The sequence below is a fragment of the Lissotriton vulgaris genome, chromosome 9 (genome assembly GCF_964263255.1).
Source record: "Lissotriton vulgaris chromosome 9, aLisVul1.2, whole genome shotgun sequence".
Classification (NCBI taxonomy): Eukaryota; Metazoa; Chordata; class Amphibia; order Caudata; family Salamandridae; genus Lissotriton; species Lissotriton vulgaris.
The window spans coordinates 278,298,968-278,443,146 of record NC_141697.1 but is presented as its reverse complement, the minus strand read 5'-3'; the positions used below and the strand labels follow the sequence as shown (position 1 = coordinate 278,443,146).

General features: G+C 45.1%; 2 protein-coding genes across 2 annotated transcripts; one reads left to right on the top strand and one right to left on the bottom strand.

Annotated features, from left to right (window-relative positions):
* Positions 1-44,703: 44,703 nt before the first annotated feature.
* Positions 44,704-88,694, bottom strand: SLIRP (SRA stem-loop interacting RNA binding protein). The gene is made up of 4 exons (XM_086936627.1): positions 88,557-88,694; positions 53,752-53,810; positions 45,853-45,960; positions 44,704-44,852 (listed from the first exon to the last, which is right to left on the bottom strand). The coding sequence occupies exons 1-4, from the start codon at positions 88,618-88,620 to the stop codon at positions 44,784-44,786; spliced, it is 300 nt and encodes a 99-aa protein (XP_086792753.1). The 5' UTR covers positions 88,621-88,694; the 3' UTR covers positions 44,704-44,783.
* A 371-nt stretch (positions 88,695-89,065) lies between these two features.
* ALKBH1 (alkB homolog 1, histone H2A dioxygenase) lies at positions 89,066-141,760 on the top strand. Its single transcript, XM_086937563.1, has 6 exons — positions 89,066-89,337; positions 114,863-114,971; positions 116,095-116,257; positions 128,653-128,743; positions 130,980-131,173; positions 140,537-141,760. The coding sequence occupies exons 1-6, from the start codon at positions 89,200-89,202 to the stop codon at positions 141,018-141,020; spliced, it is 1,179 nt and encodes a 392-aa protein (XP_086793689.1). The 5' UTR covers positions 89,066-89,199; the 3' UTR covers positions 141,021-141,760.
* The last annotated feature ends 2,419 nt before the right edge of the window (positions 141,761-144,179 follow it).

Below are 144,179 nucleotides of genomic sequence, written 5' to 3'. Positions count from 1 at the left end.
AGCAGGAGAGGGGTCAGGGGTGCTACTCCCGGTATTTCCTGATCCCCAAGAAGGATGGCAGGTTACGTCCAATCCTGGATCTCAGGATTTTGAATCTCTATCTCAAGCAGGAGAAATTCAAAATGCTCACTCTTGCGCAGGTTCTTCAAGCGCTGTTGGAAGAAGACTGGATGGTATCGATCGACTTGCAGGATGCGTATTTTCACATCCCGATCCTGAAGTCGCACAGGAAGTATCTCCGTTTTACGGTGGGGTCGCAACACTACCAGTTTGTGGTCCTTCCGTTTGGACTTACTACTGCGCCTCGAGTTTTCACCAAGGTGATGGCGGCACATCTCAGGAGGTCGGGGATACCTGTATTCCTGTACCTGGACGACTGGCTGATCAAAGCGGAGTCGCCCGAGAAGGTGCTTCATCACCTGCAAGAGACATCGCAGCTGTTGTTCAGGTTGGGTTTTTCGATAAACGTGCCCAAATCTCACCTTGTGCCCTCCCAGCGCAACCTGTTCATAGGTGCGGTACTGGACACTACTGTATGTCGTGCATTCCCTCCTCCACAAAGGATTCGCGACATTCAGGAAATGATTCCTTTATTTCACAATGGAGCGGTTGTTCCGGTCCTGAAGGTCCTTCGTCTGCTCGGTCTGATGGCTTCTTGCATTCTCCTGGTCAACCATGCACGCTGGCACATGAGGGCACTCCAGTGGTGCCTCCGCAGGCAGTGGTATCAGCACAACGGAGATCTCGGGGAGTCAGTGAAGATCTCCAGAGAGACTGCAGCGGATCTGTCTTGGTGGGGCATGGAAGGCAACCTGTCACAAGGAAAGCCTTTTCAGCTTCCACCAGCGGTGGCCACGGTGATAACGGATGCATCCACTCTAGGGTGGGGGTGCTCATCTGGGGGATCTGGAGGTCAAGGGTCTTTGGTCTCCGGAAGAAAGGTTGCTTCACATCAACCTTCTAGAATTGCGGGCCATACGTCTGGCGCTCAAGGCCTTCCTCCCTTCCCTTCGCGGTCGGTTGGTCCAAGTCCTGACGGACAACACGACCGCAATGTGGTACATCAACAAGCAGGGAGGAGTAGGGTCGTGGTGTCTTTGCAAAGAGGCTCTGCGTCTCTGGTCCTGGGTTCAGGACCACCAGATTTGTCTGATGGCAAATCATCTGGCCGGAGTCCTGAACGTACGTGGGGACGTTCTCAGTCGGCAGTTCTCTGCCGACCACGAGTGGAGGCTTCACCCGGAGGTTGTTCACGACATCTTTCAGATGTGGGGAACTCCTCGGGTGGACCTGTTTGCCACTTGCGAGAATGCTCACTGCCCGTCATTCTGCAGTCTCCAGTATCCGATGCAAGGAGCATTGGGGGACACGTTTCAGTTGAGCTGGGGAGGTCAGCTCCTTTACGCGTTTCCTCCCATACCCTTGATTCCTCGGGTTCTGAGGAAGATTTGCCAAGACCGGGCCCAAGTCATATTGGTCGCCCCGCCGCTCCGTCTCCCTCTCAGGGCAGACCTCCTCTCTCAGATGGAGGGGCAGGTTCTACACCCCCACCTCCAGACATTACACCTTCATGCCTGGAGATTGAACGGGGCAATCTGAATTCCTTCTCTCTTCCTCACGATGTGGTGGATGTCATTCTTTCTGCCAGGCGCGATTCCACCAAGTCCATCTATTCGTATAGGTGGTCTAAGTTTGTCTCTTGGTGTAGGGAGAGGGATGTTGACCCGTTAAAGGCTCATTTGTCTGACATTTTGTTGTTTGCTTTTTCTCTGGCACGGCAAGGGTTTGCTGTTGCCACTGTCAAAGGGTATCTTTCGGCCTTATCGGCATTTCTCTGTTTGCCAGATCAGCCCTCTCTTTTTAAATCTACTGTAGTGTTAAGATTTTTGAAGGGACTTACTAGTAAGTTCCCTCCTTCTCCCTTTATTGTTCCTCATTGGGACTTGAATCTTGTGTTAACTTATCTGATGGGTTCTCCGTTTGAACCCTTACACAAGTGTCCAATGAGGCTTCTTTCTTTTAAGACGGTCTTCTTGGTTGCAATTACCTCGGCAAGGAGGGTAAGTGAGCTTCAGGCTCTTAGTTCCAAGCCCCCGTTCTTGTCCATCCATGCTGAAAGAATGGTTCTCAGGACCAGGGCTGCTTTTCTGCCTAAGGTGGTTACTCCCTTCCACCTAGGACAATCCATTACCCTTCCTACCTTTTATCCTCCCCGACACCCTTCCAAGGAGGAGGAGAGGCTTCATCGCTTGGACCCGAAGAGAGCGGTTAGTTTCTATCTTGATAGGACTAAAGACTATCGTATTGACGACTAGCTCTTCGTGGGTTTTGCTGGCTGCAAGAAGGGCAGAGCGGTGCACAAGCGCACACTTTCCAGATGGATTATTCTCTGCATCAAGATTTGCTACTCTCTGGCGGGTAAGGACCCTCCTGAGGGTATTAGAGCTCATTCAACTAGAGCAAAGTCTGCTACTTCTGCATTGTCTAGAGGTGTTCCTGTTGAGGATATTTGCAGGGCCGCGACATGGGCTTCCCTCCATACTTTTGCGAAGCACTACTGCTTGGATGCTGAGGTGAGGAGGGACGGCCACTTCGCGCGCTCTGTTCTCCAGGATTTCCTGGTATAGCAGAGTGGTCACCCTCCGGGAGTGGGGACTGCTGTGGGACTCTATTCACAAGGTGAGGAATCCACACGGCAGATGTATCTATCAGAAGAACAAGTTACTTACCTTCGGTAACGCTTCTTCTGGTAGATACAGTATCTGCCTGTGGATTCCTCACTGACCCACCCGCCTCCCCGTTGTCCACTCTGCTATACCTGGGTTTGTGTGCAAATGTATTTATGATTTTGTATATCTGAAATTGTATATTTTTGCACTTTAATTGTTTTTGGTTGCATGTACTGTGTACATTGTGTATATATATATGGGCCATGTGATCAAGCTGTAAAGGCGAAACGCGTTATGGCGGCGGCAGGCTTGCTGAAATAAACACGAAGGATTGAGCACTACAATTTGGGTCCGTTCTTTCGTCAGCGTGAGTGTGGGGCTGGGGCTGCTGCCTTAGCCGGTGACGAACTTTCGTTCATATATATATATATATGTACTTGTTGGTCCGTCCGGGTGCCTCGAAGGCACGGAAAAAAGGGCGGAACTGACGTCATCACGCCGACGTGGGCCTTATGAGGAGTCGGTGACGTCAGACGGAGTCGCGCGCGATGCCGTGCTCCTATGACGTCGTCCACGCCGGCATGCTACGAAGAATTTTCCGAACGTTGCTGGCGCAAGGAGGATATTCACAAGGTGAGGAATCCACAGGCAGATACTGTATCTACCAGAAAAAGCGTTACCGAACGTAAGTAACTTGTTCATCTGTTCTAAAAAGGGCAAGAGCTAGTTTTATATATAAAAACAACTGTTAAAAAAACTACTGCGATTGAAAGCTGCAGCTGAGCCACTGTGTTTTGTCTAAAATGTTAGGAATTGTTGCTGGCCAGTATTGAAAAAATTACTCATGTTGTCATGCATTCTGAGTAACCTTGCAGATGTACAGACAGAAGACCCTCTGAATAACGAACAACATGAACAGTGTGTTTCCAAAACAATGTCATGAAAACAAACAACTAAGTACGCAAGCAGAGGCAGCCTGCCTAAAATGTGTAAAATGCGATAACTAATGATTAACCAAAGTGGGCCTTAGAAAGGGAATCACTACTCCCCCGCAACTTGGCGACTAACGAAATAACAAAATCACAAGCCAAGCAAATTCAATGCAATACTATTGTATCTCATAAACACAGACCTGAACATTTTCCCAAAAGGTTACAAATCAATGAGAACCAGATGCACCCAAGATTTCTATCATAGAATCATTTTTTGTGAATCCAGAACGAATTCAATCTCTGCAGATGATGATTCCTCAATAAGCTCATTCAAAATCTCCAAAGAACAGACAAAATCCTCATTATCAGCCGAGGCTGAGGAAGTAGTCTGTTGTCCTGTTGTCCATCTGTGTTATTAGCCAGAGTTCAGAATTCCTGGTGCTGTAGCACCTATCTCCCCCAGAGGGGGTAGCGCATACCATGCATCCTAAAGCAGCTGCAACACCATAGGACAAAAGTGGTCGAGATTGGACTTACCAACGTGTTTATGTCTATAGGAACAGGCAATTGCAGCGCAAGGCAAACATCAAGTAACCACTCATAGGGGCATGACAGGCAATGAAAAACAAGCTGTACATAGGTAAACCAGGCAGAGAATCTTATGTGCTCACAACTCCGCTGGACCTGTAGTAATTCTATTACCAGTGGGCTTCGAAACAGAAGTCCATTGCAGAGGAACAAAAATAGAACCAAAATGCCACAAATGAATAAGACCAAGGGTATGCCCCCCAAATCCCTGAAGAAGAGAATGGATAACGACTGATATCACTTCAAAGACTTTCTGGAGGGTACTGACTATGCCAGTCCCGATTTTTTTTTATTTTTTAAATGCTCTACACCAGCAGTATTTAAAGCACTAAAGATTCGATTTACAAGCTCGCCGAAATGCAGTGGGAGATTTGTACTCAAAAGCGACTGTTTTTCACTGGACGTACTTGCCGCCTGTAGCTCAAAGGTTTCTCTGACAGAAGTAAATGACACCTATTTTTGAAACAAGAAGGCTTTGAGTCTGCTTAGCTAGTTGAAATCTGCCGTCAATTTGGAATGGAAAGCCATAATGTGCTATCTATTTGTTGGAGGGAAAAGGACGTTACACAGCAGGTCCCTATCTGGGAAACTGAAAGGACATGCGGCAGTCCGGCCTTCATGCCGCAACAATCTTGATCATTTAACATTAAATAACTGCCATTAGAAAGGACTGCAATGAGCAGGAGGATTGAAGGGGCTGGTATTCCCTTTAGAAACCAGGACAAATTCAGTACTAAAGCATTACAGGATTTTTGTATGGTAAGGTGTTTACAAAGAGGTGAGTACCTGGCATAAACTTTGCATTAATTTCCAGCAAGGAACAACTCTCTATCCACCTGTTCACAATGATAATCGAAAGGAAGTGACCACACCTCATGAATAAAGCTCCCCTCCAAGGGCTCATATCTATTATCTACCGGGAAATGTTTCATACAGGATGTGAGCTGGTATGTTGAAATTGGCAAAGATGTTATGCCATGTATTAGCCACACTGCGGCTGGTGTCTCCGCTATAGTAAAGGGCAATTGTTCTAGTTTCTCTCTGTGGAACATTTTGTAAGTGGCATCCTTTTGGCCATGAGTCACTGCGTACATGTCGGGTTGAAAGGCAAAAATAGGTGCGGGAATTTAGGGAACGGCATTCTTTAGAACCTGAAGTGTCCAACTAAATTGCATAATAGATCTAAGCTGACTTTGCTCACAGTATAATTAAGGCATGTCATTTTGCATAATATCAATAACAGACAACACAATGTTATTCAAACTGTAAATGCGAGAAGATAACGCATTAATACTATTAACTACAGCAAGTACTTTTTGCTAATTATTTTGATCAATTTGCCTTAAACTTACAGCAGCTTCTATTTATGACACTTTCCAAATGTCATTGTTCGTTGCATCAATAAATATTTTTGAACGTGGAGACTTAAGACCCAATACAAAATCAGATAGGTCCATGTCTTCTGATAAGAGAGAAAGATGTTGTTTTATTGCAGACATTGTGGAATGTTCCAACCTTTGCTCACAATTTCTCCACTGAATAGGTAGTGACAGTACCGGAGTATTGAGACTGAGAATAACTGGGGTTCAGTTTACTTGCCTTAAACCTTGGTGTGGAATTCAAAAAACGACCATAACACCCATTTGTGTCCCCTTGCCACAATAACCAACCGTTTGGAACAGAAAGTTTGGCATTAAATGTACTATTTTGTATCCTACTATTGAGCTGTTCTTCAGTGTAATTTGATAAATGTTGCCATTTGTTAAATCGAGTAATAGAAGAAATATTTGTTGAATTCATGTCTTTGATTTTAGCATATCCTTTACAAGTAGTCTGCTGAACTGTGTCGTTTAGAGAAATAATTTGTGCGGGAATTAAACAGGCTCTAAATATGGTGTCTGTTCCCTGAATCTGCCAAGATTTGGCACCCTAAATGGTTTTTGATTCAATTGTATCTTTCTTTACTCTTAACGGTTCATGGCTAATTCTTTAACAAACTAATCTGTATGTTTTAGCATGTTTGTGTCGGCATATATTTCTTTGCTGGTGAGGGGACAAGTCTAAAACAAAACTATTTCGGGACTAATGAATCATGGCCAGAAAAATATGAGAATGTATCCCTATGTTTTTGAGCTCCCTTGCAGGGGAGTCTGACAATGTTCTCATTGTGTATAATTAAAAACTGTGCTTTGGACATTAGCTCGATTGTAAATAATGATGTCCATAATGATGGTAACAGAACATTTCACAGTAATTAACAGAATTTAAATGAAGGTCCTTGTCTTCAAAAATGCTATATTATTCGAACTCTGAAAGAATGGAATTCACAGTATTAACATCCCAATCATCAGAATATAACCTCGGTACAATAACGTCACCCATAAATATTTAAAAATATAAGGAATCTGAAAAAGGATATATTAAAAAATATAAGATCTGCAAAAGTTCTGTAGGTCCATAAATGCCATAAGATACTTTATCCCAAACTATTTCATCAATTACTGAAACAGCTGAAATGTTCACAAGGGACAAGCCTTTTTTTCAGTGTATGGGAAGAAGAATGAGGTGTTGACACCTCCTTGGTCAGTTCTGTGGCTGAGCATTCTGAAAGGCAACAGCCATTGATTAGCAAGAAGAAAACCGTTGCAAATCCAATCCAAAGAAAAAAACAAGGAAAGTGTAATCTAATAATATATACAAGGTGGGACCAGATAAGTGCATTTCAGCCATGGGAAAAAACCACAATTTTTTGTGGGTGGAGTATCTGAGATGGTGGAATTGTCAACAGAATCTGATAGAATCATCTGTGCCCATGAAATAATCTGAATCAGTCTGTCGAAAAACAGGAGCCATAGGTATTGGTAAGGAACTGGTAGATCCCAAGAGTGGTGGATCAGTAGAAACAAAATCATCAACAAAAGATTCAGCAGTAAGGACAATATTTACTAGCGTCATGTGGCTGGTATTTGTAGCTGAAAAAGAAAGGTTTTAGGTTTGGAATTCTCCCATTGTTTTTTAACAAACTTCGGGTTCTGCTTGGCAGTGTCCTCGTCTGTTATAGGCTTGCCAAATTGTGGTTTACTTGGTCTGGTCCCCAAATTATTGCTACCCAGAGAAGTATATACTTCAGCAATTATAATAGGTAGCTCACTGTCCTGGGTCCCTGGGGCTTCCTGTGTGAGCCACTGATGTATAGCTAAAGCCGCAGCTTCACTTTTGATGTTGGACAGAATAATTTGGGAGACCACTGGAAAGTTTACCATTAGTTTCATCCCCAAATCTAGGGCAGCCGCTACCCCATATTTGTTCTGTAACTACTTCAACACGCCCAGCACCACTGCCATAGATGGTGTGTTAGGTTATAGATGGCTGCAAAGACTGTGCCTCAAGGTGTGCAGTCTGCTATCTGGGGTGCCATGGTATGAGGGATATAACAACAAGAAGGGGATGCCAGTACTGATACAAGTAACCATTTAGCAATTTGAAACACTCAACCTGAAGCAAAATTCGAGGCTTAGAGCTGATTAGTAGCTTTTATTATTTTGCTTAATGTTATCAAAAGACAAATATTTCAAAAATAAACGTTATTACATGCTAGGTACAAAAATGTGGGGAGGAAAGGTCTATCATTATATCAGGCATATCACACGCATACAACATCCAATCATTCAGGGACAATGGGAAACATGAAAACTCATGTATTACAGTGAACAGTATTTACAGTGAACAGGCAAAAACAAACATGCTTGAATAGGCCACAGTCTGCAAAGTATTCTGAAGAGTTTGGTTTTGAAATTATTTACATAAACTGTACATTCCTAACAAAGGTTCAAGTAATCACAATTTTTGATAGAATCAAACACAAGAATGAACAAGGTAATGTACAACTAAGGGTGATAAGCAGCAAAAACAATTCGAACAAACTTGTCACCCAGGCAGACTTAAAGGTGGTAAAGGGCCAACGCGTTTCGAATCCTACAGATGTACGAGGATTCTCATCAGGGCCTTTGATTCTAGAGAAAGGAAAAAAGAATTTGTAAAATCAAAGATTTTACTACATGTGCATTAAGTGGATCAACATCAGAATCCAAACTCAGTCCACACCCTCTCCTACACAGCTTACCAAGACAAGGTGTAACTACATCCAAGTATGAATTTTGCACAGCATCAGGGCTGGGAGGGGGTGCTTTTACCTGAAATGTCCGAAGCAGACATAAATTACATAACTGACTTAAATACAAGTGGCAGAGAGATGGCAAAACTGGGACAAAGACTTTTAAAGTTACCTGCTGCGGTATACACGGATGATGCTTAGCCAGGGACGAAATGGCTTGGAAAGGCGGAAGAAATCCCTGGAGGATAGTGAACATACAAGACTTTTAGGGTGGGTTTATTTCAACTATTACACAACCAAGTTGTCAAGAGGTTGCAATTCGCCTTACCTAATTTTCTAAAATCTATACTTTACGTCGCTGTCGCTGTATTTTTAAGTCGCTGTTGCCATATTTAAAAACGCTGTAACCATAGGGGTGGAAGTGGAGTTCAATCTGAGACCAGAGGCGTTGAATACCCAGTTCAGCAATATGAATTAGCCAACACTCGAGGTTAATAAACCTATGAGAAAAAGCCAACAAGGTGCTCATCAGTATAGTTAAGGATGGAGTCAGCCGTTAGTTGCGTGCAGGTAGAAGAATGTTCAGCGGCTTACCGTGTTTTGATTACGGCTGGCGTGGTCCGCTAAACGCGGCTAGTTATTTTCGAAAAGTTTCCACGAACCTGCAGTAATATAGTATGACAAAATGTCAGCAGGCTGTTGGTATCAGATTACAAAGTGCGGTTTTTTAAAAAAAACAATGAGAAGGATTTACCGTCAGCACTGCGATACACTCTGCAAGGGAGTGATTAATTACTGCAAAGCAAGCAGAAGTTTCGAGATTAGTTTCGCAACCTTAAGCTCAAGTTGGCTACTAATGCAGAGTAAGCAGTACAGAAATACTCACTTTAGAAGGTTTAAGCAGGAGGCTTTGGCGACAGCGAACGCGAGCAAAAGCAGTTGCACTCAGGCGGGGGCGCCTAGGCTGACTGAGCTGCCAGAACGACGCCCTTATATACAGGTCATTAATGGGACCACACCCACCAGGTGTACTGGCCGGTTTCGAAAACTGGGGGCAGGAATGAAAACCAGGACCGGAATAGTCAGTCCATAGTCACCTAAAGCCTTAAGGTGTACACAAATTCGGCAAACATAAAGGAGCAGGATAGGAAAGTCTAAAGCTTGAATATCTCACTTAATTCATTCAAGCCTGACACCGCAGTGTCGAATTTCACTATTAAAAGGGCTTCCCGTTTTGACAAGGCAAGGTTATGATCGCCACCTCGCGGATTTTTTTCCACTTTGGAAATTACAGTCCACTTCAGGTCACTTACAGAATGTTGCATACGCGTCCAGTGGAGCACCAAGGGCGCATTTTCAACCTGTTTTTTGATTCTTGATTTGTGCTGCGAGATCCTTTGCCGGATCTCTTGGTTGGTTTTGCCTATGTACAGTAGGCGGCACGGGCATATGATACCGTAGACAACAAACTTGCTCTTGCAGTTACTGAACGATTCATGTCTCCAATAAATTCCGTTGTGCTGGAACAATGAGCCCTCAATCGAGGATTCGCAACAGAGGCATGTGCCACACTTGTGATGTCCAAGAATGGGGGGCATCCCCATCATTTGGCGCAACGTCGCCGGTTTAGATATTGGCATAGCGGCCCGAACTACATAGTTCGCAATGTTATTTTCCTTTTTGAAGGCAAATAAAGGGGTGTCTACTAAGCTGTTATCCAAATCTTTCACTAGATGCCAGTTCTGTTTTATGACTTTCTTCAGGTGGTTGGCATTGGGGCAGTATGTCGTCACACAAACCTGTCTTTTTAGTTCAGGTTTGATCTTGCGTTCTAGAGTGGTCTCACGCGGTGTCCATTGTGCTCTCCTCATACAGCTCTTCACGAGTTTTTTAGGATAACCTCTCTCGCATAATTTAGATGTCAATTTCGCTGAGTGTTTTTGAAAGTCCTCTTTGAATGTGCAGTTCCTACGAACTCGTAGGAACTGCCCATACGGGAGGTTCTCTTTAAGGTTCCTAGGATGGTTGCTGGAAAACATAAGCGATTTGTTTCTATCCGTGGGCTTGCTGTATAGGGTTGTGGCCAGTTTCCCTTCAGAAGGGAAGACCTCCACGTCTAGAAACGCAATCCTTGTGGTTGAGCTGGAAATGCTGAATTTTATATCAGCAGTTCTGTCATTCAACCATTGGTAGAACTGGTCAAGGGTACTGCTATCACCCGTCCACGTCATAAAAACATCATCAATAAACCGGAGCCACGCTCCGATGTATTGAATGAAAGGGTTGTTGTGGTAAATGTATGCCTCCTCATACATTGCCATAAATAATACCGCCAACTCAGGCGCAAAGGGGCAGCCCATGGCTACTCCCTTGGTCTGGTAGTAGTAATCGCCACCAAAGCAGAAATAGTTCTTCTTTAAGGCGAATGCCGCCAAGTCAACAATAAATTTAGTGGGCACCTGCACAGGTCTTGGTCGGGAATCCAGATAGTGTGTCAGAACTGCTATCGCCTCATCTTGAGGGATCTGGGTGTATAGAGCAGTTACGTCCAACGTAACTAGTCTGTCTCTGTCTTCGCGAAACTCAATGTTTTCGAGTTTGTTGATGAAATCAGTTGTGTCCTGGAGGTAGGACTTCACACTGATCATAAATTCTTTCAAGAAACAGTCTACATATTTGGCTGCCGGTTCTAATAACGAACCACATCCGGCGACGATGGGTCTACCGGGGGGATGGTGTGGATCCTTGTGAACCTTGGGCAATACGTAAAACAATGGCACTTTGGGATGTAAATTTTTAAGATATTCAAGCTCTTTGGGTCCGACAAAGCCAAGATCGAAGCCTTCTTGTATGATGGAAAAAAGTTGGTTTTGAAGATCAGAGGTAGGGTCTTTATTTATTTTACGGTAACAGCTGCAATCTGCCAGCTGTCTTGTGACTTCGGTGGTGTAGTCATTAATATCCCATACTACGATCGCTCCGCCTTTGTCGGCCTGTTTTATTATGACTGTACTGTCATTTTTAAGGTTGTTCAGAGCTGTCATCTGTGCCTTAGAGGTATTAAATTTAACGTATTTCCTTTCTTTTTCCATAGCTGATATCGCTGACAATACGCTCTTCTCAAAAGTCAGAAGGTTTTTAGGGACTTTACTTGCAGGAGGACAGAAGGAGGACTTATTCCTAAGGCCAGTTACCTCCATAGACTGGTTACTAGGGGTATCTTTGAAGAACAAAGTAAGTCTTAATTTCCTGCAGAATTCAATAAATTCTGACTTCATTTTAACGAAGTCAGTTTTCTTGGAAGGGACAAATGATAAGCCTTTAGCCAACACGTTTTCCTCATCAGCTGTTAACACTCTTTTTGATAAATTGAAAATAGGCGACATATCTAATTCTTGTAATGTTGTCGTCTGGTTTTCATTTCCCAAGGGGTGTTGATTCTCACTCGACCCCTGGGTAGAGACTGGCCTCTCCCTAAAAAATGAGGGTTAGAAGTTTGATTTGATTGTTGTTGGTTGGCATTCCAGTTACGGTTCCTATTTGGACGGTTGTAATTACCGGTGGAATCACTGTCCGTTCCTGATGATGAAGTATCGCTGAAGGAAATAAACTGCTTACGTGATCTTCCTTGGTTTCCTTGGAGGAAACGTCTCGATTCTACCTTGGAATAAAAGTCGGCCTGCAAGTAGGGATATATGTTGTCTAATGAAAAGCCCTTTTTGTCCTTCTCAAATTGGTTTGATTTTTGAGTTATCGTATAATCTTTAAACTCTTGGACTTCTTTGTTAACTTTGTCCAAGAGAGCCTTAGCATCAGCTATTGTAGGATTAATACTTATATCTGCTTCTAATTTGGAAATTTCAGCCAATTCTTCTTTTGATATACGAGCAGCTGTCTCTACTGTTAAAACCATCAAATCTCTACTGCATTTGGTTTCTATCATAGAGAAGCCTTTCTTAAATATCGGATCTTCTGTAAAAATTACAGGTATGTTTTTAATTTGCAAACCAGCAGGGATGGTGCCCTCCCGGAGGTGCTGCAACAAGAAGTGACCATGAAGGTCGGTCCTTATCTGCTTCTTCTTAAGGCGAATTAGTTTATCCGATTCATTAGATGTTGTGGCTGTTTCGCTTAAGGTAACTGAGGAGAAGACCGGCGGGTCACTGAGGAAGTTTCTGATGTGATCCTCCGTATAGGCAAAGGTATCTTTTTCTGCCATTACTCTGCAAAAACAGTGAGAAAGAAAAAAGATTTAAAGACCTAAAAAAGGGAAAGGTTGAAAAAATAGCATGTACATGAAACACAGTTTCTCTACTAGTGTGGTAAATACGGATAGCCAAAGGTCTATCCTGACTTCAAATCAATGAACCATAAAGCCTCGCGGGCCAACGCCCGCTATTAACACCAGAAAACTACAAGGGGGTGGCTCTAATCAGTATGGCTGAGCCAATATCTATAACAACAAGAAGGGGATGCCAGTACTGATACAAGTAACCATTTAGCAATTTGAAACACTCAACCTGAAGCAAAATTCGAGGCTTAGAGCTGATTAGTAGCTTTTATTATTTTGCTTAATGTTATCAAAAGACAAATATTTAAAAAATAAACGTTATTACATGCTAGGTACAAAAATGTGGGGAGGAAAGGTCTATCATTATATCAGGCATATCACACGCATACAACATCCAATCATTCAGGGACAATGGGAAACATGAAAACTCATGTATTACAGTGAACAGTATTTACAGTGAACAGGCAAAAACAAACATGCTTGAATAGGCCACAGTCTGCAAAGTATTCTGAAGAGTTTGGTTTTGAAATTATTTACATAAACTGTACATTCCTAACAAAGGTTCAAGTAATCACAATTTTTGATAGAATCAAACACAAGAATGAACAAGGTAATGTACAACTAAGGGTGATAAGCAGCAAAAACAATTCGAACAAACTTGTCACCCAGGCAGACTTAAAGGTGGTAAAGGGCCAACGCGTTTCGAATCCTACAGATGTACGAGGATTCTCATCAGGGCCTTTGATTCTAGAGAAAGGAAAAAAGAATTTGTAAAATCAAAGATTTTACTACATGTGCATTAAGTGGATCAACATCAGAATCCAAACTCAGTCCACACCCTCTCCTACACAGCTTACCAAGACAAGGTGTAACTACATCCAAGTATGAATTTTGCACAGCATCAGGGCTGGGAGGGGGTGCTTTTACCTGAAATGTCCGAAGCAGACATAAATTACATAACGGACTTAAATACAAGTGGCAGAGAGATGGCAAAACTGGGACAAAGACTTTTAAAGTTACCTGCTGCGGTATACACGGATGATGCTTAGCCAGGGACGAAATGGCTTGGAAAGGCGGAAGAAATCCCTGGAGGATAGTGAACATACAAGACTTTTAGGGTGGGTTTATTTCAACTATTACACAACCAAGTTGTCAAGAGGTTGCAATTCGCCTTACCTAATTTTCTAAAATCTATACTTTACGTCGCTGTCGCTGTATTTTTAAGTCGCTGTTGCCATATTTAAAAACGCTGTAACCATAGGGGTGGAAGTGGAGTTCAATCTGAGACCAGAGGCGTTGAATACCCAGTTCAGCAATATGAATTAGCCAACACTCGAGGTTAATAAACCTATGAGAAAAAGCCAACAAGGTGCTCATCAGTATAGTTAAGGATGGAGTCAGCCGTTAGTTGCGTGCAGGTAGAAGAATGTTCAGCGGCTTACCGTGTTTTGATTACGGCTGGCGTGGTCCGCTAAACGCGGCTAGTTATTTTCGAAAAGTTTCCACGAACCTGCAGTAATATAGTATGACAAAATGTCAGCAGGCTGTTGGTATCAGATTACAAAGTGCGGTTTTTTAAAAAAAACAATGAGAAGGATTTACCGTCAGCACTGCGATACACTCTGCAAGGGAGTGATTAATTACTGCAAAGCAAGCAGAAGTTTTGAGATTAGTTTCGCAACCTTAAGCTCAAGTTGGCTACTAATGCAGAGTAAGCAGTACAGAAATACTCACTTTAGAAGGTTTAAGCAGGAGGCTTTGGCGACAGCGAACGCGAGCAAAAGCAGTTGCACTCAGGCGGGGGCGCCTAGGCTGACTGAGCTGCCAGAACGACGCCCTTATATACAGGTCATTAATGGGACCACACCCACCAGGTGTACTGGCCGGTTTCGAAAACTGGGGGCAGGAATGAAAACCAGGACCGGAATAGTCAGTCCATAGTCACCTAAAGCCTTAAGGTGTACACAAATTCGGCAAACATAAAGGAGCAGGATAGGAAAGTCTAAAGCTTGAATATCTCACTTAATTCATTCAAGCCTGACATCTAAATTATGCGAGAGAGGTTATCCTAAAAAACTCGTGAAGAGCTGTATGAGGAGAGCACAATGGACACCGCGTGAGACCACTCTAGAACGCAAGATCAAACCTGAACTAAAAAGACAGGTTTGTGTGACGACATACTGCCCCAATGCCAACCACCTGAAGAAAGTCATAAAACAGAACTGGCATCTAGTGAAAGATTTGGATAACAGCTTAGTAGACACCCCTTTATTTGCCTTCAAAAAGGAAAATAACATTGCGAACTATGTAGTTCGGGCCGCTATGCCAATATCTAAACCGGCGACGTTGCGCCAAATGATGGGGATGCCCCCCATTCTTGGACATCACAAGTGTGGCACATGCCTCTGTTGCGAATCCTCGATTGAGGGCTCATTGTTCCAGCACAACGGAATTTATTGGAGACATGAATCGTTCAGTAACTGCAAGAGCAAGTTTGTTGTCTACGGTATCATATGCCCGTGCCGCCTACTGTACATAGGCAAAACCAACCAAGAGATCCGGCAAAGGATCTCGCAGCACAAATCAAGAATCAAAAAACAGGTTGAAAATGCGCCCTTGGTGCTCCACTGGACGCGTATGCAACATTCTGTAAGTGACCTGAAGTGGACTGTAATTTCCAAAGTGGAAAAAAATCCGCGAGGTGGCGATCATAACCTTGCCTTGTCAAAACGGGAAGCCCTTTTAATAGTGAAATTCGACACTGCGGTGTCAGGCTTGAATGAATTAAGTGAGATATTCAAGCTTTAGACTTTCCTATCCTGCTCCTTTATGTTTGCCGAATTTGTGTACACCTTAAGGCTTTAGGTGACTATGGACTGACTATTCCGGTCCTGGTTTTCATTCCTGCCCCCAGTTTTCGAAACCGGCCAGTACACCTGGTGGGTGTGGTCCCATTAATGACCTGTATATAAGGGCGTCGTTCTGGCAGCTCAGTCAGCCTAGGCGCCCCCGCCTGAGTGCAACTGCTTTTGCTCGCGTTCGCTGTCGCCAAAGCCTCCTGCTTAAACCTTCTAAAGTGAGTATTTCTGTACTGCTTACTCTGCGTTAGTAGCCAACTTGAGCTTAAGGTTGCGAAACTAATCTCGAAACTTCTGCTTGCTTTGCAGTAATTAATCACTCCCTTGCAGAGTGTATCGCAGTGCTGACGGTAAATCCTTCTCATTGTTTTTTTTAAAAAACCGCACTTTGTAATCTGATACCAACAGCCTGCTGACATTTTGTCATACTATATTACTGCAGGTTCGTGGAAACTTTTCGAAAATAACTAGCCGCGTTTAGCGGACCACGCCAGCCGTAATCAAAACACGGTAAGCCGCTGAACATTCTTCTACCTGCACGCAACTAACGGCTGACTCCATCCTTAACTATACTGATGAGCACCTTGTTGGCTTTTTCTCATAGGTTTATTAACCTCGAGTGTTGGCTAATTCATATTGCTGAACTGGGTATTCAACGCCTCTGGTCTCAGATTGAACTCCACTTCCACCCCTATGGTTACAGCGTTTTTAAATATGGCAACAGCGACTTAAAAATACAGCGACAGCGACGTAAAGTATAGATTTTAGAAAATTAGGTAAGGCGAATTGCAACCTCTTGACAACTTGGTTGTGTAATAGTTGAAATAAACCCACCCTAAAAGTCTTGTATGTTCACTATCCTCCAGGGATTTCTTCCGCCTTTCCAAGCCATTTCGTCCCTGGCTAAGCATCATCCGTGTATACCGCAGCAGGTAACTTTAAAAGTCTTTGTCCCAGTTTTGCCATCTCTCTGCCACTTGTATTTAAGTCCGTTATGTAATTTATGTCTGCTTCGGACATTTCAGGTAAAAGCACCCCCTCCCAGCCCTGATGCTGTGCAAAATTCATACTTGGATGTAGTTACACCTTGTCTTGGTAAGCTGTGTAGGAGAGGGTGTGGACTGAGTTTGGATTCTGATGTTGATCCACTTAATGCACATGTAGTAAAATCTTTGATTTTACAAATTCTTTTTTCCTTTCTCTAGAATCAAAGGCCCTGATGAGAATCCTCGTACATCTGTAGGATTCGAAACGCGTTGGCCCTTTACCACCTTTAAGTCTGCCTGGGTGACAAGTTTGTTCGAATTGTTTTTGCTGCTTATCACCCTTAGTTGTACATTACCTTGTTCATTCTTGTGTTTGATTCTATCAAAAATTGTGATTACTTGAACCTTTGTTAGGAATGTACAGTTTATGTAAATAATTTCAAAACCAAACTCTTCAGAATACTTTGCAGACTGTGGCCTATTCAAGCATGTTTGTTTTTGCCTGTTCACTGTAAATACTGTTCACTGTAATACATGAGTTTTCATGTTTCCCATTGTCCCTGAATGATTGGATGTTGTATGCGTGTGATATGCCTGATATAATGATAGACCTTTCCTCCCCACATTTTTGTACCTAGCATGTAATAACGTTTATTTTTGAAATATTTGTCTTTTGATAACATTAAGCAAAATAATAAAAGCTACTAATCAGCTCTAAGCCTCGAATTTTGCTTCAGGTTGAGCGTTTCAAATTGCTAAATGGTTACTTGTATCAGTACTGGCATCCCCTTCTTGTTGTTATAGATATTGGCTCAGCCATACTGACTAGAGCCACCCCCTTGTAGTTTTCTGATGGTATGAGGGAAGCACTTTGTCAAAATGTTCTGTTTGTCTTCTGGTCCCGTAAGGGGAAGCACTGCTTCAATTTGACCAATTCTTTTGGTAGGTCAAAAAGTTATTTCCTCATGGTTTACAGGAATTTTACCCATAATTGAATGGTTACATTACTTATTGTTGGTACAGCAGGCAACTGTGGTTCTCCTGCTATGGCTGCTCGAGCTGGTGCAGCCATTAAGGTCCGCTAAACAAACTGTGTTTAAGCGTCTGTATAGTCTAACTATACCATTGTATAATTGAGTAAGCTCAGCAACATTCAGACCTGTTAATTTAGGGGATGGTGTATAACCAGCTAATGCTGGACATGTGACCCTTCATTACTAAGGGGACCTACGCATACATGACGAAGCACATGTATTAGGGCGCCATGGAACTAATTTAGATGGTTTCAGTGTGAAAGTGGTATTTTTTAAGAGAGCACATGCTCTATATTGTTGCAGTGGTGAAATATTAGTGCACTCATGAAATGTTTGTCGGTTTGCACCCAGAGCTGGAAATTTGATTCATGGGCTTCAACCACGAAGATTATGTCAAAGTCAACATTGCCAAGGCCATTTAAAGTTGAATGTTCATAGACTGCATATCTGCACTGGGGATTGGTTGTGGAGCAGCCATTATGAAAAGAGCAATGGAAACAAACTGCAACACTAAAATGGGTAATCCTTTTAATGTGCCAAGCTTGAACAACCAACAGCAAAATGTAGGCACTTCTCAAAATACTGTGGAGGATTTATTTCCAATACCACAGATGTCTCCGGTGGAGGTGTAAGGGTAAACTATGGGCATGCACAGGTGCTACTCTGGAGACCTGTTAAATAAGTACCAGTCCAATTGTTAGTAGTGCCATGTCGCAGGGATTCTGCTTGCGCTGAACTGCACCTTGGGACAACAGAACGTCAAAATGCAGGGACTCTCTCTATGCCACATCGGTGCCTGTCGGCCAAAATTCCTGGCTAGCTCACAGTGCCTAACCTGCACTCTTAACTTCCCAGAGTAGCAGGTAATTTTGGCAACTTAGAACACAACACTCAAGTCCCAGAGGACCTGTGGAAACAGATCACCACCTTTCATCACTCACTCTTTCATACATGTCCACAGTAAACATCAGAAAGACAGCAGAAAGTTTACAATACGTTTATTGAAACTATCGTAGTCTATTATGAAGCAGATGTGCTGCAATCGCTAAGCAGATGCAACTAAACCAAGTGATTACCTTTACTATCAGGCTGTATACAATAAACATTCCAACCATGGTAAATGATCTATCGGTCTAGGTCTTACCTTTACTATCAGGCTGTATACAATAAACATTCCAACCATGGTAAATGATCTATCGGTCTAGGTCTACCCTCGTGTAAGCAAAGGGATATATATCAGTGAACTCAGGAATGGCAACAGACCCCATACCTTTGTGGTTAGGTTGCCCTCCTCATGAATGTAAACTCACTTTATGCAAAGCTGCAAGTCATACTCCGTGGGCGTTCCTTCCAAGACCCCTGTCTCTGACAGAATTCTCCTCTCTATTCTAAAAAGAGTGGGAGACTTAGGGATTTGGGAGTGGCCGGGACAGTTCTGAAATGGTTGGAGTCTTTTCTGGAGGATAGACCTTTTGAAGATGAAACCACCTTTGAACGGATGCCTCTTAGATGTGAAGTTCCTCAGGGATCTTCCCTAAGCCCCACACTATTCAATATCTATGAGGTCCATGGTAGAAGTTGTTCTACCTTTCGGAGTCCTGATTGTCACCTATGCTGATGATACCTGGCTGGTTGTCTCTTTAATCTGCTAGACAGCACTGACATGGTCTAACACGGTGCCTTGAAAAGGTTTCAATTCGGATGGAATGTACCTATCTGAAACTTAACGGGGCGAAGACGGAGCTGATGTTCTTTGGCAATTCTGCCACCCCGAATAGAGGACCACTGGCCCAGCTGCTGTGGTCCAGCCCCTCTCCCCAAAGATCAGATTAAGAGCTTGGGCAACTGGCTCAACCGAATTCTTGATCACAAGGTGCAAGCCCGGAAGGCTGCAGCCAGTTGCTATGGGAGTTTAAGGATGAAACGGAAAATCCTCCCTCTACTACCTTTTTCGGCCAGAAGACTGATGGTGCAAGCATTCATCCTTTCCCAGCTTGACTATGCCAACGCCCTCTATTTAGGAGCTCCATGCTGTACCACAAAGAAATTACAGATTGTGCAAAACTGTGCAGCATGTTTGCTCCTGAACATTCCCAACACTACATGGCTAAACCTGCCCTTGCTGCTCTTCACTGGCTTCCTATTCATGAGAGGATCCAGTTTAAGGCATTGTGCACGGCACACAAAGCACTATCAGGCAAGGGACCACCCATCCTCCGTTCTATCATTTGGACCTACCGCTCCAATAGGGCTTTGACGTCGGACCACAAACATCTGGTGGTAGTACCGAAAATCAGTAGATCGAGGAGTGGAGGGCGTCCCTTTTCATACAATGCTGCCAAACTTTGGAACCGCCTTCCCCTCCAGACCCATCTTGAACTTAACTATCTGATCTTTCTAAAACAAATTAAAACCTTTCTCTTTCCCTAAATACCGCTTGGAGCCTTTTTGACTGCTCTGCTATCAGTGCTGGGATGCCCTCGGGTAACTATGCGCTCTAGAAATGCTAATTCAATTCAATATAATAACTAGTGTGTTGGAAAACTACTGCATTCAAAAGCTACAGATTTGCCATTGTGTTATGTCTAAAACGTTAATAATTGTTGCTGATGGAGCATAGAAAAAATGTCTCATGTTGAGCGCTCTAGCAACCTTGTAGATGTACAGGCAGAAGAAGCAGTGAATAACGAACAACATTTTCTGTTAGTTTTTAAAAAAAAATATCCCGATAACAAAGGTCTGGCTGCGCAAAGTAGAGTCAGTCTGCCTAAAATGCAAAACTAAAGAATAACCAAAGTGGGCCTTGGAAAGGAAATCGCTACATTCAGAAATATAAAGACCATGGATTGGTCAAGGTCCTAAACTACACTTGAAGTGCCTTTTTCCGATATCTGGTTGCGCTTGTTGCATGGCATAGCAGTACTTAAGGATGCAGCCTTACATTCAAGATAACCATTCAGGCCAAACTCCAGACGAAGTAGTGAGCGGCAAGTGTCTTTTGGAAGGTGGAACAGCCTCCTGAAGGCATTGCACTGAGACTTATCCAGTATTGGAGAGAATGCCCCTGGATAGGCGTGTTGACAATAAGAAAGGTTAGGTAACAACTTCACCTGCATGACATGTAAGAGGGTCTCTGCTGAAGGAGAGTACAGCTGATGGTATACTCTGCATAATGTAAATGTGACTGTATGGGTCTTCCTACTAATGTGTTTCAGTTGTACGCTTGGTTTGCCTGTATCCGTAAACCAGATACCAATATAATTGTACTTTGATGTTTGGGAGATTGAGCTTTGATTTCTCTTGTTCTTATGATATCAGAGAAGAGGGTTTTAAGTGTTCGGGATCTATAGGCGCTCAAGCAAAGTAAACGTAATCAGTATTTCTCAAGAGTAATGGTGCAAGCAGGGAGGAGAGACCCTTAAAAACCCCTCAATTAGAGCTTAATAAATACACCCTTACAACATAAGCACAAAATCCTGCACACTCAAAAAGAGTCTTAACACCAATGTGACAATAAATTCGAATTAGCACAAAAAGAAATTCTTGTCCAGCGTCGTTTTCATTGGAGGTTCATGTGTCTCTCCTTTTTATTAGGTCATCAGATAGGTCAATTTATATACAGCCAGCCGACACGTATTTCGTTGTAGGACTGTACATACACAGAGACTACAACTCTTCAGGGCTTGATTGCTGAAATGTCAATACCTAGGCCCAATTCCGGTGATATTTCCAACCCGGAAGGGTAACCTTTAAGTTGTAAAATCACAAAATCAGTCGCCACCGCTTATCTCGGAACCTCAATCCGAAATGTCAATATCCAATCTTGTAGCTTAAAAGTTCCGCTCGAGTCTGTTTATGTCCAATAGGTAAAATTTCCCCGAATAACAGAACGTAACCACGGGTGCATGTGTTACGAAATCCTTCGGCACAATCGCCCTCGCGCTACTGGCGTCCAAAACACGGAAGTGAATCCTCCAAAACCCGGGTTTGACATTGCACTGAGTAGGATGGCGGGTATGCCCCATTCTGCCAACTTTGCTCAGAGTTTATTGCAGTCAGCGCCGTCAAAAGTGACATGATAGTCCACCAAACACACAATTAGAGGTGGCCGAGATGGAGGGAAATCTCTGCAGGCCAAATATGACAAGGCAATGATATTGTTAATGGTGAAGCAATGCGGCCTGATTCCAGTTTGATAAAATGGTATAATAGTGGTTTCAGAGTAATGTTGGAGCCTCGTCCAGTCCCACTACAGGATGCACAGCAAAGAAAGAAATTCACAAACAAACACATTCCAACAATATTTTCCATATTTAATCCATTTTTATTTCTTACATATTTCAATCCATGATCCATTCTTGTCTAAACATATTCAATATTTAAACCATGCTCAAAGAATGCCTATCCAGGCTTTTCGACATAACACATGGTATTCCCCCTTGCTCATAGCATGACGTTAATTTTGTGACCCAATGAATTTCGGGCGTTGACTGCGCTTCCTCTGGGGTAACTGCAATGAAACAGACAACATATCATTTGTCAATGACCATCCCAGTCTTAATTATGCTGTTACAAAATGGTTTCAGCCATCCATGCCTCAAGTTCTTGGGGTAAGATTTTTGTGTAGATTTTGGCCTCTACGTCCAATAGTGTAATTAGCCGATAGTTCCCTGAGATGACATTGCTCCCCTTGTTTGTGGATTGAATTGAGGATGGATCTCTTCCAGGATTGCGGAACCTGTGCCGATTGGAACAGTCCCCATACAAGGGGGTAAGTAAGTCAGCCCAGAAGTCTATATCTGACTTGAATAGTGCACTTGGGAGGCCATTGGAACTTGGGGTTCGTTGGTTCTCATGGCGTTAATGGCTTTGTAAACGGAATCCAAATTCAATACCGAAGACCCTTTTTTCTCTTCTTCATGTACATGTACTTTGCAGGGGGGCCCACACATGCTCTGTTCGCCACTGGACTGCACTTGGTAGATTATTCAAACAATTGCTGCAAGATTTGTTTAGATTATGGCCCCTTGGTGGTGGTCTATATCTGATATTTCTTGAGGGCTGTTTGAGTGGTTTGTCTCAGCAGAATCATTGACTGGCCTATTCACACTAGTCAGGATAGACTGATATGAATGTCTGCTGACAGGTGACCTGTAAGGTAGGACCCCTGTGAGTCAACCCATGTTCATGTCTGATTGAATTTCTAATTATTGTGGTGGTTCGACCACCAGGGAAGTGGTAATTCCCGGCTTGTTATTAGAGGAGTTTTCCCTAACTTCGATTGAAGCTGATTTTTGATGAGCCAAATCGTTTTTATGAGTTCTAAGTACAGGATTTATGGGGTGTGGGACCGGATGTTGATTCAGGTGCACCTGAGAAGTAGGGCACCCAAGCTGAATGATGGGGATGGTTTAGAGACAGATTGAGAGGTGAATTTGATTGAGGGGGTATGTTGATGTGAGTCCTGGGCACAGAGTTATAGTTGGGACCCAGGCCAGCTAGAAATACCGCTTTTCTCCTTATTCTTCTTGAGCCTTTTCTTCTGACTCCTAGTTAAAGGAATCGTTGTCGATTCGCCCACCTCTGAGGGAGGAGAACAAATTATTTGCAAGGGTCTTCTCCGGTTTGTTCCAGCTGCTGTTCGTGGTGTCGTCCTGCATAGTTAGTGTTGCTCCAGACATCAGGATCCATTTGAGATCTATTGCCTTCTAGGTTTTTACCATTCTCTACTACGGATGGTCCGGTGGCTTGATTTAGTACTTCAGTCTCTCCCTTAGTAGGATGAGTGATTTTGAGGTTGACTACAAGAATTGAAAGTAATTCTGGGAGTCTACAAAGCTTATCTACTATAGGGGTGAAAATGCACTTCATATGCCCATATGATTGAAGGTATGCCTTAAACTTTTTTCCAGGTTCATTATTTTTTTGAACCTTGATAGTTTTTGCATTTGCCAGTGTTTGCATCAGGTCAACCTGCAATTCTAATTTATGGGACTGCCAGGTTAAGGCATTTGTAGCTGCAAGAAGGTTTGAGTTAATTGAAAGCAAGGTGGCCTCGATGATCTCAATAGGTGTTTGTCCAGTTAATCCTGGTTCCTTCCAAAATTAGCCATTCTGTGTAAAGTTTGCTGAGAGTCTTGAAAGCACATCCAGTTAATTGGTTCATGTTTGTGGTTCTTCTAACTCGTGACTTGTGTAGCTGGGCCCGGTACATGCCTCAACCCTGGTAGGCCCAGGAGTGTGATCGCCTATGTGTGCCGCCAAGTGCTGGTAAGAGCGGAGGTGCTGGTAAAAGGCCATGACGAACAGGCGACAGCGAGCGGGATTGAGGGGACGTTTAGCAACGCCACCGGGGGAGAATAAAGATATGACAAAATGTACCTTTCGCTTGCGGTTTAAAAAGTGAGACCCGGGGCAACCCGTACCCTCCCCCGCTTCCTAGCTATGGCACTGGCTGTCACCTTCATTGAATGAGATGGTAAAATCAGTGAAAGATTGTTCGTTTTTATTAGGTCTTGCTAGAGACAGCACATGCTGTCTCTTCGAGACATTTAGTAAGTGGCTTTTAAAAGTGCCACCAGAGGCTTTTGGTGGCCTAAAGCTTGCGTGCACGTGAGCATGCAGGCGCACAGCTGCCATCTTCCTTTCTGTCATGGCTCATTAAGCCTTCCAGCGCCTTTGCATGCTTTATGGCCACCTTATCTTTTAGCATTGTATGCTCCGGCCAGACTTCGGTGTCAGAGCCTGCTTTAACCCTCTATACCCCAGCACAAAGTCATTGAGAGCTAGCAACAAATTACACCAACACACAGTCCCTTGTTGTTAAAAAGCAACCGTTAGTTGAGATGCCTAGGCTGAAATGGAAGAGAGGGAGTCTCTGGTGCTGTGAATCCGATGGAGAGACAGACAGCCGAACTGTAAAACGAGCCTTCGTGCCAGAGTGCCCCTTCCTGGAAGAAATGTAAATGTTTGCAGTTGGTTAATCTGTCAATGTAAAGGTTGATTGGAAGCCAGTGTTGGCTTTAATTTATGGAGTCTCTTGAAGCTTTGTAAGAGGAAGATGTTTTTCTTCTTGCAATGTATAGTAAGTGTGTTCCCAGCAGAGTTCTTTTAATGGACACCAATGCAAAATGTTTGCACTTGGTACAGCCTGATTGCATGTTACTAAATTCCATATTGTGAAACACGTTTTTGTCTCCAACTTATATATTTCTGTACATTTTGTGGCAGCCTATCTTATACTGTGTTTAACACAAGTTTAGAATAAAGATGTACATATTCACAGTGCTTTTAGTCACTTTCTGGGACCATGTAGCACTATTATTACACTTCACTATTTCCCATGGCACCAACCAGTAGCCATTACCAGCACAGGTTAGTTAAGGGCTCCTGGATGTTTCCTAACATAAAAAACTGCATTTCTCACTGATTAATGTAACTTGCATTTATTTTTCATTTGAGGTGGGTGTGTTATTTTATACACAGTTACCTAAAAATGAAAGACCAACAACTAGTTACCGAATATTTTGTTCTTTTTAGCCACCCCTCTGATCCCGCCCCCCACGATCACAGACCTGATCCTATTCCCCTCAGGATCACAGTTCCCATACTTTTTTTATTCTCTTCGACTGCTGTCTTGTTAGCAGAGGAGAGTACAAGGTATAGTGTTAGATGGGAGTGGACACCGAGGGACAGAAGTAGGAGATGAGCGACCTCACCAGATTTTTTGTAACAGATATCCACAGAAAACAGTGTCTGCCTGCTTTCTGGTGGTTGTTTACAGTGTTTGCGTGAAGTATAGGAGTGGAGTTTGCCATTCTAAATGCCACAATGTACACTGAAGAGCTGGCAGCACAACCTAGAGAAAACACATCACACTTAAAGCTCCTGGGCCCATTCAAGTACTCTAGGCCGAGTCCTGATCACGATCGGTCAGAAGAGTTAAGCAAGGGTTTTTTTAAAACCTATTTTTATTATAGTACTGTTATTTGACATTACTATTTGCACATTATACAGTTTACAATTCTCATGATCCACCCATTGTGTTGTCAACAGGGATACATTTCGACGTGCTTGACATATCTGGGTTTACTTACCCATGTCCTATTTGTGTGTTACATCCGTCGTTACCTTCAGAATTCGGGTATTGCAGAAAAATAGAACTATTTCAACAAAAAAGATTACTCAACAATAATTCGCAGCAGTGACAACGGACTGTATTTATCTTCAAAGTATGATTACCATTTTAGCGCATTTATTGGGAGCCGGAGTTTGGGCACATTCCATGGTGAAGCAAGGTTTAGGTGGTCTAACAAATACACATTTTCACCACAGCTGCATAGAGGCCCCAATCTTTATATTCTGCCACGCATTGCGTTAGTCAGACCGGTTCGGCCATCAGTCCTAAAACCCCTGACTAATGCTTGGTGTAAAGGCCACCACAACTAGAGGGAGGTAGGAGTGGTAGCAGGCTACCTCTAGCCAAGGGAGGTGATGGGAATCTCAGTTCCTAGCATCTGCATGGCCTGGTCTAGAACCACCCTGGAAGCCAACCACAGCAGTAATCCAGGCCAGCACTTAAAGCGTGACGCCTGGTTGGGGTTGCCTGTTTGCTCTGAACTGGCCTCTGGTGTTAGATGGTCTTCACATCACCACATTTTTCCAGCGCAGAGGGGGATCATCACAGTTTAGAGTCAGATTGTCTGCTAACCTCAATGTCAATTTACATCACTAAATGACTATAATGTGCCTTTAGGGGGTTAGGCCTCTTATGCAGCACCTAACTTGGCCTGGATGAAATTTAAAGTACACCGCAATAATTCACGTAATTTTGAGAATTTCATGTTACACTTGTTTGAGGGGTGGGTGGAATCCGTGGAGTGCTGTGAAATTCTGTGACCATGACTCCCGGTCATGTTCCGACTGTCTGGCCATGGCTCCAAAGGCTTTGCGGGAGCAGTCCCAAAAGCTGCTGGAGGCGCGACAGTCATCTGCGTGCCAGTTTGAGGTCCAGGGGTCGATCGAGGGACCGACCGCGTAGCCATCACCAATGCTCCTCGGGGTCGAAGTCTTCACACTCGGAATCGGATAAGAGACGTCATAACAAAAAGTGGAAGAAGCGTTTGCGCTCTCCGACGTCCCCCCGCCAGTCTCCTGACGTGGATGAGGGGGCCAGGGGTAACTCCCCCGCGGCTCCGTTGGAGCCTGTGAGTCCCGCGGCCTATCCACCTTATCCGGGTCCGTCGGTGACTCCAGCCCAGGTGCAAGCATTTTTAGCTGCCATGGACCACCTTTTCAGTCCACGGGCTCCCGCCGGCACGCCTCCTGGCCCTGCAGTCCCAGCTGAGGGCCCTTCCTTGCTGCCGGCTCCTAGGTCAGGAAGCTCTGCGCCTCTGGACATGGCTGGAACATCAAAGCATTACCTTGGTGGTTCAACACCTGACAGGTTCCCTGAACGCCAGGGCGGACAAACTCAGCCGCCGGTGAATGATGGAACACGAATGGCGTCTGAACTCGGATGTGGCGCAAGGTCTCTCTCTGCACTGGGGAGAGCCTTGGTTAGATCTATTCGCCACAGAAGAGAATGCGCAATGTCATCAGTTCTGCGTGTTGGAATTTCCAAGGCGGCACATTTATTTTTATCGTGAATGGAGTTGCGGTCTGTTGTACGCCTTTCCTCCTAAACAACTTCAGCCCAGAGTGCTGAAGAAGATTCAGAGCGACCGGGCCCAAGTCATCCTTGTGGCACCGGATTGGGCACGAAGATACTGGTATCCCAAGCTACTCAGCATGGCAATCGATCTCCTGATCCAACTGCCTCTTCCGAAGGATCTTCTGTCGCAGCAGCAGGGGGCGGTCCTCCACCCAAACTTGTCCCGCCTCCACCTCCATGCGTGGAGATTGAGCGGCGACAGTTGACAGGTTTCGATCTTCCTCCCGAAGTCTGTGATGCCATCCTGGCAGCCAGGCGTCACTCCGCTAAAAAGGTATATGCCTGCAGGTGGAATACATTTGTGGCATGGTGCACAGCAAAGGCTGAGGATTCCCTTTCTGTCCCTCTTTTCGAGGTCCTTCTGTTCCTTCTCTCTTTAGCCCAGCAGGGCTCTGCTCTGGGCACTATCAAAGGTTATGTTTCGGCCATCTCCGCCTTTCTAATCAGCCTTCTCTTTATAAGCCCCCGGTTGTTAATCATTTCCTCAAAGGCACTACGCACACATTTCTTCCCGTGTCTTTCATAATGCCTCAATGGGACTTAAATCTTGTCTTGACTTATCTGATGTACGCTCTCTTTGAGCCCCTTCATAACGGTCCCTTATGTCTTCTCACTCTAAAGACGGCTTTCTTGGTAGCTATCACCTCTGCCAGAAGGGTGAGTGAGCTCCAGGCTCTTTCTTCTAAACCTCCTTTCCTTTCTGTTCATCCAGACAAGGTGGTTTTAAGGACCCGTCCTTCCTTCTTGCCAGAGGTTGTCATGTCCTTTCACATCGGGGAGACCATCACTTTGCCCACCTACTTTCTGCCTCGGCATCCTTCAAAAGAGGAAGAGAGGCTCCACCATCTGGACCCAAAACATGCACTCTCGTTCTATCTGAAGCGCGCACAACAGTTCCGAGTGGATGACCAACTTTTTGTTGGCTACGTGGGTGCCAAAAAAGGCTGGGCCGTGCACAAACTAACCATCTCTCGTTGGGTCATTCTGTGCATCAAAGCATGTTGCTCGTTGGCTAAGAAGGAGCCTCCTGTGGGGCTGCGTGCCCATTCTACCAGGGCAACGGCAGCCACTACCGCCTTACTCCCTTGCAGGACATTTGCCAGGCAGCTACGTGGGCCTCGCTGCACACGTTTAACAAGCATTACTGCCTTGATAGTCAAGTCCGTAGAGACTGCTTCTTTGGCCGTTGAGTTCTCCGTGACTTTCTGGTGTAATCTTGTTCACAGACCCACCACCGGAGTTGGCATTGCTGGGGTATCTATTGTAAGGTAAGGAATCTATCACTAACGTGTCTCTTTCAGATGCACAAGTTACCACTTGTGTAATGATATATCTGTAAGAGACATTAGTTAGTGATAGATTCCTTACCGCCCCACCCATCCTCCCCGTTCTGGGAACTAATTTCTAGGGTTAAGGTCATCCATTTCAGGGACCTAGTTTCATGGCACCAGTGGTCAGTTTCTTGCATGACTCTGTGTTCCTGGCGCGGAAAGTCGTGTACAGAACTGACGTCAGCGCGCATGGGTGGCGTCTAAGTAAACTCTGTGACGTCATCTCAGCGAATACAACGCCATCGACGGACGCGGAGCCGCCCGACGCAAACTTCCGACGCACAGGGGTACTGCTGACGAAAAACTTTCCGATCCAGTCTGACGCCTGGGGATATTCTAAGGTAAGGAATCTATCACTAACTAATGTCTTTTACAGATATCGTTACACAAGTAGTAACTTGTGTGACAGGTGCAACAACTATTGTAATCTTATAGTCTTAGTTTGTCACTTTTCCCAATGGATTGATGCAGGACCATGCATCCATTGTGATGCTAAATCACCTGCTACCTTTCTGATTAATCAGGTTATTCCATGCTGGGGCATTCCAGAAGGGATAAGATCTGCAGCACACATTTTGTTAACACAATCTTCACACATCTTATGACAATGTTAGGGATAAAACAAACTATCCTCTGTTTACTATCCCCAAAGCAATGGCATCGTTGAGCACCAAATTGGCCTGCTGAAGACTAAGAACAGCAAGCTAAGCACCATAATGCACAAGACGTGGTTGTATTCCCTACTGTTGGCACTCTTTTCCTTTAGGAATATGCCTGGTTCTGTTCATCACCTGACACCAGATCAGATGGTGACAGGAAGACCCATGAATGTGTAGGTCTCTGCCACTAGAAGTAATGTACAGGGAGAAAACCCAGCAGAAATATTGAACAATGAAAGGCATGTTTTCCTCAATTAATCAAGGCTGCAAAGTTCATCTCTAAACAAGTAACCAAAGGAAAGGAGAAGAACGCTACTGCTGAGGTCGACCTCTCCGTTGTGCACATAGGCAACAAGGTTGTTGAATGCAATTTTGCCAGGAAAAGGAGACAACCTCGGTACGATGGACCATTCACGGTGATCCCCCCCACTGCCCGCAAGGTAGATGGCAGTAAACCCTTGTTTCACCTAACCGATGTTCATCTGAATCAAGCATCACGCCAAGCATCATAAACAATGTAAATGGAACAAGAAGAGTAAAGAAGAATGTCATCATAAAAATACCCCCCTCCACCTCTGAACAATGTTGGGGAAAAACAGCCGAAAATTATATATATTTTTTTGTTGACACTTAATACTATCTTTTCAATTGTTATTTTATAAATTCTAATTTATTAACCTGTTGATTAGTAAACAAGAAGCATCAATACATATTACATCCAGCAAGTGACTGCATTATTAGGTAAAACATCATAGACAGGACTTTGTCACCGTGGAACATGACGAAACAGTGGGGCATATGTACAAGCCCCTATCACCACCAGAGAGTCACTTTTTTTTAACACTCTGGTGGCAGTATGCCCTGCACCATATTTACAAAGTGGCTTTAAGCAACGTTGTGTGCCTTAACACAGCTTTCTAAATATACTACCCTTTCATGCAGTTATCTGCGTGAATTTGGCATGCAATGGGTGTTGCATCGCAACACCCATTGCTTTTTCACGCTGCCTCAGATCTACAAGGAGGTGCAAGTCTGTGGCATCGCCAAAAACTAACGTCATGCAAGAGCAAAGCGATACAAAAGGGGATGATGGCTGGAGCGTTTGAGCAAATCAAACACTCACCCCCAGTCAACTGATCTGGGTTTAATCCATCACCATTCTTTAGCTCACTCTGCCACCCCAGTTCAGATATGGCCATATGCAAATCAGTCAGACCCTGTGCCTCATGGGAACAGTCCAAGCCCGAACTGCCAAGCCATGTCTTCCCTGGACCGGAAACAAGCATCCTGGGACCGGTTTCGGATTCATAATCCTCATCAGCCAGGCTATCTCGAATCCAGTGGCAAAGTGAGCAAGGGACTCACGTCTGAGCATACCCTGCCAACTTAGGGCTAACAAAGCGATACAAAAGGGGATGATGGATGTTGGAAATGAGGGCCTCTGGTTGGCGCAGGTAAGTACCAGAGACAAGCAGGGACCCTCACCTCCAGTCAGGGTGGGAGATTACCCCTCAAGAATAACCCTTGCTCACCCTCTAGGTGCATGGTGCGAGCAGACAAGGCTAAACTTCGGGGCGCTACAGTTAAGCATTTATGACTACACACAGCAAATCCAATGACCCCCCCACAAATGGACACCATACTGTATTTATATCAAAAATACGTAACTTTATGAAAAAAAATATGGATATGAGGCAGTGACTTATCACAAGACCGATATAACATGCAAGTTGAGGCCACAAGATCTTTACAAAGGCAATTGTTCTTTCAGCAATACTTTAAATTACAAGAGTTCCTTTAGGAATGTTTATTTTGCAGGTTCCCACACTTCCTTCCGTTCTAAAATACTTAATACAGTGTTTCAGTCCCTTTGGTAAAGGTTGGAACAAGCTGTAGGCCTCTTAGCGCTCCTGTGCGCTTTGTACGGTGCTAGAAGCAAAGGCCCTACCGATGCTCACGCATCTCGCTGTACGGGGCATACGGATTGAAAGGCTGGGAGACAGGAGTACGCGGCGTACCGTCCAGGCGGTTCGCAGTGCACAGCCTCTGGGTTAGCCACAGGCAGGGAAAGAAAATGTTGCGGACCATGTGACCGGGAAGAAGAGCAAGGCGCACCAGCCTCAGAAGAGATGTGCGGGACTTGTAGGGTAAAGCGTGGGGGGGCGGCGTGGCACTCTGCGGCGGGTACGGTCCGTACCGGCGGCTTCTCAGGTGCGAGGCGGCCCCCTTGTGGTGCGGCACGAATCTGTAGGGCGCACTGTCCTACGCGTCTCTTTCCACGTGTCTCAGCTGCTGGGCCAATGCAGGGCGATTCTAGGCGGCTGGAAGCAGGGAGAGGCGACATCAGATGCCTCGAAGAGGTCCCTGCTTCGAATTCCAGCGGTAGGGGCTGCAGTGAGGAGCAGGCGGGGAGAGGCGATGTCAGACGCCTCGCCGAGATCCTAGCTTGTCGTTTCCAGCGGTGGGGGCTGCAGTGAGGAGTGCGGCTCAGAGGAGAGCGCGAGGCAAGGTGCGGGGCGGTCCGGCAGAGCGAGCACGGCTCCTGGAGGGAGCGGTGGGGGCTCAAGGCGGGAGCGGCCAGGCACAGGCTGCCGAGCCAAGGACAGGGTGTGGGGCGGTCCGGCCGAGCGGGCACAGCACCTGGAGGGAGCGGTGGGGGCTCAAAACGGGAGCGACCAGGCACAGGTTGCCGAGGGGAGAGCGAGGCACTCCAGAGTGGGGACCCAGAAGCGGGTCAAGGAGGATCAGGCAGAGTCCAATGGTCCTGGGACTCTAGTCAGGGGACCAGCTCAACTACAGGCCCTTGGAGATCGTCAGAGGCCCGTGGTTGCAGGAATAAGGGCAGGGGGGTCCAGGGGTCCTTGCAAGTTTCTTCTTGTTTTCTTTAGCAGCAAGGTCCTTTTTCCTCTGGCAGAGATTCTTCTTTGGGCTGACAGGATCTGATCTTTTGGGAGCAGGGCTCCTTCTTTTATACAGTATTTCTTTTGTCTTGCCAGGCCAGGGGGCCTTTGCATAATTTATTTCAGTCTCTGAGCACTTTGTTGTGCAGGGTGTGCCTTCTGCTTTCAGTGTGTCGGGCAGGGCAGCAGACGCTCCGCAGGAGGTGGAGCCGGCATTGAGATAAGGACAGCCAGGAGCACTTTGTTGACAGGCTTCCCTCTTCCTGGGCCAGGTGTCGGGCAGAGTCATCAGTCGCTACCCAGGAGGTGGAGCCAGCATTGTGTTGGCAGAGCACAGCCCTATTCAGAGTCAAGGGGCACTCCCACCAGATGTCATCCCTAGCCCTGTCACTCACACAACCCAGACAGCAGATACGCATCCTGGCAGAGGCGGGCTGAAATGGTTAGGCAAGCAAATGCTAACTTTCTAAAAGTAGCATTTGAAAACACAGGATATTAAAATAAACTTTACTAAAAGAAGTATTTTATTATTCTGAGTTCAGGAATACTAGACTTGACCTTCTACCATGTTCCCTGAGCCTGCTGGGATTATAGGGTGTAATAATTCCAGGAGCCCATCCTGGCCTATGAGAACAGGTAGCGTTACAATAGTGAAAAACGAAAATGGCTGTAATTCACTATTAGGACAGGCCACACACATCAGGGCTTGTCCTACCTTAGGCTTGCAATGCACCCTGTCCTAGGACCTACCATAGGGGTGACTCACATTAAGTAAAGGGAAGGTTTAGGGGCTGGCAAGTGTGTGCACTTGCCCAGCCAGCATGACAGTACCAGACTGCACGCAGGTTCTGCAATGGCAGACACTAGACACATTTTAAAAGGCTGTTTCTGTGGGTGTTGCAAGCAGCGCTGCAGGCCCACTAGCAGTATTGGCATTTACAAGCCCTGGCACTCCTGGTGCCCTTTACTGGGGACTGACAGTAAATCCAATGAGCCAATCATGGAAATCAATTACAGGTACACTTTATAGTAGGGAGAGCGTATGCACTTTAGCACTGGTCAGCGATGGTAAAGTGCCCAGAGTCATTAAACCAACAAAAACAGGTCAGAGAGAATATTGGAGGAAGGCAAAAAGTTCAGGGATAACCCTGCAGAAAGGGCCAAGTCCAACAATGGACGGAGCGTTTGAGCAAATCACTCACCCCTAGTCAACTGATCTGGGTTTAATCCATCACCATTCTTTAGCTCACTCTGCCACCCCAGTTCAGACATGGCCATATGCAAATCAGTCTGACCCTGATTTTCTGTGATTTCGCGATCCGCGAATCTCGCGAAATCGCGGTAAAAATCCGTGAATCAGCAAGGGTTACAGCAGCAGGTGCAAAAGTTGAACCTAATTTCTTTGTAACCTTTTACAAAAGGGTTACAAACAAATTAACTTCAACTTGGACACCTGCTGCTAATTGCTTCCTGGCGCCTCGTTGCCTACTTGCAACTATTCTCTGACCCTGCTCTGACCCTTGAAGCAGGGTCAGAGAATAGTTACAAGTAGGCAACGAGGCACCTGTCCAAGGAATTAAACCTCATCAGGAAGCACTTACAGATATAAAAAACAGGAAGAAGTGAGAGGATGGCAAATACACCTATTTTGAGTTGTCAGGAGGGATTAAACTAAAAGAGACCTTTACAGCACAATTTTCATATGCATTTTGCGAAAAATAAAAAGCTGTATGTTCTGTAGGGGCAACTCAGGAATCTGGCCCTTCAGAGATCCGGCCTCTCTTTCTTTCTCTCGTTCTCTCTTTCCCTCTCTTTCTCTCTCTCTATCTATCTATCTATCTCTATCTCCCTCTCCCATAAACGACTGCATGGGTAACTTCGCTATGCAAGCGGCTCGCGAAGACGCAAAAAGCCCCGCGAACACGCAAAAAACCCGGCGAACACGCAAAAAACCCGGCGAACACGCAAAAAAACAAAAATCCGCACAAATTCGCAAATTTTGTGGATCGCGAATTCGCAAATCCGCAAATTCGCGAATCGCGAATTCGCAAAATTCGCCCATGCTTACCTGCAAGTCACGCACGTCAGGTGGGAAAAATCACCATGAAAGAAGAAAAAAAACAGACAAACAAAGCACAACGGATTTTGCCGGAGCAAGTACGGAGGACACCCAGAACCCCACAAGCCCCCCGGAGGACCAGCCAGGAACCTTGGGGTCAGGGAAGGGCAAGGAGAAGAAGAAGAGAAGGAAGAAGTGGTTTAGTCTGCAGGTTAACAGGATCCTGATAACGGAGGTGGTAGAGGACCATCAACAACTGTTCATCACCTCCACTGTGTCATTGGCAACAAAAAATGGACTATGGCAGTCCATTATGGACAAGGTGAATGCAGTCCGAGTGCTGAAGAGGTCAAGAGGCGCTGGAATGATGCGAAGCGCAAAACCTAGCTGAAACGCCACTCTACGTGGGTCCCTTGCTCACTTTGCTACTGGATTCAAGCTAGCCTGACTGATGAGGTGTTACTCTGAGACCAGTCCCAGGAGGCTTGTTTCCGGTCCAGAGAAGACCTGGCTTGGCAGTTCGGGCTAGACTATTCCCATGAGGAATAGGGTCAAGACTGATTTGCATATGGCTGGGCCTGAACTGGGGTGGTGTAGTGGGCTGAAGAACGATGATGGATTCTACCCAGTACTGTGACTGGGGGGGGGTGTCTGAAAAGTTTCAGTGCTCCGTCCATCATCTCCTTGTGTTTGCCTTACCTCTCCTGTTTTTCCCACATTTATAGATGTCCTGCTCATTTTAGTTCAGGTTGTGCCCCCGCGTTCACCCACCAATGGACCCCGGCTGCCACAGTCCCAAGTGACTGCATGAAGTGCAAGCTCAGGTTGAAAAGGATATAGGCGTAGTCCATCTGCAACGGCTGCACATGTCCAATTATTCGTGGTCACTTAGTTTTTCGCATCTTGCCCCACCTGCAAGTCTAGTGATCAGCCCTTTCCACAGGCGACGTCGACTGGTGTTCTGTCGTTCTTGACATCACCTCTTCCCGACGATCGTGTGGTTGACCTCGCAGCACCTCATGAGGGTCCTGATGGCCCATGGTGCATCCCCCCTCCAGCCATTTCAAAGTTTCCTCTGGTGTAGTGAAATGCCACATTTTACCTTCTGCCACTACCCCGGGCCTCGGTGGAAATACCATCATGTAATTAATGTCTTTGACGCATAGTTCGCATTTCACTGCGTTGATGCTGCATTTGTAGTGTGAACATAAAGTAACGTATTGTGGCATTGTCATAGGCCACATCACCTTAGAAACGAACAGCCTGTGGTATAGCGTCCCAATTCTGGTAAGTCAGGAGTCCGGCTATGATTGTCTGCGGAGGGGCACAAGGTTTCAGTTTCAGGAAAGATGCCCTATGAGCAGGTTCGAAAAAGTTTGAGAAACGCTTAGGGCACAGGAGGTTAAGTTTAAGATCCTCCAGGAAAAGGTCCACACTCTGCTCCTCAGTCCCTTCTGAAACTTCCACCACTCCAATATTATTCCTACAAGCCCATTCCTCCTGATCCTTCAGTTTCACCGCCAGCACAGTTTGTTGTTTCATGAGACACTGCACCTGCTCCTCCAGCTGTTTGGATGTGGATTGAAACTGCTGGATGTTTGTCTCGGCTGTGTTTACCTTGTCGGTAATTTTGTGAAGATCTACTCTGAGGAGAGTGACGTCAAGGATAGCAGCATCCAAGGTTGGCTCGATGGTGCCCTTTAGATAGTTCAATGCTGCCATGAATGCGCTAATTGATAGTTTCTGTGCCACAGACTAATCCATCGACTGATTTGATGATTCGGTGGGGGTTTTGGCACAGCGTGCATATCCATCTTGTTGGTCTGTGCGTTCGCCCATCTTTTGGGCTTTACCATGTCTATGCCTAATCTACGTCTTGAGCCTGTACCACAAGGTAACACCTGTGGGTAATTTACTTATATTTCTATGGATCACTAGGCCTCAATCTTACTGTTTGCCAATGCGGTTCCTCACTCTGCTGCTCCGCCAGGTATAAAAGGACTGAGGAGCCCCTTACCAGGAATCCCAGCTCACCTTCAGATTCAGTTCTCTGCGTGTTGTCTGTTACCCCCGATTGGTTCATGACGGCCTGCCTGTCTAGTCGGATATGCACCAGTAGCCGATGCCCCCCTAGGGGATACTCCCTTGCCACGCCCCATCACTTGCACACCAGCAGCCCTCCGTGCAATGCCAGAGCCAATCCTGGAGGCCCGCCATGTGGGAGAAGGGGCCCGCTTTCGGTTAAATTCTTGTCCCTACTTTCAAGTCACCAGCACCTCTAATAATGTCCAGTTATATGCTCCCAGACACCTTCTGGTTCAGACATACCACCCCTCAGGCAGCATATGAATCAGGTTCTAAAATGTACCATACATGGGAAGGGGCCAGCTGTCTGTTATCCTCGCCACTCATTGTACACCACCAGGACCTTCTTTATTATTTTGCTGCTCACCACTAACCTGACACGCACCCTCTGTCTCTCAGGCAATGCTGGAGCTAAGCCCCAAACTGCTCCACGTGAAGGAAGAGGCACCCTTTCAATTGAATAATTACCACTAACTGTAACTTGCTTTTCCTCCATAGAAGTCAATGGTGATTCGTGGCTGTGTTTAGACACTGCACGCGTCCCCCGTGGGTCTCCTGCGTCTCTACCTTGGGTGTTTCCTGGTTGCCCCAGCGGTTCTACAGGCCCTAGGCCTCACTTCTATCCCTCACGTGGCTCTTATACCACTTTTTTAGTATATGGTTTGCGAGGCCCCTAGGGCAAAACGTATACTGTGCTAGTTTACTGTGTGCTATTTAAGTCCTTGTATTGTACTTTTGCCTCTAGCCTCAAAGAGACTAGAGGGGTTGAGTTTAGAATAAATACATATATATTTGAAATATACCTTGTGTGGTGTACTTTCATTTGATCATTCAAGAGATTATAGACTGGTGAAACAAGCTGCTTTACATTCCTTCAAAACTTAGCCTGAAGGCTGCTCTCCACAGCTACCACTAGGATAGCTTTCTATAAAGGTTGTCTTTAAACCTACCATCAATAAGGGTCGTTTGTACTGGTGCAAGGTGCCCACTAGAATAGTGGACATCACATGCCAGGCCAACTTCTAACACACAGCTGTTGGCTACTTTAGGCATCGTATCACTCTACACGAGTATACCACAATACCAGCATTGGACGTGATGAGACAGGCTTTGGATAAAAGACCTCAACCAGCAAATGTACCGACTGAATTCATAGCGGACCTCCTAAAGGTTGCCATGATGCAAAACATTTTTATTTTTCAAAATGACTTCTTCATCCAAACTAAAGGAGTAGCTATAAAGTCCTCTTTATTGATAATTTTGAGGACCAACACATCTTCTCTGACATGAATCCATACAAAGAAAATGTCACACAATAGCGGAGGTACATAGACGATGTATTATTGATGAGGTTTTTGAGTGGCTGAACACCTGTTCCCAAGATATCAAGTTCACAATCCATTGGGACAGGCATACTATAGACTTTCTAGACATTACCATCAAAACAATGGAAGACCACCTGTACAAATAATTGTATAGAACGCCAGCTGAAAGGAACTCCTTGCTGAGGGTGTACCAGCCATCACAACCGAAGTCTACGAGACAACCTACCATTCGGCCAGTTTCTCTGGATCCAGAGGAACTGCTCCCTGTAGGAGGATTATTTTCAGGAGTCAGACGATCTAATCACCCGCCTGACGGAGAGAGGATATCCCAGGAGACTTGTCAAAAGAACCAGGAAACAAGCTTGGTACTAATCTGTGTCACGACTTATTGCACCAGAAGCAATGCGATTAAAAAAATAATCAATGGACACTGGAAGCTTATATCAGATGACCTTGATATACAGGAACCCCCGATGCATGCCTCCAAAAACCGATCAAATATCAGAGATCATGTGGTTCGCTCGCTCCTTGACATACCACCGAAATCAACAATCCAAATAATGTGGAACCTCCCAGACGTAGTGGAACATTTCAAAGGTACACAATGTAAGGCGTGTAAAATGGCGATGGAATCCAAGTCTTTTAGTTACAAACACCACACCATGCAACTAAAGGCACACACAGACTGTAATTCAAGTGACGTTATCTATGCCATTCTATGCACATGCAATCAACTATATGTTGGGCAAACCAGACAAACAGTCAAGACACGGATACTGCAGCACTGAAGCAGGATTCGCTGCAACACCCCGGTGCCCCACTTGTGGAACACTTTAGGACAAAAACACACCCACCGGACTCCATCAGATTGTTGATCCTTGAGAAAGTGTCATTGGGAGCAAGGGGAGGTGATCTTGGGCCCATCTTGAATGTTAGGGAGTGTAAGTGGATGTACCTTTTGGATACAGTGAATAACGGATTGAATGAATTAGATGGCACCAATGCACAATTGGCGGATCTGACCACAGACTAAATGGGAGCCAGATAGGGATGTACTACAGACATTGTGATCTGATCTCACGAGCCTGGGAATCCCATCCCATGTTATACCAATTGTTTTTCAAATGGCCCATGCTGTGCTATACCTACTGTTTTTCAAATGACCCATGCTGTTCTAGATAACAAGTGTAGCACAGACTCAACCATGCATACGTCGCCGATGGAGTCAATGTTGTACGTATGAAATATACAAATGATGCCTTGACGGGTACCCTCTGGATGTAGTCATTGGCACACATGCTGAATTGTGTATATAACTACTTCCTTAGTTAACGTTGGCAATTAGTAACCATTTTCCTGGTTCTCATGCTTTATGTTAAAATTTGGATGCTAATCATGTTTTATGTTATGATTTGGATGCTAATAATACCCAATGTGCAATGAGAATGCCGAAGACAGAACTTGAGTTACAATGTATACAACTTTATGATAAGGTTTAAAGTTTAATTATGTGCTTCGAGAATGCCTAATATATGATGTGTACAATTGTGTATTAAGGATGCTAGCTTTAATATGGTACATACAACCATATGCTCAGGGCACATAACATATCACATACAATAACTTTCCTTCGATATGTCCATTGCTGGCATACAGGTATACACTTAGACCATACAATTACATTAACACAGCATTTTCACATACTCCCTCCGAGCTCGCAAGTATGACATGGGCAGTCTATTTACATATTCAATCATGGGGTCCACTATTAGCTAACAAATGATGAGCCCCCTGATGACGGTGAGCGGCTGCACTTCCCCGTGCACGCACACCTTGCCACATCTGGAAATATCCAGTCTTTCGGCAGCCGATTTGACTTTCCGAGCACTCTGGCCGAGAGACAGGTAAGCGCGGATGTTATCCAACTCGAATGATCTTTCACTTTGATCTAGGATGAGATCCCCAGCTTTACTTTTAGTCGTGACCGAACGTTTTTATCTTAAATATAGAATATGCACTCTGAACTCACAACTTTGGCATCTTCGACTTTATATAGTGGGCGCCTTTAGAATATTGCAGACTTTGCTATTAAGATTTATGCAGATATAGTTCTTTTTTGTCTTCTTAACCAACACTGGTATGAGCTCCTTGTCTCACTAGGCTCTTAAGACACCATGGGATTCCCACTAACGTCGAGGGGACCTTTTCGAGTTTATACATTCACGATCTCAGCGCGCTTGATCGTGAATGACACAGACCTCGTTCTCTTGTTTTTCAAGCAACACTGGCATGAGCGCGCTCTGACATTAACTAAGGTAGCACACAGTAAGCACATCTCGCACTAAGCTATTCGCACTAGCACAGTGATTATAATGACCGGAGCACCCGGTGAGGCAGATTATCAACCAACAGCACACACTTGGTATTTACCTTGAATCGTCACCGGCACGGGATACACTATGGGGACTGATTGACTGTTTGCAATAACGATGGTTTGCACTGTGTACATACAGGTAGCCAATTGTAGACTGTGGCAGATACGGAGCTTTATCCGCTGGCCATGACACAGACAACATACAAGGTAGCATTCCTTTGGAATTGCAGTCAGCTGTTATGCATCTTGATGTCAGACGGTCCCGAGCTATATTGATTTTTTTTTTTTTTTAGATACCACAGATTGGTTCCTATCGCATTGCAAATTGTTGAGATAGCGCTGCATGTTTCTCCCTATTCAGGAAGGAGTAAGTACGCGACTATGGTCCTCTTATAGTTAGACTAGCTGGTTTAATCAGCAGATACATGACTGTTTCCTTCTTCTTTTAGGAGCTACTTCAAGCCCACACCTTCCACTTACACGGCGGAGATCCCCCGTCGCTGTATTTAAGTAGGTACTGATCACCAGACACATTAGTAGAACACATTAGTATACATTATTTTTCCTTACACTATTTTCCGATTATTCACACGTGCTCTTCTCAGTCCAGTCCTGATGAAGACTCCACTGTGAGGATACCATTTAATCCTGCACCTAGGGGTCGAAATGTCAAAAACACACAGACATAATACAACACAAACTCTGGTGACAATGTTAAAAAAAAGTGTTTGTCTATTAGAGCTATGAGTATTTTTAGAAACATTAGACCTACTTCAGGCCAGAAAAGTTTTCACCATGAATAATTGATGTAAATATGTCACAAATACCTTTTCCCTGTCCTCCACCCACACGTTACCACTTAACATCTATTCCCTTCTTCTTTCCCCATCTACACCAAGAGCACTGTAATATCTTGCACTGTAATCATAAAGAGCAACGGTGTTGCCATTATTTGTTAATGCTTTGAATACAATTGCATTAGATGCTTTTGATCAAAAAGTAAATAAATTGGACTTATGCCATAACGAACAATTGGTGATTGCTACTATATATTGTCTGAATAGAAGTTCTTTGCTACCGTGACCACATCTTTTTGTACTGGTCGAGGTAATGAGCAGCAGAGGGTCTGCGACTGTTGACGTGGTCAATTGGCCGAACATTGATCATAGGAGTATGGACATTAACCAAATGATGACATATGCGTGGGACTGTTCCCTGGAAATCCAGGGCCAGTGTTGTAGCAGGGTTTCCGTTCTCCCACAGAACTGTGCACAGAGATCTAGAACCTCGGTGAATTAGGATGACCCAAAACCCACCTTAGTATCCAAAATCCCCTTACCGAACTAGCTACAGTGTCTCATTGGTCATAACAAACTCCCAATGACTTAGACAAACCAGAACATGAACTTGGGTTACCTCAGGTATCGTGGAACACATGAACACTTTTTCGCTCTATAATCATTTCAAACCACAACGGGGAGTTAAAGAACACACGTGCAAGTTTGAAATATTTATTTTTCAATGCAAGGTTCTCAAACGCAGTATCTTATATACCAGCATACATATTATAAAAATCAGAGTTATCAGCATAGTCACTAATCCATAGTAAGCGAACGGTGATTGCATATTATAATGCAAAATTCTATAGAAATCTGTATCACCTACATTTCGCGCACCCTATGTTGCATACTATATTATATCTAAGAAGGTCTCATTTGGGTTTTAGCAGGCCAGGCCCATACCTCTAAATATCAGTAGGAGAAGATCACATCATCAGCCACCAGTTCTCTGCATGCGAAGCACCATCAAGTGTGTTTGTGCCTTCTCGGTAACTCTATCTTAAACCCGCTTAGACCCCAATGTTGGCAGCAACATTATTTGTGTTATGTCTAATGTGGTGCGAGGATCAGGCCTCCCAGCAACCTTGTATTAGGTTATTCTTAGAGGGTGCAGTTCTCAGTGTGCAGACAGTGTACCAAGTGTACCAAGCACAACTGATATCAGAGCAATAACATATTATTCTCAAATAAATCACATCTTTCGTCTAGGTTGAAAGCTACAATAACAATTATGTGTCGTGTGCAAACTGAAGCCGAAGGAAAATATGTCGTTTAAACATTTAATAAACTCATGCTAACTTAACATAATATATAGAAAAGCAGTAACTATATGACAGTGTGGGCTTAGTATCGGAGTGCATCACTTGGCTAGTAGTTGCAGGATTGATGCCGTGGGCGTACAGATGTAACAGCACGGAGGGCAAGTGGCCAGTGGATTTACCATCAGTGAGGATTCTTAGGGATGGAAGCTCACCCTGCACCACCACATTCCCCCGCCTGCAGGTACATTCCCAGGAACAGTTGACAGTAATACTACTTAACATGTTTGTAAGCTATTCAAATCTTTCAGTTACATTTGATATTTGGAACTTCAGATCATCAGATCATCTAGCTTGAGATGTAGTGAGAATGGATCATCTGTGTTCGCAAGTGCCAGAGATATAATAGCATTTGAATCAATAAATTCAGTGTAAGCTGGAGCCTAAGGCTGATCTGAAACTGCAGCGGGGAATCTGAATTATTACCTAACTGGCAGCGCAAGGAGAGTACCTATTACAACATGGAATATTGGGGAGATTGTGGAGTTTGGGAGACAGCGGCAAGCAATTGGACGTTAGCAGTTAATCACTGATAGGTGCTGCCCTAGATCCGGCTTCTACTTCAGCTACAGCAGCAAGAACTTCAGAGGCAATTTAAGTCCCCAGAGCAGTTTTGTAAAAGCAATCCTCGCTGTTGTAGACGCCATTTTTTTATACTCCTACTTTTCTCTCCTCTGAACATTTGGGGCACTTCTGCAGGGCGGATTTTGTTTTTGGGGTTAGCTGTTTTCTTTCTTTAAATTGTCTCAACCTCCTCAATTAAGTGATCAATATCATCCAAAGTACAGTGTCTCCTGGCATTGACATTAGAATCAGCAGCCACAGGTTTCCTTGGGTTTACTGGAGCTTTTGTTGTTCAGGTGCTTTCTGTTTCCCCATTATTGAAGCTGATTACACAGCATCCATGAGATCAGTCATCAGGGTACACACGTAAAGGCCTTCCTGAGAAGGGTTACTACGGTGGGGCAGGAGGTATTTTGGCAACAAAACGAAGAAAGTAGTAGATGCAAGGAAGAGGGGAGAAGCAAATTAACTTACTGGGTTCACACAACTAGTGGAGCTACAAAACTTCAAATGTAAGAGTAGGCCCAGCCAAGCCTCTTCTGGGCAAAGACAGGCCTGCTCTTCGAGCAGGCGTGTACTGCGCAGCAGCAGGAAGGCGGGCCTCATCAGCGCAGGGGCATGCAGTCCGCCTTGGTCTCCAGTGCTGAAAATGTGTTCTCTGCAATGTGGGAGGGAAGCAGACCTCTTCAAGCGCCCAACCGGTGCAGCAATGCTCTCCTCACTTCCTCTCAAGGCACTCTGAGGCGTGCAGTGCATCCCAGTCTCCGATTCTGAAAATGCGAAGTTGATGGATATGCATAGTACAAAAAGCGTGTGTGTATGTATAACCCATGCTGTGAGGACCGGATTGGTCCTCAGAGCGTGGATAAACCCTGACAGAACAAGACAAACAATATCTTTGTGAGGACCTGTGCCTTAGGAGGACTGGTCCCGGTAGTCTGTTTAGGTACTTTGGAGCAAGTGTATCAAAAAACAAAAGGGGTGGGAGGAGGCGGCGCTGTGTGCGCACACGCTCCTACCCCTAGCAATTCCCAGCTAGAGCAAACATTCACTCAGTATTCCACTAGAAAAGAGTCAGTCAATATTTAATGGAGTGGTATGTGAAAAGCCTCCAAAACTTCTAGCACAACAGATAATAACTCTCTGCATAGGTGATACAGAAAAAAAACCTCTTGCTTTTGTTCTCCTACAGCTCAAATGTCATGCTATTAAGTTCCTGTTCATCAGCTGTCTGCATGATTGTATTTTTTTATTAGGAGAAACACCAATTCCTTGGAAGTTATCTTTTATTCATAACTATACTTTACTTGCATGACAAAAATTACTGGGCTACGCTTGGCAGGTTGATTTTAATTATCAAGTTAAAGTACCAATTTCACAAAGCCACTTCCCCTCTCTCTGCAATTTGACTTTCAAAGACCTCTAAGAAGGTGGCCTGTATGCCGATAAAGCTTGTCCAACTGCCATGCTGCAACACATTTCCAAACTGTAATCTCCCACATTAACCAGGCACATTGGCTTGCATTGAAATAAAGGTGTATTTTATGGGAAAATGTCCACACTGAAACACCAACTTTCTTAGACTAACTACTCCCTATTACCACGAAAACAAAAACACACCACTACCTGACTGTCAGCTGGCAGCACAGTTTTTCCTTCCACACGGTTAAATCCCTGTACCGAAACTACACCCACCCTACAAACATAACCTTTCTGTAATCTCAATTGCATTGGTATTTGTTATTCATAAAATATATACAAACCCACTGTTACGGTTTCTCCTTCAAGTCAGCAACATACACCTCTGCAAATAACTCCCCCAGCTTAAATATTCGCCTCTTCAAAAAGGTCTTCAACCCCCCTCAACCCTAAATCCACCTGCTACCACAAATGCAATATGACGGATTTGATTATCTTTACCCACCACCAAGGTATGTCTGAACAGCAACACTTCTGTAGCCCCAAAAAAAAACGTAAAAAGAAGAAATGCATTGATGGGCCATTCTCCAAACCTGAAATCTTGTAACGATTCCACCATTTAAGTATAATAACTAAGGAGGCGTATTATCTTTCATAATGTTTATTTGACAGCATTTTAAAATAAATATAGGTGTGGCAGAAAAAGACAGCAAACATGATCCGCTTCACCCCTGGTCATTGACGCCTCTGTTGTTGAACATTCCCACTGGTTTGCGGTTTAGCTGGACTTGAAGCTAAAAATAAGAACATACACCAGCACTTAGTTTTTTCAAATTTAATCAGTTCAAAACAGAGGAATGTCTAAATACACATCTGTGTACATGTACAACTACAGAGTGGACATCTGTCTTTTTTTTTTTTTTACCAAACTAGTAATTAAACTTAACATTATTATCCTGGGTACTAGTGGGAGAAAGGCATAATGAAACTGTCCATCCAAAGGCAGCTAATGTTGAGGGCATTGCTGTGAAATAAGAAATCAATGAAAACAATTTGCTAAATTTAACTTTGTCCTAATGGGTGTTGTGTTTCCTGAATGGATGGCCCCAATAACAACAGGACATCGGTGAGCGTGGAGTACTATTTATTCTTCTCCACTCTCTCACTCATACCGCTGCTCCAACAAGTTTCTCTTCCTTGGAGACTTCAACCACTACCCTTTCATTCTCCTCTTCCCCAGGCTGCCCCTTCCTGTCTCCTGGTTGGCAGTCCCTGGGTCTTAAAGAACAACCCACAAATGGTTCTCCAGCATCTTTGAAGCTGCAATGATCAGTTCTTAGCAAACTCGTAGTCATCATTTTCTTTAATAATGCCATAAATGCTGTGCCATATTGCTGCAGATTAATGTCCGTAAAGCACCACAGTAGTCTAACAACAGTGTGCTGTAATCAAGAAATAAACAGCAGACTTTAGAACTTGATGACCTGGGCAATAACCCCACTCATGGATGGTAATTGTGAGATTCTTGACAAATAATGAACTATCCCCAAAATAAATACAAATATATGAAAACTAATGCAATGATACATAGGTAAGACTGGACTGTTATTCAAATATGTAAATCCCAATTTGACCTACCGCCAACTCAACCGTACTCTGTTCCTACTCAGATAAATATGTGCTATAGAAATAACAATACATAAATGGATTTGTCGCAAAAATAGCTTCACAACTACTAATATGCACTAGAACCATTTTAGAAACTCAAGAGGAAAGGGTGGTATGCTCAGTTACCTTAGATCCTTCGATGATGTGAGACTCCTTCTGTAGAGCATTCTGTAGCCCTTCTTCTGAAGCAAATCTAATCCAGCCAATCCCGCGATGGAATCCCGTCTCTTTGTCCTGCATAAAGTCAGGCCATAAATAGAGATTATTTCAAAACACAGTGCAGCCTTTTTACCATTCACAGTAGCATGGGCCCTTAACATGCATTTGCCATCCAGACAATATTGTATCATATTAATTGGCTTAATTTAAACTTCATAGAACTACTCTTTTCTATCCTACCCACCAATCTCATAGATCTACTGTAGGGATTATTTGTTATCTTATGCTACGTTAAAAACATTTTTATAAACATTACAACCAATGTATATGGTCCTGAAGAACTTTTAGATTCTAGGCACCCTTTGTTGTTCTGTTCAGCTTGTATTTAGTTATGTTTTCTATTCTCTGGATGTCAGTCATTCTGGACAGTGGCAGGCAAATTTTGTAGTATCCGAAAGAATTGCGCCGTGGTGGAAAACATTGGACAATAACCAGCAAGATTGTTACTGATTTGCGTGGATTATGTGCATGCCTCACACAGAGATTTTTGTTTTAATGTGTATTTGGGACGGATGAATTACAGGAGTGTTTGGTATGACATATCTGTGTGTTTTTCTTTTCTTATTTTGGACACAACTGTCCTTTCCCCAGTGAACAACCTCTCCATCTCAATGCCGTGTTTATAATCTGGAAAATGGACATCACTTTCTTCCTACTATTTAATTACAATAGGCCACACTCCACCACAGCTTAGAGTTCGTATCCCAGCTTTAAACAGTGGTTAACAAGTTATACTTCAATTGCGCCTTAGTGCTAGTAGTCCTACATCTTATAGCAGAGCAGAGTCCTGTGTAAATGATAGGTCTCAGAATAATCTGATTTTGGTCACCTTCATTTAGAAAAACTATGGACCTATACCACAGGCAGGGTTGACTGAGCAGGCCAACTTATGCAGATGATGTAAGCACAACTCTAACCAAAGAGGGTCCCAGACTCCCCAATGCAACAGCAAAAGATGGGTGCTCGTGGGATCAACTCTTCAGAACAGCACGCGCTATAAGGCTGGCCACTGAGTGAAGTTATTCATTTATAAGCTGCTACTACAAGTGTTGGTTCCATTTTAACTTCCTTTTTCCATCCATGTCACAATAAAATTAGTGACAATTTGTTTCAAATACTTCACTTGCCACAGTCCATCTTAGAAACACTTGAGGCACATAGGAATACAATATCCAGCCAGCGAACTAGGGTTCAACATTTTAACTCCTCAATGTGTTCTGAGAGCTGCTGTTTATGATTTGCAACAAGGGGTGGTGAGGGACAGAGTCTCTGAATTAAGCAGAAAGCTCTCACCCAGTCAAGAGATCAGGGCTAGATCCAACACCGTTTTTTTAGCTCACTGCACCATCCCAGTTTCAGAACCTGGCTGTATGCAAATTAGTCTGTTCCTGTCCCAGTGCATGATGGGAACAGGGCAAACCAAACTACAAAAGCCAATTCTATGTCAGGACGGAGGCGAGGATTATGCAGTCCTTTCTTCTCTTTATTATAATAGCAGATTCAAAGAAAATAACATAAAACTTTCTGGAACTACAACTCCCATGAGCACATGGGGCACAGTGTCCATAGTAACCGCCAGCCAATGGTGATGGTGTCCTTGGTATAACTGGCTGTGTGTATAGTCCCTTCCGCTTCCTCTTTCTTCTCTGCTCGTCAGATAAGTCACTTTCATATCTTTCTGACTTGTGTGGTATTTTTTATTGTTTGAGATTCGTTAAACGATTTGACCTAAGCATTTAGGCTATGTTTCTTGAAGTATGCTTACTAGCGCTGTTGAACTTTAATATCCTTTTGACTTGTGTGGTATTTTTATTGTTTGAGATTCTTTAGGCGATTTGACCTAGACTTTTATACTATGTTGCTTGAAGTGCGCTTACTAGCGCTGTTGAGCCGGCAGAGTGACGCGCGCCAGGCGCTGCTTGCGCCGTTACTGCCGCTTCCATCGCGGACCGTGTGAGACGCGCCCTCGCGTTTTCCCCGGCTCTGTGGGGCGCCGTAGTGTGCGGAGAAGCTGCGCTCGCGGTCTTCTTCCCATCCTTGCGGCGCGCTGAGGCGGTCTACTTTTCGCCTCACCAACCCTCGCCTGACATCCTCTGTGGTGATCCTTGACTGCGCGTTGCGCGAGACGCCATCTGGTGGCGGAAACAGGTACTGCACCTGCATTTCGAGCAGTTAGGCTGCAAGAGCATCGGCGAGGGGGCTGCCCTATTGTATTTTAGGATAAGGGCGTTTGGTGCTCACACCCTCACAGTATCCAACCTCAGTGCAGGCAATAAACCCCTTTCAGAAGGTAACAATGTATGCTTCTCCCAACCCTTGCCGCCGGCGGTGGGTCGCGCGTTTTTTTCACAGGCTCTGTCACGGTGCTGGTGCCCTGGTGGGAAGGAGTGGACACTATTGCCCATAAGTTTTCCCGGGGTGTCTGGTACCGCAGGGCACGTCAATCGCGGACCTAGAGGCGCGCAGGGTGGGGGCAGGAATGCTGCTAAACGTCACGCAGGGCACCTGGGGACGGAGTTGACCGCTTGAGAGACTCCTCCAGTAAGAGTGCGCGGACGCTAACACATATACCCTGCCGGGAGGGGTTCTTCCCCGGAGAAGATGGCGACGAGGTCGCCCCGGAAACGGACCATGTGGATGGTTTCCCCTTGGAGGAAGAGGGTGTTATGGATGAGGACTCCTTGGAGGATGAGGAGGAGCTTTTTCCAACGGCCTCTGGGGGCCCGGGAGTTTGATGAGTTTTACCACCCTCGAGTGTCGGAATGGATCCTGGATCCTAAGCTGGCGGCGTATGTCGCGGGTAACGTTCGCCAACCTCTGGACCAGGAGGCTTGGACGCGCATGCGGGGTGCATGCCCTCGCCCGCAATGGAGGACAGGTTGGCTGTCACCCTGGAGATTAACAGCAAGGCGAAATGTTCTGCGCGTTCTTTGCGGCCCCGGGACTCAGATCATCCAGTTGGCCGGAAGGGCCAGGGAACCGGGGACGTCGATGTCCACGGAGGTCGTGGCAGGTTGGGCACGGCGAGCCCTGTGCTTCTTGGATACTGCGAACTGGGCATTGGCGGCGGAGCAGAGGAGGTCTCTCCTCATTGCAATAGATTCTAGGCTTGGGGACCTGGCCTATTCAAATGTAGGGCCTATTGCATAAGGCAAGTTGTCTGGCGAACCTTGTTAATGGAATTAGACAAACCCGTCCTCACTTTCTCCGCTCTGGACAGAGCACGGACGTCAGCTAAAAAGATATTCTTGGATGGGTTTCTGCTGGGACCGTAAGGCCCTAATACTAACTATACCAGCAGAGTCGTACAACGACCGGAACGACGGCCGACAGGCAAATTTCTACCCCGGTACAAGCGCCGGCAAAGGGGTGCGGAAGGGGCTTCCGTGGCGGAGCCACCGCACCAGGAGGTTCCTCCCCCTGTTTTTCCCCCGCCCTGGGGGGGGGAGGCTACGGGAACGTCTCCACGACCGGTGCAAATCACTTCAGACCCGTGGGCTCTCCAAACAGTCTGGTTTTCCGGACAGAGTTCTACGGTTCACCCCGTCAGGGTGCAATCCCTCGCCCTCTAATTTTCCTCCGAGGGCAGGGTTCTGCTCGACAACGAAGCTAAATGTTTGGTCCAGAAGGGGGACAAAGGATTTCGCCCGGTCATGACCTGCTGCACTTCGTCAAATGGCCGGTCTACTGCCACTTCAAATGGAGGGGATTCATCCCCCGAGCGGTACCTTCCTCGGAGGGAGGATTGGATGATACGTCTGGACCTGACAGACGTCTACCGCTCAGTCCCCATCTTCCCGCCTCATCTGCGTTTTTCCCTATTCCTATGTGGCGGGGAGGTTTATCGAGTTTCTAGCGCTCCCCTTCGGCCTCTCTTCGGCCCCTTGGTGCTTTACGAAGCTCCTGCGATCAGTGGTCTGGACACTGCGTGAGAGGGGCGTACAATGGATCATATATTTCGCCGATATACTACTTCTCGATCAATCGCGGAACCGGTTGCGCTGTAACTTGACTATTCTCTGCCCCAGGAGCTGGGGTTGGTAGTGACTTCCCTGAAGGCTGTCCTAATTTCGATGAGACAATTCTCTTTCTGGTGTTCCACATGGCCTCGGAGTCGGCCTCCCTCATAGGGGCGCAGCTTCGCAGGAGCTCTCCCAAGTCCTACGGAAAGACGGAACCTCCCTTAGACGGCTAGCGTGACTCAGTGGCCTCCTTCCAGGCTCATTTCAGTAGCAAGATAGATGGCTCACGGGCAGTTCAATGGGACTGGGAGTGCTCTCTCACTGCGGCTATGTAACGATGGGGGGCCGCTGGTCGGAGGAGGAATTCCAGCTCCACGTCAATTACTTGGCGCTCCTCCAGCTTCACATCACTTGCTTTGAATCCCTAATGGGTTTTCGCGCGAGGAAGTCTCTGACTCAGAAGCAGAGATAGGGCTGCTTCTTGCTGCGCATAGACAGGGTGTCAGCGGGACAGTACATCAATCGCCAGTGCGAGCCTCGGCATCGGGCCTTGGCAGACCTGACGTAGGACTTCGGCCACTATTGGGCGAAGAGGCTTATTTTGGTGTCGGCGGAGTGTCTTCCGGGCACACAGAATTCAATTGTGGATTGGCATTCCAAGAACTTCCCCGACTTCAGCAATTGGCGACTGCATCAGGCGGTCTTCCAGGCCTTGATGGACTGGCGGGGGCCGTGCTCTGCGGACTTTTCGCGTCCCGCCTCAACCGTCAATTCCCGAGGTTGTGAATCGGAGGCCGGGCCCGGAGGCAACAGCAGTTCATACATTCTTGCAGGACTGTACACTGGAACAGGCTTATGCGTTCCCTCTTTTCTCATGGTCTCTCGAGTGGCGGCTCAAGTTCGCCGACAACTAGCGTCCCGGATCCTAGTGATCCTTTTTCTGGCGGGCCCAGGCCTGGTTCCCTCTATTGGACCTGTCTCGAGTCTGCTCGATTTGACTGCCCTGTTGCCCTCTATTGCTACCGGGCTCTTCTGGAAGAACCTCACCCGCGAGTGCTTCTGATGATCTTGCACCTCCTGGCTTGGCGGTTTTTCTTCAGGGGACGTTTGAAAGGCGGACGCCTTTCGGCGGAGGCTGAGGCCCTCGTCTATAGAGCCTGGGCTCCGGGAACTGTCAAGAGGTGCCGCTAGGCTTAGCAACGGTGGCGTAGTTGGTGTCTGGGTAGACACGTAGGTCCTGTGGGGCAGGCGTTAGCCACTTCCTGTTTTCTGGCCGTATGGGCCTACTCTGGACTAGCCTACCGGACTACTAATTTTGTCAGATTCGGCATGTCGGTGGGACATTCCCACATCGACGGTAAACCGGCGGGGGAACACCCTTGGGTATGCAAACTTAGGTGGGGTCCAGACCCTCTAAGCCCCCGGAACCCAGGTACGAGTCCCTTTGGGACGTCAATTCCGTACTACGGTTCCTTTGCTCCTGGCGGGATAATCTATACCTTACCAGGAAGGAGTCGTCGATCGAACTGGCGACCCCGCTGTGTCTGGTTTCGTGTAAACGCTTTTCGGACGTGAGGGCACTGGTTACTATGGCACGTATTCTCATCCTAGATGGAGTCACTTTAACGGTAGACCGACGCATGCTGTGTGTGGTGCGAGGCCGCAGGCGTCTGTGGATATGACGGCGGAATGTCGCCCCGGGAGAGCGTCAGCTCCTTATTGCTCTGCGGAACCCTTTAGGGCCGTCACAGCTCCATCCATCGCCCGGTGGGTCTGTTGGATCATGACGGAAGCGGGGGTGGATGTCACCAGGTTCGATGCTCACTCCGCGAGAGGAGCAATGGCCTCCAAGGCCGTACAGGCGGGTGGTCGTCTGGAGGATATTATGGCTATGGCGGACTAGTCCTCCGAGTCCACATTTAAGTAGTTTACTTAAGCCCGTCTATGGCGCGGCAGAACTGGTGGTGGATAGGCTTTAAACCTGCATAATCCTCGCCTCCGTCCTGACATAGAATGAAAAATTTCCTAGCTTACGTAACGGAAAGTTTCAATTCTATTAAGGACTAGGAGGCGAGGATTATCCCTCCCGAGACTTCTGGTCTCGACCCACCCGTAATCCTCGTATTTCGGTAAGTAGTGCCTTAATGTTTACTTTAATGTGTTATGAAGTAGTAACTCAACGTTACCTTAATGTGTTATGATGCTTTCGGTAAGTAGTGCCTTAATGTTTACTTTAATGTGTTATGAAGTAGTAACTCAACGTTACCTTAATGGGTTATGATGCTGTCTGGCCTACGCTGGCATAAAGTTACGGTGTGTTCAAATGGATTGTGTTCTCCCTGACCTGGTTTTCAATGGGGGGATAGATTCTTGGATGTGCGGTAGACTGCCTTTATATGCTTTCTTCCACGGACGAAGAACAAGATAACGGTTGTCTTGTGTTGATTTAGGGCAAGACCAGATGGATTGATGAACGTTCCCGGGAGTTTTTCCTCACAGAGAAGAAGAGGAAGCGGAAGGGACGTCACAGCCAGTTATACCAAGGACACCATCACCATTGGCTGGCGGTTACTATGGACACTGTGCCCCATGTGCTCATGGGAGTTGTAGTTCCAGAAAGTTTTATGTTATTTTCTTTGAATCTGCTATTATAATAAAGAGAAGAAAGGACTGCATAATCCTCGCCTCCTAGTCCTTAATAGAATTGAAACTTTCCGTTACGTAAGCTAGGAAATTTTTCATTCTTACACTGGGAAGGAAACAAGCTCCCGGGGACCGGTTTCTGGCATTACAGCCGTCTTCGGCCCGGTTTGCTTGAATCCTGATGGTGCAATGAGCAAGGGTCTCACATCTGAGAATACCCTTCCAGGCTTAGGGTGGAAAAAAATATTTACAACAAGGGGTGGTGAGGGACAGAGTCTCTGAATTAAGCAGAAAGCTCTCACCCAGTCAAGAGAACAGGGCTAGATCCAACACCGTTTTTTTAGCTCACTGCACCATCCCAGTTTCAGAACCTGGCTGTATGCAAATTAGTCTGTTCCTGTCCCAGTGCATGATGGGAACAGGGCAAACCAAACTACAAAAGCCAATTCTTACACTGGGAAGGAAACAAGCTCCCGGGGACCGGTTTCTGGCATTACAGCCGTCTTCGGCCCGGTTTACTTGAATCCTGATGGTGCAATGAGCAAGGGTCTCACATCTGAGAATACCCTTCCACGCTTAGGGTGGACAAAAATATTTACAACAAGGGGTGGTGAGGGACAGAGTCTCTGAATTAAGCAGAAAGCTCTCACCCAGTCAAGAGATCAGGGCTAGATCCAACACCGTTTTTTTAGCTCACTGCACCATCCCAGTTTCCATCAGGATTCAAGCAAGCCGGGCCGAAGACGGTTGAAATGCCAGAAACCGGTCCCCGGTAGCTTGTCTCCTTTCTGGTGAAGAATTGGCTTGGTAGTTTAGTCTGCCCTGTTCCCATGATGCACTGGGCCAGGGACAGACTGATTTGCATATAGCCAGGTTCTGAGCTGGGATGGGGCAGTGAGATAAATAACGGTGATGGATCAAGCCCTGATCTTTGGACTGGGTAAGAGTGATCTGCTCAATTCAGACACTCTGTTCATCACCACCCCCTTTTCTGAATCGTTTATGATTTGCAGCAGTGTGTCAGACTGTAGACAGCTGAAATCTCTCTAGGACACCCGAGCACTAACACTAGCACGTTCAAGTTTCAGCCTCTTTAACCACACAAAATGCCAAAAAAAGGGCACAAATAAAATTAGAGGATGCTCAGTCTGGACCTACAACGCTTCATTTAAGAAGGGTACAGGATATCTTGAATACTCACAAAAGGCAGGAGGCATTTCTTTACAGTCCCAAACTGAGAAAAGTACTCCCTTAATTCTTCTGTTGAAGGAAAAGGCAAACACAATCAATTAGAAGAGTTACAGCATACAATTTTGGCCTCAGAATGTTATTTTTGTCACAACTTTCATATTACCTATTTTTAAAATAAGCATTATATAGTGTAAGGCATTCTAAGGTTACTGCAGTCAAACAAAGCCTGAAGCCAATTTTGGCTGGTCGTGAGCGGGAATCCTCACTATTAAAATACATGTTCAATGACATTTCATCTTGCTATTGCACCCCAAAGTGTGTCCGACATTTTGGTATGATGTGTATTGTGTGCTGCATGTAGTATTATTGTAGAGCGTGTTGGACAGTGGCACTATGGTACAATGTCCTGTAGTAACGCATTGTGGAAGATATCATTTGATGTATATATAGTATCCCATCATAAAATATAGTATGCTGCAACGTGCAGATCCTGCAAGTCGTGTCAAGCACTGTGTGGTTTTCAGGTTTGACATGGCATGAGATTTCAATATTCCTTGGATAAAAACTAGGGATCTCATATGAGTGCTCTGGACCCGTATCCAGTGATAGCATTCCTAGAGTTTACATTACTGGAGTCATGTTAACTTCACCGAGCAGAGTTAGCGTGTATTTGAGCAGAACCCTAAGGTTCCATTTTTAAGTCAGGGACTACCAGTTGTAGACAACTCTTGGTACAAATCACATGGGAGTTCCCAATTCCTTCCTGCGGTTTCTCATGGATGTTTAGGCTGCTGAAAACCTATTTTTGGCCTACTACTGAGAGACTTCTTGTCATTGTTGACATCCAGAGGGGTGGTAATGTATACTTACACCACCAGTGTCCACTTCACTGACTGGGGCAAGGTACACCCACTACCATATCTCTGCAGGCATAGGTCTTGCAACACTTTCCTGCTTATTTTCAACATCGCAGGGAATCGAGAACTCCTCAGCAGACAGCCTGTGAACACCTCTCCACTCTCTGCATCACGTACAAATTCTGAAGGAAACACTGCACTCAATCTTTGAAGCCCATGTACTACAGAGCCTTTGTAATTCACACGACCACCAGTTGCTCTAGTGTGTGGGCCAAGGGATTGAATTACCTCTGGAAAGGCCTGATATTAAAGTCAAAAGGGGAATTTTTGTATGCTGTTCCTTCATCTCCTCCAATTAAGAGGCTCCTTCAAAAGATCAGAAGTAACCAAGGATGCCAGTCTATCCTGGCATATCCAGCTTGGCCTGTTTGTTGGCCACGCTTGATCTACTTTGGATGGAGAATATACACTTTGCTCAGAGAACAGACTCCTATCCAGGAAGGGAGGCCGCTGTATCACCCTCTTCCAGCTTTAGTGAATGATTGGAAAAGAGATAAGCCTCTCTTTGCAGAATGTGCAGGTCCTTGCCTCGCCAAGATATCTTCCAGCAGAAACCAGTATTCTGAGTGCTGCTGGATAAGGAAATGGATTAGCAGAAAAATAATTACAACAAGGGCCATATATTCAGTTATGCAGCAGTGCTTTCTTCTACTGCAATGCTGATTTAATAACGTGGTACTAACAGTTCTGTTCAGAATCATGTGTAACATCCATAATCAAAGGAGAGGGAGCTCTACTGGTTTTCCGGGGCCTGGGTCACGCCAGTGTTGACCCGAAACCCTCTACCAATCTCTACCACTGGTGATGTAAGTGATCACTACTATGGTGTCTTGTTGGGAGGAGTCATCATTGGGTTTCACACCTAGGTACTCGCTTCCCTAGGTGAGTACTGCCACGATCCGAGGGTAAGTACTGGTGGGATCCATGTGGTGGTGCGTAAAATTACCTCCTGCTTCTAAAAATGTACACTTTAATATGGGTCAAGTATACAGGGGTAAGATTAAAAAGAGAAATGGTGATGCTGTTCGATCGTGTTAATTGTCCTTAATATCACATGTGAACGGTCAACATGTTTCAACCTCTGGTGCCTATGAGAGTCTGGGCCTTCATCAGGACCAAATTACAAGTTCAACGGGTCCCTTACTGTTGAATTTTGTGGACTCGTGAGTCTTCACTAACGTGTCTTCATTCCAATAGTTCTGTCAGAAAGACATGTCGGCTTTCATTGAGCCTATGTCTTCTCGTGTTCTTTCAATCTGCCTCATAGGTAACGGGTGAGGCGGGGCGTCGTTGCAACTTGTCATGGGTAGGCAGGATGCTTCCCTGGTGGGCCGCAAGGGTGGGGGTCGGTTTTGGATGACGGGGGGGGGGGGGGGGTTGTAGTATGTCAGCCCCCTGTAACAAAAGCAGCTGCAGCGTTTTCCGCACACACCCTCTCCATCATCCCCGCCCCCTGACGGCTGGCCCAAGTCAACAGCCAGGGCCGGTTTGCATTCCCAGTCCGGCCCTGCTGGTAGGCCCCAGGCGTCTCAACCTAGGTCGTCCTCATCCGTCCTGAATCATGTGTAATACTGTAAGAGGTGTGGATGCACATGCATCACAAGGACACAACAGAGTCTTGAGTATTCAGGAATATCACTGTCTCTTGGAAAAGCTACACTGTAATTTCTCTTGTCCTCAGAGTTGCTCTTTCAGTCCTACAAGGTAGAATGGGGCATTGACATAAGTGCAAGATTCCATGACAAAGAGGAACAGCGGTCATGCAGGTTCCTCTAACACAATGGAGTAGTATATATCCTCTCTATGGGGCTCAGTCTAATACCCAGCTTGCTTACTGACTGCCTGGCCTAACAGCAAGTACGAAGATGGCAGGCCTCAAGGAGAGTGAGGAGCCAATCCCAGATATCTGGGACCCATCAGCTATACAGGGAAGAGCCAAACATAGAAGAGGTGCAGGGTTAGGAGACAGCAAAGAAGGGGTGGATGAAAGGATGAGATTGCACAGCATCGAAGGAAGCGAGGAGGGGGCAGGCTGAAAGCTAAGGAGACAGAGGAAGAGAGGATGATCAGAGGGAAGTGAAGGCAGAGATGGCTAGGTAGTCTGGGTTAAATCCATTCGGCTTCTAATTCCTTAATTGTGTTTCGCAATTTGTATTAAAAAAAACAGTTTAAAAGAGCGGAAGCTGTTTTAAGTATACTGAGATCTAAACTAGCCAATAATGTACTCCGGCTGTATATGAATGAATTCAGACTGCGATTCTAAAGGAAATTATTAAATATCCTTTAAAATGAAAAATACATGTATAATGTTTGCCCTCTTACAAAATCAGTGCATGGGCCTATATTTTTGTTGTCTAGACTTTGAAGCATGTTATGACTGGGCAAGAATATGATCTATCTAGCAGAGATTTAAGGTTAAACGATTATTTTATAGATTAGGATCAAAAAGACCTTTATAGTTGCCTTATTCGACAGTTGAATTTCAATCACAAAAGCACAGATAATAACTCTAAATAAAACGATTTTTATATGCGTGTATTAACTGTAAACTCATGGATCTGCTCAATATTTTTCTTCATGTATACGGTTGTTTTTGAACAAAGAATACACTTCTAAGAAATGAAAATATACAGTTGCCCACTATTAATCTGGATTCAGATTCACCCACAGTCCTCACAATGATACCTCACTGGGTGGGTTACTGAAGGTGGTGGGTCGCACAGCCCCATCAGTGGCCGTTTCTAAATTCCCAAATACATTTGCTATCTTACAACAACATAATATTGTCCAAAATAGAGCAGACACTGAAATGACTGCACTGGAATGGTTTGATTCCTCTAAAAACTGCACAATCCAGAATGTTGAAATGACTCACGTCCTGTATTCATCAGATATTTACTTTCCAATGGCTCTGTTCAATGTATTACAGTATTTGTGAAAACCAAGAGTTCAATTATACACATATATTAACCAAGCTCATTGCTGGGGTGAAAGAAAACACATAAGATGCCAGCATTACCAGATTAAATCAGTTAAAGACATTTTCTATGCTTGAGCTAATGACAATAAATATTGGACTTTAGATGACGTTGCTTTGATCACCAAAGTGATCCCTCACAAGCAGAATTGGTGACAAAAGTCAACAAAAAAAGGGAATATGGTAAACCATGGAGTTGTGTGAATTCTTGTTGTGACGCAAGTTTGCCTGCTGTGAACAGGCCTCTCCACTGCCATTATTCCCGCGCCTTCCCAGGACGATACTTAAGTCACCATAAGTGCGCCCAGTGGTGTGGGTATACCTATCCGAGGCGTATTAGGGGGTGATCTGACACTCTGTGTCTGGGATATAGCAGCTAGTTGCCTAGGGGGGCAGTAGCTACGTTGTGCTCATTATGCAACTCCTCGGGGGGGAGGGGGGAACAGACACAACCAGGCACCCGATGTTGATAGAGGCATCGCTAGAGAAGGACGAAAGTGGCAGTACGGCCTACCTGAAGTGAGAAATTAATCACTAGCACCGGCGGCCCTGGAGAAAGAGGAACCCTCCCCGGTGATGGCCAGCGTGCCCCCAAGCTGTTGACCCAAGCCTGAGTGGAGATCTCAGCAACAATACTCAGCCAGCCCTGCTGGACTGATACCGTAGAACAGGTGGAGTAGGACTACTGCAGCCATCCGAGAACAGTGGAGGGTTCAGGCCAAGCTTGAAGCTAAGGAGCGGGGTAATAGTGTGGCAAGTGGGACCTGCTAGTGAGCCCCAGCCTTTGGGCTCATGTAGGGATGCAGTGGAAGATGACCTCTTGGGAGTCAGGGGTTCTAACAGAACGATCGTAACCGAACCTCCGACTGTTCAGGAGTTGCATAACTGCTCCGACTACGCCTCATTGCTGCCTCCCTCTTTACCTCACCTCCGTGATACACTGCAGCGGCGGGTATCTGGGAGCATCTGTTTGGGTAAAGTTGCCTAGGGTCTCCCCGGATGTACTTTTCGATTGGTCGCTCAGCCCAATTCACAATAAGAGCTTCCCCACCGTCTCACTGCCTCTGCACAGCCCCAAGCCTCTGCTGGTTCATCGCTGTCACAGCCAACTCATATGGGGGCCTCCGACAGGAGCAGCGAGGCCGTACTCCGGGCCGTTAACTTCACCCGGCCGCTTGCTATTGAGACAGCACTCCTCCTCTCTGCGCTGTCCGTCTCCAGAGCGGCACTCAGTTGGGTCACACGCCGTGAGCGTGCACATAGGAGCAGGGAGGCCGTACTCTGGGCCGTTAACTTCACCTGGCCACTTGCTATTGAGAGAGCACTTCTCTCTGCGCGGTCCTTCTCCAGAGCGGTTCTCAGTTGGGTCACACGCCGTGAGCATGCACAGAGTCGGATTCCGACGCGCGCCTAGGGATTGGGCCTCGCGACGTGAGCCATCTACGGTAGAAGCTCACGCGCGCGTCGCAATCCGCCGCTGCCCCGCGCCCCTCTGCAGACTCCCCCTGCATTCCACGAGGCGCGCAGCGCGATCCAGCTTTGTGTGCCATGCAAAAGCACACGCGCCTAACGTTATCCTATGGGACAACGCTGCGCACGCGGCCAGGTCTTGTATCCACATTCCAACTCGTTGTCGGCTGAGCCGACAGCTATAGTTCTCTCTGAGAGTGCGCGCTTTTCGCAGCGAGCCCTAAAAAGGGTTCTACAAATAGCTTCTGCAAGCCATTTAAAACAGGTATAGGTGACATTAATCAATTTCTACAAAGCTCAACCCAAAAAGATTTACTTGACATCTATGTGTGTTATTTGAAACACCTCATCGAAATTGCAAGGCTGATCATCCTATCACGGTATTTTTTTGCCAATCTACTTACAATGTCAGCATGTCTATTGTAATTGGCATGTTTTCCACATGGAAGACTCACATTCTGAGTTTCCTTGCAGGTGCTCTATGAAAGTTCTATGTTGCTCATCAGAAGACTACTTTACAGTCCTGGAGATATGGTCCACCCTAAAGTGGAACTTGGGCTGATTTTACCATCTTGACAGGAACAACTGTTGGCAGCAGCTTAATACTATTTGTGGCAGTTAAGCCTTTTTACCTGCACCCCACAATAGGGGTGGCCTACATACTGGCTTCTCCCTGGTAAATCTGAGTAGTCTGTCATGTGTGGGAACCCACATTTTTGTCAGTGTGTTTGTGGCAGCAGGTGGGTACGCAGTTATACTGGGAACAAAATAACTAGGATTCCTCATAACTGCCTCTGCTCAAATTACACGTAAACGCAAGCATGTGGGTCCTGTATAGTTAAGAAACCACTCGATGAGCAAAGGATTTACAACAAGGCCAAAAGAAGGTGTGTGCCCTTTCTCCCCTACTACCCAATCTAAATACAACTGGCCCTTGGGGGTTTAATAGCTAAGAACATATTTTACTTCCTCAACTCGCATTAGGCTACAATCTCAATTCTCCAGTATACATACAAGTGTGCTCCTGGACAATATTAGAGCAGGCCTACAAAGGGCTCTTAGTACCAAGAATAATTACAACAACCAGAAAAAGCCGTCACTGTCAATATATTAAAGACCTCGATGGTGGTATCTAAATATTAAGGCAACTGAGAGATCAGCCTCTTATAACTACATTGAAGTATGATTTGATGAGTGGGTATGAAAAGTTAACTGTATAGATTTAAAACAATTAATTAACAGTTTGCCATTTCCAAAATCTAGAACACAATCCAAAATATTTAGAGTAGACTTAACTGATTTACTGATGATGCCTATAAAACAAGACACCGTGGCTTCTCTGTACTGTTTTACTGAAGAGGGGTTGTAAAATATATTAAATACATCAATAGCGGACACAGATATGATATGCTTGACTGTTCCTTCTGCATTGTAAAATAGACAAAGTCTCTTGCTACTGGCCAAGTTGAAAAAGGTCCATTCAATGTTTAATGTCAAACTATTTAATATTTTAATTGTAAAAAAAGGTAGATTTTTTAGGGGGCGTGGCCAAGCAGCAATCCATGATGGCTGCGTATAGTAGAGCTCCGCCGCCCGACCTTTCCCAAACGCCTATCCGGCTCATTTATCCGTACCATCCGAGGGTGGATAAGTCCATCGGAACGTCAGCGGTCACCATCTCATCCGCTCTGGTCCCTGTCCAACGCCAGGCACTGAAGTTACTGGGACTAGAGCGGTGAGGCCTATGTGCCGGCCTGAAGCCGGGACACAGAGTGCGGCGAGGGGCCGGGGCGTGGCTCAGCTGGGCCGGGGACTTCACACGTCGGCGCGAGGCCTAGACTGTATCACCGCTTTGGAGGACTGCAAGCCACGCTATGAGGATCGGAACCTCGCAGTGACTCGTAGGCGGGTGAGGCCGAGTGACAACACTCCATCTGGCAGGAAGGGCCCGGGTACAGTGCTGTCTTCGCGAGGTGGGTCTCAACTCTGGCGGCAAAACGGCACCGCGAGGTCCGGTAGCACAACATTTTGATCCCCCCCACCCACTGCTGCAATTTGGGACAGTGGTTACTGTGTTCTGAACAGGAGGGCCTACTGTGTTGCAGCTGCGCAAGTAACACCGGCATAGACCCAGGAAGAGTTGCGGCCGTGTGAGCAGCAGCCCGAGCTGGGGCAGAGGCGGTCCTGTATACTATCACTACTGGGACATGCGGATGGGGAACCCTCCCCTGGCAGACAGAAAGAGGGCAAGGCCAAGGGCTGGTATCGACCCAGGAGAGAGAGTACTCCGGGTCTAGAGAGGCTTGAATCTCAATCCTGAAACTAGATTTTGCAATCACAGCCTCACTACATGGTGGTGGGCTCCCCGTGGGATATCTGATACTGTGTTGGTTCTCCCTTCGCCTCAACCATTGGGGCTTGTGGAACCACTGATTCGCCAGTATGTGGAGAGCAACCTGCGGCCTGTACAGACGCCTGCCCTGTGTAACGTACAAGGGCCTGAGTAACAACTCAGCTGCGTAATGGATCGGAGCAAGGGCTCTGGGTCCCGGGGATTTAAGGCGGCTCAAACCAACAAACTGGACTGTTACACTGTTCCCAAAGACTCGCAATGGAGCAGGCTATCCGGAGGAGCCTCCCTGGGTGGCACATGTGAGGAGGAAAAGGAACAGTCACTGAAAGACGTCATGGAAGCTATCACTGGAGTCAAAACCTCCCTTGAACATAAAATGGACACCATGGCTATTGACGTGAACCTCATCAGGGAGGATCTGGGGAAGCTAAACGAGAAGGTGAAGCAGGTGGAGATCACCGCCGCGAGTCTCGTCGGAGATGTCACACAGCTCCAAGGAGAAGTCCGCGATTTACAAGACTTCCGCAAACTCAGATTTAAAACTGGACGACTACGAAGGCCGTTTGCGGTGCAACAATCTCCCCATCCTGGGTGTTCCGGAGAAATTGGAGGGGCAGTCCCCTGACCTATTTGTTGAGGACATCATCCTGAAGCATCTCTAGCCCAAAGGCCTCAGCAAGTTCTTTGTCATCGAACAAGCACATAGGGTCCCGGGCGGCAATCCCAAGCCGGGCGTCCCCACGGACGATGCTGGCCAGAGTTCTGAACTTGCGGGACAGGGATGTCATGCTCCAGAGTGCCAGGATGGGGCCCCCCTCCGCTAATGAGAATACAGACATAACCTTTTTCCTGGACTGCACACACAGGAGGTAGAAAAGCAAAGGAGGTCGTTCCTCTCCATGAAACGAGTGCTTAGAGACAGAGGACTGAAATATTCGATGATATTTCCAGCAAATCTTCGGGTCGAGGGGGATGGAAGGGCCTGGTTTTTTTAATACCCAGAGGCAGTGGTAGACTGGATCGAGCACTGTGTAAAGAGAAGCCCAAGCGACCACGTCGAAAGGGAGAGCAGGGACAATCGCCCTGCCTGAGGAGAGGGCCGTATTGACATTTATTTTCGGATTGAGTATGTTGGGCCTGGGGTGGGGTGGGTTTTGGGTGGGAATTCCTTTTATCTGATACTTCACATTTGTAAACCCTTTTAGACTTGACACACTTAGTTAAATGAGGATGTAGACTTGACTTGTTGGGGATAGGGAGGCGGAGTGCTCTATTTCCCCCTTTTCTTCTACTTTTAGTTCTTTTGAGGGCGACAGGCACTCTGCAAGTTTTCGATGGGCAGTTCTAGGCCCTGAGTGCAGGGCAGTGGGTGGAGGGTTGTTGGGTGGGGGTGTTTTCTTTGATTTTGGTTATATTCACTGTATCAGTGACACCTATAGTAACTCCTACAGAGGAAGTCGAAACTCACCCCGCTACTCCTGTAACATGAGTAGAGATGCCTCATAATCAGTTATGGCTACACAGAGACACGTAGGAATTAAATTGTTATGCTGGAATGTCAATGGGTTAGGGGACACGATCAAACGCAGTGTTGTTCTCCAGTACATCAAGCGTCAGCCCACCGATATCGTATTGCTCCAAGAAAACCATCCTCATTGGAAATTCATGCAAAGCCCTACATAGAGTGAGCTACATAATGTTGGCTCATGCGGGATTCACCTCCAGTTAAGGAGGGGTGGGTATTATGATGAAGAAATCCTTTCCTCCTGTGGTACGGACAACCTGGACAGACTACCTGGGACGGTACATCGGTGTCTAGGGCACATGGGAGGGACGCCCCATCACACTCCTTTCTGTAAATGTGCCACCTGGCCTACAAGCCACCACCTTTATAGATTAAGGGACTATATTGCTAGCTATTCCAGAGAGTCTGTTAATACTGGGAGGAGACTTAAACTCAGTAGTCTCGGGCGAGTTAGATCACCATCCCCCACGAGCAATGAGCCCCACTTCATGTTGGCTCCCTGAATTTCTTGAGACCTTGGGGATGGTGGATGGCTGGCAGAACTATCACCCAAACACAGTGCAACACACCTTCCATTCCGGGGTACACAGGAGCCTCTCACGTATAGATAATTTTTTGGTCCCCGCATCTCAGACTGCGCACATCCACGAGAATAAACACCTGGCATGGGGCATCTCCGACCATTCGCCAGTTTGTAATCAAGAACCACGTGAAGCCAAACAGGTAGGATGGGTGGTCCCCATCAACCCGTGGTATCTCAGAGATCCCTAAATTCGCAAAGCGCTCCTCACAGCAATAGATAATTACTTTATTGAAAATGAGGGATTAGTGGACTCCCCGCAGTTGCTATGGGAAGCCTTCAAGGTGGTGATTCGGGGTCAAGCCCTATCCCTAATCTCGGGCAAGAAGAAAGATGAACACAGAGAGAGATAGTGGAATTGAGGTAGAAATTAGCCAATTAGAAACTGACCTGGACTCGGAGGTCACACCCGATAAACTCCACTATTTAAAGATCCGACAGCGTGAATATAGAGCACTGGCGACTGACCAGGCAAGGGCCTTGGGAAGAGCTGTGCAGGGACGGCTATATGAGGTGGTAGATAAAGCCGGGAAACTACTAGCGTGGTTGGGAAAGAAAGAATGGGCAAGCCGACTAGTGCCGTAACTTCGAGGGGAGGGAGGTTGCCCCCTTACAGATCCCCAAGGGATTGTTGACAAGTTTGCTGCCCACTTCTGCGCGGTCTACTCTTCAACAGCTCCCTATTCCGTAGAGGACTCCCGTCAGATGTTGGCGGACATAACACTGCCCAAACTCTTAGCAGATGACCGTGACTTTTTAGATAGCAACATATCCAACGAAGAAATAGCGAAGGCGATAAGGTCCATCAGATCAGGAAAGGCCTCTGGCTCTAATGGGCTTCCGGTCGAACTATACAAACTTAAACCGGACAGGCTGGCCCCATATCTCAGGGCTATGTATGAGGACTCAAGGGAAAGGGTGTTCCTACCGATAGACCAGAGGACGGCTACCATCATCACTATTCATAAGGAGGGGAAACCAAGAACTGACTGTGGGTCGTATAGACCGATTTCCCTCCTGAATGCGGAGCCCAAGATTTTGGCTAAGCTTCTGGCCAACCGTCTGATCACAGTGATTGAGACTCTAGTCCATCCAGATCAATCTGGTTTTATCCTGCATCGTAACACGGCACTTAACTAGCATAGGGAGCATGGAGTACTAGGCAGAGCGGCCTCCATCTTAGAACCAGCTGTAATAGTCTCCCTAGATGGCTTTTGATACAATTGAATGGGCGTATCTTTGGGCAGTTCTAGAGAAGTTGGGGTTTGGCCTGAAATATATTCAATGGGTGCAGCTTCTGTACGCTAGCACAAGTAGTAGTTAATAACAAGAAATCCGCCACCTTTGAGTTGGGTCGGGACACCCGGCAGGGATGTCCGCTGTCCCCCCTCCTGTTTGCCCTTGCCTTGGAACCGCTTGCGGCCTGGATACGCAGAGACACGATGATTCGGGGCATGCGCTGGTTCCCCGGAGTGGGAGGACTGAAAATCGCTCTACGCAGATGATATCCTACTTTAACTGACTTCTCCGAGGCGGTCCCCGATTGTTGTCCTGGATATTCTTCCTATTTTCGGTAGGTTCTCCGGGTACTCTTTTAACTGGAGTAAATCCCTGTGGTTCGTTTTGGCTAGAGAGCCGCCTATCCCACCGAAGGGATGCCCAATACGAATTTGTACAGAAGGCTTCAAATAACTGGGGATTTTTCTCTCCCTGAACTCAGCACTCCGCTACTCCCAGAACCTACTCCCCCCTGCCTCCTCCCCCCACTTTGACTAGGCTGCGTAAGGACATAAACAGCTGGAAGCTACTCCCGCTTTCCCTACTGGGAAAAGCGGCACTTTTTAAAATGGTGTCTTTGCCTCGGTTTTTATATGCACTGCAGAATTCCTTAAACCCGGTCCCAGCGTCCTTCGTCAGGGAGGTGGGGGCCTCCAGCGGGACTTGTTGTGGTGTGGAAAGCCAAGTATCGCCCCTAGTAAGCTCACTTTGAATTGGTATGACGGGAGCATTAGCCTCCCATATATCAAAAGGTATTATTGGGCACCCCATCTAGCTGCCATTAACCATGGCACCTACACGCGTCCCGGAGATCCAGGCTATACACATGGATAGATGGCTCCTTTCTTGTGGGAACTATAATAGAGCCCTTTATTCCAAACCACACTGCTTTAATCTCACAGGCCCCACCAAACACTCAGTCCATGTTTGGCACACAGCCACTAAATGCCTTGGATGGAATCGCAGGCTCACTCTTGCGACCCCGTTATGGGAATCAGAACAACAGAGTAGCTTGTGGAAAATCAAAGGTTTTGACAAATGGGACCTTATAGGTCTCTTGCGTTTAGGTGATCTATAGTACAAAATAGATGTTAAGTCATTTGCCACATTACAACAGCAATTAGAGTTAGCAGACTCGGAATTCTTCTGTTACATACAGGTCAGACACGTTCTGCGTTCCCATCTACAGCGCGGTACCACCCTTCCCGAATCCACGCCATTGGAGGACAGAGTCTTAGACGGTCACATCCCGGATAGCACTATCTCATTGATATATAAAAAATTGATAAACAATATGCCAGACCCTCTCCAGTCGCTTCGGGAGAAATGCTCTAGAGATGGAATCGAGATGGACGACGAGGTAGGCGTCGTGGCAATACCAGCGAGCTTCCGACTAGTCCAACTTAAAGTACTCCATAGGGTTTATGTAACAGGACCCCAGCTGGTACGGATGGGGAGTATGGACGGGGGGGGTGGGGGGGGGGGGGAGGGGGCATATAATTGGGGAATGTGACAATATTCAACTCTACTTGAGCAAAGTACACAACATCATTAACGCAGTGTTATCCACGCAACTCAGCCTAGAAGCTTGTAGATGTCAATTGAATATTTGGGAGCCGACAGATCTGAATGATTGCTTAACACAATGGGACACGTAGGGGCTTATGCTCGCTAAGAGAAATATTGCGCAGCGGTGGGGAGCATCTCAGCCTCCTGAGGTGGGCGACTGGAAGAAAGATCTGGACAGGTCAATGTTCAGAGAAAAAACTGTATATGTGGCCCGAGGCTGCCCTAAGAAGTGGATCCGTGTATGGGGCTTGTGGAATTTCTATTGTGTGGGCATATGTCAGCCGCCCCTCTCCTTTGACAGTGATGACCCCCCCCCCCTTCGCCCTAGACCTTACAAGTGATATCTTGTACTGATTGATCTTACCTATTATCATCATGTGGCCTGCCTTATTGCTTCCTCTGTAATGTACATAATAAGCGGATGTTGACTAATAAAAAGTTTAAAATAAAAAAAAAGGTCGATTTTGTTCTAGCTTCTAAATTTGAATCTAAATAAGACTCTCTTCTGAATACATGGCAGAAACCAAGATTATAGGATATAGATCATTATAAGTCATTACAGAAGAAGGTATTTTGTTATATTGGCTTTCAAAATTTGCTCACATTAAGCAATATTCATCGTTGATATTTCTAGACACGGCAATCGGTTATATGAGGTAGTTTTATTAACTGATAGGGATTGAGTGCTAGAGTTTTTACAAAAGTCTTACTTATAAATGAGTCCTTTTAACAAGTTCCCCTTCTTTCTAGGACAACAACAGATATAGTTAACCTGGATAATTTCAACAGATGATGAAGATGTAATCCCCAATTCATGTGAATTCTTCAAAAGAGCACAGAGGGTCTTAGATTAAAAACACATCCGAGACTGTAAAGCGTGTGTGAGAAGGTACTGAATTCTGGACAAGGTACACTGTATGTACTCCTAACACTTTAGACAAATGTAAGAGTGGTGAAACAAAACTCAGCACCATATTTCATATATGGTGGAAATAACAGTTTAAAATTCAAATTATTTGGAAGGATTCGGTAAGTCATGTTGATGAAGTTACAAGGTTCCCCCTATCACATAAACCGGAGTTTGTTTTTTGGTGCTAGGCCTTATGAAGATTTGGGATATTAATAAAAAATGTCAAACTGATTTTCCATATGTTGGGGTTAGTAATGCAGTTAATCGCCAGATGATTTGGGACAATGGAGGGAACCTGCAAGAGGGGACAATGTGGGTTATTGAATTAGGTCTCTACAACAGTAGTCCCATGATATATAACAAATCACATAAGGCCTTTGTGGTCATCTGGAAGTCGCTTATACAATACTTTACCGCCTTTACTATGCGACTATCCATCAAAGTTGAAAGCAATGAGATTATTTGAGGCCTGATCAATAGAATTTGATATAGTAGTCACAACGATGGTTGTTATGTGGGAAACATGCCTTGCAGACTAGCGGTGTAGATGGAGTTAGTTAGGAGTGTGGGGAGGTGGAAGGGATGTAGTCTAGATATATTGTTCAGTGAGTGGATCCTTTTATTGTTTACTGTTTGTTATCTTGTCTTTCCTACATGCCTTATGTAGTCAAGATATATTGTGACCGGAGTGGAGCATTTTATTGTTTACAGTTTTTTATCGTGTTTTTCCATACTTGTCTTAACTTTCTCATGTAGAGATTCAGACAGATTTTGGGAAGTATATTCACAGAGATAAAATAGAACTATGATCGTTTGTGGAACGTTTTTAGTCACTGACTGACAACCACTGGAAATGAAACACTTAAATACATCTTTTAAAACATTGATGAAATGTTTTTGGCAAAAAAGAAAAAACACAAAAAGAGGCATTTAATAAATATTTTGGCTACTAGTGCAATTATTTTAGTAGGGAAAATAAACAAGCATTATAGGGACTAATTCAGAATTTGCAGTCATGATAGTGCAGGGCTCGAAAATTCCACTCGCATAGTCGAGCTAAATTTACCAAGGTCGAGCTGTTTTTAGGTCCTACTCGCCCTTTCTGACGGAGCAAATGTGACAAGATAACAAGATTTAAAGGCATTTTTATTGCTCAAAAAGTTAATGAGCAATAAAGATACCTTTAAATCTTGTTATCTTGTCACATTTGCTCTGCTTTCAGAGACGGAGGTCAAATAGGTTGCAGTTAGGTCGAGGACATTTTTTAAGGTTCTAGTCCTGCAGGACTAGTACAATTTTGGGGATTTTTTCAGCCCGGGAACTACTGCACATCTTCCCATACCTATTTGAGAATGCAACTGTGTTATAGGCACCCAAACATTAAGCTACTAATTAAGAAACACTGGCATTCCAATTTAATGTATGATTTTAACGCGTAGATATGGATAACTAACGACATATTCAATAGGGAAAGAATCAATAAGCCAATTAAATGCGTGTTTGAGAAGTGATGTGGTCATATATGTCAGCTAGCTACAATTAAAAATAAAGCAGCCTTCCAGATCAGAAGCAATACACCATTTTCATTAATTTCTCTTTGTGTCCCAAACTGTCTACGGTTAGAACTAATTATTTCCCTTCACCAAATTGTGGCTTAGTTTCCACACAGGTAAATGTGATGTTTGGTTAGACCTGTAGTTACTTTGTATAAAGCGCCCCCCTCCGCATCATTGTGTGCAAAAAGGGCTCGAAGCAGAGTGAAAATTGTCATCAGGAACAACAGTAAAGTATGTATGGAAAATTATTTTAGGCATAGTTAGGAGCAAGAGGGCGGAAAGAAGGGATCAACTATCCCTTGTTCGTGGAGGACAAGAGGAAATGCAAATTCACCCTCCCAAAAATAAGGAGACAATGTTTGAAGTCTAAATGAGGTGTAAAAGTAGGTCACTGATCCATCACCACAGGGAAACAGACATGCAAGTTTGATTAAAGTACACCCGCCAATTGAGGAATGTAGGATAAAGAATAAAGTATTCTTTTTTAGGTTTCGGCTACCGTCCCACTGCGTAAGCAGTGGGTGGGCGGAGCTGAAATCTTTTGTTAGTAGTATGGGGGCCTGAACACGCCCCTCTTCTCCATTGGCTGGCCTCGTAAATGCTGGCCAGCCATTGGAGGAGAGGAGCGTCACTGAGTTCAGGGCCCACCTTGACGCGATTCGGGGGCGTTTGTGTGTTTTTTTAAGTCCCGCCCCTTTTTTCGTCATGCCTTTCTGGTTTTCGTTTTTTACATTCTTCAAACACGCCCCCTAGTCTAAAGGACGGCTTGATGCGATCCGTGGGCGTTGCTTCTGTGTCTGTCTCTCGCCTTCAGCTCTTTCTGGAGCTGCTCGGCTCCGCTCGCCCCCCCCTTCCCTTTGCCCGCAGCCCTCCTCCGTCCTACTCTCGCCCCCTCTGCCCCCAGCCCTCCTCCGTCCTGCTCTCGCCCCCCCTTCCCTCTGCCCGCATCCCTCCTCCGTCCCGCTCTCGGCCAGACCGCCTCTTGAATGATATCTGTTGTCCCACCTATCTAGAGGGAGCTTCATACAGGCTCCACGGAGCTCTCACTGCACCATGGAGCTGTCTGGTACTGCAGAGCTTCTTATAGGCACTAGACTTACATGAGACCGCGACATTGACCTGAGTGCACAAGAACAGGGTTCTTCCGAGGAGGAGCAGCCTCTCTTCCGACCACGGACATTTATTTTTAGCAAGAAATAGTAAAGACAAGGCCTGTGGTAAATATGGAATTACTTAAGAATGATTTGTGTGTTGTGTGCAGTTTTACATAGCGCGAAACAGCCCCGAAGGTTTCGGAGCGCTTTACCGGCGCACCAGTGTCTTTACACAAGGATTGGCCGATAAGAGGCGCCATCGGGGGTTCAGATGTGGCAGCTTGGCTTCAAATACGCGCGCCAGGATACTGTAAGTGTAGAGGGTCACACGTGGCTCGGGTCGTGCCTTCAAAGCCGGCATCTCAGGGGTCCCTGCCCCAGGGGGAGGGATGGTGTAAACGGGCACACGGACCTGGCTGTGCCCCCACAGGGGGGCACGGGAGGGCGGTGCCACCGCGTGAAACAACGTCAAACATGACCCCACCCCGTGTTATTCTTATAAAGGACATGTGTCTCTTCCAGGAAATAATATACACTGAGAAGAGGCGGAGTTATAGCGCCTCGCTATCTCAATGCTTCACGTGCACGACATGCGCTGCACCAGGCACTCTTGTGGACACTGGAGGAAGCCCCGGTGCGCACACAGGGGCAGATTTACAAGCCCTTTGTGCGACTTTTGCGTCACTTTAGTTAAAAGTGACGTGAAAGTGAAAAGAGTGTGTGTCGGGTGAAAGGAGGGGTCTGTGAAAAGAGTGTGTCGGGTGAAAGGAGGCGTCTGTGAAAAAAGTGTGTCGGGAGAAAGGAGTAGTCTGTGAAAAGTGTGTGTCAGGTGAAAGGAGGGGGTCTGTGAAAAGAGTGTGTGTCGGGTGAAAGGAGGGGTCTGTAAAAAGAGTGTGTCAGGTGAAAGGAGGGGTCTGTGAAAAGTGTGTGTGTTGGGTGAAAGGAGGAGTCTGTGAAAAGAGTGTGTCGGGTGAAAGGAAGGGTCTGTGAAAAGAGTGTGTCGGGTGAAAAGAAGGGTCTGTGGAGAGTGTGTCGGATGAAAGGAGTGTCGGAAGCAAAAGAGCGGGGGTGAAAGGCACGTCAGGTGCATGCGCCGCTAACTCCTTGTTTTTTTATTTGAGTATCTTTTTTCTACATCTTCTCTTCAATTCTCTGCTTGTCGGGCGGGGAGAAAGGGATTATATATTTATTTTGTTTGGCAGCTATGAAGTGTTATGAAGTGCTGCTAACTGTGTAACTGGTGTCTTTTTAATACATAATCTCCTTTCATATCATTTCTCTTTGAATCTGGTGTGAATGTGATAAACCGACAAGATTTGATAACAATTAAAACACTTCCTTTGAAATAAAATGGGTTCCCGAATATGCAGTACTTGCCAAGGTTTTTATTTGATAAATTTCGTAAAGCTCATAACAATACAATACTCACATCAAGGGACGCTACCAAATCCCCGGCAAAAGTAACAAAGTAAAAAAAAATTTAAATTCCACACATATGCCAGGAAATGTTTTAATAAAAATGCAGTTGAAATATAAAGAGCTAACCGATTAAAAGAAAGGGAATGAAATGCCAGATAAACAAGCATTGGCCGCGTGCGCCTCGCGCTCAAAGTTAAAAGAAAACAAGCTTTGAGACGCTCTCTGTGGTGGGGGAGGGGCATTGAAGCGAGGCTCGCGCTTGGCAGAGCAGTGGAATGAAAACATTCATTAGTCATCACAGCAGCACAGATCAGCCCCATTTGCCCCATCCCATCAGTAAAGGACACAAGCCAGTGGAGAAAACAAGCATTGGCCGAGCACGGGCTCAAAGTAAAAACAAGCATTTACAATGCAAAGGTTTTGCCTTTGGAAAACTTAGAGCTATTGGCAATGTAAATGACAATGCCATTTATTTATCTGTTTTCAAAACCAACACATAAATACAAATTTTGTCATTTACAATGCCAATAGCTCAAACTTTTCCAAAGGCGAAACCGTTGCATTGTAAATGCTTGTTTAATCTTTTTATTAAACTTTGTTCGTTGCAACGTATAGTGTTCCATACACAGGAGCATTGATATACAGAAAACTTTACATTCCGAATCTACTTTCAGATATTTCAGCATTTATTCCAGATCGTTCCCTAGTTAGGCAATTGCTAGTTGGTAATCATCTCACTACGCCTGTTACCATTGGTCCCCCCTCATCCCTCACCATATTTCAGAGGCCTCTGTATTTCAACCAGCGGTTACATATTTTTCCCCATTTTCGTGGGCAGCCTCTCTCTTATAGACAAGCTTTTCAGCTGCACTACACCAGTCCAGGTCGGACTTCCATCGCCCTACCCTCGAGGGAGGTTTGCCTCCCACGCTCTGGCGATATTTCTTTTGGCTATTATTGCCACCACCATTAACCAAATGTTTTGATATTTTTGCCAAGCCTGTTCGCCCACCACACACAGGATATGCCAACTGGCCTCCGTGGGAATTTTTTGCCCCTGGACATCTGACATGATTCGTATCACCTTTCCCCAGTATTGCTCTACAACTTGGCATCCCCAAATGACGTGGAAAAATGTGCTATTTTGGTTGCAGCCTCTTGCACACAGGTCTGTAGGGATACACCCTAACGTATACATAAGCACTCCCATAGAGTAAGATCTTTGCAGGATCATTAATTGGACCAGTCAAAATCTCACTCTGACCGCTACCTAACTCGGGCTTTTATTGCTATGCTCCAGACCTAGTCTTCCCAGGCTCCTTGCAAAGCCCTCATTGGATCGGGTGCATGAAGGACGTAGCCTTTTCAAGGATCGGATCCAGTAGAATAAAGTATTCTTAAAAGTTGCAGAATATTGGATGGGGTTTCCATGTAAGAAAATAAAAGGGTCTTCTCTATTTCATAGCTACCTAGGTGAACTGGATATACAATGTGGCCGCTTTACGCAGAGATGACAAGCTTTGCCAGCGAGCTTCTGTATTAAAGTAAGATCAAAAAAATAGGTAGGGTAGAAGAAGCCATAAAGAAAATTGAGGAATGCAATAAAGATCTAGAATAATTCACTAGCTATTTAGAAAAAAGAAAAAATGACAAGTTACTGAAAGATAAAAGATTTGCCACTATTGAAAACACTTATCCTTACCTGAGACCAGACTTTTATCAACAGAATCATTATACTACTGAAACCAGGGACCAACAACAACAGAAACAACGTGTAAATACTTTTTCAGAAACCTCAGACTCTGAAAATGAAAATAATGAAGGTTACTATGATTCAGATCTGATTTATAACCAAGCACCTAATAGAGGAAATCGTAGACAGCCTTTTTTAGGGAACCGCGGGGGGGGGGGGGGGGGGGGGGCGAGGACGCCCACGAGTTCACTTCCAGGGTCAACCGAGCGGGAACTACCAACCACAACACCATCACCAGCAGGAAGAACCACAATTTGTGCGCGAAACCAGAAGCAGACAATATTGGAAGCAGGGCATATGATTCCAATTTTCAATCTAACGCAACTTGAGCTAGATAAATACAGCACTAATTTGTTATCCAAGGGACTATCCTATGTCCCACACTCCACAGTTAATTTGTTTGAGCTATACTGCGATATAATTTCATTTTTTCGCAAAATTCGTCTAAAAAAGTTTTTTGCATCAAATACCACCACGGATGAGGAACTTCCTTCCATAAAACCCCTTTGTCTTCCATCTACCTTCTGTCCTGGCCTTGAACAATTAGGGCCCGAAGTAGCGACTTTTGAACTAGTAGTTCTCAAAAAATTAGACCAGGCTCTAAGATTCATCCCTAAACCCATTTACAATTTAGAAAAGGAAGAACATCAGGCCTTAATATCCCTTTCTAAAAATAAAGATCTCACCTTTAAAGGGTGCGACAAAGGTGGTGGTATAGTGATCGTCGATACATCACAATATGAAGCTAATATGCTCAAAATGTTAGATGACCCGACATTTTATGTCCCCTTGAGATCTCACTCTATGATAAATTTATCTAAAAAAATCATGTCCTTAACCAAATCTGCCCTAGATGATGGCCTTATTAATGCCAAAGAATTTGACTTTTTAAACCATCATCAAGGAAAAATTGCCTGTATTTATGGTCTCCCTAAAATTCACAAACATGCAAGCAACCCCCCTTACAGACCAATAGTCTCTACAATAGGGACAGCAACTGAACCACTTTCCAAATACGTGGATAATTATCTGCGTCCATTTGTCCCTAAAATAGAATCCTACATACGTGACACAGGCAATATGATACAAAAAATTGAAGGAATCTCGTTCAATTCTAACAGCGAACTACTAGTCACAATGGACGTCGAGTCTCTATATAGTAATATTCCTCTGACCGACGCAATGAAAACCACTAGTTGGTTCATTGATCTACACCAGATTCCATGCCCTAAAGAATTTTTACTTGCCTGCCTAGAAATTGTACTTACTGAAAATGTTTTTGAATTTGGCACCCATATATATCGCCAGATTAAAGGTGTGAGTATGGGTGCTTCAGTAGCCCCATCGATAGCTAACATCTTCATGGCAGTATTTGAGAAAGAATTTGTCCACAATGAAATTGCCCCCTTTTACGAGTCTATCTCCCATTGGTCCAGATACATTGATGATATCTTCTTTATCTGGACCGATGGGAGAGAAACTTTAAATGAATTTCTCCAATGGATAAATGGAGCAAACCCCAATCTACATTTTACCTCTCATGTTAGTAATGAGAAAGTAGAATTCCTGGATATTGAGATTATAAATAATGCAGGAAAACTAAAAGTAGATCTCCATATAAAACCCACTGCAAGGAATACATTACTTCACTATCGTAGTTTCCATCCTCGAACTCAGAAAAATAGTATTCCTTTTTCGCAGTTCCTACGTGTCAGACGCAACTGCACAAACTTGAACGACTTTGACAAACAGGCTGCAATAATGAGAACAACATTTATTGAAAGGGGCTACCCCCACCGTTTAGTAAGAGATTCTTACAAACGAGCTCGATACTCTGACCGAGACTGCCTTCTAAGAACAAAATCTCCCAAACCTAATGATCAAATAGTCTGTATAACAAGGCACTCAACTATAAATGAAAAGGTAAAACAAATCATAAATTCGAACTGGCATATATTAAATAGCAACTGCACAAACGATCAAAAACTGATGAAGCCTCTCTTTGCACACAAAAGAAACAAAAATATAAAAGAATTCATTGTTCACTCCCGCTTTAAAAAGAATACCAACGAAGAAATCCTGAGTCAAAGATCAATTGTGACTAACAATCCTTTAAAAGGAACCTTCCCCTGTTCCTCATGTAATTCATGTGGAAATATTTTATCAGGCGAAGAATTTGAACATAACGGACACAAAACTAAAGCTAGGGAAATGTGGAACTGTAAATCAAATAATGTGATTTACTTTATACAATGTCCGTGTCTGCAAGGATACATAGGTGAAACTTCGCGAATGATTCAGACACGTTTAAGCGAACATCGCTCAGCTATAAGAACCAAAAAAACTGCATGTCCGATGGTAAAGCACTTTATGGATAAGGGACACTGTGCTGACGAGTTCAAGTGGAGAATTTTAGAAAAAATCCATACTCCAGACTCCAAAGGAGGCATGGCTATTCGGAAGAAAAGAGAAGTCTTTTGGATTTTCGTTTTTAGGTCTCGCCTGTTGATGCGCATGCGCATCGAGCAAGCGAGACTATGGGGGCTCATCGACTCTTTATCCAACTTGCAAGGAATCGTGGCGATTCCTTGCAGTGCCCGTGACTTTTAAGCTCAATGCGCATGCGCATTGAGCTTAAAAGCGCGTGCACATGGCCCCAGCCGCCTGCCTTGCCTACTCTCCCGCCCCCTCACTTCTTGATTGCACGGCCGCTAGGCCGTGCCTCCCCTACTCCTCCTCCTACTCTCCTCCCCTCCCGTCTGTTCCCGCACTCCTCCCACACCCCCGCTCCGCCCCCTCACTCTCTCTGCCCGCCCGCTCTCCACTCTATCAGGCAGCCAGCCGCACTCCTCCCACACCCCCACTCCGCCCCCTCACTCTCTTTGCCCGCCCGCTCGCCCCTACTGTGAAACCTAACCAATCGCTAGTTGTATGGAAATAAAGAGGTGGGCTCTTTAAATAGGACTTGAAACCACTCCGTAATTTTACTTATAATTGTTTAGAATTATTTCCGTGAAAAGATAGCCTGAATGGGTGTAGGCAGTTAATACGTTTTGAATTCTGCTATAACCATTCTCGGTCTGTAGTGCGTAATGTTTGGTTGCAAAATCAATGTTAGTCCTGCTTTTATTTTTATCATGAGACCAGTGTTGGTCCTACATTTGTGTCTGCTCGGGATGAGCTAACGCGAGAGCGCCTAAATAAAGTTAGGACTGCTGGGCGAGTTGCGAGTCCTGTGAAAGGAAGGGGAAATCCTCTGTCGTCCGCACTATGAATTGGGTAAGCACCGGTTTGGTCTCCCGCTGTCTCGCTGTTTATCATATGGCGAGCAACAGAATCGGGAACGCGTAAATTTAGACAGTGTCCCGGGATACTAGGTCTAAGTCGGCATTATCAGCCGTATAAAGGGAACGTGTATGTGTCAACGCGTCCCTGAGTTTCACTCTCGAGCTACTAATCTCTTCTAATCTGCACTGCAAGTTGTACACATGGGGACGCATAACTAATACCACGTATAGTGGCCTTATGGACATATAATGAACACCATGTCCCGAGGTTTCTTCTTTTCTTTCTCTTTTTATTTATTGGCAATGTGAGTAGAGCACTTGGGGACTTTACATTCAATACCGCGTTCTCTTTGTAGATACGTGGTAGCTGTCTGAAATGGCTTGAGTCTCCCGAAATAACACGGTTGACATTTATTTAGGTAATTGATGAGTCTTTTTCTTTGAAGTTTATATGCTTCACGTTCCGTGCCCGCCCGCTCTCCACTCCATCAGGCAGCCAGCTTCAGGAGAGCAATCTGCGGGGTGCCGCCATTTTAGCAGCACGGGCTTTCCCGATCACGACTGCCACATGAGCGCCAGCTTATTTGAAAAGGGTTTGAATGCACAGGCCCGGGCCCTGCAGTCCCAGTGCTGCACATGTTCGAAATGTTGAGCTGCCACTGGGGCACAGCAAGTGTCTAGTTTCACGGCCCCGTCGCTTCCCTCCTCAAAGCAGCGGTGTGTTTTTAGCCTTGTGGAGCCCTTTGTGTGCCTTCCACAGGCAGCTGCTCTCGCGGCCTGAAACTCTCCGAGCCGGCAATTAGCGCCCATTAGGATGTCTGTCATTCACAGCATCGAGGCCGGACTCGTGAGCTCTGGCCCCAGAAGGTGCACTGGAGCTTGCAGCCTTCATGTCAGAACCTTTAATTAACAATTCTTCTACTAATGGACTAATTGGTGCCAACTGCGTTCCCAGTATTATGAGGTACCCGTTAAATACCTCAGGCCGATGCCAACATTGTTAATTATATCTCCACCATTGTCATTGAATGCCCAAGGAATTTATTTTCATACACAGCACTAATTGTAGCATTTCCCTTTACGGCCCCAGCTCACTGTTTTCATGTTTTATGCACGAGCTGATGCTTTTCTTTCATTCCCACCCTGCATCCTGGCCTTTCCAACAGATGCAAAGTGTCACTCTTAGCATTATGGGCCATTGCATTTTTCATGAGGAAAATCAGTTCGCTCAGCTCCTCGCTCAGATAACATGATCAGTATCGGGAGTCGCTGCAGCACCAGTGGCTCGTTTATGCTTTTGCACACTTCCAACAAAAATAAGAATGGTATCCATTTATTTCATTTACAAACGCCTAATAAATGTAGCAATAATAGTAGTAGATTTTAGAGTCTATACTTTAAAGCACTGTACAGTACATACTAATTTAAATGCCTTTACCAAGTGTTTACAATTTCCTTGCCCTCTGTTAATTATCCTGTGGTTCGAGTGATGTTCATGATCCTCCAGCATGGGGAGAGGACACTTTTACAGAACGACAGTCAGGGCAGGTTAGCATTTTAAAAGAAATTATAACAGTATAGTGTTCAAGTTTATGACCTGCAAGCTGCATATCTCCGCAGTGGGCGCGTAAGCCGCCTGAGCTCCTTTACAGATTTACTAAGGCACGAGCCTGCAGGTGACGTATGGCTGTAATTTTAACTGATAATCACTAATTGTTTTCTTCTAATAGCGCCAAGCACGTTATTGTCCTCAGCACACTGCACTGTGCTCATTATGTGTTGGCTCACAATAGGAACACGAACACGCTGCTTCTGTCTCCCTACTTACCAGTCCATTTGAAACCAAAGAAACTGAGGCACATGGATGCTTCACGTTCTATTTCATTCTGCACTTCTTAAGGGGATTTGCTTTTTTGAGATGATGTGACTATGCAGTCACCCCCTAACCCTCACCCCCTCACCCTCACCCCCACACCCTCACCCCCTCACCCTCCACCCTCACTCACCCTCAACCCCTCACCCTCACACCCTCAACCCTTCACCCTCAACCTCTCACTCACCCTCACTCACCCTCAACACCTCAGCCTCACCCTCACTCACCCTCACCCTCACTCACCCTCAACACCTCAGCCTCACCCTCACCTCCTCACCCTCACCCACACTCACCCTCCCTCAACCCCTCACCCTCACTCACCCTCACTCACCCTCACTCTCACTCACCCTCACTCACTCTCACCCTCACTCTCACCCTCACCCTCACCCTCACCCTCACTCTCACCCTCACTCTCACCCTCACTCTCACCCTCACTCTCACTCTCACTCACCCTCAACCCCTCACCCTCACTCACCCTCAACCCCTCACTCACCCTCACCCACCCTCACCCTCACTCTCACTCTCACCCTCACCCTCACCCTCACCCTCACCCTCACCCTCACTCTCACTCTCACTCTCACCCTCACCCTCACTCTCACTCTCACCCTCACTCTCACCCTCACTCTCACTCTCACTCACCCTCAACCCCTCACCCTCACTCACCCTCAACCCCTCACTCACCCTCACCCACCCTCACCCTCACTCACCCTCACTCACCCTCACTCTCAACCCCTCACCCTCACACAGTGCAATAGGTCTCGGAGCATTTGAGTTAGAGCTTTTAGAAATGTTTATGGCTTTTTTTTTTAATTCTTTAGCATTGGCTACAGGAAACAAAAATGCTAAAGATTTACAAAAAAACCCATAAACAATTCTAAAAGCACTAACTCTAATGCTGCGAGACCTATTGCATTTCCAATGCTTGTTAATACTTTCCGCCAAGGCTTAAATAACGAAATTCCGTGGGAACACGCAATCTGCTGAAGATTCTTATAATTATGAATATATACAGATGCCGATATTATTTGGAAATACATAGTATATTGTTGAATTAGAAATTGGATAATATACATTATATCTCCAGCAAAGAACAATAAGGGTAGAGTAATATGCTATGATTATGGATGATTCGGAACCTCTAGAAATAAGATAAAATAAATTCTATATCAAACAAAAATACTTGGCTACCATGTATTCATTACTTTCTATATACTTTTACATACTATGTAAGCGCCCTAAAACTCCCTTTTGTAAATTTACACATTGATAAGTTAAGGCATAGAATTAATGGATTGAAACTCAAAAAGAAAACAATTTCCTTCATTTCTATCTTTTATAAAGTAATGACTAGCAATCGCCTTTTTTCCTGGTATTGAAACCATGGACGGAAACTATAGACGGAAAGTCTGTTCTCTCTTTCATACACAAACTTCGCGGACACCTGAACTCCAATCAGTGTAGCCTATGCTAAACTCCGCGAACGTTAGATATCCAATCATTGAAGCCCACGCAAAACCCTGCATACGTCAACGGCCAATCGTTGGAGCCTACGTTAGAACTTCGCCACTCCGCATAGAAAATGACGTAACCGAAAGAAAAAACAGGTGTAAATGATTTACACCAATTAACTCCAGTATATATACAATGCCGGCAATAGGGAAACCGTTCATCATTTCCCCGAGCTTCCTGTTATCAGACGTACTTACCCGCCGCCGGACATAGAGAGCCCTGCCGACCATCCTCAGGTGAGACTCCTGACTGTAATCAGTCACCATAAACTATAGTTTAATTGCTCACAATGAGATACAACATTCCCCCCTTTTTTCTTATATTCACAGGCAGGGAGATCTTTTAACATTAATCCCGCATATCCAAGAATCAAGAATCCCTTAATATCTTCGAGACCTCTGAAGTACAAGAACCCAATTCTCTAGGTAAGACGGTTAACATGAAAGTTAGGGATCCACCTATCAGAAAATAAAGAATACACGGCTTACCCTGTAAATCTGTACTTTTTCTAGGCTAATAGGAAGCCATCAAAACCAATACTTTGCTAACAGATCAGTTCACGGAACGAGAACTTGAATTTAAGACATCGAGAAAAGATCGGTATACTTGCTAGGTAAGATAAGAATAAATACATACAAAGGAAGACAGGCCCATTCAGATACACAATGAGCAACCTTAACTAACTATAATCACCATTGAGAATATTCCATTATCTCTCTTTATACTCTAAAATTTAGATACCTAGAATATCCCTGAAAGAACTCACCGTGAATATTATCCAACGCGAATCTATATAAAGGGTTCCGGTTGGCGGGCATGAACTATTTCACTACCAAACTAATCAGGTAAAGACAACGTGAAATGCTTGTTTGAAAAGTAAGGCTAATTGGACAACTCCAAAAAACTAATAGCCAGTATGATATCTCTTCCAGTCTTTTAAAGTTTTATCCAAACCTGATGTTGAAAGAATTATAATAAGAAGCAGAAACTTTATTTGACCAGCTCCATATAACAAAAATCTCTTACTTGTAAGTATCTTTTGATTAATATAATGAAATACGATAAAAGAAATTCTTCATATTCAAGTGATCCTTCATAAAAGACAAAGAAACTTTAGAGCCAACCTTAGAAAAAAATAACTTTTATTATATAAGAATGCCATCCTTAATTGTGCATTAGTATCCACATCTATACAGCAAATATTTTTTTGCGTCATAAATGCTGTTGTACCTTATTGTATTTTTGATCCCTTATCAAACATTTCATTAAACAATGCCCATAAAATCATTTTTTCATGCCAAAGGATTAAACAGATAGATATCACTGTCAAATACTTGTTTCCTTATAAAGATCTAGAAAACGATAAATTGATGAATCAGGAACTATTGCCATAAATACTACATATATGCCCATCGATGGTAATCTCCCTTTGTCACTTTATCATTTAAGATTTGTTTCTGTTCTGTTGGTAGTCAGAATACCGCAAGGAAATGACAACAAATAAGTAATTATAAATTAGATTGTTTTTATAAAATAAACTACAGCTGCTAAAATTTAAACCTTACTGATGATAGAACCATTTTTTTAAATTTTTTTTGTGTATAAATATGTGATTTTGAAACGATATAATTTTGTATTCTATATGCATCTTTACTCTATAGATATTACGTGGCTGCTCCAGGAAGAAGGCGCTGGCCGCCGAAACGCGCGTAGAGACTCATTTTTGTGCCACCTATCTATTATAGATAAAGAACTCTTTTATGCTGTTTATTAACTTCTATGTAACGGTGTTTATGTTAAATGTACATTGTGAATTTTTTAACCTTGATTCTGTGTTATGTGAATGAATTTTTAACTGTTTCAATTAATAAATAAAAAATTATGTTTTTTAGTCAGCTGTAGTCAACTATTCATCATTTTTTACCATTAGGGTGTTTTAATTTTTAAGTTGCCTAGGTTGATATTTCTCAATTGTAATGTTTTCCCTGACCTAGGAATTACAAGATTCATTTATTCAGGGGGTCCTTGTTAAATACGCATATAATGACAATGCCATTTATTTATCTGTTTTCAAAACCAACACATAAATACAAATTTTGTCATTTACAATGCCAATAGCTCAAACTTTTCCAAAGGCGAAACCGTTGCATTGTAAATGCTTGTTTAATCTTTTTATTAAACTTTGTTCGTTGCAACGTATAGTGTTCCATACACAGGAGCATTGATATACAGAAAACTTTACATTCCGAATCTACTTTCAGATATTTCAGCATTTATTCCAGATCGTTCCCTAGTTAGGATATTGCTAGTTGGTAATCATCTCACTACGCCTGTTACCATTGGTCCCCCCTCATCCCTCACCATATTTCCGAGGCCTCTGTATTTCAACCAGCGGTTACATATTTTTCCCCATTTTCGTGGGCAGCCTCTCTCTTATAGACAAGCTTTTCAGCTGCACTACACCAGTCCAGGTCGGACTTCCATCGCCCTACCCTCGAGGGAGGTTTGCCTCCCACGCTCTGGCGATATTTCTTTTGGCTATTATTGCCACCACCATTAACCAAATGTTTTGATATTTTTGCCAAGCCTGTTCGCCCACCACACACAGGATATGCCAACTGGCCTCCGTGGGAATTTTTTGCCCCTGGACATCTGACATGATTCGTATCACCTTTCCCCAGTATTGCTCTATAACTTGGCATCCCCAAATGATGTGGAAAAATGTGCTATTTTGGTTGCAGCCTCTTGCACACAGGTCTGTAGGGATACACCCTAACGTATACATAAGCACTCCCATAGAGTAAGATCTTTGCAGGATCCTTAATTGGACCAGTCAAAATCTCACTCTGACCGCTACCTAACTCAGGCTTTTATTGCTATGCTCCAGACCTAGTCTTCCCAGGCTTCTTGCAAAGCCCTCATTGGATTGGGTGCATGAAGGACGTAGCCTTTTCAAGGATCGGATCCAGTAGAATAAAGTATTCTTAAAAGTTGCAGAATATTGGATGGGGTTTCCATGTAAGAAAATAAAAGGGTCTTCTCTATTTCATAGCTACCTAGGTGAACTGGATATACAATGTGGCCGCTTTACGCAGAGATGACAAGCTCGGCCAGCGAGCTTCTGTATTATAAAGTTATCTTTGAAATTCTATAAGATTATTTGCCCAAGTGTGCCATATTTACGGTATAATATGTAGAGCCATTCGCGGGTCAACCAATAAAAGAGGGATTTTGTGATATACCTTGTACAAATATAAACGATGTAATGGTCTCGAAATCATGTCAAGGAATACAGAGCAATTAAGAAATAATTAGTATTATTTGTCCTTCAACTGAGACCAGGGAATCTCATCATTCAGGCCAGAGAGGCAGTGTTCTCAACGCATATACTCAATGTTGCTCCTTTATCCATAGCTGTTGGTATTCGAGTCTTATAGTCATTCAAATTTTTCAATCATCACTAATTCTAGGTCCTCTTCATCACGCCCCTGTCCAAGAAAAAGGCAGCTCATTTGGGCATTAGCGTGGCAACATCTAATGTTACTTCTATGTTCTCGAAATTGTATTTTGACCTTCTTTGTAGTCATGCCTCTATATCGGAGTTCAAAGGGGGAAGTGATCATGTAGATGGCATTCTCTGTATTACAATTAGCGCATTTACTGTGGTGCCATAGGTACATGAATCCTAAGTAAATTCCCTTAGTTGCAACAGTAAATGGGCACACACTGCACCTCCCACAAGGTTAGAAGCAGACTACCGGAGGCGGGCTCTAAATCGTTTGTTCAGGTTGAGCTCTAAGTTTTGTCCTAAATCAAATGAGTACCAATAAATACTAGAGGGGTTTACCCTGAGTAAAAGAAAAACGAGGGTTTGGTAGGTCTGCTGTGCCCGTGTTCAGACAACACCAATGTGTGTTACTAATTTTCTTTAAATATCAATAGATTTACATGAATATGCTGTCACACAGGTAAAATCACTGGGTAGCTGGATGTTATTTTCAAAAATGGCCTTGAGTGTTACCTAGTGCTTGTTTTTTTGCCCTGTTGGTGATTCTTACAGGGCAATTTCTATCCTGCAGTTTACAGACAGTTCGTTGTATCTAGTCATTTTCATGCAATGCTGATGAAGTTGGAAAAACAGACCATAGAGAAGATTCTCCCACAGAGAACACGAATGTGATCTCTGATTCCTAGCAGCAGATTATAATCTGTTGGTTTGTTAAAGACCTCTATGGCAAGGCTGACGTTCTTGAGCTTAATGCTATAGAATAAGACTGACAGTTGGTGACTACTTAATGAGAGTGTGAGTTTAAGATGTGTGTCTTGCGTGTTGATCCATTTTATAAACTAAAGCGCTTCATCTTCGTTATCTGTCAAGAAGATAAAAATGTTGTCTATGTAATGACACTATAGCCTCTAATTTTCTCATGATGGGTTGGTATGCGAATAGACTGTTTTTAGATCATAATTGTGGACATATGAGCAGAGCCAAACTTGGTGAAATGGTACTGCCCTACATGTTATTGCACAACTGAACACAAAGCTGTTCCTCGCCCTTTTAAATTGGTTCAAAAAAGCTCCACTATTCACACCATTGAAGCCAGCACTAGAATACACAAAAAAAGGCACATAAGCCCAGTGATGTGGATAATGCAACCTATTAGGATCAAAACTGTTAAAAGTATTAGCTAATGGGTAGCACTTTCCCCTAAAGCCAGTTTCATAAAAAGGCAAAAGTGGGTTAGCAGCTGCACAGAATTCCAATTCCAGTCAGTCAACTTATGTCCAGGTTGTGAAGACTAAATATGGAAAATTGTTAAATACATATAGGTGGTTTCCTTAAATTAATACATTTTTAAAAACGGTCCAATGGCTAAGGTGTGTCTTTAGTAGATGGATGTATCTTGATCCACTTAAATAAAGTAGCGGAATTTACAAACTACCCTGCCAATGATTAACAAATTGTAGATGTGAGAATTTAATTTGTCTGTCCACCGATATTAAATTTAGAATTTTCGCTTTCACATAATTAGGGCCAGCAGACAAAGAAATGGTGATTTCTTGATCAGTTTATAAATATTGTAATTGTATAAATGAGTCACACAAATTTGATGAGCAACTGGAATATGGAATGATAGGAGTCCCTCAGTGCATGTGTAGCCCAAACATATAGGTGGAGATGCAGGACAGCAGACTTTTAGATGGCCACCTCCATGGCCCTTCTGAACGAAGCTGCATTGCTCATTCCCCTCTCTCTCACTTATAATATGGGTTTTGTGACTGATCTTGAACAAGCAATTCTCAAATGAACATGCAGAGACGTGCTCACCTCACTAAATCTAAACTAGCTTTAAAATGTCAGCATCAGGCTAGTAAAAGATGCATCACCTTGACAAAGCTTGTTGCCAAGGGCATAGCCACAAGAACAAATGTAATGTACTTATGACCCATGTTCTTGTGCACTGTTGGCCAAAGAAAATTGAATTCCAGCACCAAGCACCAGCATGATAATTCACCATTGAACATGATAAGAACCCCTGCCCCCCACATCTAGCCCTCACTAACAAAAATGCAGGCACTACATGAGTTGCAAGTTGCCTAGGGCTCGAAAAATCATAAAAATATTACTACACCTGCGGGTCTAGTAACTTGAATAATCTACTCGACCTAACTGCAATGTACTTGACTCATGAACTAGCCTCAAATTGTGTGATCCTAGGGACCTTATGGATCTGCCTTTTTCTTTATTATCACATAAGAGAGCACCTTCAAATACTAAATGTTTGCTCCATGTATAAAAAGAATCAAGCCCATATATAGGGTACATATGATCCCTGACTTGCCTCTTAGTTCGCTAATAGCATTGTGATCTGGGCAGGAGCAGTAATAATTCCCAGTTCATGATTAAAAACCCAATTTTCATAAATATATTACTAAAGCATGATGTGGTAGTGCCCTGTCATTTACAGATGGAATATTTTCCATTGAAGTGGCCACAAACGTTCCCGCTAACATGTAATTTTACTGAGAATAGCGCATAAACAATGTTTGGAAATTGGGTTTCAGCAAAAATATTTAAAATTTGCACATCACCAAGTAAAGTGTTCCACTTTGTTTTGATCCCTAGTAAAATATTTGAAATGTTTGAACAGTTAACTTATTAGCTATGTCAGTGTTGTGTTAGAAAATAAGCTTGACATCTTAGAGCCTTTCATTCCACATGCTTTGCACACTTCAACTGTCACACAGTTCACTTTACAAAACGTTCTAGCTTCAGTCAAAGAAAGAAAAATAAATGTAGAAAGAGAAACTGACTTTTACTCTTGTCTCTGAAAGCCAGCAAATATGACAAGATAACAAGATTTAAAGGCATCTGTATTGCTTTTTCACTTTGTGAGCAAGCAGAACATCTGTCGACAGCTCACCAGGATGGGCGAGTAGGAGTAGTTCCTAAAAATAGCTTGCGGCGAAAAAAAGCGGGCGTTCCTTCACCTACCTTGCCACCACTTTGTGCAATGCACTCCCGCTCGGCTTGTGTTGCACTCCCTCGGAATCGGTTTTCAGACTCAATTTCAAAACCCTACTTTTTGACACCTGTCTAATGGGCATGTCGACAGACAGTTTCTCCCCTTTACTTACTAGCTTTCCACTAGAGCCGGGATACCTCTTAGGAGGCAGCTATGCGCTCTATAAATGCTGATGTGATCTAGATAAATAAGGAAGAAGACCCCATCTGTTTAAATTCTGACTTCAATCACCTCAAAAACCCTTAGCCTATCTACTGCAGAGAGGGTGGTGCCACTACAAGCAGTGTACTGTAGCCCAATGTTCCTCACATTATAAATATATGCAACTCTATGATATGTAAAACACAGTGAGATCATAGGTAATGTATGGAAAAAACTGCACGGAGTGCACTGTGGATCCTGCTTTAAATAGGCAGTAGTAGGGGCAGATTTACAAGCCCCTTTTTGCGCCTCCCTGCGTCACTTTTTTTGACGCAACAGTGGTGCAAATGTGGCCAATTTACAACTTGATGCATCTAGGGAGTTGCATCATGTAAAGCCCTACGTCACATTTTGCCCTACGTCACATTATACCTGCGTCAGATATAATGTAAGCAGGGTGGGCGTTCCCATGCAAAAAGCCATGTAGAACTGATGCAGTGAAATTTACAACATTTCACTGCGTCACTCTATGCCTTCACTGCGTCAAAATCCCTAAGCCTGCTCATACCAGGCGCAAGGAATGACGCAGGGCTTTTTGAATGGGACTCACCGATCTGTTGTGGCGCATTGCTGGACTTGCGTCACTTTCATGAGCAACTCCAGCAATGCATCACTTTGGGGCCAACAGATGCATCAGACTTTCTGAAGCATCGGTTAATCCTTGCGCCATGGAGCACTGTATTATAAATACAGCGCATCCATGGTGGTGCAAGTACATTTGCCGCTGGCGCAAGGAAACGGACGCGTCTATGCAGATGCGTCACATCCTTGTAAATCGGCCCCAGAGTATCTTCACTTTTTTATTGAGTTTGCAAGGGAGTATAGCAGCACTTTTCAGCAGGAGTAAAAAACACATTGGGGCAGATTTACAAGCCCCTTGTGACAACTTTGTGCCGCCGTTGCGTCACTTCTGGGATGCAGCGGCGTTGTAAACAATGCGCCAAGATGCAACACATTTACAACGTGACACATCTAGGGAGATGCGTCACGTTGTAAACCCCTGCGCTACATTATACCTGCGTCAAGTATAATGTATGCAGGGTGGGCGTTCCGTTGCAAAGAAGCCTTGTACAAGTGACAAACTGAGTCACTCTTACGACGCCATTGCATCAAAACCTTGCGCCTGCTTGAAGCAGGCGTAAGGAGTGACGCAGCATGATGGGATTAGGCATTCCTGACCATTGCTGGAGTTGTGGTGTGCTTACGACACTACTCCGGAAATGCGCTGCCTTTCTGCCAACAGATGAGGCACACATCTGTCTATCCTTGCGCCACGGTGCGCTGCATTGTAATGCAACGCATCCATGGTGGCACAAGGCTTTTTTTCTGTCATGCAATTCAGCCGATGCATCTCTGCTAATATGCAGAGATGCCGACGATCAATTCATTACTTTGTTACTGAGAAGTGTGGATAATCCCATATTTAAACCACGTGGATGCGGGCACAGGCTCTTTCAGATACGCAGCCACACACATCTGGTAACTAGCAATTAGGGTTCAACACCCACACAATCCCGGGGCAATTTTTGATAGGCTCCGTTTATTGTAGAAATATGTCCTTAAAAACATTGAATAGCTTATTGGGGTAGGGTGACGTTATTACCTTCCGCTTGATTCCTATTGTTGTCCCACGCACCACTAATATTTAATTTCAACTGCAGATATCGGAGGGCAATACTACACGGGCTCTCTTTTCAGTATCGCACACTGTACACAGCACAGAATGAGGAATTGTATGCACGAGCTCTAATGCGAAGACTCCTATTTTACAATTAGAATATTAATATAGGTAATCATTTTCTCCAGCAATCCCTCCTTTCCCCCCCCCCCCCCATCTAAATAATACCAATCTAAAAAACGCATAATTCCCCTTTGACGCTCTCAAATCTTGGGATTTACAGTTGGGTCACTCGTGGTGGCCTGCCCTCGTCTTTTTGGACTATTCAACTAGCCCTCTCAAGGACGATCTACTGGCTAATAAACGCATTTGGGCAACGCAGCCCTCGCCGGCACTTACTGCTAGCCAGACTCCACGGTACCCGGGACACAAAAGCCTCGAAAACCTTCTTGGAAGCCGCCATCTTTGACAGGACACAATTCGTGGGGCTGTGACCTTCCGCACAAACACAGAAAAGAGACTACACTTGAAACGGGCGGCAGCTCGCTTCATATCTTCGATTATTATTCAAAGTCTCCACATGGGCGGCCATATTTAAATAGAAATAAAAACGTTGTTATCTGGGCCTTATAGTGTGCTTCATTGGATTTTAAGCAAGACTTGCAAAGCAGCAAAAATATGTAATAGTGTCGAATCTCACGTGCGTAAACATTCTTGTTATACCATATGTGGCAAAACAAATCTAAGTGATAAAATGGGAGAAGTTCACCGTCTTCAACAAAGCTAAGGAAATAGCATCAAATTTAAAATGATTCACGGTTAACAATATCTTCCAATAACTTCTATTCCAACGACATGGGTCATCTCTTCTGGTCTGTCTTTTGTTTCTTTCCTACTCGGTGTGTCACATTCATTCACTGGAGTTCTATACGGCATTGAGTCATGTAGAACACATCTATCCCTGAGAGTTGTAGCAATTTAGGGCGTCGACTGCTATTGGTTCGCGAAACGTGAGACCGAGGTTGGGCTATTTTAATTAAATATGGCAGCCGGATTGTCGGCACGTGAATCGGGGGAGGACGCTTTCAGGAAACTTTTTAAGTTTTACCGGCGCCGAAATCCGGCACCAGACTTTTCTGCAGTCACCGACTTCTCACCAAATAGAGGTACTGACAGCAAGGTAAGAACCCGACCATCTATGCTTAAACGTTTAAAAAAACAACGATATAGATATTAGAGAAGGGACTATATTTTGAGAAACAGTGGCTATAGAAAACGGACTGTGACAGTCAACCCTGCAATGGCAATACAGATACAGACCTAATGCTTCAGTTGAGTTTTGTTTAAGAGTTGAAAAATATTTAACAATTGTAATAAATATTTTAGTTAATTAGATGCAAGTTAGTTCGATTTGCATATTACAAAGATTTTATGGAGCCTTTATCTTTACACAATACCATATATAAATATCGCTGACACGGTCTAGTGTTCCAGTATAAACCGCATGTAACCAGCCGCTCCCTGAGGGATGGCCTCTAAGCCCACCCCACACCCATCCTTCACAGGTGTCACAGGTCAGGTGACCATGCTAATAAAACTTGGGGCCAGTTACAGTACTGTATTCTTGGTGTCTGTGTGGTCATGTGTCCTGCATGAGGGCTTAGGGCTAAAACCCTTACAATGGTGATGAGTGGGTCAGTACCCGCGTGAGGGCAGTCAGCTGTTTGCTGTATGTTGTTGTGGGGGGAGCTTGAGGCACCACCGCCCCTGCTCCCTGAACGATGGCACCTGTATCAGGGCAGGAATGAGGCTACTTAGAGGACAAGTCCGACTGCTTCCACCAGCCATACCCCACAGCTGCCCACTGTACTGATCAGCTATGCGGAGAGAGAGAGAAGAGACTTGAGCGGCCCCCACAGTTTGATGATCCAGCTGCTACCTGCCTGCTTAGTGGCGCGTGAACAGAAGTACAGCATGACATGGAGGGGGCCCTGCCGACTAGCGAACGAGCCTAGGACACCCCTCAAGTCAAGTCAAGTCAAGTCAAGTGATATATATAGCGCGCTACATACCCAGAGGGTCTCAAGGCGCTTGAAGAAGGGTGGGGAATTACTTGTCGAATATCCAAGTTTTAAGTTGCTTTCTGAATTCTAGGTGGTTCTGAGTGAGGCGAAGGTGAGTGGGAAGTGAGTTCCAGGTTTTAGCTGCCAGGTAGGAGAAGGATCTGCCTCCCATGGTGGTTTTGTTGATGCGAGGTACAGTAGCAAGGGCTTGGTTGGAGGATCGTAGCTGGCGGGAGGGGGTGTAGAAGGAAAGTCGTGTGTTGAGGCATTCGGGTCCAAGTTCGTAAAGTGCTTTGTGTGCGTGGGTTAGGAGGCGGAAAGTAATCCTCTTATTAACGGGGAGCCAGTGGAGGTTTCTCAGGTGGCCAGAGATGTGGTCTTTACGCGGGATGTCTAGTAAGAGTCTGGCTGACGCGTTCTGGATGTGTTGGAGTTTTTTCTGGAGTTTTGCAGTGGTACCGGCGTATAGGGTGTTTCCGTTGTCCAGGCGGCTCGTGACCAGTGCGTGGGTGACCGTTTTTCTAGTTTCGGTGGGTATCCAGCGAAATGTTTTTTTGAGCATGCGAAGAATATTGAAGCAAGATGATGAGACGGTGTTGGCTTGTCTGTTCATAGAGAGTGAGGAGTCCAGGATGACGCCTAAGTTCCGTGCGTGGTCCGTCGGGATGGGTGCTTTTCCAAGGGCCTCTGGCCACCAAGAGTCATCCCAGGCGGAGGGGGAGGTACCTAGGATAAGGACTTCTGTTTTGTCTGAGTTCAGTTTTAGATGGCTGTGCTTCATCCACTCGGCTACTTATTTCATTCCTTCATGTAGGTTGGTTTTGGTGGTGTTAGGGTCTTTGGTGAGTGATAGTATCAGTTGAGTGTCATCAGCGTAGGAGATGATGTTGAGGTTGTGTTGGCGTGCGATGGCCGCGAGGGGGCTCATGTATACGTTGAAGAGGGTGGGGCTGAGTGAAGATCCTTGTGGCACGCCGCAGATGACTTCAGTGGCTTCTGATTTGAATGGTGGAAGGCGGACTCTCTGAGTTCTTCCGGCAAGGAACGAGGTGATCCATTCCAGTGCTTTTCCTTGGATTCCGATGTTTCTGAGGCGTTGTATTAAGGTGCTATGACAAACTGTGTCAAAGGCTGCGGAGAGGTCGAGGAGGATGAGGGCGACAGTGTCTCCATTGTCCAGTAGAGTATGAATGTCGTCTGTTGCTGCGATGAGGGCGGTCTCAGTGCTGTGTTTGGCTCGGAAGCCGGACTGTGAGGAGTCGAGGGATTTGTTGGTTTCGAGGAAGGCGGCGAGCTGGTTGTTGACCGCTTGTTATGGCTGGATTTTCTGAGTAGGTGGGATCAGCCCCTAGGGGCCCCTCCAACCCAGCCAGAACGTAATCACATCCCTCCTCAGGACCAACTATCCAGGCACCTGGGTACCTACCTGAGGATGGGGAACTCGCAATATACAAGCTCATATTATTAAAAACACCACTAAATCTATAGGGATACTAAGAATACTCACTGATTACTAAGGATATCCATACCCTACACCACACTTATATTCACATCAGTTGGTCTCGCGGCCACTCAGACCCAGACCGGTCTACCCTAGGGCAGATATGACACACAATCCGGTGCGTCTACACATGGGCCTGCAGAACCCAATGCTCCCTTTTCCAAACTGTTCGCAATCCTGCAAAACTCCACGTCAGTCTCCCACCTGACGCTCTCACTTACACACGGGCCGCAATCCGGCAGCCCTCCACGCTGGTAATCCTCCCCAGCGTTCTCACTAACGCCGCATATCAACGACGACCACATTCCTATGAACACCTATATATATATATATATATATATATATATATATATATATATATATATATATATATATATATATATATATATATATATTGGGAAGTCTCTTCACTAAGGGTCTGCTACTACAATAATATTATGGGATGGTGTACTAACTTAGTCCCTTAGTTGCAAGTCTCCTCTCTCCCTCACTATTACTTACCTGATCAGGGGTAGCATCTGTTCAAACAGTAATACCTACCAGGAAAGATTACCCTCACTGTATGGGGACAAAGATATACACACTATGTGATTGAGTTATTTCTTGATTTAAGCGCTCCTACTCCCTTCTGATCCATCAGTGGCTCAACAGCAACTGGCTAGAAGCCAGGATAACTTTATTATAAAAGAACTCATGCACACTAATTCACTAATTAATGGGGTCATTTATTATATCAATAATAAAGCATACATATACAAAACTATGGGGTCTCTATAACTAGCAGTAACTTTAACACACCGCTGAAAGAGAAGGATTAAACATAACAGGAACACTCCGCTGAAAGGGAAAAGATTAGACATAAAGTGTAAGTGTAACTAATTCAGACTACCTCACCTATTAGAAGGGAGATTTCTCTCTCTGCCTCTGGTGGGATTAGGGCTCTCTCTGCCTCTGGTGGGATTAGGGCTCTCTCTGTCTCTCCCTCCTTCACCACATCACCACGCCTCTGGTTCAGTTGCTCCAGCTGACAGCCTTCTTTGATGCTCTCTGCACTGCTTTCTCTCTCCTCATCTTCAGCAATCGTCTGCCTTCTTTCTCCATTCAAGAACTGCACTCTATTCTGCAGCTCCAGCAGACATTCTCTCTCTCTCTCCAAGCTGTTCTGAGCTCCAAGCTGTTCTGAGCTCCAAGCTGTTCTGAGCTCCCAGCTGTTCTGTGCTCCAAGCTGTTCTGAGCACCACGCTGAACTGCACACCACGCTGAACTGAACTCCAAACTGAACTGACCACTCCTCCTCTCCTGTAGCTCACTAATATGGATTCCTCTCCCCTCATGGAAATTTCCAACAGAGGGCTGTCTCCTACCGAATTCCTGTGCCAGCTCCCAGGCTTCCACGCAACCGCAGTGGCCATCTGCTTGTTACGTCTGGGCCCAAGAGAAAAACACATTTCTCGGATAAGAAGCAGTCCTAACTGGATTTTCCTCTAGCACACAACAGCCTTAAGAATAAAGGCATATTAAGCAGCTATCCTCTTCTAGGTCTGGAAAAGGAATCATGACGGATGGTGGAATATAATTTGATGAAACACACTATTGGAGTTAACATCGAAGTCCCTCGCAACAGAACCAATCACATGTATCGACTTTGTAAGCTTTTAGAATTGAGTTCATACATCTAAGTGACTTTTATATCTTGTATGTTCATGTATTATGTTAGCCTCGCTCTTTAGAAAAATGGTGCACTTTGGGAAATGTGGTTTACCTAGAGAAAATGGTCTTGATGTAACGGAAGGCGTTAGGACCACGGGGGAATTGGGAGGGTGAACACAGGGGTGGAGAACCTTCAATAGCGTGGGCGGGAAACGATCTGGTACAGCGGCTCGATTAATCAGGATGAGGACGGGAGACGTTAGCAGTTTGTAGAAACGGGTAAGCGTCAGCGAGAAAGAGCATTTGTCTTACGCGGTAATCTCAGCAATAAGCAAGAGTTAACATCGACTTTATAACTTTTATCATGTTGTTGAGAGTGAAGCGTAGCTCACGTCAAACAGTTAAAATCCAGGTATCAAACAGCACGTAATGTTGCATTAATGGAGGAATTGCTTTTGCAAACACAGGGGCAATAGGAGGGTTTCAGTTTGCGCGCACGCCAGATGGGAGAGACAAGAACTGGTAGAACCGGCTGGAGAATCATTATGGCGAACATTTGGTTTCACACCCCGCACATTGATAACTTAGCACTCGATGACTAAGGTACAAGAAGGGTAAACATAGGAACGCAGCGCATCAGGGAGAAAAGTTACAACTATCGCGAGCAAAGCGCAGCGTTATAAGTGCATTGTAACATAAAGTATTTTAGATACTAAAAGTGATTAATCTGTTTGTATTGTTATTGATTTGTAGTGACCCCCGAAGAAGGGCACATGGAGGGCCGAAATGCATTGGGTTTTTTAACTACAAAATAAACGACCATTTGTGAAGGACTTCTTGCATTTATCGCATTCTTTCATGAAGGCCTGGAATGGCATAGTTTGAATGTTAAAAATTGAAAATTGGCACCTGACCCGATTGGTGGATTGTAAGAACTAATCAAAACGTCATACAAAAGAGTCAAGACATGGAAGAAAATGGTTTAAAAATTTAGAATGGACTAAGGAGTGTGAATACAAAGTGCACGCAAATTTAGCGGCACATAGCTGTGCATGTGGATATGGGGCTGCGTAGTCCCTCCTTTCATATGTTTCTTAACTGATGGCAGTAGGGCATGCCTATAAATCTCATTTGCACGCAATTGAAACGAAGGATGGATTAACTGGATGAATTAAAATTGTTGGTCAAAAATGGTGTGCATCCCCCACTGTGATGAAGTGTGACTGAAGGAGACATGTTTGCTGGAGGAGAAGATAGGGTCGAGTGTGTGACCTGCAGTGTGGGTGGGGGTAGTAACATGTTGTTTGAGTCCGAGGTTGGCGAGATTGTCCAGAAGGGTGGTGGAGTTGCGGTCATTGTTCTTTTCCAGGTGAAAGTTGAGGTCTCCCAAAAGAATGTAATCCTCGGAGGGGAGGGCGTGTGGGGTGATAAAGTCAGTGATGTCTTCACTGAATTGTGCACGGGGTCCTGGTGGCCTGTAGAGGAGGGTGCCTCTGAGTGTGGTCTTGGGGTCGGTGTGGATCTGGAAGTGAAGGTGTTCGGCGCTAGCGAGATTGACGTCTGAGCTGGTTGAGATGCGGATGGAATTCTTATGGACGATAGCGATGCCTCCTCCTGTTTGGTCGGTGCGGTCATTACGGATGATCTTGTAGCCTTCCGGGATGGCAATGGTGATGTCTGGGGCTGATGAGGCGTTCATCCATGTTTCTGTTAGGAAGGCGACGTCCGGAGAGATGGTGTCTAGTAGATTCCAGAGGTCGATGGCGTGCCTGTGGACCGAGCGGGTGTTGAGCAGGATGCATTTTAGGTGGTTTGTGTCAGATAACTGTTTTGTGTTCGTGGATGAGGAGTTGTTCTTGGTGCCGTCGAACTTGCAGGAGATGCAAGAGAAGGGTCCATGGATGTGTCCAGGAGCGGCTTGGACGCAGTTGGGGAGACGGCCGGGGTTTAGGGCTAAGAGGGTGGTGGTGTCGTATGTGATGCGGGTGGGGTGGGTGGTAAGAGGGCCAGGGGGTCTGGCACTGGGCGCGGTCCAGGCGCGGACGGGCGTAGACGGGCTTACCTTTGGCGCACCTTCGGCGCGGCCGTAGCGCGTGGACGCTGCGCGTTGGGACATCTGGCATTAATGGATAGTGGAGGGGGCGGAGCGTGGGAGGGTCAGCCGGGAGGCGGGAGCGAGGTGGGGGAAGGGCCAGGGGATGCTGAACAAAATGGCAGAAACAACAACAGGGCAGCAACAACAACAAGGTATGCAGCAGACTAAACGGAGGCGCTTTAAATATTCTTATCTCTTATGCAAACACAGCCAGGATGTGCGCGCTAGCGATCTCAAGGGCAATGACAATGCAGGCAATTTCAATTGTTACACACAGAGCACACAATCGCTACTAGAAGTGATATACTTTGCACACAAGCGCTACGATCCAAAATGCAGAGACAGGCGCTACAATATCAGCGTGATGGTGAAAGGGCAGCAGAGTCAGGCGCTACAATACCACGTCTGCGCAGGAGGAGGCAAGGGGAGCGGCCGTTCGTGACTGGAACTGTACGTGCACTTTTCCCTGTTTGCTGAGGCACCTGCAAGGTGCTCCACTGGCCGTCCCGGGGAGAAAGGAGGTTGAAGAGCCTTCTGGTGTAGGACTGTTCCCTAAGTGGAGGAAACGTTTGTCTCCCGGGATAGCTCGGTATATCCTAGAAAAGCGCAGAGCAGCTTCCCCCTCAGCCATCATCCCCACACTTCTGTGTCCCGCCTAACCTGCGTGCGGTGCATCATGCGGCGCCCTCCGGGAAGTCTCCTACCCGTAGCCATCTACAAGTTTTTGCAAGTAGAAGAAGGGAGCATGGCGTGGCTAGCAAGATCAAGGAGACTGCTGTAGATTGGCCCGGCATTCGGCCGTTGATGGAGACACAGGCCGTTATGTGAGTGGGCCTGGTGGTGTCCGTGCTGCGATGTCCCTCTGCTTCAGTGTATCCTGGCAGCAGCGTGCCTAGTTTCTTGAAGGGGGAAAGCCCCGTCAGAGAGAGGGAGCGAAGAGGTCTGCAGCATCCGGAAATCTGCTGGGGCCTAGGAATAATGCTACACTGCCACCAATTGGCTGTTCCCCTGCACTGCACCAAGCATGTCTGGTTGAATAAGGAAAGACTGGGTCATCTTTACTACATGGTTCCAAAGAGCACAGAACCATAGATTGTTCTAAAAGAGGCATTCTGAATGTGTTTACACATGCTGCCTCCAGCATAGAGTCAGCGGATGCGCTAGTAAAACCCCAGGTTTGTGTTTCCCCAGAAAATAGACTTCAAGGCAGACTGATTTTCATAAGGCCATGTCTGAACTGGGGTGACAGATTGGGGTAAAGAACGGCGATGGATTAAACCCAGATCTGTTGACTTGGTGTGAGTGTTTGATTGGTTCAGATGCTCCGTCCATCACCACCCCCTTTTGTAACGCTTTGTTCGCCATCCGTTGGCAGGGTATACTCAGACGTGAGTCCCTTGCTCACTTTGCCATTGGATTCAAACAAGCCTGGCTGAAGAAAGCTGTAATGCCAGAAACCGGTCCTAGGAAGCTTGTTTACGTTCCAGGGAAGGCATGACTTGGCAGTTCGGACTGGACTGTTCCCATGAGGCACAGGGTCAGACTGATTTGCATATGGCCATGTCTGAACTGGGGTGGCAGAGTGGGCTAAAGAACGGGGATGGATTAAACCCAGATCTGTTGACTGGGTGTGAGTGTTTGATTGGTTCAGATGCTTCGTCCATCACCACCCCCTTTTGTACCGCTTTGTTCGCCATAAGTTGGCAGGGTATGCTCAGACGTGAGTCCCTTGCTCACTTTGCCAATGGATTCAAGCAAGCCTGGTTGAAGACGGCTGTAATGCCAGAAACCTGTCCTAGGAAGCCTCTTTCAGGTCCAGGGAAGGCATGGCTTGGCAGTTCGGGCTGGACTGTTCCCATGAGGCACAGGGTCAGACTGATTTGCATATGGCCATGTCTCAACTGGGGTGGCAGAGTGGGCTAAAGAACGGTGATGGCAGGGATGTGGAATTCCTATAGCCCGACTCCCGAGACATATTGTTTGGGGTCAAGGGCAACAAGTATTCAAGTGTATTTTGTCCTTGGGACAAGTAGGCCCAACCCCCTACAGCACAAACCCTTTGGCTGCCAGTTTACAGTATCACTTTATGGATTAGGAAAGGGCAATGTCTGCAGTTAAGGTAATATTTGTGTCCATGTGTTAAATGCTGTTCAAGCTTGTATTTATGGTTCATTAATGCAAAGCCTTTATTATTAGGGTGAGCACTAAAAGTATCCGCTGTAAGCTCGGCCTTCCACTACGGACGGTGGTTTCAGTATAAATGTTTATGCACGTTTTCAAAGTTTAGTAATATGAGGCTATGTATAATACTCCCAGAATGCTCTCTGATTATATGCAAATATTTGCCGAAGCTTCAAAGCAAGAGTGATGATTCTTTGCTTTCAAAATAAATGTTTAAAAAAAATGCAAGTAGGAAAAAAAACATTTTGCTAATGTAAGATTTTAGGTACCATATCTTTGCAGCATCATTTAGCAACATGTTGATGTATGCTTGTATTTCCCAAAAAATAGCCACAAAAATTCAACAAGAGAAAAACGTATAAACTATCCTTCTCAGGAATGGCACCCAGGATTTGGAATGCGCTTCCCGCGGAAACAAGACTGAACCCCCCACCTCATCCTTCAAATTGGAAGTAAAAGGCATCCTTATGGCAAAATTCACTTAAACAAAGCCCCATGTTTCCGCGAGAACTTCCATACCCTTTAGCAAACTTGTCATCCTAGTCAATATAGTGGCCAATACCATGCTTCAACAGTCCGCCCTTGCTATGCACCTTATTGCTTTGCTTTTTGTCTGCCCAATGGATGTTTGTCTACTCAATTGATGTTTTATATATTTGACTATACAGATCAACAAGAGAGAGAGGACTAGGTAAGCTAGCCCGTATCCCCAGTATTATATATATAAATCAATGTGGGCTAGCTAGTTTAAGGGAAGGAGTATTTAAGTGACTCAGGTACGTCAGCAAATAGATAAGGAAAAGGCACTGTTTTCCTTAGAAAGCCCTCACCCACCGACCTAGTCGGTGGCATGCTTCATCATCGGGCCCACCACAGTGGCACCGAATGTGCCCCGGGTGTGCTACAACGCCAGGTGACTGCGGAGCTGGTATATTGCTGAGTGTGCAGTGAAGGGGTGTGATAGGTGAAGTTTAAAATGCTATACGGGAGGTCCCAGCACCCGAGGGTTAACAATATTTAATAAACTGGGCCTCTGTTAGTTGGTTAAAAAGGCAAAAGGACGTTTAAAGGAGTGTTGCAATGACCTCCGGCGTCCAGTGTGGTCTACATGTTTCAGCCAGTGCCTTTTAATTCTAAGCTGGCTTTCCTCAGGACCAAAGAGAAATGTGAAAAAGTGTAAAATTATAATAAACTTATTCTTAAGTGTGTGTTTGGTTTTTGCTATGTGTTGCGCACGCTAAGGCGCTATAACTGTTAGAGGGGGATTCCCTCAAGCTTTTCTACACAGAACACATAGGACAAGGACAAGACGTACAAGGGAGAGTCATATTAGGGCTGCATAAATTAAAGAACCACTGTTTGCCGACTTTTAAGGTGGTGTACGACCTATATGCGGCTATAGTGAGCTCATGGAGACTCCATGGAGCTGGTGAGGGTATAATGAACCGTTAGTGAGGGGTGGTGGGCTAAAAAAACGAAATCACAAGGTGAGGTACAGGAAAGTATTGGTACTTGGTCCTCACTCTGTTATTTCTTAGTAAAAAGCCTCATGGGTCGCCTGGCAGAGAAAGAGACCCTGTGAAAATAAATGAGATATGCAAGGCTATCTAACCTGTAAGGAGAGAAGTTGCTTACCCCAATGGCAGGATTTAGGAGGTTACTCACGAGTAGTTCGGTCTGGTTCCTCCTGGGACCTAGTAGTCCATCCGCGGCGCCCGATATGCAGTGAGTGGGCCGCCTAGTTTGTTTTTTATACTCGTCTCATAATCTGTTTCACCTGTTCGGAATAGAAAGAGAGGGAGGGATGCGCGCCGACCGCCATGTCATGCTGGTCCTGTCTGCGCATGTGCATGAAAGTAGCGCGTGTGATCGCGCATGCGCAAGACTATGATGCGCGTCTACACGCATGCGCGAAGGCGAGATGTCTACACGCATGCGCTGTGCCTCGCCGTGTCTGTTGACAACGCGAGCGCTGATGCGCTAGTTTGTAGGGCATGATGAAACAGTACTTGAACTGTCAAGTGCACTTGGGGGTAATTTGGCCAATGTGGATGATGGTCAAGTATGCGCTTGTTTGCAGGGCATGATAAACAGTACTTAAACTGTCTGGGGGTATTAAGCCAATGTAGAGCTATCAGGAGATTGAGGAATACTCATGTGTACATACTATGCACTGGGCGAAAAGGGAAAGTCACTGTGGGAGAGGGAGGGTCAGAGAAATGGACGCTCATGCAGGGGTGCACTGGCAATGATTATCTACCTAATGAAGGTGATATGGGGACAAAGGTCCACGCTGGTACTAGGTACAGCTAGGTTGGTTTGGACAGGCAAACCAGGTGATTGTATGGATTGCACGCAGTGCTGTCAAGACATGTTATTATAGGCATGTTGTGGTTATACAGTTAGGCTATTCCATGGAATAGCGTCGTTCAGGCCATGGATGTGCGTGGCTAGACGGTATATCCAGCGCTGTTCTTTTTGTAGAAGAAATCTCTCATCCCTGGCATTGTCAAATTTCTCAATGACAGTCCAGGAGAAGTCATTTGGCGTGTGATTGTGGGTCAGGAAGTGATCAGTGAGTTTGCTGATGTTTTTCCCACATCTTATTGTGCTTCTGTGTTCAGTCATTCTAGTGCGTACTTTGCGGGTTGTCATGCCGATGTATCTCAGGCCGCATCTGCAGGTTATCAAGTATACCAAGTTGGTAGAGTTGCAGTTCGTAAATTGTCGCTGCGTCCAGGTTTTCCCTGGTTCTAAATTAAGAGTTTTGGACGGGGATGTTAGGTGGCATACGCTGCAGTTGTTACAGGGTTGGTGTCCGGTGATTTTGGGCAGGCCCCATGCGTTGACAATGGTGTTGTCTTTGCTCTGATTTGTCGTGCGTGGCCTGGTGTTTACCAGTTGGTCCCTTAGATTGGTGGCCCTTTTTGTAGGCAAAGCGCGGTTTTTTCCATTGTCTGGTGCCGGAGTTGATGATTCTCCAGTTTCGTTGTATTATGTTTGATACTTGGTTCGATACTGTGTTGTACGTTGTTACACAGGTGAGGACTGGTTCTTCCTCAGGTTTGTCAAGGTTTTCTAGGAGTGCCTCCCTGTTTTGATTCCTAGCTCTTTTGCGGGTTTGGTTTATTATCCTGGTGGGGTAGCCACGGTCCCTGAGTTTGTGTACCAGGTCGTTAGACTGTTGTTTATAGTCCTTGATATTGCTGCAATTACGCCTGATGCGCAGAAACTGCCCATAGGGCAAGTTTTCCCTTAGGTGTCGGGGGTGGAAGCTGTCGAACCTTAACAATGAGTTTCTTGCTGTTGGTTTGTAGAAGGTGTTGGTAGTGAGTTTCCCATTCTCAGGTTTGATGTTCAGGTCCAGGAAGGGTAGTTCAGTGGCACTGCTGGTGCACGTGAAGCGTAAATAGGGGTCTAGTTGGTTAACCCAAAGCATGAAGTTGTCCAATGATTCTTGGTTTCCTTTCCATATTAAAAGTATATCGTCGATATACCGACGCCACATTCTTATGTTGGCGGAAAAAGGTTTGGTGGGTTGTTGTACGTGTATATCTTCAAAATGGGCCACATACAATCCTGCCACACTTGGGGCAAAAACACTGCCCATAGACGTTCCATTCGTCTGCAAGTAGTACGTGCCTTCATATTCAAAGTAGTTCTCTTTGAGAGCCAGGGCAGCGCAGTCTAAGACAAAGTGTCGGGGAGTGTTATGTTCCCAGGGGTTTGTCATTAGGACGTCATGTAACACTTGTAGTGTTGCGTCCTGTGGTAGGCTAGTGTATAGGCTTTCTATGTCTAGTCCTGCCATTAGTTCTGCGGTGGGGTCAAAGTCAAGTTCCTGAATCACACCTAGTAGATGTTTGGTGTCTTTTATGTAGGAAGGGGTCTTTTGGACCAGGGGATTTAAAAAGAAATCACAGAACCGGGACAAGGGCTCTAAGAGTGACTTGATCCCGGATACGATGGGTCTCCCTGGTGGTGGAATGATGCCCTTATGTATTTTGGGAACCGTATAGAAATATGGGGTCTTTATTTCTTTGGGGCAAAGATAGTCCGCCTCTTGTTTAGAGATATGTTCATTGTCTCTGGCATTGGTGACCAGTTGGTTGATGGTGACTTGTAGTTGTTCAGTTGGGTCTTTTGTGAGGCGTCTGTAGTTCCTGGTATCACTGAAGAGCCTCTTACACTCATGGTCGTAGTCCGTTTTGTTCATAAGGACTATTCCTCCGCCTTTATCAGCTGGTTTGATAACCAGAGTGGGGTCACTTTGTAGGCGCTGGATGGTGCATCTATCTTTGTTGGATAGGTTATTGAAAGTGTCTTTTTGTTGGAGTTTTTGTATATCCGTGTAGACTGCCTGTTCGAACGTCAGGATTTCGACCGGAATACTGCCTGGTGGGGGGGTGAAGGTGGATTTCACTCTCAGGCCTGTCTCATTCGGCGTACCTGTTGCTTCTGTGATGGTATTGTCCTTTTTCTCAAAGAAAGCCTTTAGTTTAAGTTTTCTAAAAAACTCGGCAAGTTCTACATGTCTCTGACCCTCCCTCTCCCACAGTGACTTTCCCTTTTCGCCCAGTGCATAGTATGTACACATGAGTATTCCTCAATCTCCTGATAGCTCTACATTGGCTTAATACCCCCAGACAGTTTAAGTACTGTTTATCATGCCCTGCAAACAAGCGCATACTTGACCATCATCCACATTGGCCAAATTACCCCCAAGCGCACTTGACAGTTCAAGTACTGTTTCATCATGCCCTACAAACTAGCGCATCAGCGCTCGCGTTGTCAACAGACACGGCGAGGCACAGCGCATGCGTGTAGACATCTCGCCTTCGCGCATGCGTGTAGACGCGCATCATAGTCTTGCGCATGCGCGATCACACGCGCTACTTTCATGCACATGCGCAGACAGGACCAGCATGACATGGCGGTCGGCGCGCATCCCTCCCTCTCTTTCTATTCCGAACAGGTGAAACAGATTATGAGACGAGTATAAAAAACAAACTAGGCGGCCCACTCACTGCATATCGGGCGCCGCGGATGGACTACTAGGTCCCAGGAGGAACCGGACCGAACTACTCGTGAGTAACCTCCTAAATCCTGCCATTGGGGTAAGCAACTTCTCTCCTTACAGGTTAGATAGCCTTGCATATCTCATTTATTTTCACAGGGTCTCTTTCTCTGCCAGGCGACCCATGAGGCTTTTTACTAAGAAATAACAGAGTGAGGACCAAGTACCAATACTTTCCTGTACCTCACCTTGTGATTTCGTTTTTTTAGCCCACCACCCCTCACTAACGGTTCAATATACCCTCACCAGCTCCATGGAGTCTCCATGAGCTCACTATAGCCGCATATAGGTCGTACACCACCTTAAAAGTCGGCAAACAGTGGTTCTTTAATTTATGCAGCCCTAATATGACTCTCCCTTGTACGTCTTGTCCTTGTCCTATGTGTTCTGTGTAGAAAAGCTTGAGGGAATCCCCCTCTAACAGTTATAGCGCCTTAGCGTGCGCAACACATAGCAAAAACCAAACACACACTTAAGAATAAGTTTATTATAATTTTACACTTTTTCACATTTCTCTTTGGTCCTGAGGAAAGCCAGCTTAGAATTAAAAGGCACTGGCTGAAACATGTAGACCACACTGGACGCCGGAGGTCATTGCAACACTCCTTTAAACGTCCTTTTGCCTTTTTAACCTGCTAACAGAGGCCCAGTTTATTAAATATTGTTAACCCTCGGGTGCTGGGACCTCCCGTATAGCATTTTAAACTTCACCTATCACACCCCTTCACTGCACACTCAGCAATATACCAGCTCTGCAGTCACCTGGCGTTGTAGCACACCCGGGGCACATTCGGTGCCACTGTGGTGGGCCCGATGATGAAGCATGCCACCGACTAGGTCGGTGGGTGAGGGCTTTCTAAGGAAAACAGTGCCTTTTCCTTATCTATTTGCTGACGTACCTGAGTCACTTAAATACTCCTTCCCTTAAACTAGCTAGCCCACATTGATTTATATATATTATATATTTGACTAACTTATCCTTATTGTACTACCATCACTCATCAAGCCGCTCCTGCTCTGCATCCTGTTTGATTTGTTGTCTCAATGATGTTATGTATTTTTTTGTCCTGCATATCTTTAATGTATGATATAATTAAACTCATTTACTGTAAAGCGCTCTGATACCCGCAAGGGTCTTGTCTGCACTCTATAAAACTTTCAAAATAAATAAAAAAGAGGTGAGAAAAGAGTGTGGTAGACCAGTCACAGAAGATCACTGACAGTTATGAGAAATTGTAATTGTTGTCAAGTGCATCACTAGAATCACCTAAGGAGCACCACCTATCCAGCGTGGAGCACTATGAGAAACACCCTGAGAGTAACAAGGCGTCCCTGGCGTCATGGGAGGCTGGCCACCCAGAAACCATCTGTTATACCCAGGGAACCTGAAGCCTGCCGAAGAGAGCATACTCAACTATTTGTAGCATCCACCTATGGGGTTGCACGAGAGACTTGGTCGTGGTCCTGTTTCAGACTTCCTCAGTTACATCTGTTGGGCCTATAAGAGGCTCAGAACAATCCACACAGGCACATGTCAATCCAGGGGCTAGGAATCCCGAAATTCCGGCCAGAGGGAATCATGACACAAGAGGTGCGTCTGCAGCAGCTCCACAACAGGCACCAGGAAGCACTGAGGTCGAGGACGGAGACTGGTTATCCAAAGACTATCTAGGAGATGCCGGTGCACCGGAGTCCGGATGGCCAGAGCGCAGAAACCCTTAGACAACCGCCCTTTGTGGCTGTACAAGCAACTTGGATGTGGTCTTGATTGCAGTTCCTGAGTGACTCCTTTGTGCAGCCTATGAGAGGCCCCACACAGTCCTGTGGCAGCCTGGCAGAAAGACCTTCAGGGAAATTCCTGTGAGAGGAGTCCTGGCACGAGAGAAAAGTCTAAAACTCATCCATCAGTAGGTACCGGGAAGCACCATGGCGGTCGAGGAAGACTCTCAACCGCCGCACTGTCGTCCTCTGTATTTGCAGGTTGGCCATCCATGGAGACAGGGCGTTCTCAAAGATATATCTGCAGCGGACTCCACCACTGCTCATGATGCACCACATCTGTGTAAATAGACGCCAACACCGTGAGACCAGGCGGGACAGAGAAACAGTGCCCATGCAGACTGCCTGAAGAGACTCAGTGGTGTTTTGTTTTGTTGTTTGTTCTTTCCCACAGGTTGGACTTTATTTATTTTTCAATAACGTTTGGGAGGGATGTAGTGATCTGCTGGACACATTCTAGCGTTCAAGCATATATCCTATGTAACCAACCACTCCCTGAGGGCTGACCTCTACATCCACCCCCACAGCCATCCATCACAGGTGTTACCGGTCAGGTGACCCTACTAATAAAAGGGGCAGGGCTCATGTGCCCTGGGCCAGTTTCAGTACCATACTCTTGGTGTCTGTGTGGTCATTCATCCTGCATGAGAGCAAAGGGCCCTAACCCTTACACCATACATGTCAACCCTCCCGATTTAGGCGGGAGACCACTGAATTCAAGTTAAGTCTCCTGCCTCCCTATCCCTGCATTCAAAAACCTGATTCCAACGGGGGCTTCAGATGGCAGGGGCTGGTCTTGTGTTACTCTGATTATGCACTGCCCATAACCTGGTCCTGTAAGCAAGTGCACAACATTTTTGTCACACTTTCTCTGCCTGCCATAGCGATGTCTCTTTGCTTCTGACAGGGATGGAAAAAACATATATTTGCATTTCTCATATCCAGTCCTTATTCAGCACACTTGCAAGTTCCACGCATGCCAATAGTTTTGATGCAGGCCGCAATAGAAGTCAGTGGGAGAAATACATTCTCCAGATTATTATTTGTAAAAAATTCCCACATTCCTCTTAAAAAATATTGGCATGTATGCAATACTGAGTGCAGTGATGCTGAGCTGAGGTATGCAAAATTTGCTGGCGTTCGAGTGTGACATTTTTTATTCTATGATGGACACAAAGGCAAGTATTGTAGTTCACTTTTTCGATGAAAAACATTACAGCCAATAGAAACAGGTTGTGCATAAATGACAATATTTTAGAGAAGAAAAGTGGGATATTTTGAAAATAAATAGGAAGAATAGATTTTACCCATTGACTTTTATAGAAGCAGAGTCAATTTCAAGTGGGAGATAGCGAAAATAAAGCTTCAAAAATCGTCAGTGTCCCGCCTGAATCCTGTCTATTGACATGTTTGGCCATGCATGGAAGGCTACTTGTCTTTAACTTTACAAAAAACCATTGTCCTTGTCATTTCATATACCTCCAAAAAGCAAGAATGACCATCCATATTTTGACATAACACAGCCTTTTTATCCTCTTTCTTTGTGTCTGAGCTGCCTCCTTTGATCCGTACTTTTGATATCACTTGCGCTTTTGATCACTTCTGAAAGAGAAAAAATTAATGTTGGACAGGCCTCGTGGCAGGCCCGACCCCTCCCCGCATGGCGGGTCTCGGATCACTGCTACCCCTGTTCCCCGGACAAGAACCACACCTGCAGCCGCCGGGTCAACCCCCAGCTCTTCCCCGACGGGACCCCGGCTCATAACCACCACATTCTCGGCTGGCCCGGGTTCCTTCCCGAACCACCGTCCCCGGCCCAGCCGCCATCTTGGACCCGCCACGACCAGGCCTCGTGGCCGCGGGTCGACCTCAGGCCCAGCCAAGCCCCGACATCGAGGCACCACCGTCCACCCAGGGGGTAAAGAGACCACTTGGCGAGTCAATGGAAGAAGGAGTTTCGATGGCTCCCCTCCGCCAGGTTACGATCACCCCCAGCCTCCCTGGGCGCTGGCTCCACCCCCCTGCTGGGTGTCTGGACTTCCTCATCCCGGACCCCCCGACCTCCAAGTGCGAGGGTCCGGACATCAAAGGGCGCCAGACCTATAACTGGGGTAGCTCCAGAGCAGGAAACCAGTTGTATCCTGGAGTCGAGAGACACCGAGACAAACTCATCCTTGGAGGCCTGCTGGCGCTGCCGCGGCTCCTCTTCGTGAACTATCTTTGAAGGCCTGCTGGCACTGCCGCGGCTCATCCTCGTGAACCATCTCCGAAGGCCTGCTGGCGCTGCCGCGGCTCATCCTCGTGAACCATCTCCGAAAGCCTGCTGGCGCTGCCGCGGCTCATCCTCGTGAACCATCTTCCTAGGCCTGCTGGTGCTGCCGCAGCTCATCCTCAAAAACCATCTTCGTAGGCCTGCTGGCGCTGCCGCAGCTCATCCTCGTGAACCATCTTCGTAGGCCTGCTGGCGCTGCCGCGGCTCATCCTCGTGAACCATCTTCATAGGCCTGCTGGCGCTGCCGCGGCCCCTACTTGCGAACCCTCCAGCTCGAGGATTGAGAGCTATACACCAGCTACCCCTGTACCGGACCGGTACTGAGACTGTCCCGCTACCCCCTTTCCCAAGAGACTAGAATTGAAGGGATCATCGTATCCTGGTCCTGCTGTATCGTCAAGTTTAACCTGCCTAAGAATACCGATAAAAGTGTACAGAACCTATCTTTGTGTGGCGTCCATCTGTGGGGGGGGGTAATTGCTCATCCGTACGATTGAAGGAGAGGGCCCTCGCCAGGAGGCCTCTCCCCCTTGCTCGGCCGACCCTCCGGGTTCCCGTCTAACAATTAATACAACTAAACATTCAATTGTTTGACTTGCTTATTCATCACTAAATAGGAAACATCATTAGAACCTAAGGAGGAGGGATGATATGAACAACATAGCACTGGGAATCTCCTCACTGAAGGTTAATGTTCCCAAGAAAAATTTTGAAATATGAGACCAATTCTGATTTATGAAATGCTCTATACATTCCTACAGGAAGGTGTTATTGTTTTGCAGGAAATGATGGACTATGTCCTATCTGATTTGGGGAAACTTTGGTTAAGGGATTTCCACGAACAACCATTGGAATTATGGAAAGTGATCAGTATGAGTCAGTTAAATAGAGTTCTTAAGAATTAGAGCAAATTTTCAACCATGCCTATCTTCAGAATCACCTATAACAATCCTTAATGTAGTGGGAGAAAGCTATCTATGATATGCTGTGAGGTGTCTGTCAGGCAAGTCTCAGTAAAAACAAGTAGATCAAGCTCAAAGGCGATGAAGGTGTCAGTCAGCTTGTGTCTATGCTTCAGAGCTGACTGACAGTTGTATAACACATTGTAATGAGGGGTTAACAGTTTTGGAGAAGAGTGTAACTGAAGGATCAATAGAGATCCTAGCAATGTTATTAAGATCCACCTTCTCAGGCAGGTGCTTGGTGCATGGTGGTTTGTCATCATAAGAATCAAAATGTAGACAGGGCCTCGTCGACGCAATGTTTAGGACAAGTATCTGGTGATCATAACTGTAAAGGAGTTCACAAATTTCAGAATCAGTAAGAAAGTGTATTTTCTTACAGGAAGAGGGGAGTGATTATTCCAGTCGTGTGGCTGAATAGCTGATTAAACATATAAGTAAGAATATCAAATATAATGGAAAGATGAACCAGTGAGTTTGGGATGGCGAGACATGAGTTCGATTTTGGAATTGTGGACCTTTTGATACTCTAGTATTTAAGTTTCAGTCATGAATATGTTTGTCTTGTCAAACTTTGTGCGAAGGAACAAAAAAAGGAGGGCTCGTTCCAGTCTCCTATCTTGATACCCCTTATTACTAGGTATGAGATCAGGATGATACAACACATCATTTGGTGCAACAAAAGTTGGAAGATTATCTAAAGCATGAGTTAGAGAGCAAAGGGATGGAGGGAAAGAAGGTGGCAGACTGGCAAGGGAGGAAGGGGATGTTTTTGGATGTAGGTTGTGAGATGAGAGTTTGGAAGAAAGATCGAGAGTAAGGTAGTGGAAAGTTGGGATCCCAGTTGAATCTTATATAGTTCTAAGATTGCACTATTAACAACATGAGAGAAGGGGAGCAGATGTGAAAGGAGCTGTAGGGAGGGTTGGGTGATACCAAAGAGACCGTAGTTAGAACTGTTCATTTCCCACACTGCATTACCTACCGTAACTGGTCACCTTCTCAAAGAGGTGGGGGTGATTTTGGAGCCAGGTTGTGATTTTCAGACTTAAATAAATTGGTGTGAATCCATTGTGACCACCTTGGATGGAAGACGGTAAGGTTTCCAGGAAAAAACAGAAGAGGTGCTGTTTGATGAAGTTTGCACTGGAGAGGTGATCAGGGCCGCATAGAAGAGACTTCAGGGTCAGTAGGACGAGGCCTAAGGGTCAACAGAAAGCTGGGATTAGGAAATGGGTCGTTAAACACATGAATGAGAGACTGAGCGAGTCAAGTAAAGCAAGGTCCTCATCAGTCGATTGAAGCATAATCTTGCCATTATTAAAAAGGAAAATGGAAAGGTTACCCAGCGAAGGTAGTAAAGAGGAATCAGCTTTCGTCTTTGAGGAATATCAAAGAGAACAGAGACATTTAGTTATTTGGAGAGGGTTTCAATACCCTGTTTTCTGTTGTTTGTGAAAAAGAGTAAATCAGTTTTGAGGCTGCATTTCCATGCACAGTGATATTGGCAGCCCGTAAGTCTCAAAATCTTATGTTTACATTTTTTAACAGTATATTTCGATAGGTGAAGCACAATGGGGTAGATTATTTTAAAAGAATTTTGGCCTGCCTTAGTCAGTCACATGAAGTGAGGTTGAATGGCAGAATGAACCGTGATCACATTTAAAGCTGGAATGAAAGTTAGACTGGTCTAAGAAAATTAAGGAGAGAAGGGGGGAATCAGAGTGGAGTGTGCATCAAAGAGCCAACTTATAGACCAGCTCTTGAAGCAGCCAAGAAAATGATAGGATTTTGGTAGAGATCATTTTTATTTGTTAGTTCGCCCTTTTTAGGTTTCGCATAAACTGTGCATGCGCTGCCAGCGAAATCTATTGTTAATAAAAAAAAAAAAAAGATTAAAAACGGGCTTAGAGCCCACTTATTACTTAGCATTGGTTGGCTTCCACGTCACTCTCATTTTCCTTGCTTGTTATTGGTCATGCCTTCGGATTCCTCTTGGCGGCTCTCCTCCTCCTGCTTTCTCCCTAGTGCTTTTGTCCCTGCAATGGAGCATTTCTATTTGTGGCCAGTGGCCTTCCACTTTTTGCTCCCTCCTGCACACCTACCAGGCGTTGTTTCCCTCCAACTGCTATCTGTTTTTTCTATTCCCTCCCTCCTCCCACCCAAAGCTCTATTTTTAGACATATTGCTCAGCAGCGCAGGCTAGTAACATGGTTTGAAGAAAAAAAAGCAAAATGATGCAGTCAATGCGGGCCGCGTCATATCACTATTTTCTTTACATTAGGCTCTGTTGCATAGCAGCCTGTGCTGCTTTGCCACATGTCTAAGAAAAAACAGAAAGTTGACAAAGCCAATACATAGATCTCACATAGGCAAAACATGTTGGCTTTGCCAATCCTTGTTTAGCAAATTGCTGCAATGAAGATAGATCTACTGGTCGTAAGCAGATGTCGATAATGTAAGGGCACTTAAAAAAAATGTGCAAAAGCTTTTTAAAAGAAAGTCAGATTTAGGTGTCTAGGAGCAAATCAAATTCATTGGCAACGTGACTAAATGAATGAAGAGAACAGTCTTGTAACAAGAAAAGCAGTGAAGTTGAGAAAATGACTTGTTCCTTGTCCTTGACAGCTTTACTTAATAGACCTTCTTTTACTGAATGTATGCAGCATGCATTCGGATATCTGATGTCCTTTTACAAGGTAAATTATGTATTGGATCATGTGAGAAGTTGGCCTGGTATATGCTGTCCACTAATTAAAGTAAGCACCATGCACCAGTCCAAACAACCCTTATGATGATTTAAGAGGTCAAAGATAACCTTAGAAAGCTATCCAAGTGGTTGCCCTGAAGAGCAGCCTTCAGGCTTAGTCTTGAAGGAATGTTAAACAACTTTTTTTACTAGAATGAAATCTTATAGTATTGGTTAAATGAAAGGAAAACCACTCAGTAGTTATAAACATATGGATTTAATAATATAACACTGTCTAGTACGACACACTATCTCCTACTCGGAGGTAATCACAAAGCACACAATACTCAAGGACAGAAATTACAGTAAATAGCACTAATACACAGTGGGCCTCAGGGGGGATGGGGACAAAGCCATATACTAAGAAAGTGGTATAAGAACTTCGACTTGAGTCAAGACCGTGTCGAGAGGACGTAGAATCGCTGGGACCCCAAGGAACCACCCAAGGTGAGTAGATCGGGACCCCCACGGGGGATGGGTGAAGTGTGGGAACATGACCCCGTGCTCCGTACAGTTCTGTAGAATAATCACGGTTGAAGTTTTAAGAGTTTAAGGAACCTTCCCAGTGGACTTCGAAGAAAGCTCGTTGAAGATAGGAGGTTGGAGAGCCACCCCACCCGTGGATACAAAGTTACCCAAGTTACCTATCTCAGGGAAGCCGGGTGCATAGGTCTTAAGTGGCGTCGGAAACCACTGTCAAACCTAATGGAGGACTTCGAAGAAGCGCAGCTGCTGGAAGGAAGAAAAGTATCAGTTGGAATTCAAAGATGGATTCTTGTTGAAGAGTACCTAAAAGCAGAGGGGACAGAGTCTGGGTCACTCAGGAGTGACCAAGGGCTCAGTAGACGAATGCCCACCGATGTCAGGTGCTTCAGGTGAGTTGATGGAGTCCTTGACTCTGCAACTACGGGGACAAGGAGACCTCGAGGATGACCAGGAGCCAGATACGATCCATCCCACGAAGGTTGACGAGTGCTGAGGGGTCGGTGTACGGCGGGAGCACCAACAAGCCTTGGCAACAGCAACCCACGCAGAAGGTCAAGAATGTGTACTGTTCGTACCAGCAAGGTCCAGGAGACTCACCAAGCACAGGAGTCAGGGCCAGCCTGGATCAACCAGGGGAGCCCAAGAAAAGCAAAGTTGACCCTCAAATGGACCTACAAGCCGGAGCCACAGGAGTCGCAAGAGGAACACGAGTGATTTCATCAAACAACAACTCCGCGGAGCACTCAGTGTGAGGAGGTCGAAGTTCTTGGTAGGAAATGGTGCCAGAGTTTGGGGCTACTCGGAGCCCAGTGCACTTGTTAGGGAAACGCCAACAAACATATGCATCTTGCAAATGTACACGGTCCACAGGAGTTTGTGTATTGCAGCTCCTACAAGGGATTCTGACCTCAGAGAGGGCAGCTCGGGCCTCAAGAGACGTAGAAACCCACCTCCTGTGTTGCTGATTCAGACTGGACAGCAGTGTTGCAGTGCCTGCAAATGCAGGAGAGTGACGCCTTCACTCCAAGGGAGATATCTTCGGTTGTCCTTGATGCTCCACCAGTCCTGCACGGATCCTGTATGGTGCACGGGCACAGTCGATGCTTCAGAGGGAGACTAAGTCGGGCCCAAACAAAGTCCAGCGAAGTCGAGTGTCCAGACAGTCAAAGTTCTGTGGTTTCTAGTTCAGAATCTCGTCCACGTCGAATCTACGGTTGTACAGCCAGGTAAACACTTAAGAACCCATGGAAGAAGGTTGGCAAGATTCAGGGAACCTTCCTAGGGGAGGGTCTGGACAGTGGGGAAGTTACTCCCATGTCCTTTGTCCAGTTTCGCGCCAATGTTGGAGGTTTGAACTGGACTAGGAACAGGGACACCAAATGTGCTCCTTGCGCAGGCTTTCAGTCGCTTGCAAGTGCACCCACCCAACCCTTATACACTAAATCCTGTCTGGGAGGTAGTCAACCCTCTCTGTGACAGGATGCCTATTGTTCTGCCTTCCCCTGCTCGAGCCTGGCTCAGCAGCAGGAGGGCAGAAATGTGTCTCTGATTGGCAGCAACCATTTTGTGCTATCCAGGATTAGAAGGATGGTACTGGGAACACCAGAGACCCATCGAAGCTCACTTCTGAGGGGTGCAGTCATACCTCCCACACTGGTTACTGGTGTGAGGGTATGATTCCAACATGTTTGACTCCAAACACGATAGTGTTTGTTTCAGCCGGTAGTAGGAATTATTCCTTTTTAAAGTCATTATATTTTCTAGGAAAGGGAAAACAAAAATTACCTTTTCTGTGCTTGCTCCTGGTACTTGGAATTATTTTACTTCCCATTTTTCTAAGAATTATGATGATCTAAGTTTCAGAAAACACTTTAAAAATCCACATTGTACTCACTGCTATTCTTAAATTCTTTGAGATCTGTAACACTGGCTACACCTTTTCTTCCATCTCCAGAAATCTGTAAGGGTGTATAAATAATAAGTAACAATGTTATAAAGGTCAATCAATGAACAAAAAAACCAAAAGCATACAAAACTAAAAGTGTAAGGATTCTTAAAAAAACCCAAATAAAATATGGAAGCAGGTGTACTACGTGAGAAAAGATAAAGTTTGAGACCTTCTGAGATCAGCTTCATGAGAATGCAGAACACTGGCAGACTGAATGGGATTAAGTTTGTATGCCATCAACATTTATTTACTTTTTGCATTCGACTGGCAGTGAGGGGATAGCTAGCAGATACATGAACATCAACTGTAGCTACTACTTAGAAAAGAGTGCTACAAATGTTTCCATGCCATGATCATAAAAGGTCATTGCTCTCCAACCACGCTATCAAGTTATTTTGGTAACCACCTGCTGTCCAGGTCGTGGGGTGCTTGTAGAAACCCCAAAGCTGCTGGATGCCAGCTGGCACATTGTCAATGGCAGCTTCCTTAAGAACGCCGACCGCAGCCACCAAATCGGAGCGGAAGTTTCAGCGAGTACAGGACCGGAGAAGCGCAGTTGGTATCTGATGAGGTTGGGGTTCTGAATTATCTCGCCTCTATTAGCGCTTCGATTGGGGAGGGAAAGCCCACAAAGGTATGTTTGGCGCTTCTGCATTGGCTTCCACTCTGCACCCTGCTTCCTGGTGGCTGTGGCCTACTGGAATCATTATTGTGCATGTTCCACTCGCACTTACCACGTCTTGTGCCACTTTAACTTCATCCTGAACGTCCTGGAGAACTTATGCCTGCTCCCTCTGACATACGTGTCCTCTACAGAGAACTCTGCGGTCCACGAGTTGGCCTTCATTGGGTTCATGATCTTCTCCCTCAGCCTCATGATTCTGAACTATCTCCCCTGGATGATGACTGGGTTAAACACTGTTAGTTCTGAGCATCATCCTCTGCACCCAACAACTTAATATGAAAACATCTGGATTGCTGATGTGCAGCGTACTATAAACTTCTGTGACTTGCGAAAAAATAATTTGAATTACTAACTGTGTGCTTCATGTCCTGGATGGCAAAGCTTCTGGAATGGCCTGTGCTAGGCTTTTACCTTAGAGATGGGTCAAACTCATGGCAACGGAGAGAAAACAGTCTGTCCCCCAAACTGATGCTGTTTGTTCCCATTTAGTACTCTTTATTTCTTTGTCTACTTCCTTTGCTCCTATACCCTCTCCCCTGAATCTCTCCTCTTGCCTGCTACAATGGCTATCCCCCTGCCCTTTTGTGCCCTTTGACTAAGCACTCCTCTCCCCTTGTTGAGGAAAGATCCAATATTTATACTCTGGAGTCTCAGCGAACCGGCTGAGAGAGTTCACAGCACCAAGAGAGCCACTCACAGTTTAGGTATGGTATGGCACCCCTTGCCAAAGCACTCCCTCTCCCCTTTTTGGGGAAAGATCCAGTATGTAGGCCTTGGAGTCTCAGAGACCCCTCTGAGAGAGTCCACTGCGTATAGGGAGCCTCTCGCAACAGAGATGGGGAAATGATACCACTTCCCCTGGGATCACAGCTTACTGGACTTTGGACGCAGCTTTGTCTCGTCTACCAGTTTGTGTCTCAGTCACCCCACCCCCCTGCTCTTTCCATGCTGTGTCTTTCCCCTCCTCTTTCCCTCCCTACATTCTCTTTCTACTTCCCCTGCTCCTACCCCCTCCCCTGAATCTCTCCCCTTGCCTGCTTTTTCCCTTACCTGTATGTCCTTCTTGTCTGTCTCGTCCTTCATGTAACTATGTTGCTATGCTCTAATAACTGTGTAACCTTTGTAACAATGTAACCTGCAACTATGGTCTGATACTCATATAAAGCGCTCTGGGTCTAGCCAGCGCTATATAAAACCTTTAAAATAAAAAAAATATATATAGTTCTGACCGACCAGTTTCACTTTACACCCCTCTAGGTGCTGGATGCTCAGCTGAGTGTGTCTGCTGTCAGTAGCCAGGATGCTCGCAAGGCTGGTCTGCAGCCGGTCAGTGAATGGAAGGCCTATGGCCTGGAAGGCTACCCAGGTAATGTGCTACCTTCTTCATATCGGAGTGAGGGAGTCGTCCAGCAATAATGTCCTACAATCACTCTCATGGCATGCTGGGCTTTACGGTGCATACACCCACAGTATTTAGGTTTTTTGTCATTGTCATTAGTCAACGTTCAAACATTAGGCTGTGCGACTGCTGTTAGGTTTGTCAGTCTCAGCGCTTTCATCAATTCTAAAATATGTTACGTTTTTGTAATTCAGAAACCAAAGACCACAAGTTAAATGCTTATTTGCAATAAAACTGAACCCAAAAAGAGCACTTAATATGATTTTAAATGTAAGCCTTTAGTGGTTTCCCAGTAATCAGCCTTGGACCTTCTGGATCATTAAATTCTGTTTGGTGCAAGGTGGCAAACATCCAGGATGTTCCAGCAAGACCTTATGAGTCTTAAATACTTCAAGAATTGTAGTCAATCGCTGTGCTTTAAATATTAGAACATTACTGAGTTACGATGTTAAAACAACTGGGCCATTTTGGGGTAAATGTTCAAAATGTGTGCATTTTGATTATAATTCTGCCAACTAAATTAACCTGGCTCTTGGATTACTGGTGCTCTGCATGTGTGCTTCATTAACTGATTTATGGCTCATTATATGTGAGCTGTAAAGTGTGATAGAATGCTGTTAATGCCCTCCTAGAACTGCAGACTATTGGTGCATCTCTTTAAGACGCAGTGCCTGTTCTTTCTTTCCTTTACGCTGGTGTTGGGTTTCATCACAGCGGTTGATTTGAGCTTTAACTTTCTTGTTCCTGGGGCAGAGGAGGACCCAGCCCAGCGCGCAGAATTGTTGGAGAGGCAATCAATCCCCTTGTGTTTTTCACCAATTCAAACTATATTCCTAGTGGAAGACACTCTCGAGGCTGATGTGCTAAAACAGTAGTGCAGTGGTTCACAAAAAATTGTGACAAGGGTCTTCAAATTAATTACTATTATTGGTTTCAACAATAGATTAAAAATGGCAACTAATTTTCCTTTTGGCAGATTCAGGTTTCTCAGCACTAGAAATAATCTTGCAGAACTATAAACAGCAGAGATTGATTTCCGTTCTCTCATCTGTACAACCTATCTGATTGATTTTTATAAATCTCCTCTCAGGGTTCATCTTTATCTCAAACCCTTTTCTTCCTGGGGGCCAGTGTCACTGGGTGAAGCAGTGCTTGAAGACTTACCCACAGAAGCCCAATGTATGTAACCTGGACCTGCATATGGGTGCTGGGGAGACCACCGACCTCTGGGGGAGAAGCAAGGAGCAGCTCAGGTAGGAGACCCAGCTATGTACGTTTACAAATGGGATCACTATTTGGACAACATTTTCACTCTTGTCCAGTCTCAAAGGCCCCATTGACTTTATTGAAGTTTCACACTTGTGTATCATCTTATATTGTCTGAAAACATTGGGCCCTATTCACAAATAAACATTTTAAATTTGAACCCATAATGGCAGTCCTACAAACATTTGCAGACTTACTGCTTTTACGAGTGCACAGTCATTCCCCGTAGTATGCCTGGAAAGGCGTGCCAGATTCAGATTTGTAGGCTTACTACTGGTAATATAATTTGATCTGTTTCCATTTCCCCAAAGTAGTTTTCCTCATCAGGAAACAAAATTGCCTTTTGGAGAAACTCCTCTCTTCACATCATCTCCATGTTTGGAGATGATCCAATCCCCTAAATTCAATGGAATGACTTCTAGTACAGCCCTCTGCTGGAATAAAACTTACTATTTCCAAAGTAGGCTGTAGTCAGATTAGAGCTTGTGACTGGCACAAATTCAGGAGTTTGGGGGTTTTCATAAACTATTAAGGCAATCCATGCAAAATGCATTGTTGGGTTCAAATGTACTTCCCAGTCGCAAAGTCAGCAATAGAAAAAATCGCTAAATTTGCAACCACAAAATACTTATTTACTATTAACAAAAGCCCTTTTATGAGTCGAAAAAATATTGGTGTATCCCTCTCCTCTTTGTGATTCAAAGAAGTATGTAACAATGGTTTGAGACCAACATTACAGTCGCAAACCATTGATCAGATACCAACAAAAGCAGATGCCATGTGATTTGAAAAGGTGTATTAATCCCTGTGAGACATCTTCCTATTTGGAAGTCGTGACAGTGGTCTCAAGGTAAGTAGTACCCCACTAACTTTAATTGACCAAGGCTCCTTTAAAAAAACGTTTCCTGTTTGGGAATGAAAATGCAGGACAGGTGTCTGCTATCCCTTGCAAGCCGCCACCCCAGCATTTGCATTCAGTCACGGGTTTCAAACTTCTTAGTTAACCTTCTAATTATTATTCATTAAGCAGGTTGCTTTGCAACCCCCCCCATCCCGAACATACAGTTTACCATGAGATCTATTAGTACATAAATCACATCACAAATTACATTCCCATTCATATAGCCCTGGTTTGCAAATGGGAATAGTGCATCATGATTTAAAGGAATATAAACATAATTTAATAAATCAGCAAAAAAGCCATATTGACAGTGTGGAAAAAGAAACTGCTGATACCATTGTTGCTCATTTGGAACATGCCTAAAATGCTATTAATGGGCAATTTGTTTTCCTCTTCTCCTGTGTTTTCATTTTAATATAGCAATTAGATTGGTGTTTAACATGTTTCTAATGGTAGCATATTTGAGGCACCAATAAAGCCAACAACAAATTAACCCAAGATCCAACATTTTGATCAAATAGGGAATCTGGTGTTTGAACACAGATTGTATGGCCCCTAAATTAGTAAATTGCTGTCTAGGCCACATGTCTTTACTTTATCCAGTTCCACCGTTTACCTCAATTTCACCCTTCTTCCTTTCCTTGCCCCCTTTCATTTCCTTCATTCCCTTTAATTTTTATTCAGTTCCCTCACCTCACACTCTTTCCTTTTTCTTTCTTTAATTTACATTAGCCCCTCAACCATTCCGTTATCTATCTGTCCATTTTTCATTACTCCCTTTTCCTTATTTTCTCGCCCCATCTCTGCATTACCCTAACCGCACTACATTTCTTTACTAATTTCTACCTTCCTCTCTTCCATCACACCTTCCTTCTGTCCCTTATTATGTCTTTCTTTAAGCAATTGTTGTTGTTTTAGAAAATAACAGAAACCCCCCAAAAACATTGTTGGATTGCATACCAAATTCACAACCAGCAGCAACTAAGGTTACTGATTACATTTACAAACCAGTTTGAAGGATATGTCACATTTTTTGAGCGCAAGATAATACAAGCATGCCCATTGTCAGTTTCAGCTGCCCTCCTAAGAGGAGTACACCATAATGTGGCGTTTCGGGGTTGGCTGTCTAAAGATAACATTAGTGCATGCATCAGCGTCTTCCACTCATTCACATCTTCCATCACATTTTCATAAATTCTGACCCAGTACATGTGTAGCTCCTCTGTCTCAAACCACTCCCCCATTTCACTCTTCCATTTATTGGCAGTTGGTCCAGTTGCCTGTAGACGGCGCATGGCTTCTATCCGGTCTGCTAGAAACAAACCGACAGCAGAAAACTTATAGTTCATTTTACCCTTCTTGTCTTCCTTGTGAAGACACTGAAGACTTTGATGAACTCGCCTTTCAACCAAGTCACTGGTCGCTCCGTTCACCATTTCAGTGAATTACTTATTACTGGGCATTGCCACACCTTATGCATAAAAACAGCTTTGGGAGAGCTGCAACTTGGGCATGCTTCTGGGCAGTTGGGTGATGTGATATAAGTAATATTTTTGGGGTTATGTGAACCTTATGAAGGCATTTAACTTGAAATAGTTTAAAATTAGCATTACCAGCAACATCCTCGATCCTAAGATGAGCGTTGTACCACTGTCCATCAGAGAGAGGTTATTTACAGGTTTTGTGTTTCCCATGGTCAGTTTTAACTGGAAAGTCATAATGTATTGTCCTTTATAAGACAGAAATAGCGTTTCTGCCCAACATACAGTCTGCCAACACAATCAGCAGGTTCAACACTGAATGTTGCACTAGAAAATTGGGCCATGACTACATTCACCAATCTTGCCTATACCAAAAAGTCGGCCCTCTGTACCTCAAAATTCATTTGTGCCTCTTCAAATTTAAGAAAAGCCTAGTTTTTATACAAGTAATAATTTAATTGCCTTATGTATATCAAGTCAACACTACATCATTCAATAGACTGTGAAAACAGTGTAACCCGCTACGGGTGCATCAGGACTATACTGTATGTTCCCATATATTATGTGCTCATACCTATACCATACGTGTGACTTCAGCTCGAGCAGGTGAGGGGTAGAAGATTCAGATCTTCTGTACACCAAACAATTTTCTTTCAAATCACCACACCCATTTAAGCCAGCCAGAAGCAACTTGTCCATGCTCATATCATCTGCCCACCCTTAAGCTAGATAGCATAGTTTGGATGTTAAATAACAACATTCTAGGCCTGGGTGAACTAGTCGCTCCGATCATAGGGATATTTCAACTTTGCAAGGTTGACTCAATAAGACGCGTGCCAGCCATACAACAGTAGTCATCAGGCTGTCCATTTTTGTGAATATTTGATTGGGTACTATTGTCATCATCCCTGTAAAACATACAAGCATTTAGAAAGCATAGTCATTTTAACTACTACTGCTTACTCCGTTGTCAAAAGTGTCAACATACTCCTGAAAGGTGCAGAGTATCATATTCCTTCGATTACTCAATCAGTTTTGAGATCAACGAGCTCCACTTAGCAGAGGGCGAACAGGCTCCCCAGATACTTCAGTACCTCTGGCTACTGTATTAATCCCAACTCTGAAAGTGTTGCAGGCTTTCTGTCTACCACTCAACCAAGAGGGAAGAGTTTTGATTTCTGACAATGTGTATCAAAATCATAAACCACATCGGAGCGCCACTGCACTCCAGATCCAGGCGCACAGCTGATATCGTGATTGTCACACATATTTTAAATGACTTTTTCCTTTTCTTTTCCAATTTCTCCAATAATAAATCCATGTACTCCATGACTTTAATTTCATTCCTTTTTAGGTCTCGCTATTCGATGCGCACGCATCGAGCTTGCGAGCATTTAGGGCTTTAAACAAACTTTAACTTACTGGGCGATTTGGTGCTGTGCCCGTGGCTTTCAGGTCAATGCGCAAGCGCATTGACCTAAAATGCGCGTGCACATCACCAAATCGCCGTCTGTTCCCTCAGCCGCACTCCAGGCCCCTGCTGCTTTCACACCCTCTCCCCGCTCCGCCCCCTCCCCTGCCCGCCGTGTCGCATTTCTCCTCCCCCCTCCCCTTCTCTGCCTTCCCTCCGTCTTGTTTTTTTTTTTACCTGCTCCGCCCCCTCCCCTGCCCGCCGTGTCGCATTTCTCCCCCCCCCCCCCCCCCCCCTTCTCAGACTTCTTGACCAGGTATGTTTCTGCAGATCCCTTAGATTTATTTTAACACACCACTGAAGTTATAAACTTGTAACCAACACAGGTTATCCACAATTATTTACAGTGATCTATACTGAGCAACATCGAGTGAGGCGAACAAATATACATAACGGATATGACAGATACCAGGTATGACATCACCACATGGTACAGTTACGCACCCCCATGAACTTCTTTTAACTAGAATCTCATACATCTTTATATGTTTTCATTTCAGAATCGCCCCTGATGAAGGCACCATAGAGGCGCCAAAATGCATTAGGCTCACTTGATAATTCATGTTCATTGTATAAAAATATGTAATGCCAAAGTACTGAATATGTAAATAAGTACTAATGTTTGTAAAATTGAGTAAATGAATCATATGCTTGTGTTATGAAAAATGAAAATAATATACAAGTAGATGAAAAAAGATCAAAAACCTTAAAATAAGAATAAAAATAATAGCAAATGAGAAAGTGTGCGATGAATAATTAAGGTGCGGAGCACCAAGTGAACAGTGCACGATTAGGTGGATCTAAAAACCCATCATAACTACTTCTTTTTGAAGCAAGGCTTCCCAGTTTTTTATTTTTTTTTACCTCTCTCTCCCTCTCTTACTCCACTCCCTCTCCTCTCCCTCACTTCCCTCTCTCCTCTCTCACCCTCTCCCTTTCTCTCTCCTCTCTCCCTCTATTTACCTTCCCCCTGCTCTCCTTTTTCTCCCTCTCCCACTCTGCCTGCTCTCCTCTCCCCTCTCTCTCCCCTCTGTCCTTCGCTCTCGTCCTCCCCCTCTCTCCCTCTACCCTCTCTCCCTTTCCCTCACTTCCCTCTCCCTCTCTCCCTTTCCCTCTCTTCTCTCCCTCTCTTTACCCTCTCCCTCCTTTTTCTCCCTCTCCCCATCTCCCACTCAGCATCACCCCGCACCACCACAGCACCACTCAGCATCACCACATCATCACTCAGCGCTACCCCAGCACCACCACAGCATCACCCCGCGCAACCACAGCATCACTCAGCGCAACCACAGCATCACTCAGCGCAACCACAGCATCACTCAGCGCAACCACAGCATCACTCAGCGCAACCACAGCAGCACTCAGCGCAACCACAGCAGCACTCAGCGCAACCACAGCAGACCACAGCAGCACTCAGCGCAACCACAGCAGCACTCAGCGCAACCACAGCAGCACTCAGCGCAACCACAGCAGCACTCAGCGCAACCACAGCATCACTGGTTCAAATATGTTCTTTCAATGTTTCAAGCTGTTTTCAAGCTTTATTACAAATCACAAAAAGATGTTAATATTTCACTTCTGTTCTTGGATTTTCGTCACAATAAAAAACACTGAACATAATCTTCACAAAAGTTATTTACAAAAGTTTAAGCTATTGACATTACAAATTAAATAAATTATTTAAGTATTAATTATTTTAAAAAATTAAAAGCCATTGTTATTTGTAATATCAATACATCTAAGTCACGTAAGTACAAAACATGTTGCATTACAAATGCTATAGGTGTCACATTTGCGAAAGTTATAACTATTGGCATTGTAAATGACAAAGCTATTAATTTAGCTATTTTGAAAAACACATCAATAAAAAAAAATGTCATTTATAAGACCAATAGCTCAAATTTTCCTAATGCGAGACCTATTGCATTTCCAATGCTTGTTATTATTGTTGTTCTTTCCTCACGTGAGTAGCTTGCGTTTTTACCACTTCTAATGCCGCGGATATGCCACTCCAGGCCTTTTTCCGGGCACGCGAAAAACATAAAACATCCTCAAATGTAAGTGAGTCTTTTACCCAATGCATTTCAGGCTGTATGCATTGCGTAAAAGACTCACTTACATTTGAGGATGTTTTATGTTGACAATCACAATATCAGCTGTGCGCCTGGATCTGGAGTGCAGTGGCGCTCCAATTTTGATGTTGTTTACTCTGATGTGAAAAACAGGGCAGATCTCGTATCCCAGGGAGCACGCAAACAGCTTGAAGTTGAAAAAGAAGACTCATAACGTTCTATTAAGGTGTGCATGGCAATTTTTGATAGTTCTATCAAAACCATAAAACATCTCAAATCTTTTTAAGTGCTCGGCTGTACGGGCGGGCAGACGCAGTAGTGTCTCCCTTTGCACTATTGTTCGTAGCTATGAGGAGGGAGGTCTGGAAGCTCCACGCTTCGACCTGTACTATTACGCAGCGCAGCTACAACCCGCGGTACGCTGGCTCTCCGACGTGGATAATTGGGAAAAACGCCTTCTCTCCGGGAGGGTAGACACTCAGGCGTTACAGGAAGCTCTGATGCGGGGCAGGGGGACAGACACATCTCTTCCTTACATTGTACGGCATACAGCCGCTATATGGCAGTGGTTTGTAGAGAAGGTCTTAATAAGGGCACCCTTCCACAGGGAACTCCCAATTTGTATTCTGGCCCCCTTCATAGATCTGGTGAAATATATGTCTTTTCAACCCTGGAGGGAGGGTGGATGTGAGGTTCTTGACGATCTCTTTCCAAATGAAGCCTTCATCACTTACGAGCAGGCAGAGGAGAATTTTGGCCTTGGACAGGCTCAGTTCCTACATTTCAGAGGAATTCAGGAGGTCGTGAAGGTTACTTGGCCTCAGTACTCAGACATCCCGCCACTGACACACACTTTAGACATCATACTCTCCTGCAGTGCCGGCCGCAAATTGATTACACTCTTGTACAAAGCGAAGAAGCAAGACTCAATGCCCCCGATACCGCCATCCTGGGCGGCCTGGGAAAGGGACCTCGCAATCCAACTAGATGATACACAGTGGGCAGGCATAGGGACCTCGCAATCCAACTAGATGATACACAGTGGGCAGGCATAGGCTCCCTCACACGCTCAGTATCATGCAACGCCAGGTTTAAGTTAACGCTTATCAACTTCCTCTACCACACTTATTTAACCCCGATGTCCCTAAAACACATGTCTGGTGATAGGGGAGATAGCGCCCCAGATGTGCAGCGGAGAAGGCAGGTTTCTTACACCTGGCATGGGATTGTCCAGTGGTTCTGCAGTTCTGGATAGAGGTGATGGGGAGGATTGTAGCGGCCACTGGCCTTCGGATGACGCCGGAACCCTTGTATTGTTTGCTGGCGCTTGTCCGGAAGCCTAAGAAAAAGAAATTCCCACATAAGCTTTTGCAATTAATGCTGATGCTCGCCAGGCGCATGATAGCTATAACTTGGTTGGGGCAAAGGGCCCCAGACGTGCCCACCTGGCTCAAAGACGTTTGTGAATGGTCCCTAGCTGAAGAGGTCCACATGAAACTTACTAGAAGGGATGAGAAATTGCAAGAAGATCTACTACTTTGGCGGGACAAGTGTCACTCTAGGCTGGCAGAGGAGGGATCCTCTTTGCAAGAGGCAACCGACAGTGAGGAGGGAAGTGGGTTGGGTATAGCGGGGGGTCTACTCACGATGGGGGACAGGTAGGTTGACCCTAGTGCTGTGGACAGGGGACTTTAGTAATGTGCCTGGTTTCTTCCCTCACTGTGATATGATTGTATATGAATTTCTCCTTTCCCCACTGTACATCTCCCTTCCGGATGCCACCTTTTGCCTTATAAGCCACTGATAATGTCACAAGAATGCCTACATATATTGCTTTGATGCCAAATGTTTTTAGTATGGTATTGTAATATGCAAACTCAAAAATAAAGTAAATAAAGTTAATTTAAAAAAAAGTGCTCAGCTGTACAGAAGTCTCTCATTCTGGTTCTGTCTGCAATAGAGTGTCATCTCCATACATCAATGCTCTGTGATTCGTACCTCCGACTTAGACACTGTTTTTGTCATTTACTAATTTTTTATCACTCCCCTTCCTCTTTTATTCATTGTTATCCCACGGGTTTCTTCTTTGTTCATTTCCATTAATTCTACTTTCCTTCATTTTTACAAGTATTCAGCATCCTTTTTAGGTCTCGCCTGCCAATGCGCTTGCGCATTCGAGCTGACGAGAGATATAGGGGCTTATCCAGAGTTTAACCAAACTGGCGATTTGATGCAGTGCACGTGAACACAAGTACGCGCATTCTCGCCACATGCCCTTTTTTTAAGTTCTTTCATTGGCTCGTCACTTTAAGTCCTCCCACCCTCTCCCTGTCCAGCTCCCGCTTCACTTTGATCACACCCCCTTGCACTTTCGTAAAGTTCTTTCATTGGCTCGTCACTTTAAGTCCTCCCACCCTCTCCCTCTCCATCTCGCGCCTCACACTGATCACCCCCCCTTGCTCTCCAGCACGCTATCATGCATCCTACAGCCACCACACTCATTCCACAGCCTCTCTCCCATTGGCTCTTCACTTCACAGCCTCTCTCCCATTGGCTCTCCACTTAGTCCATGCTCTTTTCAGCCGACTCGCGCGCCTCGCGCTGATCACCCCCCTTGCTCTCCAGCACGCTATCATGCATCCCACAGCCACCACACTCATTCCACATCCTCTCTCCCATTGGCTCTCCACTTAGTCCACGCTCTTTTCAGCTGACTCGCGTGCCTTGCGCTGACCACCCCCCCTCCTTGCTCTCCAGCACGCTATCATGCATCCTACAGCCACCACACTCATTCCACAGCCTCTCTCCCATTGGCTCTCCACTTAGTCCACGCTCTTTTCATCTGACACGCGCGCCTCGCGCTGATCATTCCCTTGCTCTCCAGCACGCTATCATGCATCCTACAGCCACCACACTCATTCCACATCCTGTCTCCAATTGGCTCTCCACTTAGTCCAGGCTCTTTTCAGCTGACTCGCGCGCCTCGCGCGCCTCGCGCTGATCACCCCCCTTGCTCTCCAGCACGCTATCATGCATCCTACAGCCACCACACTCATTCCACAGCCTCTCTCCCATTGGCTCTCCACTTGGGCAAAGCTCTTTTCAGCTGACTCGCGCGCCTCGCGCTGATCACCCCCCCTTGCTCTCCAGCACGCTATCATGCATCCTACAGCCACCACACTCATTCCACATCCTGTCTCCCATTGGCTCTCCACTTAGTCCACGCTTTTTTCAGCTGACTCGCGCACCTCGCACTGATCACCCCCCTTGTTTTTATTTCTTCCCTTCTTATCACTTCTCTTCAATTCTGCATCTATTCCTAAATGTCCTCTTTTCATCCTCACTTCCTGCTTTATTTTCATCTCAATCTCCTACTCCGCTTATTCTCTTTTATCCCATTCTTTTTCTATCATGGTTGTCCTCCTTCCACCTCTGCCTTCCTTTGTCAATTCCTATTAATCCCTACATTTCTCCATCTCTTTTTCAACCCAACCACCTTCCATTAACACTTTCAATGTTTCTCCTTTCTTTCCTTTTTATATTTCCTTTATATAATTCCTTTAGAGCCGCCTTCCTTCTTTTTGTTGATCTCTTCCTTACCTCTTTTCATCCCTTTGTGCCTCCCTTTTATATTTCCCCTAATTACTTTTTCCTCCTCCAGCTCATCAGTTCCTTTCCTTTACATCTGACAGCACCCACACAACAAGACATATTGGCAATACACAAGACATTGTGTAGAGCTATCACCTTTACATTTTTTTGACTAATTAGAGAAATAGCTTACTGCTAATGCACCAGCTGCACACTTCTGCATGTAGTGACTGAATAAATGAACAGGTATTTATAAACCTCTAACATACACTGTAGGATTTAAAGGCAAATGAATGGTGGAGAAATAAGCTCTTCGCTTCTGTCTACCTAACAAATAAGTCAATTTTCACTTCTTTTCTCTTTGCCAGGTAGGACATTTTATTGCGAGGAAGCCACCATCAAAAAGCACCCCGCAAGCCCACCCAACTCTTTCCTTTGAAGTTTGAGTAATGTTTAACAACAGGGACATAGTGACTTTTCAGATCTCAACGACCTACAACAGATCTAACTTGTGAGCACATTTGAGAAAAAATAGATCTCTTCCTTTGGAAGGCTTAGTAGAGAAGCATAAATCTTTAATTTGGAAGCATCTTCTAACAAGTGCATGGGTGGATGCAGAGTCAGTTTTGTGTAGATTAAAACATTTCTCTCTATGCATGGTTCTGAATGAGATGAAGTTTACATAAAACTCTAACTGGAAGTCCCAAATTACACGCTTTGGAAAAAAACCCAGGCATGAGTTGATTTCATAGTTCAGGAACAGTGCTCTCAAATTACTGGAGATGAAAAGAAACATTTTTCGCAGGATTGTGAGCTGAGAAAAACATGCAGCAACTTTTGCATTGATAAGCAGTATCAAACTAAGATTTTTATCAATTATGAAGCACAAACTCTTGACTTTTTTAGTAGGAACAGGACGGGGTCCAAAAGTAATTGGCTACAGCGATGGGACCCAAGAATGACCTCTGCCAATAGTCAATGCTTTGGTCTTAGCAGCATTCATTTTTAAATTGTTACATTGTTAGATTGTTCGTCCAATGTAATACATGTAATTAACAGTTAGGGAGATGAGCTTCAAGTTCCTGGACTGGTTTGTCAAGCTTTAGGATGATCTGTATTTTGCCAGCATAAGAGATTATCCTAATGCAAGCATTTCTAAATTTGCTGGCCAAAGGTCGTATTTATATATATATTCAAAAGAATTGGTGATAGTGTTGACCCCCGCAAAACACCACATAAAGATGAAAGTGCATTGGATCGGTAAGAGGGCAGTATAATAGCAAATGTCCTTTTATAAAGAAAGGTTTTAAAACTATCTAGATAGTCCCACTTCCCCAATCTGTGTAATTAAATTAGAATGATCAACTGTATCAAATGCGACTGTTTGATGAAGCAGAATGAGACAGGTGGCTGGTCGCAAGTTATAATGTCTAATGGTCTTGAATCCTAGTTGGGTGGCTCAGTATTCAGTTCTTTCAGTACAATAAAATGTCCATGTTAAACTTCATTTAATGATAGTACCATCTGTTATTCTCACCTTGAAGTAATAAGATTTTGCAGTATGCACCAATCAAGTGCCCCGTTTCTTTTTCATAAAAACCACGTCATTACTTGCTGAAACATAGCTTTCCAAATACACTCCCTGCTGCAGCTGCCTGGGCAGCACAATTATAATTAAACTTACTGCTGTTACTATAAAGAGTGGGTCATTGAAAACAAAAGTGCCTTGTTAGGCGTGGCTGAGCCAACTGTGAGGGCTGGCTAGCAGCAAACATCCTAGGGTTAGGTACCCACACAAACATTACAAGTCCATGAGCCTGTTGCTATGTAGTCCATTTTGGTGAAACTATTGCTTTGTCTAAAACTTGCAAAGAAGTTATTTAATAGCAAGAAATATTTAATTGTAATTAACAAGAGGAAAGCAAATGATTTTATCTTTGGCAGACCATCTGCCAGGCCGCTGGATCAGTGAAGGTCTTTCCTTCTGCCTGTGGACCGCCATCAATAACTGCCGATCCCTGTTAAAAGAGGTGCAGATTTTTGCCAAACATTCTTCCACAGACATAGCAGAAGCACGTTTGCCAAAATTGCTATTGCCAATAGGTATCTCTTTATTTGACTCTTTGTTTCTTACAAATCAAGAAAGCAATGTCCATGAGACGTAGACAGTTTTCTGTGAACATCAGGGACATGTTTGTATTTTCATGTCTGAGACTGCCATGGCTTACATGAAAAATATGCATCAGAAGGCCTGGTCTAAATGTGGCATGCCGACTGATGCAGTGTAGCCAGCAGCACTGTGATGGATAGGCAGGTGACTAAAGGTTCCTGACGGCTGAGTCAGCTGAGGCTTCTCGGTCAGAAACATGGCAGCTCCCCTACTGCTGAATGAGGTGGTGAAAACGTGAGATTGGTGTAGGGGGAGATCCCTCTGTTTACAGCAGGTGTCCGGCCAACCCGTAAATGAGGCCGAACGTCTTTGAACTTTACTTTTTGCATAATTTCTGAATTTAGAGTGTATTTTCGTCAATTACTGTAGTGGAGTAATGTATTCTCAAAATAAGTAAAGTGGACTGTGGACTAGCTGGAAGAAACCAGGTTGAAACCTACTATGGCAAAAGTAAAGTGAAATGAAAACCCATAGAATTGGAAGACAAATGAATTCTCATTCAATAGATGTTATGTTGGCAGGGCCTCAACCTGTCCAAGGTTAATCCTGTGTAGTTTCAAAGAGTACTTAACAATGAGGAGGCAGGAGGACTGTTGAACCGACCCAGCGAAACCTAAAAACATGCATTAATGTATTACATATACAGATGAATATCTTCTCTGTTTACTGGTTATGTTATTTCAACATCTTTTTCAGACATAAAGGAAGCAGCCGGCAGGAGCCCAAAACCTTGCTGGAGAAGTTGCGATGGGTGACTCTTGGCTTCCATTACAATTGGGACACAAAGGTAGGACTGCCTTGGCACCTGCGTGCATCCAATGCAAGGGGGCCTTTGAGGCATGCGGGTTCCTTTGTTCTTCTCTCTATCTCACAGGCTCTTACACACGCTGAGGTTTCAGATATTCCCGGAGCATGACAATTGGACCCAATTGGCTCATCACCATCTTGCGCATGCGTAAAGAATACACAATATTTACCATCTTCAAGTGCACTGTAGAAGTTTAAAAATGTTACTGAAACCAAATGTTGACAATCATGGCATGACGAAACAAGTGGCGTATAAGCAATTGCAATGTGCTGAATGACATAAGCATTCCCCATGGTCTCCCTAACACAATATTGACACTTGCAGCCTGTAATTTTGTGTTAGTGTTTGGGAATGGACAAATCAGTGAACATCTAGTATCGATTGATCATGCTACGAGGTTCCCCACAGACCAAAGTGTACCACCTTGTACTGAAGGTAAAAATATACAACAGACAATAGATTATCCAGTTGTCCGGGCACTATTTGTAATAAACTATGAAACTTTGCTAATTAGCAGCGTGTAGGCCAATAGATTGTCAGCTGCATGCTTTAACACTAAATTATTTGTAACTCTGAATTTAGCACGTTTTTGTCTATTATTCCTTCTTTCATCCCACCCTTCCCTCTTTTATGCATTCACTTATCCCACCCTATTCTATTTTAATATATTTTGATTCCAACATTTTTAAAAGCATTCAGCACCTTCTTTTTTGTTGTCCCTTTTGTCCCGTCTGTGCAACCATTAATCTATTCCTGAATGCTGTCTTTTTATTCCCACTTCCTACTATATTTATCTCTATTATTTGTTTTCTTCACTCCTTCTTATTCCCTCTTTTTCCTCACTGTTGTTTTATCCCATTTGCCCCCTTTCAACACTGCCTTTCTTTCTCAAACTCCCCTTCAAACTTCTATTGCTCCAATTTTTTCAACTCTGTAATTATTACTTTCATTATTTCCCCTTTCACGTTTTACAATTCTCAAATGAATCCTTTCTTTTGTATCTCTTCCTTACTTCCTTTCTTCCCTTTGTGCCTACCCTTTCTATACCCCCCTTACCTCTTCCGCCTCCTGCTAATCTATTTCTTTCCTTTTCCACTGATCTGGCACACATAGCATGATTTTTCGGAAATATACAGGACATTGGGAGGGGTTAGCTTCTTTAGAATTTTTTTGACTAGCTATAGAGAATCGCTCACTACTAATACACATGCTGCAGACATTTGTATGTAATCCGAGCATCTCATGGCCAGGCAACTATGCAATTAATTAGTCCATATAAGTTTCACTGCTCTAGGTAACCTCTAAAAAGAGTGTGAGCAGGTCTCTTCGGTAGAGGTGCTCTGACCTTAGCCTTCAATATGCAGGTAGTACTGGTCGCACAGTATATTTCTCAAACGCATACTGTTCTTTAGTTTTAGATTTGCCGTTTATCTACATTTAATTTCCAGGCAGTTTTCAGCTATGTTGCTTATTTTCCTATCCTCTTTCACCCCCTGGTACATGAAAAACAATGTTGGGTTATGGTTATGGGAGCAAAAAAAGGGGTACCCCTGAGGCAAGTTCCTAAATCAGGGAAAATAATCCTAGTGTAATTATGAACATTTAGGAACAAATTAAATACAGTGGACCTAAACAGAATTATTAATGCACGAATACCAGAAAATACATGTCATCAATAATACATAAAAATAATGATTTCACAAAGTTATTTTTTATTGAAAAATATTTTTTCTTAATATAAATATATATTAGATACAATAAATACACAATAATTCAAAAGTTCATTCATGGAATGATAATACTAAAACATGTCAATAAGTGTCAGGTCAAACAATCAATGATCACAATACAATTCAAAAATGATAAGTTATATTGAATTGGGACATGGCTAGGGAATTCCCTAGCCATGTTTTAGTATTATCATTCCATGAATGAACTTTTGAATTATTGTAAGACTAAATTATAAGACTAAACAGTGGAGAAGAGGGGCGGCAATATCTATCTACAAAATTTAAATTCCAAAAGCATGATGCAGCAGAAGGTATCCAGTATTCCGCGTGAAAATGCATTGATTACGTGTATTAACACAATAATACTGATGAATCATGGTCTGAAGTTCGCTAGGTAAAAGAAACCTGTAAAACTTTACATAGACCTATAGGTTTCTGGTCTGCATGCATGTGCTCAGAGTTTAACCCATCTTCTTACCTTGCAGAAATATTCTCCTGACCACCATACTGCTTTCCCCACTGACCTTGCCTTCCTGTCCAGACAAGTTGCTGCAGCTTGCGGGTTCCCTCAATTCGAGGCTGAGGCTGGCATCCTAAACTACTATCACCTGGACTCTTCGCTGGGGATTCATGTGGATGAATCAGAGTTGGATCATTCCCGCCCTCTACTGTCCTTCAGGTAGCAATGCAGAGTATGGCGAATGAGGCTGAAAGCTACTAGAATGAGATGGAGAAGCGAACGGGGAGGGACTGATTGGGGAGTTCAGAACTTGTGGTAAGCATACGTTTGACCAGTGGTGTAACAATAGCCCCGCGGTGCGGGGGGCGAGCTCCAGGCGACCTCCTCCGGTGCTCTGTCCATAAATTGTTCTTTTTGCATTTGTTGCAGTAAGTGGGTAGGGTATGCCCAAAAGTGGGTACTGTGCTCGCCATGCCACTGGAGTCAAGCTATCCTGGCTGACTGTGGGTATTACCCCAAAGCCGGTTCTAGGATGCGTGTTTACAGTCCAGGGAGGACTAGCACTGGCAGTTTGGGCTGGACTGTTCCCATAGAGAACAGGGTCAAGACTGATATGGATATGTCTGGGTCAAACTAGAATGGCATGGTGAGCAAAAAAGCTATGGATTTAAACCCAGTTCTCTGTACTGGAGGTGAATGTTTGACATTGTTCTTCATTCAGTCCTTCGGTTGTTCATTGTGCACGTGCCCCTGGCTCTAGAGCTCCTGACTGGGTCTGGAGTATGGCGGCTTCCCTCCATAAACATTGCAGGGGGGCCACCTCAAGTTTCGTTACGCCACTGCATTTGAAAGATATTTTCTGCTCCCAGGTCTTTCTAGCCTTTAGGAACAGTGCTCCACCTACCTTCCTGCGACTATGCAGAGCTGCTCAAGTGGCTTACAGTCTCTTTCCATTCTAACTGTCTTCACGTAAGTCAAAAAGATTAAATTTGATTCACCAAACTGAAAATTACCCTTTTATCAGCAAAGTTTGTAGACATTTGAAGCTTAACGATTGTGGTTTCATAGTCGATGGTGTTACAATGAATTCCATAAGAGAAGGACAGATATAGCATTTAAGTGTGTACAGTTGATAACCAACACAGGAGAATTCTTAATTACAGAGCTCATTAAAAGTGAGGTAAGATCTCTCTTTTTTAATAGCTGTGATTGGATAGTTAATTACTGATTGCGAAGTGATAAGGAACAGAACCTGCATAGCCATTATATGTGCTCGAGGCTATCAAAAAGTTCTTTGGTAAGTTCTGTGTGTGGTGATTAGGATCTTAGGACTCCTGACTGTCTTCCGGTGGTATGAGTTAACCTAGACGTACCTCGCTCCCTGATTCGCATAGTTATTCCCTGTGTCTGTTTAATTTTTCAGGAATCACGATAGAGTGGCTCAGTGAAGACTGTGTGTAGGTTTCTGTCTCTATTGTTATCCATAACAATTGGGCTAGTTGGTGCTGAAATATTTAGCCCCTCCACCTCCTGGCCATTTGACTATCAACACTTGAGCATAGACTCTGGTGGTCCTGCCATCAGACGTGCCTGACATAGATGAGGTTTAAATATAGAGATTAAGACCCTCCCTCCCCCTCCAATTACCACCCAGCGAGCCTCTACAAGAAACCTAGTCACAGCAGGCATTAGCGATTAATATAACGCCTCACCTCTTTAAAGAACACTACATCACAATGCATTAACCACCCACAGCCCAGCTTCCTCTCATTTTACTCATGACTATATGCTTGTTTTTGACCGCGTACAGTGATCCCCTTCCTTTTGGCTAGGTTTGTGCTATAGAAATACCATGTATGTACATACATATTCAATACAGACCTAAAACGTTGTAAAAAATAGTTGGCCGTTTAACGAGTTTCTCTCGAAAAAGCTACAATTGCCGAGTATGTTTCTGGTATTATAGCGCATGCTCATCTGCCCACGACCCTCTAACACTACTAGGGTCAGATGTACAAAGCATTTTTCTGTTCGCAAACGTACTGCTTTGCAGAATCAGACCAAATGTGACCGGAAAAATGCCTTTTTAACTAGCAAAATATGATTCAGTAACTTATTACCTAATAGCATGTGTTGTGGGCGTTTCTTCTAAATATCGAATCATTATGGTATGTGTCAACGTTTTGCAACCGAATTACGGTCGCAAAACTGTAATACTTTACCATCATTTTGAAAGTGGTAGTAACCCATTCGCAAATGGGTAGGGGTCCTCTTGGGAGTAGCTAGTGGTCCCACGAACCACTGCCTACTCTTAAAAAATTTAACTTCAAAGTTTCATTTTTTCTCTTTTTAAATGCATCCCGTTTCACTTTACTGAAAACTGGATACATTTAAAAAAAAGTTGTTTTAATAAAAAAGCAATCAGACATGGTGGTTTGCTGCCCTCAGCAGGTCACCATCCCTGTGATGGTTGTGATTCCAAATGGGTTGCAAATTGCAACCTACCTGAGCCGTATTTATGAGTTAGTCGATGGGCCTCCCACTAGGAATCGCTGTTTGTGGAAAAAATCATACCTTAAGAATACTGATTCCTTAATTGCGATTCAGAGATAATTGCAATTAGGAAATCGATATTCTTAATGTTTGTACATTTGGTCTCAAGCATTTTCTTGACACTAACCAGCAGAAATCAGTGCCTTGTTATATATAGTAGGTGGATAAAAGCCCTGTCGTAAGTAATTTCTGGAATTTAAAATGGCATTGTGTTTCTTGATTTTATTAAGGCAATTTATTCAGGCTGACGTGGCCACGACTAAAAAGGGACATCCACCTTAATGTCTCCTACATATAACAAGAACGTTGAAAGCAAATTTTGATAGCAAGGTGTGTTAAGTTACATATGTGGGACGATTAATTTGCAGAAATGATGGTACTGTACCGTACACGGACGACTGAGCAAAGCAATCTTTTAATAGTCATACTGGCGAGACCGGTATCTTATTTAAAAATCTCAAGAAAGGGATAATGAGCTGAATTTCTGCAGACATCATGCATGGTTTCTGCCGTGTTTTGAATGGCCTGCAAATGGAAGATGGTTCGTTTTGGAAGCCTCAGAGTCAGAGTTTTGCCGTAGCCCATGGAATGGGGAAGTGTCTTAATGGTAGTCTCCTTGTTTACAAGATTAAGACCCCCAAAGAACTTTTGAGAGCATTGTAATCCAAAATAAGAAGATGACTGAATTTTGAATGGCAGGGGAGAGATCTACATATAATAATAATAATAATAATAATAATAGTGGGTCTTGTAGAGCGCAATGGTGACGCACAACGGCGTGTCCCCGCGCTGAGATGTGAGCGTGTTCAGAGGGAGTTCTGAGGGGAGGGCCCGCTATCTGGTATAGAGATATGTTTTCAGCTTGGCTCTGAAGATAGACTCTGATGGTTCCAGACGCAACGCTACTGGAAGTTTATTCCAGCAGGATGCGGCGAGGTACCTGAAGGATCTGCCACCCATCCTTGCTCTGGACACCTTTGGAATAGTTAGGCGCCCTGAGCCAGAGGATCTTAGTGCGCGGGATGGCTCGTATTGTGTCAGGAGACCCTGAAGAGGAAGGGGTGCCCTGCCATTAATAATCCGATGACAGGTGCAGAGGGCTTTGAATTCTACCCTGCTCCTGACCGGAAGCCAGTGCAAGGCCTGGAGCGCGGCTTTGGAGGCTGATCTTCTAGGTAGTTTGAGAACTAGCCGGGCAGCGGCATTTTGCAAGACCTGTAAGCGGCTCAAATTCTTCTCGGGGATTCCTAGATAGAGAAGGTTGCCATAGTCCATCTTGGACGTGACTAAAGCATGCACTAGTGTTCGGCGGGCTCTGGTGGGAAGGAGCTCCAAAACCTTCCTGAGAGTCTTAAGGATCCCGAAACAGGTGCCGACCACCCGGTTGACCTGGGGGCCAAAGGTAAGATCGGAGTCGAACCAGACACCTAAATTCCTCGCCTCCAGGCAGGGGGTAGGTGCTGGTCCCAAGCAAGGAGGCCACCACGCTGACGTCCACGCCGCCCGGTCTCCCCCTACCACCAGCACCTCAGTCTTGTTGCCGTTAAGTTTAAGGCAGTTGGCAGACATCCAGGCAGCAAGATCTTGCATGCATGCTCTGAAGATGTCTGCCGCAAGGCCGGGTGCACGCGATAGGGAGATGACCAGCTGCGTGTCGTCAGCGTATGACACCATGCGCAGACCGTAGCTCTCCACTATGGAGGCGACCGGGGCCACATATAGATTAAAAAGCGTTGGGCTTAGGGACGAGCCCTGTGGAACCCCCTGATCCAATGCCGCTCGCCTGGAATAGCAGTCGCCCTGCCTGACTTGGAAACCTCGGCCCGATAGGAACGACTGAATCCATTTTAGCGCTGCATCACCCATCCCTGCTTTGTTCAGACACTGTAGCAAGGTGGAATGTGCTACAGTGTCGAACGCAGCGCTGAGGTCCAGCAGGATCAGGGCCATAGTGTGGCCCTCGTCGGCCCCCTGCCTGATGGATTCGGAAGCCATGAGGAGTGCCGACTCAGTCGAATGTCGAGGTCTGAATCCAAACTGGGTGGCGTGAAGGAGATTAGACTCTTCCACAAACTGCATTAGCTGCCGATTCACCAACTTCTCCGCCACTTTCGAGAAGTAGGGAAGGAGGGAGATGGGACGCAGATTCTCCAGCTTTTCGAAGCTGATATTAGGCTTCTTGCGGAGGGGGAGCACCACTGCTTGTTTCCATTCCCAAGGCACAGTGCTGGACCTGAAGGAAATGTCCAACAGGTGCCTGATATATGGCTCTAGTGTTGTCAGGCTGTCCCCCAGCCGTTTAGGAGATGCTGGGTCCCGTGGGGAACCTGATTTCACTGATCTACATATGTTGATCAGGTCTTCAGCTGGCGGGGTAGAGAAATTAAGCAGCAGCTTGTGACCATCTTCCTCTCTAACTGACGCCTCGAACTTTCCATCTACCGCTGGTTGGGCAGGGAAGGCGGAATAGATTTTGGACACTTTGTCGCTAAAGTAGTCGGCAATGCGGTTGCAGGCAGCCACAGAGCAGTCCTCTGATCCCGCTGAGGATTTGGGGACAGCAAGAGATTTGTATACACAGAACAGTTCTTTCGCTGAGTTCTCTGCATCCAAAATTCTTTCGGCATAGTGGGCAGTTTTCGTTATCCTGATAAGATTGTGATATGCTCGTCTGTGGATGAGATATCTCTCTCTCTCCTGATTGTCATAGGCTTCCCTCCACTGCCTTTCCGCACGCTTACACTCCCTCTTGGCACCCCGCAATTCCTCGTTAAACCATGGTGCCGATCTCTGTTTACGACCACCCTTCTTTGGATGGTCTAACGGGGCCGTTTGGTCCAGCGCAGCCGTGATGCGGTCGTTAAGTAGTTTGTTTACCGAATCCGCATCATCGCCTCCAATGGGGCCATTGGCTATAAGAGCCTCATTGAATTTGGGCAGGGAAAACCTCGCCCATTTGCGCCTGGGATGGTTAAAGGGAGTGGGAGCAGTGACCTTGTTCTTAGGGAGAGAGATTTCAAAAGGCACCAAGAAATGGTCAGTCCACGGGAGAGGCACTGGGGGAGCCACCCTAACTTCCTCCCAGTTCGCAAAAACAGGGTCGAGCAGATGACCATGTTGGTGTGTAGGAAGGTGGCCCTTTAGCTCTAACTGTAATGCTTGAAGATCCTGCCGGAACTCCATCGCTCCCTTGTCTAGTGAATCTTCGAGGTGCATGTTAAAGTCTCCGAGTAGCAGAAACTTGTCTCTCCGCAGCGCCATCTCTGTGGCACACTCTATGAGAGTGCCCTTAAACCTAGCCAGGGGGCCAGGCGGGCGGTAGACTAAATAACCCTTCACAGTAGTACCCCCATTGATTTTTATCGTGAACATCCCCACCTCACTTGCCGCCAAGTGGACGGATTCAATTTGACAGGCAAGGTAGTGTTTAAATGCAAGCGCTATGCCTCCTCCTCTGCCCTCAGGTCTATCCAGTCTTACCATCAGATAAACATCCGGTAGTGCCTGAATGATATCAGGGTCAGAGTGTGTATCCAGCCAAGTTTCTGTAAGAAATAACAGGTCCAATTGTCTGTCCACGAGTAAGTCGTGGATGTCGAACTTATGGCAGCGCAGCGACCTCACATTAAGCAAACCGCACGAAAGGGTGGGGCTGTCCCGGGTATCTGCCATTGCAGTGCAGAACCGGAATTGGCAGAATCTGCAGCCTGTGTCCACCCCTGTATGCATGCTGTGGAGCCCGTCACTACATGTGACGGAGGACAGATTCAGCAGCTCGTCCCTACTCCACCGGATCCGGTTAACAGGACCAGGGGCTTTGGTCCTGGGCCGTGTCCGGTCGCGGACGGGCGCAGATGGGCTTGGCTTAGGCGCGGCTTCGGCGCGCGCCCAGCGTGCCCGCTGCGCTCGTCCGCTGCGCTTCCTAGGCCAGGGTACCATTTTGTAGAGTCAAGGTCGGGCGGGTCTGAGCACTAGAGTGCTCGCCCAGCTCGTCCCCCTCACCCAAGATGGCGGGACCGGTGAGGAGGGAACGGGGGTTCGCGCCCTGCTTCTACAATGTCAGTTTTTAAAACACAATGGAGCAGTTTTTTTTATACAAGCACTCTGTATAAAACCAATAGCAGCAATTTAAAATAATAGCAGCAATTTTGTGAACATAAAACAGTCCCGGCTTTCCGCCTCAGGACAGCACTCTTACCGCGCTAACAATCAGCAGGGGCACGGGTGCGAGGAGCTTTTGTAGAGTCAAGGGCGGGCGGGTCTGAGCACTAGAGTGCTCGCCCAGCTCGTCCCCCTCACCCAAGATGGCGGGACCGGTGAGGAGGGAACGGGGGTTCGCGCCCTGCTTCTACAATGTCAGTTTTTAAAACACAATGGAGCAGTTTTTTTTATACAAGCACTCTGTATAAAACCAATAGCAGCAATTTAAAATAATAGCAGCAATTTTGTGAACATAAAACAGTCCCGGCTTTCCGCCTCAGGACAGCACTCTTACCGCGCTAACAATCAGCAGGGGCACGGGTGCGAGGAGCTTTTGTAGAGTCAAGGGCGGGCGGGTCTGAGCACTAGAGTGCTCGCCCAGCTCGTCCCCCTCACCCAAGATGGCGGGACCGGTGAGGAGGGAACGGGGGTTCGCGCCCTGCTTCTACAATGTCAGTTTTTAAAACACAATGGAGCAGTTTTTTTTTATACAAGCACTCTGTATAAAACCAATAGCAGCAATTTAAAATAATAGCAGCAATTTTGTGAACATAAAACAGTCCCGGCTTTCCGCCTCAGGACAGCACTCTTACCGCGCTATATAATATAGATTCAAGCCTTTTTTCAGTTTTAATTTGGAAATTGTAACCAATCTTGTCTTTAGCAAACGTGCTTGATGGAGGAGCAAGAGACCAAAGTGGAAGTAAATAATAATGTATCACTGAAGGAGCTAGAAGGGCTTCGCCAGACTTTGAACAGAAAGCTGGACAAGGAAAGGACACAGCGGGGGATGCGACTGACAAGAGAAGAAGAAAGATCCCTATAAAAGCTTCCTGAATGTGCCTGATTGGAAAGGGGGAGTGAGTCATTCAGAGTGAGAGAACAGGCAGCTGTCTGTGGGTGCACACAGTGGCAGAGGTGGGAGCGACACATGGGTGAAGCATATAAAGACCTGGTGTCTGTTATGGGGAACAAGGAGGCATGAAAACACTATGTTATTAGCACGGTCTATTGAAGAGAGGGACAGAAATGAAATATAAATATGATGCATGTTTTAGAAATGGGTATGATGAAAGTGCCTATGGTTGAATGTTTTTTCAGAGTGAGAGACAGACTTGCTGCGGAAAGGAGGGCCTGATGGGTTGACGAAGGAACAAGTGATTGAGCCATTGGTTAGGACATAAATACTTGGATGTCTGTGTTATGTGGAAGGAGAGAGTGTGAAGTAGTGATGGATGTGGAATAAAAACTGGTCCTATTTACATAGATTGCACCAGTGTTGGACACTGTTTCATCGCCATTTGCTCAAAGATAGCAGTGCAAAACGTGTACCAACGTACTAGTGCAAAATAATTGCTGCCAACTGTATAGTCAGGCCTTTAATTTGGGAAGGGGGATATTTGTATATAGGACAGAAAAACATGATGGGGCACATTCTCAAAGGTAAATATACATTTGTGAACACTCAAATCATGGTGTGGAGCCTCTAATAAAGGGAGTTACGAGTGTAAAGGTACTACATTGTACGGATAGGGTGAAATCAACACTACTGTGGTGGATATCTCCCTTTAGGAAGGTAGCTGGAAAATAATCAAAGTGTGTTTGTTTAAAAAAATATGTATATTTTAATGTAAAATATACATGTAAATTAATTTCAAATATTTGATATTAAACTAGACGTAATGTTTTTACAAGTTAACACAAATTAAAGGTGTACTAAATAGTTAATTTAAATATACTAATTTGTACAAAATAATGTTCAAATAATGTACCCAATTTTGTTAAAAGTTGTTCAGCTTAATTTATTTTAAGTTTTTAAATAACATTTTAATTACATTTATTGACTTTTAAATATATATTTAATTGTTCAATCTATAAGCACACACACATAAATAATATATTTTATGGGTTGAAATAATATAATTAGTTTAACATTAGTTCCTAAGGGACTTTATTTAGTTCTCTGTCCCCACTGTTTTCTGTAGGAGTGTGTTGCGGCACCTATGAGTTGCCATATGTGATGCTCACCTTACTGCGAGGCTGGGCTGAAGTACAGTTACACCTGTGGGGCTGCAGTAACTTAAGAAGTGTAGTTTGTGAATAGCAATTGTCTTAAGCAATTGTGTGTGTATGATTGTATTAGCATTTCCTTTGTTATACTCCTTACATTTTCCTAAATCCCTCCCATTTAGGAGTAAGTATTCCCCATTTTTCAGCCTCTCCCCCATTTACTGCTGAGAAGTATAGCTATGTGTCTGCAGAGCTCTGCCGCAGTGGCTTAGATCTCAGCACAGAATACATGGGAGAAGCATAGGACTCTGCCCATAGGTTTGGGAATAACATTTTGTAGAATGTGAGTAGTACTACTGTTGTACTACTTTACATACTATCAGTCCACCTCAAGTGGGTTTTATATTGACACTGTCACTTCTAATTGCAGATATCAATGGCTTTCTGAAACAAGGTACTAATTCCATGACTTGCACTTAGTTAATTTCCAGCTATTACTAGACCATCAGCTTTTTTTCAAAATATATAGCTTGGTCCCTCCAGAGAGAGGAATCTCTTAATAGATTAACTAGTCTTGTGTAGCCGAGTAGTGGGTGGTGTTTTATGGTTATTGTGCTTTGGATAGGATTACAGAGTATACAGTGACTGGGTGTTTTTTTTCTGTCTTGGTGGCACTTGACTCTTGCTTCTATACATCCTAAGCCATACATGTGTTTACTTGACCATTTCTTTAACATTCCCTTGTGTCATTCTACAGCAGTTGTTTTGTGATGCTTCCTGTAATAATCTATTTTGCTGATGATTTGATTTCTCTTTCAGCTTCGGACAGTCTTCTGTGTTCTTACTGGGTGGGCTAAGGAGAGATGAGGCCCCTACCCCCATGTTCATGCACAGCGGTGACATTATGGTCATGTCTGGCATCAGCCGTCTCCTCTACCATGCAGTACCTCGCATATTACCGTGCCCTGGCGGTACCGCTCTGCCCTCATGCCTTTCTCAATTGGCCTTCCAAAACTCAGCTACCAGTTCTCTTTCTCCTGATCTATGTACACCTGAGGACTGGGAGGTATGCTCCAAATACCTGTTGAACTCCCGTATCAACATGACCGTGAGGCAGGTGTTGGGCCCAGGCCTTACCTTTCCAACAGAGTCTGAAGAGGGACATGGAGAAGTGAGAGGTTATGAAGGATCATACCACTCGGACAGTGATGAGGAGCACAGCGATGGAATAGTGAAGAGGCCTAGAAGGAATGGAAGTAACTTAGAAACTTCTAAATCAGATACTTCAAGTATCACCCATTGAGAGTGAGTCTCATGACCTTGAGCTTAATCTCATATTGGAACAGTCTGTGGGATCACTGAAAGGAAGGAGTTTCACACGAAAGTCCTTTTCTGATAACCTTTTGTCTAGAACCCTGAAACTATGAAGCCATGAGATCTTTTGCAACATTGTTTTTTTAAAAAGAATTCTTGAAAGCAGCAGCGATTGAACTTATTTCTCTCTCAACCAAAAGTTTGGGTGTCTGTACATTGAAAATGTGTTCTCTAGCATATGCATGTGGACAGGGGTGTGCTCCTGAGCATCTGAAGCTAACCGCCATGAGAACAGTTTCCTTAGACAACATCATTCAGATGCTTCCTCATACACCTTTTCATCAAAGGCAGGCATCAATCATTACTGTGATTTTAATGTATGAATAATAGTTGACATTTGCTTGTAATTGAAAAGAACCTACAAACGTTTGTGAGGCAAGGAAGAGTAAGAAACATGAAATATACTTTACAATGCCTTTCCCTAAATGTTTAGCAACTTTGTGGAAAACCCAACATTCAATACAGCACCACTCACTATTTTGAGCAAGGTCTGTTCAAGAGAAGCCGAATGAGCGACACTTCTTGGTCTACCCTATAACTGCAGACCTTTCTTGCCTGCATTGATTCTAAGGTACCTCTGGAGATGGAAAGGGAGGGCTCAGCCTGTCTTCTTCTCAGGTTGATAAAACTGTAACTGTAGCACTTTTAATAAAGCAAAAATAAATTTTAGTATGGGCTATATAATAGGTTTTATATTTCCTTTAATGTAAGAAAACATCTCTGTATTCAGAGTACTGATACCCTAATGGATAAGGTAAATTATGAGGTGCAAAAGGAGGAGGAGTCCGATATTGACTCGGTTGTAAATTTGTGGCATAAAATCAATTTCCGTGCAGCTGGCGGTGTGCTTGTGGACCACCGACAAACAGGATACACTTCTGGGTGTTATAGTATTTGACTTAAAATTTGTCATACTTTGTGAGAAGAGAGTGGGTAAAGGGTTGGTGGAATTTACATTGACAAGTCTAAACAGCAGAGAAATTAGGCTTGTTCCTAATATAAAGCGCCTTGCTCTAGAGTAGAGGTCTTCAAACTGCGTGCCCAACTCCCAGGTGTGTAGTGTACCCTTGGGAAATAGGGCCCTTCCTTTGTCCTGTATTCCAAAAGTGTGTTTTGCTTTGTTTTTCATGGGGCTCTTTGATTGAAGGAGGCATAAAAGTAGCTAATCCATTGTGTAGCACCATCATCGATGACTGTCCTCCAGTCACAGACAATGCAATATGATAGCAGGAAATCCCCACAAATTGTATCTCTTTATAGATTCACCTTAAAGAACTCTGTACATAATGGAAGTGCTTTTTCTTGTATTCACTGTTGCCTTTCTCTCCATGCTGCTGACATTCTCCGTCCTTGCTGTTGCTGGCTTTTCTTCTGCCTCTCTGAAGCTTATCATCTTCGTGCTTCAACCATGTTGGTTTTTTAGGTCGAGCATTTGAGGCCTCTTGTATATACTTTACCATACACTTAAATGTGTATGTACTTTGTGGGCTCTGGAGATCAGCCCTAGGACTTGTCCACTTCTGCTTAACGATTTTTTTTTCTGTTCAACTGCCTCTGTTTCACTGTATGGATAGAAAATGACCAGTAGCGGTCAGTAAAATAACAAAATTGCTTTCTGCTGAGGGACTTTCTTTTTTTAATTTTTCTGGCATCTGCCTCTATTTAACTTTCTTTTTTTTTTTTTTTTTTTTGAAAACCTTTAATCAAAAAGTAAGGAGAGACATGCGCAAGCCCACAACCATCATGGCCGGCCGCAAAGACAATCAATCGAAACAGGAGAACTGTAGGCCAATCTACAATCAGGATATTTCAAAGTACACCAGACGTGACTGTGGGGTGCGCAACACAGGATATGAGGTTTTCATTTTAAAATTTTAGAAGAAGAGAGGGGGCTGCAACAACAAGGACTTCACACCTTACATGAAAAGGACACAGAAGAAACAAGGGGGACGTACCCCATTTACAATCGGAGATAGGCTATGACTTCAACAACTATATAATCTAAGCAGCAGCAGCGGTAAGACTGGACAATAGGCAGTATTACAGAAAGCAACATTCCCAAGTATCACCCCAGAGAGCCCACCCCCAAGAACAGAGAAACAGAGGCTTGTTGAGATGCCAGAAAAAGAAAAAAGGTGCGAGACCCAGAGACAGCCAGCCCTACTAAAGAGGAAAGAACCCTCCCAAAGCCGGAAAAGAGCGATAGGGACCATAGAACAAAGCAAACTAAAATAACGAACCCCCCCGCACCCGCCACCCTGCACCCCTGTAATGGCTACGGCCTAACCCACTAACTGTCGCCCCGGAACTGCCCCACAGTAGGGAAAAAATATAAGAAGTGGAGGAGGAGAGAAACAGACCCACTCCCGGACACCAGGTGCCCCCCGCCGGCAGTGACCTCCCCAAGGCACAATCATCAGTAATCGAAGCACACATTCGGCATTATCACGGGGAGGACATTCACCAATAAGAAACCCCCCCACCCCGCCCCAGGCCCGGTGAGATATTCGGTGCAGTCCCGGCAAAGGTGAACTGAGCTATACCAGGAAAGTAGATGTCAACCCTATAAGCATCACTGGGAGATCGATCACCAAAGTCACAACAAACGTAGTAAAAGGGAACGTCTCAGGTGGTCCAAAGCAGTGGCAAGGAGCCAGAACAGCTCAAAGTCGAAATCAGCCCTGTCCAGTGCGAATCCGTTCCGGAGCACGCGCCAACCAAGCCACAGCCGACCAGAAGCAGACAAAGCGTCCATGGCAGTCCGAGGCACTGAAGATGGAACAAAGTCCGGACACAAAATGGCGACCTCCGTTATACAGGGGGGTCGGGAAGAAGAAAAACGATAGTCCCCTTCGACAGGACCCTGAGACTCAGTGTTGACAAACAGAACCTCCAGCGACGATACTCCATCGACTAGGAAACGTGAATGTAAGATCAGGCACTGTAGCGGGTAGAGGAGAAGTGAGGCCGACTCCCGAAGGAGCGAAGTCGGGCCGCCGCTCGGGAACCTCAAGATGGCAAAGCAAATCGCTTGGCTGGACCTCAAGCTGCTGTTCAGGTGTTGCAGCGTCAATGGCCGGTCGCGAGC

Coding starts and splice junctions, on each gene's coding strand:
- SLIRP (XM_086936627.1), bottom strand. CDS start 88,620: ATGGCGGCTTCCAAGAAGGTTTTCGAGGCTTTTGTGTCCCGGGTACCG. Junction 45,961..53,751: donor AGAAATGCCTCCTGCCTTTT/GTGAGTATTCAA, acceptor GACTTTATGCAG/GACAAAGAGACGGGATTCCA. Junction 44,853..45,852: donor ACATCATCGAAGGATCTAAG/GTAACTGAGCAT, acceptor TCTTATTTTTAG/CTTCAAGTCCAGCTAAACCG.
- ALKBH1 (XM_086937563.1), top strand. CDS start 89,200: ATGGCAGCCGGATTGTCGGCACGTGAATCGGGGGAGGACGCTTTCAGG. Junction 116,258..128,652: donor AGAAGCAAGGAGCAGCTCAG/GTAGGAGACCCA, acceptor CATCTTTTTCAG/ACATAAAGGAAGCAGCCGGC. Junction 131,174..140,536: donor CGCCCTCTACTGTCCTTCAG/GTAGCAATGCAG, acceptor TTTCTCTTTCAG/CTTCGGACAGTCTTCTGTGT.